The sequence below is a fragment of the Saccopteryx bilineata genome, chromosome 6, assembly GCF_036850765.1.
Source record: "Saccopteryx bilineata isolate mSacBil1 chromosome 6, mSacBil1_pri_phased_curated, whole genome shotgun sequence".
NCBI lineage: Eukaryota > Metazoa > Chordata > Mammalia > Chiroptera > Emballonuridae > Saccopteryx > Saccopteryx bilineata.
Window position 1 is genome coordinate 157,619,242 of NC_089495.1, and position 107,221 is coordinate 157,726,462.

At 37.2% G+C, this 107,221-nt stretch overlaps 1 protein-coding gene across 1 annotated transcript; it reads right to left on the reverse strand.

The window, feature by feature from the left end:
• Window positions 1-454: 454 nt before the first annotated feature.
• LOC136307783 (ATP-binding cassette sub-family A member 6-like) lies at window positions 455-90,107 on the reverse strand. The gene is made up of 39 exons (XM_066234620.1): window positions 89,957-90,107; window positions 88,824-88,924; window positions 86,928-87,132; window positions 85,775-85,936; window positions 83,805-83,908; window positions 83,189-83,415; window positions 75,237-75,378; window positions 73,174-73,359; window positions 69,086-69,233; window positions 67,528-67,693; window positions 64,365-64,423; window positions 63,215-63,325; window positions 62,174-62,349; window positions 61,842-61,961; window positions 61,428-61,566; window positions 60,792-60,882; window positions 59,727-59,866; window positions 55,072-55,188; window positions 53,879-54,047; window positions 53,316-53,482; window positions 38,090-38,223; window positions 36,709-36,846; window positions 33,939-34,046; window positions 32,957-33,130; window positions 32,622-32,735; window positions 15,339-15,458; window positions 13,741-13,818; window positions 12,389-12,480; window positions 11,590-11,710; window positions 10,884-11,001; window positions 9,698-9,789; window positions 9,276-9,454; window positions 8,445-8,520; window positions 8,247-8,341; window positions 6,867-6,986; window positions 6,516-6,656; window positions 3,926-4,005; window positions 1,673-1,728; window positions 455-1,540 (listed from the first exon to the last, which is right to left on the reverse strand). The coding sequence occupies exons 2-39, from the start codon at window positions 88,917-88,919 to the stop codon at window positions 1,439-1,441; spliced, it is 4,863 nt and encodes a 1,620-aa protein (XP_066090717.1). The 5' UTR covers window positions 88,920-88,924; window positions 89,957-90,107; the 3' UTR covers window positions 455-1,438.
• Between the last annotated feature and the right edge of the window lie 17,114 nt (window positions 90,108-107,221).

Genomic DNA, 107,221 nt, shown 5'->3' on the forward strand with positions numbered 1-107,221 from the left:
TGTTATTCATTTGAGAAAGACAGGAGAATTTATTGCTTGAGTGTTAGAAATAATTTAAGTAAATTCAACTCTCACTAGAATATGAATTTACTTTTATAGGACACTAAAGGCTACCAAGTAAACAATAAACTATGGATCATTTATCATGGATTTAGAAAAATAATGCTCCAGATATATGTAAAATATACAGATAAAATAATTATATTAAAAGTTTCTAAAATGGATAACAAAAATTAAAGAAAAATACAAATAAAACAAAATAAAATGCAAACATATGAAGCTTTAATCTCACCATAAATTAAAAGGTAAATTAAAACAATTTCAATGGTATATCAGCAAATATGCATATATCCTTAATTTGGAAATTATTTGTACTATAATGATTCCAATTATATAAAAAATGTACTAAAAAAGAAGAAAATAGTTGAGTTTTTTTATCATAGAGAAATTGTAGTGATTCTCTTATTCAACATTGTTCAGTTTCTATATTATTCCCCATTATACAAATTTTCTTCAGTGGGCATAACAATCTTTTTTAAGAATTATATAATGAATCACCAAAAAAAAAACAAAAAAACCAGCAGGAATACTGCTTGGTCTTCAAAAAATGTTCTGGTGATAGCAAAATGAATTTGCTATTGTTTAAGGGAAAAAATAATATGTATAACGGACACAAAATTTTTAAATTGAGTAATACAAAAGATATTCATGTGTGTGTGTGTGTGTGTGTGTGTGCATAGAAATACACACATGCATACATGTCTATAGGATAAAAATTAGTTTTAAATAGCAGTAAAGACACAGAAAACTACTGATAAGATAAAGAGGGAAATCAGACTCCTTACAATTATAAGAATTTAATATAACATTCAAAATTTTTTAAATCTAAACAAATGCTGCTGTGATTCCCATCATTTTCAAAAGGTATATGTGAACTGCCTTTCCAATGCAGATGTTTGTTCATTTGTGATCTAGGGGACTTCACATCCTGTGAATTTAAAAAGAGTTTTGAAAAGGTTGCAGAAAAAGGTTCTCGGGTGGTACTTGGGTATTAAAGCAAACTCAAAAAACCAACCTATCACAACCTGACATGCAGCAATCATGGTGCCTCTGGCTGTTCATTGCACCCTCACATATTCCAGCAAGAAGATTTTCTTGTGAATGTCATATTTCAAAAAAAGTTTGTGGTTTTATTTCCTCAACACTCAGTGCCTGGTTCTTCAGATACCTCATTAATACTTTGTATTGTTTTATCACAAATTTTCTATTGTGCCTAAATTTGAGGCAAAGAATAAAATTTTAAAATGTATTTATTAACTAAATATACAAAATATACCTAATATTGATGTTAACAATTTTTTTAATTATACATACTGCAAATTATTACATATGACATAAGCTTATACAACATCAGCAATGAAGGGTTAGGCTTCAGGTTTTATGGGTCATCTGAATGAGAGAGGAGTTTCCATCTCATGGTTGTGTCAACCTCTTCATCAAAATTTCCCATCTCCTGCTCCTTTGAAAGCTCTATGAATACCTAAATAAGAAACAAACAAGAAGGAAAAAGAATTGTCAAGTCATTGGTTATCTTCCAAACAAACAGAAGCGACGCCTATTACCTTCATGTGCAATTTACAAAGATGATATAAAATCATCAAAGTTGACTCACCTTTTCCAGTGTGCACTGAGAGAGGCTATATTCTTCCAGGTTAAAATTATGTTTCACTGAAAAAAAAAAGATTGGAAGTAGATGCTTATAATTTATTACAAGGAATTTTTTTAAAGTCACACAAAATAAAAATTCAAATCATTCATATAAATGAAATATAGAGCTGAATAAATGGTTGACGAATAAATGGAATTATGAAAAGTCAGAAAGAATATAAATACACATTGAATAAATCTTGATATTACAATTTTCTCATATTATATTTTGATGTGCTTTATTACTTAGTTTATACATCTTGGGGAGGTATATTAAGTTCTTTGAGGAACTGCATAATTGACTGATAGATTCTTGCACATGAGGAGGATTTCCATCCCATTCCATTCCCTTTAACAGGACCCAATACTTCTATGAAATTGTGTTTAGCCAGTTCATATGCTGTACCAGCTCTATGCTGGTCTTCCCCACCAGAAAATCAGCATGAGAGTGACCACCAGATTACATATTCATGTGTTCACAGGTCACCATTTATACATAGAGAACCTTCTTCTATGTGTGGGAGCCATCCGGAGGTGCCAGAGGTAGAGCTGTAAATTAAACAGGTGAAAACAAAAACCCCTGCCTTTGTGTCATTTGCATTCTAGTAGCAGGAATATGGGCATTAAATAAGTAAGCAATATATAATAAATATATTAATTCATACATATAATAGAGTAAATGATGATAGCTACTATGGAGAAACTGTAGATCAAGTAAAGGAAATGGGAAGTGATGGGCACTCTTCTTATAGGATGGTTAGGAAAGGCCACCGTAACGAGGTAATGACTGAGCAGACTCCTGTAAGGAGTGAGGAAGCAGCCTGGAGATTTGAGAAGCAGAATTCCAGAAAGAAGGATTAGCACAGGGGTCTCAAACTCAACTCAGCATGTGGGCCGCAGAGCAAGATCACAGCCGTTCGGCGGGCTGCACTAGGTCTACAAAAGGCAACTGTTACGCAACACTTTTCTCACTGCAGTTGAAAACAAAAAAAAATCAGTACAACAAGCACAATCGTACATGCAGTTTACTCAGTGTCACAAAACGACCAGAAACTGTAGTTCGCATCACAACTGCTGTTAACTAAGCTAATATCTAGCTAGGATGCTAGAGAAATGAAAAATACAAGTAGGCCCCTAGGCCTAATTTTATCCAAAATATTTTGAACTTCGTGGATTAGTCTGCGGGCCGCACAAAATTGTTCAGCGGGCTGCATGCAGCCCGCGGGCCTAGAGTTTGAGACCCCTGGATTAGCAGGTGCGGAGTCCTGAAGCAGGACTATGTATATCTGATAGCATATAGGAAGCACTAGGAAGCCAGGGTATCTAGAACAAGAGGAGCAAACCAGAGACTTACATTGGGTTCGGCAGTGTTGATGGGCCAGGCACTGTTCTAGGCTCTTTTCAAATGAGCTTGTTTAATCGTGTTAACTATCCTGTCCAGTGGGCACTGACGCTGTCCCTTACTTTAGAGAGGAGCCATCCAGAATGCGGGGACTATGCATCTTTGTCCAACATTTTCTAACTAGTAAGCAGCAGTGCTGGGATGGGACCCAGAGAGCCTTCTTTGCTACTGTGCTGTGCTCAGAAATTCCATTGTGATGGTTCATTTTTGGGAATGGGCCAGTGAAAAGTTGGAAAATGGAGACAAAGAGAGAAAACGGACTATTTCAAGTGGCAAGAGGAGTTATGCACAATGCCGGGATGGCTTTCGATGGAGACACAGGCTCTTCCTTCATCTTTGACAGGAAGGTGGAATACAGAGCCCCGGCACAGGGAAATTTTCTGGCCTTTATTTTATTGCTGAAATAGAAAGCAAGGGCATCAACTGAGGGAGAAGAGCAGAAAGGAGACAGATATGTAAGAGTAGGAATGAAGTAATAATTTAGGACACTTGGTGTGAATGAATCGTGTACATGTAAGCAATGCAGACCAGACTGACAGGCTTTCTTAGGTTAAGGTCATGAATTCACATTAAAACCAACCAAGCATGACTGTATTTTCTGAATCTTCCAACTGAACTGGAAATTAACCTTTTTCCAGAAACGTGGATGAACCAAAGTTGGGGTCAAATCCCACCATTATATACCAGTAGAATTCTTACAATGATACTCTTCAGAATCTATCTTTTAAACTATATTACACAATTTTCTCCTTCAAATTATTACTCAAGTACGATTTAATTCTTCAAAAGTTTTATTTTAAAAGAAGTCCTTCTTACCTGCCTCCAATTTGCGAAAGGCCTGAGATAGAGGTTGAACATCCAGCACAGGCAGTTTATAGGCCAAGAAGGAGGAAGTCCTGGGAAGAAGAAAATGTCATATTTGACCTTAAGTTTCAAGGAGAAAAAATAACAGTCATAATAAATATTGATACTATCAGCAATTTCCTTTTTAAAATTAAAAAATACAAATTAATGTAGCTCACATAAAAAATAAATTAAAAAATTTATCAATGGATTTTTTAATGGCTTTGGTAGTTCAAGATAGTTCTAGAAATGACCCAGCATAAAATCAAAACTATAATGAAAGAACAAATAACACCTGTTAGATTGGCTATTATTAACAAGACAGGTAATAACAAGTGTTGGAGAGGCTGTGGAGAAAAAGGAACCCTCATTCCCTGCTGGTGGGAATGCAAATTAGTACAACCATTAAGAAAAAAGCTATGGCCCTGGCCGGTTGGCTCAGTGGTAGAGCATTGGCCTGGCGTGCAGAAGTCCCAGGTTTGATTCCCGGCCAGGGCACACAGGAGAAGCGCCCATCTGCTTCTCCACCCCTCCCCCTCTCCTTCTCTCTGTCTCTCTCTTCCCCTCCCGCAGCGAGGCTCCATTGGAGCAAAGATGGCCCGGGCGCTGGGGATGGCTCCTTGGCCTCTGTCCTAGGCACTGGAGTGGCTCTGGTCGCAACAGAGGGACACTCCGGAGGGGCAGAGCATCGCCCCCTGGTGGGCAGAGCGTCACCCCCTGGTGGGCGTGCCGGGTGGATCCCGGTTGGGCGCATGCGGGAGTCTGACTGTTTCTCCCCGTTTCCAGCTTCAGAAAAATACAAAAAAAAGAAAAAAGAAAAAAGCTATAATCACCATATGATCCAGCAATCCCTCTATTGGGTATCTACCCCCAAAACTTAAAAACATTGGTACACAAAGACACATGCACCCCCATGTTCATCACAGCATTATTCACAGTGGCCAAGACATGGAAACAACCAAAGTGTCCCTAGATAAAGGATTGGATAAAGAAGATGTGGGACATATATACAACAGAATACTACTTAGCCATAAGAAATGATGACATAGTGACATTTACAACAATGTGTATGGACTCTGAGAACATTATACTGAGTGAAATAAGTTAATCAGAAAAAGCTAAGAACTATATGATTTCACACATAGGTGGGATATAAAACTGAGATTCATGGACATAGATAAAAGTGAAGTGGTTACCAGGAGGAGGGGGAGGTAAAGGAGAGGTAGAAGGACAGGAATAAAAAGGGATAAATATATGGCATGGAAAATGATTTGACTTTGGGTGATGAGTATACAACATAATCAACAGTTCAAATGCTATAGAAACATTTACCTGAAACCTATGAACTTATATTGATCAATGTCACCCTATTAAATTTAATTTTCTAAATAAAATTGAAAAAAAAGAAAAGAAATGATCCAGCATAATTATGCTCAGTTTATACAAACTTTTTTCTTGTTGAACATAGATATTCTAAAGTAATCCCTTTCTTTAGTGAAAATTAGGCTGGAATTAATCTCAACTTAATATTTCATCCTTGTCATTCGAAAGCTAGGAAAAGAGAAAGATGAGGTTGGAAAAGAGAAAGGCTTTAACTAAAAACCTCCCTAACCTTTGAGGACAGCAGAGCCAGAACTAACTTTTGGTATCTTGTTTCCACATGTACTTATGGCTATGTGACCTCATGCCCCATTCTCAGTCCTTCCCAAACAGATGTTTGATATTCCCAGGGAGCCCCAAAGCTACCCAGACTTCCAGGACTGGCCCTCTTCATCCCTGACTCTGCTCTTCCAGTCTTACCATAATCATGATCTTCTTACCTATATCAAAACTTCTTCTCAGAGTTATGACACCAAAGTATAAGAAAAGGACTGTTATGTGCCCTGGCATATACTTCAGATAAAGCCTTCAAATTTATATTGCACTAAAATAGAAAGAGCAGTTATGCTCTGCTAATTTAGTGTATATCTCTCCAAGGAATTTCCAATTTAATTCCTGCTCCACATTCTTGCCCCTCCCCCCAGCAATAACACACATGCGCACAGACAAACATCTTTCTATTCTCCATTTTCAGGCATAAAAACTTCATTCAAGGAAAACTGTTTGATCGTCTCAGTTGCTATTAGTTCCCTATGAAGGGGATTCACTCTAAATAGTTACATCTTTTAAATTATAAATATTTACATCTTTTAAATGTTTACAAGGAAGCCCGAAGAGGTTGCTATGGGACTGACTGGTTCTTTGTGAGTTTGAGTCATCACAAATTCCTTCCTCCTGATTTTTCCAAGTCCCCTCAATTTTTCCAAGTCCCCTCATACCATACCTAGGAATCAGCCATGGAGGGCAGAGGAGACCCATGTATTATGTTCCCAGGCTTCCCCAGGGGACACAGCTTCCTGGGTAGCTCCCACATCTCATAATTTGTAAGACTCAACAAGTTTGTGTCTGAGGTCCCTAACTTTGATTACAAAGTCACATCACCCTAAAGTTCTCACAGAGCAGAAAAGGAACCACCAGGTGGCTAAAGCCAACAAGTTTCTCCATAATCAAAAGCTCCTTTCACCTTTCCTGCTGTGAGGCCTGTGGGAAAAGCTTCAGAATCTCAGCGTGAACCAAAGACACTTGAGAAGTTTCCTTCACTTTGAGTTCTAGAATGTAGTCCTTGCCAAATTTGCTTTTCAGATGTTGGATGGAGCCAATGTATCTGTGGACAAGAAGGAAAACATGTTGGAACAAATATTTCCCCTAAAATTTTTTACATCATTTTAAATTTCAAATGTAAGGGAAACAGTACACTGAAGGTGCTGAAAGGAAGAACTCCCGGTGCGCAGGGTGACTGTCCATATGGACAGTCATATGGAACCATATGGAACCTCATTTGGGGGTCAAGTGAAGGCTATGGAAAGACACCCACCTCAGCCTTCCAGACACCATGATGGCAATGCGGTCACAAATGGCCTCGGCCTCGGCCAGGTAATGGGTAATCAGGATGGTCCCCTTCTCTGTGTTCTTAATGGCTGTCTGGATCATATGCCTGAAATAACCCCCCAAAATTGACGCCATTGAAAAATGAGCATGGTGGGGGAGGAAGACGAAAGGGAAATTTTATAGGAAAGACACAGTTTATGAATCATATTTAGATACTAGTTTTAAAAAAACAGAAATGTGCCTACAAACTAGATACTTTTATGACATAAAGAAAAGTTTATAAATATTTTTAGGGATGATAATGGTAATTTGGTTAAGTTTTAAAAATATATCTTTTGTATAAACTAACTAAACTATTTAAAAAATAAAGGACATGCCACTTAGTATTTGTTCAAAATAATTGGGGAGTGGGAAAAGGAAGTGAATAGAGGTATAGATCAAGAAATACTGACTTCCTATGGAAAACTGTAGACAGCGGGTGATTGGTATAATGGATTCATAAATGATTCTCTTTATACTTATATAAAATTTTCATATAAAGTTTTTAAAAGTTAGACAGTCAAATACAAAACTGGATTGAAAAATGTTATTAGTCCAAATGGAAAGTCTTAATAAGAAACTAAAAAGAATTTTAAAACTAAGAAAAGTTATATAAACAAATTTAACAGATTAGGTAAAAGGGGGAAAAAAGGAAATGGGAAAATTATGTCAATAAATTAATAGGTTCTAAGGGATCAGTTATAAACATCTCCATAATTAATAGACAAAATTAAAATACGCACCAGATTGCAATACCTAAAACTGCAACAAAATTCTTAGTGTTTTTTGTTTTGGTTTTTTAAAAAATGTGAATAACACAACATTAGAGAATGTATTCATTAAATATTTGTTCTCCTGACCCTGGTCAGTTGGCTTAGTATATAGAGCATTGCCTGGCATATGCATGTCCTGGGTTTGATTTTTGGTCAGGGCACACAAAAGAAGTGATCATTTGCTTCTCTCTCTTTCCCACTCCTCTTTCTCTCCCTCTTCCCCTCCCGTAGCTAGTGGCTCAATTGGTTCGACCATCAGTCCAGGTGCTGAGGATAGCTTGGTTAGTCCAAGTATGTCAGTTTCAGGTGCTAAAAATAGCTCAGTTGATTCAACCATTGGCTCCAGACAAGTGTTGCTGGATGGATCTCAGTCTGGGCACGTGAGCAATCTGTCTCACTGTCTACTGTTCTTTCACTTAATTTTTTTAAGTTTTCTCCTAATATAAATTATATCCATTAAACTGGAAACCAGTAGTTTGATATTCTAGGATCAGTTTAATAATGTAACTTTTACCAATGTTGATACTTCTGGTACTGCTGGTAATCATGCTCACCACATTTGCTGCTGTCCTGCAGGATCCATGCCTGTAGATGGTTCATCCAGAAGCAGGATAGGTGAATTTCCCAGCATGCTCAGCATAAAACACAACTGAAATGCAGAAAAGCACTCTTATTTGCTGCCAGCACCACGTCTGCCCTCAGAACATCATCATCATCATCACACACACACACACACACACACACACACATACCTTCCTCATGGTTCCTGCTGTTAATTTTTGCACTGGAACATTCAACTGTTTATGCAATTTAAAAACATTTACCAATCTGATGGGAAAAAGGAAGAGAAAGAATGTCAGACCAAGAGAAGATTTGGGGGAAATGTCATCACAAGGAAGAGGAATGACCTTGGAGCTGGGTGCTACTATTCTCAAAACTCAAAACTCTAATGACCAAAGTATAGTAACAGTTTCTTTCGGAGCATGAAAGATTTTTCATCTCATACAAAAATTTTAAGAGTAACTAGAATACTGTATTAGGAACTGAAGTAAATGATTATTCATTCACTTGTCAAAAACAGCATTTGTCCTCCATCCCTGCTCTACCACTAATACCCTCTGAGAAGATGGAGTGGTCATTTCTACTCTCCAATCTTTCTTTCTTTTTTTTTTAGGTGAGAGAAGGGGAGATAGTGAGGCAGACTGCTACATGCACCTCAAACAGGATCCAGGATCCATTTGGCAACCCTTGTCTTGGGCAGATGCTCGAGTACTGAGCCATCTTTAGCACCTGAAGTTGATGTGCTCCAGCTGAGCTATCCTCAGTACTTGGGGATACACTCAAACCAATTGAGCCACTGCTGCTGAAGGGGAAGAGGGAGAGAAGATGGAGGAGGGAGATTTAGATGGTCATTTCTCCTGTGGGCTCGATTGGGAATCAAACCCAAGACATCCATAGCTGCATGATGCTCTATCCACTGAGGCACTGGCCAAGAACTACTCTCCATTCTTTAGCAGTGAATTCGTCATCAAGTACAGCCTCCCTGCCTCTTGACACAAAGGAACCACATGACCTCTCTGTACCTTGAGATGGTGACTGTGGCCTCCGCTTTCCTCAGCCCTTTCACAGCAGCAAACACCTCCAGGTGCTCCTTGACGGTCAGGTTGGGCCACAGAGCATTCTCCTGAGGGCAGTACCCCAGGAACCTGACCATACTAGCTCCTTGATGATCCAAAACTGAACAACCTCCTTTCAGTTCCACCTAAAAAAGTAAACTTGTTTTAGAAATACATGTTGCCTTTTCTCCAATCACATAGCAACTCAAGAAACTGGCTGATAAATGTCTACATTTTTCTGAACATCAAAGAAATATTATAGAAATCACTTTATATATTTATTAATAAAAAATTTTAAATGACTAAGAGCACAGCTGTACAAAGATATAATCTATATTTATTCCTAAATTTCTATTCTGGGAATAGAAACTTTCTTCATTTTTCACTACCTCTCCAGCTGTTGGCTCTGTGACCCCAGATATCATTTGAATAGACGAACTTTTACCAGCGCCATTGGGTCCTAGCAATCCCAATATTTCACCTGAAAGAGAAACACAAATTACCAATATTGGAAATGAAAGATTAACATATAACTGTTTCTTTAATAACTTCCCTAAATAACCCCTTGGTACCATTTTGAAATGTATAATGTGTGCAATCCACCAAAACATATTCTTTCACTCTTATATCAAATATTAGTGAAAAGCTTATAAATTTGATTACAATACATCTTTTTTTGTTGTTTACTTTTCTTAGTGAAAGATGTGCCACCCAGATTGCTTTGTATAGGAGATGGCTGATGAGCTGAGTACATGGCTATGTGACTCCTAAACTTGGGAAGTTCAGGACATTTTCTCCATTCCACCACCTGTGTTCAAGCCATCTTTCATCTGAACTGATATGAAAGTCTCTTAATTTGTCCACAGCCCAGACTTATGAACAAACAAGAGCCAGTGTGTATCTTTCTTTCAAAACAGAAATTAAACTGTGACAAAATGCTGGCTAAAACCCCTCCTGCCTCCAGCACTCCAATGACTTGGTGTAAAAATCTGAATTCTGTGCGATATTTTACAAAGCTGTGCCTAATCTGGCCCTGCCCACCTCTCTGATTTTATTCCTTCCTTCAAATGCATGCACTGGCCTCTGTGTGCGTGCCTCCACCACTCTGAAGGCATCCCCTGTCCGGGTCTCTGTCCTCTCCATTTCCTCTGTCTGGGGTGCCCATATCTGTTCATGCTCACAGACATAGCTGGGGCCCTCTCACCACTCAGACTGTGGCTTAAAGGCTGCTGCTTAAGGAAGGTCCTCCCTAACCCGAAGTGAAGACAGCCCCAGGTCACACATGCCATTTTACATAATTGAATGTTACACATAGAATTTGCCTATGTGGTCTTTGACACTTTTCTTGACAAGTTATTTTTGTTAATGGACTCCTTGTAGGATGTAAAATGCATGAGGACAGGAAGCTGCTTCTCTCATAATTGTATTTTCAGAGCCTACAACAGCACCTGGAACACTCAAAAATGTATGTTGAATGAGTGAATGTTTTAGCAGGCACCATGGTGTTCATAACACAGATGTCCCGTGGGCATTTCTAAAAATAATGGTGAATAAAAAAATGTGGTTCTTTCAAACCTTTTTTAACACAGAGGGAAATGTTTCTGACTGCAACTTTCTTCTTCCTCTTTGAAAAACAAGTTTTCTTCTGGCATGCATATTCTTTGTGTAGACAGCTAGCAATTATGACGGGTTCCTGGAATAGAAGACAATGTGATTTTCCTCTAAACTTCGGAGGCTTTAGGGTCCTACGTTCACCCTACTGGAACCCTTTGTGCCCTATGTCGGGAACCAAATCCTATTTTGTGTTGAGGGTAATCCTACTGCTTGTTTCAAATGTAACATGCATTTATTCATGTTTCTTGCTTCTAAGTGGGCTGAGATAATCAGCAGAATTTCATGGAAGCTGGTTCATTGCCTTCTCAGCCCAGAAGTCTCTGATCTCATGGGAATATCAAAGAAAAGAATAACCCTTAAAATCTTAATCTCTGTTTAGGATTTTATAACAAATTTCACTTGTATAAACTCCTCAATTCATGACAATTTTGATTTAAGAATCATAACTCTAATTAATTAAAGTCCATTTTTCTCAAAAGACTAGAGCCATGATTCCTTGAGCGCTTCTCAGAGTTTGCAGGACACTCCAAACAAGAGCCTGCATGTGTAAGAATTATGCAAGTGCTTTCAATGCCCAACTCTCACAGGGAAACCAGTGTAACACCCTCTGTTCTTGACAATTCTTGCATGATTCCACAAACATGCACTTTGTCCCTTGCTTCTCTACCTCCTCTGAGCCTGAAGTGGTCATGGCTGTTGCTGCTCTCATTCTTTCTGCTTGGACATCTTCATCTTCATCAACAGGCTCCTCTGGATTCACCTGCACCTTTCTTCCTGGGGGGGAAATTCTGTGAGGAAAATGAAATGTATCCCATGTGATTTTTCTAGTCATCAAAGATGGATCCAAAATTGGCCTCCTGGTGATTTTCCCACTGCCCCTTTCTCTGAATAAACTAATGATGATGAATTCTGCTTCTACTTTTACCCCAAATCTCTGTTGGTAGCTCAAATCCCTTTCTCAGCATGGCTCCTGTTCTTTCCATTAGCATCAGCATCATTGACCCTTTCCAAATCTGCTGATAAGTTCTGCTGCTCCTGTAAAAATCAGCTCACCTACATTTTCTGTTTACTCAGCCAGCTCACCAACCCAACATTTGCCTTTGTGTCTCTTACTGGTCAACCTTGCTGGCATCGTCCCCGCTTTGAAACACTTAGAACTATGCTGCTCAACCAATTCCATCCTATCTCTCCTGTTCAAGGATATGTGATCACCCTGGATGGCAGAATGGCCTGCTGGAGTGTGCCTCTCATTTCTGAGGGACAGAAAGCTTCCTTCAGTGGGTTGGTGGCAGAACTCTGTCTGGTAGCCCTGTCTCCTGGCCGGAAGCCAGCGGTCCACTGGCTGGCATAAAAATCAGCATGCTGCTTACCTCGTAAAGATAAATCTGCAATAACAGGCTGAGAGTTCAGCCTCTATCGAGGAACATTCAAATAACATATGAAGGATGAAATAAGCTTTACCCAACCTGAAAATGGGATCCTTTTGCAGTATTTTCTGCCCACATTTTATTTCCACGCATCTTAGAACAAAAATGAAGAACAAAGCCTGAAAGTAAGGCTAGGAGCAAAAAAAAAAAAAAAGTTCTATTTAGGCATTTCATTAACAAATTTATTTAAACAATTGAATTAAATTGGTGACCTTTTGTCCTCAGACAAAATAGATGTGAATCATCTTACAAATCGGGGAAGAAATCCAGCTTAGTGGAGCCTGACTCCTTTCTTCGCCCAACCCCATCCGGTCTGCCAGCAAATTCTATCTGTTTTATCTGCGAAGTCACACAGGTGAGAACCCAACTATTTCTCACCTGTGTTTGTGCTACCCCCACCCACGCAATGGTTATTATCATTACTCATTATTTTTTAAAAAAAGAAATATAATAATATTGCAATGCCTTTCTACCTGGTCTCCCTCTTACCCCCTTGCTCCAAACATCTGTTCTCAAAACAGCCACTAGAGCCACTCTTTTAAAATATGTTCTATTATGCCACTTTGCTTAAAACCCACCAGTGACTCCTCGGTTACTCAAAGTAAAGTCAAAGTCCTGATAGTGACCGAGAGCACTGGGTGACCTCTCTGTCCCACCTGCACATTACCCTATTACTTCCGTGACTTTCTCTCGTACCACTCTCCTCTTTGGTCACTCTGCCACAACCGACTGGCCTCTGGCCTGACCCTGACACAAGCCAGAGTGACTCTTGCCCCCTCTTACTGGAACCCTCTTTCCCAGAGTATCTCTTAACACTTGCTTCCGTGCCTCTCTTCAATCTTGACTTCTCAGCCAGACCTTTCCTGACCGCCCGGCGGACATGGAATATATTATCCATTTAGTTTATCATCTGTCTCCTTTCACCAAAGAGTAAACTCCCTGAGGGCAGGAACTTCTATTTATATTGCTCCTGAGCCTACAAAAGTACTGACACATTGTATTCAAAGAGAGTAGCTTTCTTCAGTCTAAATATATTATATTAAACATAATCATTTTCCCTTTCCTTTTTGTTATTCAACTTTTGCTTTTTTATCTCTAATTCAAAGGATTTCAGTTACTTTTCATCTGTATTTTTGACAAGCTCTCTCAAATTTGCAGGAGACAGTAGACAGGCTAAATAAACATGAAAATTAATTTTATGTTGAATTCTGGATTTATACCAACCATTCATATAAAAAGTAACTGAGATTTAGAATCATGTTGGAAAGCAATTGCTTATTCAGACTGTATTCAAAACCTTTAAAGTTGGCACACTTCAGGCAAGATTAAGTAATTGTTACAGTGAACAATAACTATAAAAAAATCAGTGGGGAATTAAAAAACTTTCTTACTATTAGACATAATAGCAAGTCCTCTCCACTCAGGTCATAATATGAGTCTTCAGAGAGTCTTTCATGCTCGAAGGCTCTCTGTAAAGGCAAAAAGAAAAAGGCTATAAAAGAATTCATCAGCTTACAATTTCCACTTAAATAATATGGGATTTCAAATATTGAATATTTTTCTTAAGCTTGAGTCCCTATACATATTGGTGACACACAATTTCCTGAAGAGATGTGAGGGGGCCTTCTACTCAACTCTGAATGTGTCCCAGTGAGCAGGTGAGCTATGTCTGTCTTCACCAATTTCTTTTTCTTCCATACTTTGGCTTAATGTTTGCTGAAAGTCCACTGAAAGCTTAATAGAGAGACCTGCCTCCATCACGATAAATTCTAAGAATCAATGATATTTTGCCTAAAGAGCCATCACAAGCCTTTTCAGGATCCCTTTCTACCCCAATGGTGACTGTTTCCATCACAGTTAGTCCTGTCGTGTTATTCTCTCTTCATCAATCAATGCATTCATAAAGTAACTCATTACTCCTAAATAATGTGTGACAGATTTAGGTTAGTATATTTCACTTCACAGGTCTCCTTCTATTTTAGGGAGAAAAATGCTTTAAGCAAAAGAATATGTTTTCAACTGAGAATTCCAGGCACTGCTCAGCCAAAGGGATTTTTACTAGTGGAAGGCTTCTCCAGGTCCCCAAGAGCACAAACTGAGGGAAGCCCTCTCTCTTCTATTTAAAGGCACATCATTCAGGATGATGCTGGGACCCCAAAATATGTTCTGACTGAGCTCTTCTGTGCATCTCATTATACATTTCTTTGCATTTGAATCAGTTTATTTAATTCTTCCTGGTCTTTTCTGCTTCGATGTCTTTGTTTTCTTCTATAGAACAAGCTTACCTCCTGCCCCACTCTCCCTCTAATTAATGCTTACAAATTCTTCAGGACTATGTTTAAACACTGCTTACCCTGAGAAGAATCCTTTGACTCTCCTGACCACATCAGCTGTGCTTGAAACTCTGCCCTTCTCTTTGTAACCTTTAAGTCCCTCGCATTGACTACCTTTGTCACCACTAAGTTCCATGAAAGGTAAGACTGGGCTATCTTGTCCATCAGATGTTCCCAATTACTAGCACAGTCCCTAACACAGAATAGCGGTTAATTTATATTTTGAATGAATGAATGGCATTGTACATGAGTATATTCCTCACAATGGATAATGAATACCCATAACACTAGGCAACACTTTTCAATCTGGCATTAGTTTTGAATAAGCTTATGTCTTGCAAAGCACCTATGGCAAAATTTTTTTAACAGCTTTATTGAGGTTAAATTTTCACTCCATAAAATTCACCCATTTTAAGTGTGCAATTCTAGGGTTTTCAGTAAATTTACAGAGTTGTGAGAGTAACACAACAATTTAACTTAAGAACATTTCCATCACCCCAAACAGATAGATGCCTCATACGCACTTGCTGTCACTTCCCATTCCCACCCCAGGTCCAGAAAACCAGCAGCGTGCTTTCTATCTTTATAGGTTTGAGTAAAGCATTTTGATAGGTAGCATATTCAAAATTAGTGACACAGTTGATAATATTTCTTACCTGTGCCATAAAAAATAGAAATCCTTCCAAGGTGAATGAGGGAACAAATATCATGCCGAGGACGAGGCCAACTGAATAGAAGCCACTTAACATAATGATGTTCCACACGCCGAATGAGGCCTAGAAAGCAAGTTGAAATATACTGAATGTCAGAAATACTCAGTCCATCAATACCTGTGAAAATATTTAAGATGTAGGTGTTTTTATCCCATATATCAGAATTTTTCTATATCCAGATTACCACTTTCAGAAGGAAAAAAGAAAGGATGAGCTTTTGTTAATGAGAATATATATGAACTTATAAAAAATCTATATTGCCTCTCATCCACCGAGACTAGTTTTCTATTGTCACACTGGCTTCATTAATTCCCTTTTACAAATAAATAAATTTTCTGAGATTGTATGTTTTGGTTGTAATGGACTTATTTTTATTTATTTTTTAGATTATTGGTAAATGTTGGAGTGGAGATAAAAATCTTTACTCTGTTTTAGGGATCAGTTTATCAGTCAATAAGTATGTTTTGAGCATTTTATTGAGCTTTGCTGGGTGTTATTAATGTATCAATTATAATAAAACTAGTAAGAATCATAACTATTCAATTCACTGAATATTACACAAATGCCAGGCATTAAGAATTTTGTAATATATAGAAAAGAACCTGTGGAGAGAAACGGCGGCATGAGAGATACTCCTCATCTCTCCCCTTGAAATTTCAACAAATTCTACAACTCTACGCAGACAAAAAAAAACCCAGATGAACCTGAAATATACACACACCAGATAGACAAAGATATGATCGCTCAAGAAGGCGGGCCAAAGATAGAATCTACTCAGGGAAGAGGACTGAGTGTTTCTCTTTCCTCACGGTCCTGAGGAAGGGAATCTCGGAGCCCTAGCCCGGAGAAGAAGAGAGTATGTGGGAAAGGAGCTGAGACAGGGGTGACTACCAAGGATGGGGAGCAGGGCCACTTCCTGGGGCGGGCTGTCTACCGCACCCATTCGTGATTGCAGGTGCTGCACGCCCACAAAGCCCATGGCTTGCTCCAAAGAACTGCATGCAAATAGCTTGTGGAGATCAGCCGGCAGGACTTGGGGCGCGCTTGATCTATCTACCCACAGGCCCGCGGAGTTTAGCCTGCGTGGAGTGGGACCAGGCTTGTTCTGCAATCCGTGCACCACTTGCTTCAGAAGCGTGGGTACCGCTTGCCCAGCAGAGTTTAGCGTGTGTGGTATAAGGATGCCCCTGATCTGCAATATCTGCCTTAACTACTCCCACAGTTCTAAGCTCAGACGCTGGCTTGCTGCGCATGGCCCCTGCCCGGCCGAGGGCTGCGCTTTGAGGGCTTAGAGTGGTGTCCGGAGGAGGGACCGGACTGTGTCACCCCAGCCTCCCGTCCTGCACTGCTCCCCTTGCTGTGTCAACAATGGTGGTGGCAGATACCCCTCAGCTGGGTCACCAGGCTACTCTCTCCTGTGAGAGGCTGGAGTGCCTGGGTCACTTTTGATCCCCTGCTCTGTTGGGACATGGAGGGGGTCCCCAAAGGACCCCCAGTGGGCCATTGCTAGAGCCATAAAATTGCAAAGCCCTACAACAAGCTCCTCCTACCAACGCCATGGCCCTGCCTGCATCATTAGACAGCGAGGCCTCAGTTGAGTTTCGCCCAAGCATCTCTCAGTGGCAAATCTTATAGTAAAGCACTTCCTACTAGAAAAAGCAGTAAGTTTCCTCTCAAAACTGGAAAAAAAATACTTTTTTTTCTTTTTTTCCTTTATCCCACTTTTTCTCTTTTCACCATGTGAAATTCATTATCCTTAGTTATGTTTTTTTATTCTTGATTTTTGCAAGGGTTTCATTTCTGACACTTTCTCCTCTTAGTTCTTCTCTCCTCGCTTTTCTCCCCTTTCTAACTCCTTTTTCTTTCCTTTTTTTCGCTCTTTTTTTCCCCCTCTCACCTGAACATCATTTATCATCAAATTATTATATTTTGGACTCATACTCCTTTCTCTGGTGTTTTCCTTCCTTTTTACTTCATTTTTTGGGGTTTTTTTTTTTCATTTTTTTCTCAGTTTCTGCTTTTTTATCTGTAGTTTTTGTTCTACTTATCATTATTTATAGAATTTTTATTTTTTTCACTGTATTTTTTCATTTATTTTTATTTTTCAGTTATCTCTTGTTAGTGTTATTAACAATACCACTCTCAAATGCCACCAAGGAAAAATAAATAAAATATGGATATACAAGATAGAGACGTAACTCAGACAGATGATGAACAATCTCCAGAAAAAAATCTCAATTTCATCAAAATCTTGGAGCTTAATGACAGAGTTCAAAATTGAACTTCTAAAAATACTCAATAAGGTACAAGAACACTGAAAGGCAATTTAGTGAGCTCAAAAAGCAACTTAATTAACAAAAAGAGTACTTCACTAAGGAAATTGAAAATATAAAAAAGAAAACCAAACAGAGATGAAAACCTCAATACATGAACTGAAAAATGATGTAACAAGCTTAGCTACTAGAACAGGTCATATAGAGGAGAGAATCAGTGACACTGAAGAAAGGCAACTAGAGAAACTATAGAGAGAAGAAGAGACTCACAAATTTTTTTTTAAAAAAATGAGAAAGCCCTACAAGAATTGTCTGACTCTATCAGAAAGAGCAATATAAGAATAATGGGAATATTAGAAGAAGAAGAGAGAGAGAGACAAGGGAATGGAGAACATATAAAAACAAATAGCCGATGAGAACTTCCCAAACCTGTGGAAAGAGTTAGAGCTTCAAATCCAAGAATCAAACAGAATATTGAGCTACCTCAACACAGACCTACTTCAAGGCACATCATAATGAAATTATCACAAATAAGTGACAAAGAAAGAATCCTCAAGCAGTTAGGGAGAAGAAGAATATAACATATAAAGGAAGGCCCATTAGGCTATCATCAGATTTCTCAGCAGAAACTCTACAAGCCAGGAGAGAGTGGACCACAACATTTAAAGTACTAAAAGAGAGGAACAACCAGCCAAGAATACTATATCCAGCAAAACTATCCTTCAAATATGAAGGGGAAATGAAAACATTTACAGACATACAGAAGCTGAGGGAATTTATCATCAGAAAAACACCACTACAAGAATAATAAAGGGGGTTATCTGCCCAGATACAAAGAACAAAACAAACAAAACTACAACTAAAAATTTTAACAGGGAGATGACATCAGAGTAATGGCGGGGTAGGAAGCGATACCGATAAATCTCCCCCAAAACTCAACAAGATCTTCAACCAGAAACAGAAAAACCTATTCTTGGAGCCTCCAGATGCTTCGCAATACACCCGAAGGTATGGTCGAGTGAAATATTGGCTAAATATATAACCAAACCCCGAAGGAAAAAGGGAGTAAGAAATGCTCCGCCTTCCTCACTAACCTAAACAGGGCGGCTTTCTCTGGTAACTGTGAATATAGAAACTGAGGCAGGCAAAGGGGGTGAATAGATCCAGGCCGCGACACAAACGGCCGAACCAGGCTGTGGCACGGAGATCCAAGCAAAGGAAAAATTGATCCTGTGGCAACCCGGGCAATACAAGCTAACACTCGCGCCAAACCCAAACAAAGAAAGAATAGCAGGGCAGCCATTTTACCTGATCTCCTGGTCGGCGCACGCGCAGATAGTGGGCGAGAGATTTCTTCCTAAACCCCAGGAGTGGGTGCACGTGTTACCCCACAGAGAGGCAGAGTCAGAGGCCTTTCTGTGGGCCAAAAGCAGAATCTCTGGGCAGCCCCAGCGCCCTGGGAAAGCTGCGCATGGGAGGGAGTGAGAACTAATTCCAATGGTGGAAATTTTCCGTGCTGGTGGGGGTTGCACTCAGAGGGAAACGCGGCCAGCCTCATATCCTGGTCTGCACGCGCAGATAGTGAGCGAGAGATTCCTCCGAGTGCCTCGGCAGTGCGCGCCCATGTTATCCCACAGAGGGGCAGAGTCAGGGGCCTTTGTGTGGGCCAAAGCGGAATCTCGGGCCGCCCCAGCACCTTGCAAAAGCCGCGCAAGGGGACGGAGCGAGAGCCAATTCCAACGCTGCAAGTTTTCCATGCGGTTGGGGGTTTCACTCAGAGCATGAGACTGCTGGCCGGATATCCTGGTCTGCGCGCGCAGATAGTGAGCAAGAGTTTCCTCCAAGCCCCGGAAGTGGGCGCCCGCCTCTGTTACCGGACAGAGTGGCAGAGCCAGAGGTCTTTGAGTGGGCGGAAACCCCGCCTGATTATGCTAGCAGCTCTGACTGACTGAGCCTTACCCAGAGCCCTGTGCTGAGTGGAAATAGAGTGGGGAGTTGCCAGCTCTTTGAGCCTCTTACTATCCAGGCAGAGGCAGCAGCAACCCCATAGCTGGATTATCAGGCTACTAATTGAGGAAGGAAAGACTAGGAGAAAGGCTCCAGGAACACGGACTCTCTCACTGTCGGAGCCTATAAATGCTAATGAGCCTCAACTGCCAATGAGACTAAAGCACAATACATGACATTGCCATAGAGACTTATCAACTGCAAACCTCTACCTGAGGGTGCCAAAGGGGCAGAACCCAGGGTACAGAGTCACCGACCAGGAAGAGGGAGAGAAAAGAAAAAGCAAGAAGATAACCTCTCAAAATCAAGAATAATCTGCAGACTTTATAACCTATCCCATTTTATTATATTTGTTCATTTGTTTCTCTTATCTTCATTCTTGATATGTTTTTTCCTCCTCCAATTTGGCTGAATAGCTCTCTGCTGGTCTTACTCTCTCCTCTCCTTGAACTACACTACCCATAAGTGTTACATCTACCATTATCTTTTCTCTCCTCTTCCTTTCTCTCTATGAGGGTTGCACTCCAAAACCCTTAACTCTCTCTCTCTCTCTCTCGCTCTCTCCTCTTTTTTCTTTTTTCCTCTTTTAGTGGTTCCCTCTTTTTTTCTCTCTCTCTCTTTCTTTTCTCCCTCTATATTAGTTTCTTCCTTTCTCCTTTACATCTCCTCTCATTCAAACCTCAATAACAAATAAATTATCTTATCTGGGACTCAAACTTATGTTTGTGGCATTTTAGGGGAGTTTTACTTCACCTTTTTAACTCACTAGCAGTGCTCCCATCCCTGGCTCTCCATTTTATCTAGTTCTTGTTCCACTAAATACAATAGTAATTTTTTAATTTGTCCCCCCATTTTTCTGTTTTCCTCTTATTCCTCTCATCATAACTCTTAGGCAACCAACACCTAAAAGCAAATCATTTTATTCTTGACCCAAATGTTTTCCTTATTTGCTTTTTGTGGGTCCATACCCCCTTCTTTTTTTTTCTTTTTTTTTTTTTTGCCCCTTTATTACTTTTCCCCAATTCAGGCCCTCCATTACAGGTATTGTTTGTTATAATTCACAGTTCGCCACAAGATTTTCTCAAGAAAGAGGGGAGAGGAGAGGAAAGAAGGAGAGGGGGAATACTTTACTTTTTTAAAAATTTTTACTTTATTTTATTTTTATTTCATTATTAATTTTTATTTATTTCATTATTAATTGATTTTTTATTTTTTTAACTTTTTATTCTTTATTAAATCTCATTAATACTATCAACAAAACCACCCTCAGATGCCATTAAGGAAGAGAAAATCGAATATCATGGATACAAAAGAAAGAGAGGTAACACAGCTAGATGAGGAAAAATCTATGGAGAAAAAATTTAATATATTGGAAACCTTGGAGCTGAATGACAGAGAATTCAAGATAGAAATCCTAAAAATCCTCTGAGATATAGAAGAATACACAGAAAGGCAATTTAGGGAGCTCAGAAAACAACTGAATGAACACAAAGAATGTATGTCCAAGGAAATTGAAGCCCGTCAATAGATGACTGGATAAAGAAGATGTGGCACATATACACTATGGAATACTACTCAGCCATAAGAAATGATGACATCGGAACATTTACAGCAAAATGGTGGGATCTTGATAACATGATACGAAGCGAAATAAGTAAATCAGAAAAAAACAGAAACTGCATTAATTCCATACGTAGGTGGGACATAAATGTAAAACTAAGAGACATTGTTAAGAGTTTGGTGGTTACAGGGGGGAGGGGGAAATGGGAGAGGGAAAGGGGGAGGGGGAGGGGCACAAAGAAAACAAGATAGAAGGTTACAGAGGACAGTCTGACTTTGGGTGATGGGTATGCAACATAATTGAACAACAAGATAACCTGGACTTGTTATCTTTCAATATATGTATCCTGATTTATTGATGTCACCCCATTAAAAAAATAAAATTATTAAAATTAAAAAAAATAAAAAAATAAAAATTTAACAAAACCACAATAAAAACAAGGATAATCTGTGACAAAAATAACATGAAAGAGGAGAGGATAAAGATCAGCAGTAGCAAAGGAGAATTGAGTCCAGAAGCACGCATGAGATAATGGGCTCTAATAAATATGATAATTTTTGTTTTAATATCCAATGGTAACCACTCCTGAAAATGCCACTACTGAAAAACATAGCTTAAAAAAAGAAGAAACAGAAGATAAAAGTATGGAATAACACCAAACAAAAACAAATGACAGAAAAACAAAAAATAAGAACCCAACAAGACACAGAGCTATCAGAAAACAGTATATACAATGGCAATAGGCAATCCTCAAGTGTCAATAATTACCCTAAATGTAAATGGATTGAACTCACCAATAAAGAGGCACAGAGTAGCAAATTGGATCAAGAAGCAAAAACCAACTGTATGCTGCTTTCAAGAGACTAATCTAAGCACAAGGATAAAAATAGATTCAAAATGAAAGATTGGAAAATGATTCTCCAAGCAAATAATATCCAAAGAAAAGCAAATGCTGACTACAAGCAAATGCTAATCAGAGACAGAGATGGGCATTCCATAATGATAAAGGGGACATTTTATCAAGAAGACATAACACTTCTTAATATATATGCACCAAACCGAAATATATAAGACATCTACTAACTGATCTAAAAGTACAAACCAAAAAAATATAATCATACTTGGAGACCTCAATACATCATTGATGGCTTTAGATCATTCATCCAAACAGAAAATCAATAAAGAAATATAGGCCTTAAATGAAACACTAGAACAAATAGACATAATAGACATCTATAGGACATTTTATCTCCAAACATGAGAGTATACATTTTTCTCCAGTGTACATGAAATATTTTCAAGACGAGACCATATGCTGGGCCACAAAACTAACATCAACAAATTCAGAAAGACTGAATTTATACCAAGCATATTCTCTGACCATAAGGCTTTGAAACTAGAATTCAACTGCAAAAATAAGTTTTAAAAAACCCACAAAAAAAGTGGAAATTAAACAACATATTTCTAAAAAATGACTGGGTCAAAGAAGAAGTAAAAGTAGAGATTAAAAGATATATACAGACAAACAAAAATGACAGCAAGACATATCAAAAATCTATAAATACAGAGTGACGTCACGGAAATGGTGCCGTGAGCAGCGCGTCCGACAGCTCTCCCCTAAATCACAACAAATTTATCAACTAGAAACAGAAACACAATAAAACCAAACTTAAACTGTGACAACAAAGGAAAAAAAGGGGGGAGAGGATGGAGATTAACAGTAGCAAAGGATGATGAAGTGCAGAAATACTTATAAGATAGGGTACTACAATGAATATGGTAGGTACCCTTTTCATTACTTAATGGTAACCACCCTTAAAAAAAACACCACAAAAACACTTGACTTAAAAAAGGTAGCAACAGAGGAAAGAAGTATGGAACACAAACAAACAAAAACAAATGATAGAAAAACAAAAGAGAAGAATCAAACTAGATACAAAACTAACAGAAAGCAATTTATAAAATGGCAGTAGGGAACCCACAAGTGTCAATAATTACACTAAATGTAAATGGATTAAACTTACCAATAAAAAGACACAGAGTAGCAGAATGGATTAAAAAAGAAAATCCAACTATATGCTGCCTACAAGAAACACATCTAAGCAACAAGGATAAAAACAAATTCAAAGTGAAAGGCTGGAAAACAATACTCCAAGCAAACAACACCCCAAAAAAAGCAGGCGTAGCAATACTCATATCTAATAATGCTGACTACAAGACAGAAAAAGTACTCAGAGACAAAAATGGTCATTTCATAATGATTAAGGGGAAGTTGAATCAAGAAGACATAACAATCCTTAATATATATGCACCAAACCAAGGAGCACCAAAATATATAAGACAGCTACTTATTGACCTTAAAACAAAAACTAACAAAAATACAATCATACTTGGAGACCTCAATACACCGCTGACGGCTCTAGATCGGTCATCCAAACAGAGAATCAATAAAGATATAGTGGCCTTAAACGAAATACTAGAACACCTGGATATGATAGACATCTACAGGACACTTCATCCCAAAGCGACAGAGTATACATTTTTCTCTAGTGTACATGGAACATTCTCAAGAATTGACCATATGTTGGGCCACAAAGACAATATCAGCAAATTTAGAAAAATTGAAATTGTACCAAGCATATTTTCTCATCATAAAGCCTTGAAACTAGAATTCAACTGCAAACAAGAGGGGGAAAAACCCACAAAAATGTGGAAACTAAACAACATACTTCTAAAAAATGAATGGGTCAAAGAAGAAATAAGCGCAGAAATCAAAAGATATATACAGACAAATGAAAATGAAAATACGACATATCAGAATCTCTGGGATGCAGCAAAAGCAGTAATAAGAGGAAAGTTCATATCACTTCAGGCCTATATGAACAAACAAGAGAGAGCCGAAGTAAACCACTTAACTTCACACCTTAAGGAACTAGAAAAAGAAGAACAAAGACAACCCAAAACCAGTCGAAGAAAGAAGATAATAAAAATCAGAGCAGAAATAAATGAAATAGAGAACAGAAAAACTATAGAAAAAATCAATAAAACAAGGAGCTGGTTCTTTGAAAAGATCAACAAAATTGACAAACCCTTGGCAAGACTCACCAAGGAAAAAAGACACAGGACTCAAATAAATAAAATCCAAAATGAAAGAGGAGAGATCACCACAGACATCATAGATATATAAAGAATTATTGTAGAATACTATGAAAAATTATATGCCACCAAATACAACAATCTAGAAGAAATGGATAAATTCCTAGAACAATACAACCTTCCTAGACTGAGTCATGAAGAAGCAGAAAGCCTAAACAGACCAATCAGCAGGGAGGAAATAGAAAAAACTATTAAAAATCTCCCCAAAAATAAAAGTCCAGGCCCAGACGGTTATACTAGTGAATTCTATCAAACATTCAAAGAAGACTTGGTTCCTATTCTACTCAAAGTCTTCCAAAAAATTGAAGAAGAAGCAATACTTCCAAACACATTTAATGAGGCCAACATAACCCTCATACCAAAACCTGGCAAGGATGGCACAAAGAAAGAAAACTACAGACCAATATCTCTAATGAATACAGATGCTAAAATACTAAACAAAATACTGGCAAACCGAATACAACAACATATTAAAAAAATAATACATCATGATCAAGTGGGATTCATCCCAGAATCTCAAGGATGGTTCAACATACGCAAAACGGTTAACGTAATACACCATATCAACAAAACAAAGAACAAAAACCACATGATCTTATCAATAGATGCAGAAAAGGCTTTTGATAAAATACAACACAATTTTATGTTTAAGACTCTCAACAAAATGGGTATAGAAGGAAAATATCTCAACATGATAAAGGCCATATATGATAAACCATCAGCCAACATCCTATTAAACGGCATAAAACTGAGGACTTTCTACCTTAAATCAGGAACAAGACAGGGTTGTCCACTCTCTCCACTCTTATTCAACGTGGTGCTAGAAGTTCTGGCCAGAGCAATCAGACAAGACAAAGAAATAAAAGGCATCCATATCGGAAAAGAAGAAGTAAAGCTATCACTTTTTGCTGATGATATGATCCTATACATCGAAAACCCGAAGGACTCCACAAAAAGATTATTAGAAACAATAAACCAATTCAGTAAGGTCGCAGGATACAAAATTAACATACAAAAGTCCATAGCCTTTCTATATGCCAACAATGAAATATTAGAAAACGAACTCAAAAAAATAATCCCCTTCACGATTGCAACAAAAAAAATAAAATACCTAGGAATAAACATAACAAAGAACGTAAAGGACCTATATAATGAAAATTACAAAGCATTGTTAAGGGAAATCGAAAAAGATACAATGAGATGGAAAAATATTCCTTGTTCTTGGATAGGAAGAATAAATATAATCAAAATGGCCATATTACCCAAAGCAATATACAAATTTAATGCAATTCCCATCAAAATCCCTATGAGATTTTTTAAAGAAATGGAACAAAAAATCATCAGATTTATATGGAACTATAAAAAACCCCGAATAGCCAAAACAATCCTAAGGAAAAAGAATGAAGCTGGGGGCATTACAATACCTGACTTTAAACTATATTATAGGGCCACGATAATCAAAACAGCATGGTATTGGCAGAAAAATAGACACTCAGACCAATGGAACAGAATAGAAAGCCCAGAAATAAAACCACATATATATGGTCAAATAATCTTTGATAAAGGGGCCAACAACACACAATGGAGAAAAGAAAGCCTCTTCAACAAATGGTGTTGGGAAAACTGGAAAGCCACATGCAAAAGAATGAAACTCGACTACAGCCTGTCCCCGTGTACTAAAATTAATTCAAAATGGATCAAAGACCTAAATATAAGACCTGAAACAATAAAGTACATAGAAGAAGACATAGGTACTAAAATCATGGACCTGGGTTTTAAAGAACATTTTATGAACTTGACTCCAATGGCAAGAGAAGTGAAGGCAAAGATAAATGAATGGGACTACATCAGAATTAAAAGTTTTTGCTCAGCAAGAGAAACTGATATCAAAATAAACAGAAAGCCAACTATATGGGAACTGATATTTTCAAACGACAGCTCAGATAAGGGCCTAATATCCAAAATTTACAAAGAACTCATAAAACTCAACAACAAACAAACAAACAATCCAATTAAAAATGGGAAGAGGACATGAACAGACACTTCTCCCAGGAAGAGATACAAATGGCCAACAGATATATGAAAAGATGCTCAGCTTCATTAGTTATTAGAGAAATGCAAATCAAAACTACAATGAGATACCACCTCACTCCTGTTAGATTAGCTATTATCAACAAGACGGGTAATAGCAAATGTTGGAGAGGCTGTGGAGAAAAAGGAACCCTCATTCACTGTTGGTGGGACTGTAAAGTAGTACAACCATTATGGAGGAAAGTATGGTGGTTCCTCAAAAAACTACAAATAGAACTACCTTATGACCCAGCAATCCCTCTACTGGGTATATACCCCAAAACCTCAGAAACATTGATACGTGAAGACACATGTAGCCCCATGTTCATTGCAGCACTGTTCACAGTGGCCAAGACATGGAAACAACCAAAAAGCCCTTCAATAGAAGACTGGATAAAGAAGATGTGGCACATATACACTATGGAATACTACTCAGCCATAAGAAATGATGACATCGGATCATTTACAGCAAAATGGTGGGATCTTGATAACATTATAAGGAGTGAAATAAGTAAATCAGAAAAAAACAAGAACTACATGATTCCATACATTGGTGGAACATAAAAATGAGACTAAGACATGGACAAGAATGTGGTGGTTACCAAGGGTGGGGGGGGGGGGAGGAAGGACATGGGAGGGAGGGAGGGAGAGAGTTAGGGGGAGGGGGAGGGGCACAGAGAACTAGATAGAGGGTGACGGAGGACAATCTGACTTTGGGCGAGGGGTTTGCAAAATAATTTGATGACAAAATAACCTAGACATGTTTTCTTCGAATATAGGTACCCTGATTTATTAATGTCATCCCATTACCATTAATAAAAATTTATTAAAAAAAAATCTCTAAATACAGTGAAAGCAGGAATAAGAAGGAAATTCATATCATTATAGGCTTATATCAAAAAAGCAAAACAAAAAAACAAGAGAGAGCCCAAGTAAACAACATAATACCACATCTTAAGGTACTAGAAAAGGAAGAACAAATGCAACCCAAAACCAGCAGAAGAAAGGATATAATAAATATTAAAGTGGAAATAAATGAAATAGAGAACAAAAAAAGTATAGAAAAAATTAATACAACAAGGAGCTGGTTCTTTGAAAAGATTAACAAAATTGACAAACCCCTTGGCAAGACTTACTATAGAATAAAGAGAAAGGACTCATATAAACAAAACCAAAATGAAAGAGGAGAAATTACCACAGATATCATAGATATACAAAGGATTATTGTAGAATACTATGAAAAACTGTATGCCACCAAATTCAACAATCTAGACGAAATGGATAAACTCCTAGAACAATACAATCTTCCTAGACTGAATTATGAAGAAGTAGAAAGCCTAAATAGACCCTTAAGCAGGGAGGAAATAGAAACAACTATCAAAAACCTCCCAAAAATAAAAGTCCAGGGCCAGGTGGCTATACTAGTGAATTCTACCAAATATTCAAAGAAGATTTGGTTTCTATCTGTCTCAAAGTCTTCCAAAAAATTGAAGAAGTAATACTTCCAAACACATTTTATGAGGACAACATAACCTCATACCAAAACCTGGCAAGGACAACACAAAAAAAGAAAACTACAGACCAATATCTCTAATGAATACAGATGCAAAAATTTTAAACAAAATACTAGCAAATTGACTACAACAACATATTAAAAAAATAATCGATCATGATCAAGTGGGATTCCTCCCAGAAACTCAAGGATGGTTCAACATATGTAAAACGATTAACATAACACACCATGTCAACAAAACAAAGAACAAAAACCATATGATCCTATCAATAAATGCAAAAAAGACATTTGATAAAAAACAACATCCTTTTATGTTTAAAACACTCAACAAAATGGATATAGAAGAAAAATACCTCAACATAATAAAGGCCATTTATGATGAACCATCAGCTAACATCATATTAAATGGTAAAAAATGGAAAATTTTTCCTCTAAAATCTGGAACAAGACAAGGTTGCCCACTCTCTCCACTGCTATTCAACATAGTGCTGGAATTTCTAGCCAGAGCAATCAGACAAAAGAAATAAATAAAAGGTATTCGTATTGAGAAAGAAGAAGTAAAGGCTTCACTTTTTGCAGATGATATAATCTCATATATAGAAAACTCCAAAGACTATTAGAAACACAGAAAGGCTATTAGAAACAATAAACCAATACAGTAAGGTCACAATTTATAAAATTAACATACAGAAGTCTATTGCTTTCTTATATGCCAACAATAAAACTTCGGAAAAATAAATCAAAAATATAATCCCTTTTACAGTTGCAACTAAAAATATAAAATACCTAAGAATAAACATAACAAAGAATGTAAAGGACCTGTATACTGAAAACTACAAAGTATTATTAAAGGAAATTGAAAAAAGACACAATGAAATAGAAAAATATTCATTGTTTGTGGGTAGAAAGAATAAATATAGTTAAAATGGTCATATTACCCAAAGCAATATACAAATTTAATGCAATTCCCATCAAAATTTCAATTTCATTTTTTAACAAAATGGAACAAAAATCATCAGGTTTATATGGAACTATAAAAAAAAAAACACCCAAATAGCCAGAGCAATCTTAATGAAAAAGAATGAAGCTGGGTGCATTACAATACCTGACTTCAAATTATATTACAGAGCCATGATAATAAAAACAGCATGGTATTGACAGAAAAACAGACACTTAGACCAATGGAACAGAATAGAAAGTCCAGAAATAAAACCACATATATATGGTCAAATAATTTTTGATAAAGGGACCAACAACACACAATGGAGAAAAGAAAGCCTCTTCAATAAATGGTGCTGGAAAAATTAGAAAGCCACATGCAAAAGAATGAAACTTGACCATAGTTTGTCTCCTTGCACAAAAATTAATTCAAAATGGATAAAAGACCTAAATATAAGATCTGAAACAATAAATTACATAGAAGAAAACATAGGTACTAAACCCATGGGCCTTGGAAATAGAAAACACTTTATGAATTTGACCCCAAAGACAAGAGAAATAAAGGCAAAAATAAATGAATGGGACTACATCAAACTAAGAAGCTTCTGCACAGCAAAAGAAACTGACAACAAAACAAACAGCCAACTAAATGGGAGATGATATTTTCAAACAACAGCTCAGATAAGAGGCTAATATCCAAAATATATAAAGAATTCACAAAACTCAGCAACAAACAAGCAAACAATCCATTAAAAAAATGAAAAGAGGACATGAAGAGACACCTCTCCCAAGAAAAAATACAAATGATCAATAGATATATAAAAAAATACTCATCATCACTAGTTATTAGAGAAATGCAAATCAAACTACAATGAGATATCACCTCATACCTGTTAGATTAACTATTATCAATGAGACAGGTAATAACATGTGCTGGAGAGGCTGTGGAGAAAAAGAAACTCTCATTCACTGTTGGTGGGAATGTAAAGTAGTACAACAATTATGGAAGAAAGTATGGTGATTCCTCAAAAAATTAAGAATAAAACTACCATATGACTCAGCAATTCCTCTACTGGGTATATACCCCCAAAACTCGAAAACATGGGTCCGTAAAGACGCACTCATTCCCATGTTCATTGCTCACGGTGGCCAAGACATGGAAACAACCAAAATGCCCTTCATTAGAGGATTGGATAAAGAAGATGTGGTTCATATATACTATGAAATACTACTCAGCCATAAGAAATGATGACTTAGGATCATTTACGACAACATGAATGGACCTTGATAACATTATACTTAGTGAAATAAGTAAAACAGAAAAAGCTAAGAACTATATGATTCCATACATATGTGGAACACAAAATTGAGATTCATGGACATAGTTAAAAGTACAGTGGTTACCAGGGGGGAGGGGAAAGTGGAGAGGTTATGGGGTGTGGGAGGGGCATAAAGAAAAACAAAATATAAGGTGGCAGAGGATGATTTGACTTTGGGTGATGAGTATACAGCATAATAAAGTGTCCAAATAATGTGGAGATATTTTCTCTAAATCTATGTACTCTAGTTGACCAATGTCACCCTGTTAAATTTAATTGTCTAAATAAAAAAATTTTTAAAAGAATTTCTCACACATTTTTTACTTTAATCCTCACAAGAACTCTACAATTCTTATTGTTCCTGCTTTCACATATGGGAAATCTAGGGTCCAGGGACATTAACTAACATCCTCAAGATGACACAGTGAGTGAGAAAGCTAGAATTCAAAACTCTGGGTGGGTGTGATTGCTGAGTCTTCTGAGTGTTTATGTCAAAAACTATACTGTTTAGAGGAATTGTCATATAAAAGGAAATATTATATTGCTACTAAGTGAATTTGAACTTTTGGGAGAATATGTAATCTACATATAAAAAATATTTATAATTGGGGGAAAACCTCAAATCACTTGAATAATCAAGTATTCGTTGAGGGTACTAATTTATAATTTTAGATGGCAAATCCAAAAAAACTTCTCTCATTTTACAAAAATCAAAATCTCTCTACAAATGTATTGTGCAGATGTCCACATTTACACATTCCTCTACTCTTAGTTTCCACAACAGCACACTTTTTTTTCTCCTATCGCCTTCTTTTTGAAAACTATGAGTCCTTGTGTCCACTTAGCTGGCTCCACTTATTCTACTTGGCCTCTAACTTTCCACTTTTCAAAAAGAAAATTTGCATTGATTTAAGAGGGGGAGGGTAGGGGAGGGAGAAGGAGACACAGAGAGAGAAGCATCAACTCATTGTTCCAACAAATTGTTTCAGCCAAGTTTCTACTTTTGTGACTTGTTCTTGTCTTCCTTTTTCATCCACTGGAACAAAAGAAGATACCAAAATACTTCAGAAGAAATACTCTATGGCCCAGTGTGCTAATATGTATGACTATACCTCCAGAACTGGGCCAAGATAATGGCTTATGAAATGCTCCCTTATTAGACAAGGGCCCAAAATACCCATGAAATGCCATACCCTTGGGGTTATAGGATTCCACTTGACTCTTGAAATAAATTAACTGTTGACTGTGGCTTCATTCAATGAGGGGAAAACATTGCTTATACTGTCTGTGCTTCCAGGTATACCCAAGATCAAGAGAGGATAACTACACTGATCATCAACATATGATACATTTTATATACAATCCTGTGTGTGCTGCCTACCCAACTCCTGGGTTTACATTGATCACTAACAGTAAGTCTGTTGACTAAACAAAATGTTCCCATGCAAAGTATGAATGGAAAGACTTTTGGTGCACCAGATCCTCATGGCTGTCTCAAAGCCAGTCTCCCAAGAAAGGTATCTAATACATCTTTCCATAACTTCTAAACTTGTATTGGGATGTCCTGATGGTGGTAGAAAGGATAGTAATAGACATTGCCTGCCGAATACCGAGAAATACAATCTAGAGAAGCCAAATCAGAATACTGTCCACTGAGAAGGGGTAAGTCAACAACTACCTGCTGAACAGTCTAAGGGTAATTTCTTATAGAAGTCAGTGGATGATGTCAGAAGTATTTTCTTAGCAGATGGCCTCTGGTTGGGTTTCTTTTGTGGTTTCAGGACTTCAACTCCAAGAGTTAGAAGCTGTGTTTGCAAGACAGACATTCAAACACCAGGTGAAGCTATCAGCTAAATGGCACCTGAAGTGCTGGAATTAGGCACTCTGGGTGTCCAGAATTTTGGTGAACATCTCCATCCAAGGTTTTAGTAATCTTGGACTTACAGTAACCTTTTATCCATAGTTAATAATAAGTGTTCTACTATGGGTTAAAAAACATCTTTGATTTCTAAAATTATTAGCATCTGAAGTTAAAAGACAACTTCATAGAGAGTACAGAAATGAATTGGACTGTCAAATGTTATTTAGTCAGTTTTTGTCCTAGTGTTTCCAAGAAATCCTGTATTCCAAGAATTCAAAAACTCAGTAGTAACATCTTGAGCTTCAGGTTTTCTGTAAGGTACTCCATAAACTCTAGTCAAAAGGTTGTGCATGAATTCCTCAGGAGCATTATTGAATCAGCAACACATTCCATTCTTTCTCTTGTCTACAGTATAATTTTAAGGTATTAATTTTCCCATTTCTCAGGACAAAAGTGACTATATTTACTGTTACATTGAAAGTCTAAAAAATAACTCTATCCATTTATATACCTGTATATATACTTACAATGAAGAAGTAAAATGACCAGAGGCCACTATTTTTTCTCCTCTTGCAAAAAAAAAGCGATATGACATAGGTAAAAAAGATAAGAGAAGCTGCATAACCAAATATATTTGCCACCTAAAGATAATACACAGAAAATCAAAGTCAAAACATAAAATATTAATTGAGGAAAACTTGAAATTATAAATAGATTAAAATATTTTATTGAACATGCACTTGACATGTTATTTTTTTTGGTTTTAATTTAAGACAAAATGAAAATGCCTTGGTTACATAAAATATCAAATGTATATCATGAATTACCTTATAAGACAATCTCTGTGCAATGTGTTACTTACCAGAGCAAACACAATTCGACTTGTGACATAAAGGTTTTCTGTATTTATTATGTAGAAAAGCAAATACGATAAAAGGAGAATAAAAGTGAAGAGGGGAACATCCACCAGGGCCTGCCCACACCAATAGGCAGAAGGGTAGAGACCTGAACTCCACAGCTGGAACTTAGATCTCTTCTGGTGAAAAAAACACAGAATATACATAGATCCAATTAAAATCCAAACCAAAACAACCACGTTGGAAGATGTGCTGAATACAATCTAATCAAATATTTTTAAATCTTCTAACAATTTTAATTATGCATATACTGTTTAATGGAATTTAGCCAATGCCATTAAACTGAACCATTTTGAAAATAAGTATTATTTCACTTATAGGTTTCATTCACAACATGACTTTAACTTAGGTATAATAAGTAGAAAGGCAGATTTCATAACGATCTAGATACGAATCTCCTTCGAAAGAAATCTCCTTCAAAATTTTGTGACGTGGAGGGCAATACATTCTCCATTATCCAGCTACGCCTTGGGAGTTCCTGGCTCAGAATGGTGAAGGATGACTCATTCAAATCTTATTTAACTGTTTGACCTGGATAATGGATATAACCAAATACAACAAAAAAACTGTATTCCCTACAGTAGAAAGGGATTTCAAGTCTTAAATTTGGTCTTTAATTTTAATATCAATGAAATCTTTATAATTAAGAAATAATATGAGCTAAAGTTTTATAATATTCCTCTTTGAAGGTTTAGATTAAATTGAATCCCTGTAAAATTGTACTTTTCCTTTAATTTTGAAATAAATACTATTTCATATCTTTAGAAGGAAACTTCTTACTTGATAGGAATAATGCTTAACTACATTATCTAAATTACACGTATGCATAACTGTTTTTCTCACAGAATAATGCTTTGAACACATAGCGTTAAAAACACAGTTTTTGAGGGCCTTGATGTTTCTTTTCTTTTTCTCCTCTTTTCTTACTTTGTAATCCCTGACGCTGCTCATGGCGATGTAAGGAGACATGCTGCTCACAATTGAAAACAAGAAGAAGGAGCCTTCCGGCAGCCCAGTCAAGAAAAACATATAATTCTGCAAATACAAAAGGTACTTTAAGCTACTGCATATTTTTTAAAATTAAACAAATATTAATAACCACAAAGAATGTGCTGTTCAAAGTATTGAAAAATCAAATTAAAAGTGTACATCTAGTTCATCAACATCTATGCAGGGCAGTGGGGGGAAGGGTGACCTCTGATCATTTAGCATTAGGTTTTAACTCCGAGAAAAAAAGGAAAGAGAATAAAAAATAGCTCAGGACTCACTTCTGGTTGTACCTGAAAAAGAATTGAAAGCAAGATCTCAAAGAGATATCTGCTCACACATTCTGTAGCAGCACTAGTCACAATACGCAAGAGGAAGAAGCAGTTCAGATGTTCATGGACTGATAACTGGATGAACAAAATGTCATCTCCCCATATAATGCAATATTACTCAGCCTTGAAAAAGAAGAAAACCCTGGCATATTCATCATGGATGAACTTTGAGGAACATATCCTAGAATAAAGCCAGTTACAAAAACACAAATACTATATAATTGTCAAATACTATACAATTTGTATATGAGGTATCAAAAGTAATCAAATTTCATAAAATCATAAAGTAAAATGGTGATTGCCAGGGTTCAGAGGAAGGGAGTACTGAAGAGTTTTTAATGAATGGATATAGAGATGAAAAAGTTCAGGAGACCTGTTTCACAACAATGTGAGTATAGATAGCACTACTGAACAGTACTTAAAACGGAACAAATGGTAAATTTCATTTTATGTGTGTGTTTTTTTTTCACCACAATACAAAAAATTGATTCAGGAATTATGGTCCTAGAGAAAGATTATTTACTTTCTCAGTCAACCTAGCCACTGATATGTGAAAACTGCAGCAGCTGGCTGGGTGTGTTCTAAGGCACAGACCTAATAAAGAAAACTCAGTGCCACAGAGTCTGTGGTCAAGCAGATACACTTTCAATTACTACCCTCAAGCTAATGACTGCCTGATGCAGGGCTTATTCTCAGGTAGGGTACAGGACTGCCTCTTGTGCACTCGTCAGTCTCAAAACAATTCCAGAGTTCTCAGACTTTAGTTAAGGCTTTTGAGGCTATATCTATAAATTTTTCAGCAGGTGAGAAAATGTATTACTGTCTTCATAAGTACTACTGAAAGAAGAAAGATTTGTGCAAGTGGGGATGCTAAGAGCATAACCATAGGGTCTTGGTTCATTTTAGTCTTGAACAAACAGGTAATGACATAAGGAAACTAAAGTACCAAGAGTGGGTAACACCTATCTCTTGGTACTACCATTTGGTTCCACTTTCTGGAGACTTCTCTTCAGACACCACCACTCTTGAACCTTTCCTACCTACTTTCATGGACAGTAGTGGGTTTAGTTCACAGAGGTTTAGTCCACCACTGACTGCTCAAATATACTCTGTCCATCTAATCCTGTGTGTACCCCTAGAACTACTAATGCAGTGAATCCAAAACTGAACTCGGCTCTGCTGTTACAAGATAGGCTTCCTTTTTTGAAGACTCCATTGTCTAACCCTGTCTGTTGCTCTTCCAACATCCTGGTTGGAAACAGTTGGAGTTAGCCTTGAGAAATCCCTCTTGGTTATCAATCAGGCTCTAACCAGAAAACCATAATCACCTTCAGTACTTAAAATAGAGCAAAACTAATCGTGCATGGGTGGGAAGAGCACCAAAGCCAGGGTGATGACGTGAGAGGCCACTGTCATGCCTGTGTGTACCAGACACCCCCACAATGTAGAGAACAACTGTCGGTATATGAAGGAATTCATGAGAAAACAAATAGTCCAAGAACTGGCAAGTTCTCCTTCAAACTGATTAATTGACTACCCATTTAGTCAATGAAGGGTCCACTAACAAATTATATTAGATTTATAAGATTCTAAAACAGGGTTACAAGTGTTCCTGATTGCTAATTCAGTGTACACACATACACACACACACACACACACACACACACAGTCTTGATCTCTTTCCAATACACTCCTGCAATCAAGTATCTTTTTTTTATGGCCCTCTTTTTTATTAATTTTAATGCAGTGACATTGATAAATCAGGGTACACATGTTCAGAGAAAACATGTCCAGATTATTTTGACATTTGATTATGTTGCATACCCCTCACCCAAAGTCAAATTGTCTTCTATCACCTTCCATCTGATTTTCTTTGTGCCCCTCCCCTTCCCCCACCCCCTCCTTCTCCTCCCTCCCCCCCCATAACCCCACACTCTTGTCCATGTTTCTGAGTCTCATTTTTATGTCCCCATCTATGTATGGATTCATATAGTTTTTAGTTTTTTCTGATTTACTTATTTCAACTCAGTATAATGTTATCAAGGTCCATCCATGCTGTTTTAAATGATCTGATGTCATCATTTCTTATGGCTGAGTACTATTTCATAATATATATATACTAAAAAGCTTTGGTGCAATCAAGTATCTTTTCAGAAGATTCCCTGGGAGACTATGACATAATATGGAAAAAGTATTTCCCATGAGGATTCTCTGATCATAATGGGGGGGATCATATTCTGCTAGATATAATCTGTTTAAGATGTAAGGACAAAAATTTTTAGGGTTAACAATCAATTACGAATTAAATGCTAGAGAGGGATCACATAGGTGGTTTGTCAAATTCCTAATTGTTCAGAATGAGTAAATCCAATACTTACGAAAGGAGATGAGCCTCTCACAGTACGAATACATTGTGTTTGGTTCAACATTCGAAGCAGCCCATTGCTGATAATATTCATAAGAATAGGGAAACAGTGCAGTCTCCTGGTGTTGCATACTGCTGAAAATCTATAAGCCTTCAAATAAAGACAAATGGAACAACGTGGATTCTAAATAATTAAATAATAAAGAAAAAAAGTCTTCTATATAAAATCCTAACACTGCCATATTATAGCCATGTGACCATCTTCAAGTTAATTGACTTTTCTGAGCAGTAGCATTCACGTCTGTGAAAGTGTATCTACAATAAATGGGTTGCTATACAGTTTAAATGGGGACATGTATATCAAGCCCTTGCATAGTCAGTAATATAAATTTTTATCAGTATTACTAATTTTAGATCATTTTTCCTCAATGGAAATTGTAGTCAATGGAATTTAAAAGTGACCCTGCTGAGGAAATACTGTCAGTTTACAGTGAGCAAGAAAAGGAACCCTGCATTTCTGGATGGAGAGAAGCATGGGGTTAACGAAATATTATGGCTACACTGCCAAGGGAGCATTTTCCTACTTCCTGGGACAATTTTTATATTCTTCCAGTTTATGAAAATGTACATACATCCATTGAGAGGCTTGATAATGTTTAAACATTACCACAAGTTCATGTAATAAATATACTGGACAAGTAACAAGTAAAACAACTGCCAAGCAATATAGTTTCCCACACTGAGATTACATTTTTTATGATGTACTAAGTATAGGTAGAACTGAATTCAATGACACATACATCTTCAGGGCCTTTGTTTTTCCCCATGGGGCAAGAAATAAAGAGGTAGCTTTATTTAATGTGACTCCTATTTTTTATTGCAATGTAAAGAGGACTCTGAGTTTACTTATGATTAGGATGTATTTTCAATAACTTTATTTCTGGAGGGATCTCTATTGCTTATATTCTTTACCCAAATTAAAACATGTTAAGAGTAGGCTGATAAGAACTTCCTCAGAGATTTCAGTGGCTATGGTAGTATTTAATGTATTTTCTCAATATATAAAAACACTGGATAGTTAGCAATGGAATAGGAACCCTTAAATTCATAATTATCTTGGTCAGTAACTATAAGTTTTAAGATTTTATTGAGTTTGACTAATGCAATTATATTCAGCTACTTTTAAATGTAAAATTATTATCTAATTCAAAAGTGAACATATAAAATGTTTTATAAAAACTTATTTAAACTTCACAGATTACTTAATAATGGCCCCAAATGCTGTTAAGTTGCTGTATACTAGCTATGTTGACTTGCCACGGTTTTGAAGACAGTTAAAATGTACCACTTTATTAATTTTTTCTATAAAAGCAAGAAGCAAGAGGCAAAAATACCTTTTGTTTACCAGAAACGATGATAGCTCCATTGTATGATGGATCATCAGAGCTATTTCTATTTTTAAAGTCATCTATTTCCAAAAGTATATTTTGATGCTTCAGTGACTGTACAAGATCTTCAATATTCGACTCTATAAGTATATCAATAACAGAAAGTCATATAAAACAAAAACATATACATCAATTTTTAAAAAATAAAGCACATACACAATTTATAATATATTATATGAAGGCATGTCTCTCTGGGCATCACAATAATAATAGTGGCCCATGAAAGAGAGCCCATTCTACCATCTTCTATTTATTAAATCATACTCTGGGATGAGTTGTTTTATAATCCTATTCAATGCAAGTTAACATGTGACCACTAAGACAGTATAGTTCTATTTTATGACTCTCAATTTAGAAAAATACATTTGAACTCAACAATTGTAGAAATACAATAATTATATGAAGAGTACTTCAGATTGGCTAGCTTAAATTGTCCAATAATAGCACTCCCTTTGCTCCCTTAGTCTCCAAATAACAGAAAAGTAAATATATGAAGGTGTATATATGAATGTATTTGAACACATGGATGTATTTAACATTTGTTTTACATATTTGCATATATATCACATAAATGTAAATTTCTTAGGAAGTGGGAAATGAAAAGAGTGCCAATATCAGACCAAAGTTTTTGATATGCTCCTAACAAAAAACCAGAAAAATGGAAAACCCACAGCCTAGTGCTCACAGGAGCCAACAGGTATAAAGAAAACCAATGTCCAGGACATCTAAATTCTGTGTGAACAAATTCAAAGGGTAAACAAGGCTCAGAAGCCACAGTCAGGCTTATTAACTGGTTAACCACACCTGGGACAAGGTGACAATGGACCCCTCCTTCTGTTCCACACAGTGCAGATAGCAATTCTCTCTTCAGAATACTTGGTTTTCTAAGAAAAATTATCTGGAGAAAACAGCAGGGCAAGACCTACAGTAACTCCAGACAATTAAAAGGCAGAGTCTAATGGAAAAAAGACTTTCATTTGGAGCTCATTTAGTCTTTGAAGTGGGAGTTGTGAACAAATGGGGTTCTGGCATCAGAAAAATAGGACCAATCCCCAGCTGACTTAGGATTCCCACCAGGCAGGTAAGAGACATACACATAGAAAATATTCCCTTGCATTCTGGGCAGTCACGCAGCCTGCTCTATCTCCATGGCCACTTAAGGTAGGATAGATACCTAAATGGTGACCCACATTCACCTAGACAAACAGGGATTCTCCAACTTAAAGATGAACATCTTGCCTGACCTGGTGGTGGTGCAGTGGATAGAGCATTGGACTGGGATGTGGAGGACCCAGGTTCGAGACCCCAAGGTCGCCAGTTTGAGTGCGGGCTCATTGGATTTGAGCAAGACTCACCAGCTTGAGCCCAAGGTCGCTGGCTCTAGCAAGGGGTCACTCAGCCTGCTGTAGCCCCCTGGTCAGGGCACATATGAGAAAGCAATCAATGAACAACTAAGGTGCTGCAACAAAGAATTGATGACTCTCATCTCTCTACCTTCCTGTCTGTCTGTCCCTAACTCTTTCTCTGTCAAAAAAAAAAAAAAGATTAGCATTTAATCAACAATGGTGAGAATTTAGTAGAAAAAAGAAACAAGATGGCATAGAAGCTCCAAATTTAAATGACAAAATACCTAACAACTGAGTACAGAGAAGAAAACATACATAACATAACACAGTACATGGTTCTCAGAGCAACTGGGAGGAAAATGCATACATGACACAACAATAGGCTGAAAGGTAAGGAAACAATTCTAAAGCTTGGAGTTCAAATATGCAATTAGCAAGCCTTTCAGTTTTAAGGTAGTACAATAAATAAAATAAAATTTACTTTGTAAAACCCAAATGGAAAACAACAAGAATGAGAAACAAAAATGAAAAGACCACTTTTCTTTAAAGAGGAGACATCTATAATCCTGAGTCACAAACGTATATGGAAATTGGAGCAGGCAGGGGACCTCTTCAGGAGAGGACTCCCATTCTGAACAGATTTCGTTAACATTGTTGGTAAAAACATAAAAAAAATCTTCTTCTTCAGAGTTAAATAATTAGTAGGGATAAGCAATTAGACAAACTCACTTAGGAAAACAGGAGCACAGGTACTTTAAGGAATTGTCTTAAGGAATCTTCCTAGATCCTACTGGATCTCAACATGTGAATCACTGTATAATATTTAAGTGGAGGTTAGGCTGCTGTAACAAAGAGATCTCAAAGTTGACTAGGTCGATGATAATGTTAGTGTAATGGTGGCGTGAGAGATACTCCTGATCCCTCCCCTTGAAATTTCAACAAATTGAACAACCATACTACAGAAAAGGAACCCCAGGTGGACTCACAGGCATGCCTGAAAGATCCATGCACTGAATTGACTAAAGGTGGGATGGGGTGATAAGGGGGGGGGCAGAAGATAAAATGCAATTGAGGTGGGCTTTAGAGAGGAGAGGAGACAAACCCAGAGTGACTGGGTTGTTGTTTTTTTCTCTGCTGGACTATAGGAAAGAGAGAATCCCAGGCCCTCTGGATTTTGTCTGATAGATACGAAGAGGGAAACTCAGAGTGACTGGGACTTCTTCTGCCAAGAAGAGTGAGATAGAGAGAAGCATGGGGGAGATAAACCAAAGCAGCCAGAGTGTAGGGTCACAGACAGTGTTCCCATGGTCTGCCTGCAGCCTGCACTCAGAAGAGACAAAGAAAGCTTTAGTGTGGCCCCCAGTCTCGCAGATCCTGCCTCCCTCACCTTGAGGTACCAAGAGTGGCAGAGACAAAGCCCACAGCTAGCTCTCCAGAGCCACTCTCTCCACTGAAGAACAGAGGTGCTCCACATCCAGTCCCCAGGTTTGTTGAGACGTGGGAAGGAGCACCCAGAAGCCTGAGAATGCCATTGTTAGAGTCAAAAAGCAGGAAAGCCAAAGTGGTAAAGCCAAAGCCATAAAGCCCTCACAACACACCACATCCACCAACGTGACTGTGGCCCCACCTACATCATTGCAACAGCAACATCTCAGCCCAGGAACATCACAGAGCTGAAAGTTGTAATACAGCAACCCCTACTGAAAGAGACCTCTCAAGGCTAAAATTTATTTTTCCTTTTCACCCCCTTTTTTCCTTTATTTCTTTTTACTTTATCATTTTTTTAATTTTTAAATTTTATGCCCTGGCCGGTTGGCTCAGCGGTAGAGCGTCGGCCTAGCGTGCGGAGGACGCGGGTTTGATTCCCGGCCAGGGCACATGGGAGAAGCGCCCATTTGCTTCTCCACCCCTCCACCGCGCCTTCCTCTCTGTCTCTCTCTTCCCCTCCTGCAGCCAAGGCTCCATTGGAGCAAAGATGGCCCGGGCGCTGGGGATGGCTCTGTGGCCTCTGCCCCAGGCGCTAGAGTGGCTCTGGTCGCAACATGGCGATGCCCAGGATGGGCAGAGCATCGCCCCCTGGTGGGCAGAGCGTCACCCCTGGTGGGCATGCCGGGTGGATCCCGGTCGGGCGCATGCGGGAGTCTGTCTGACTGTCTCTCCCTGTTTCCAGCTTCAGAAAAATGCAAAAAAAAAAAAAAAGAAAAAAAAAATTTTATTATTACTTTTTGTGGGTGTTTTGTTTTTGATTTTTTTTTTGCTTTTGATCTTTTTTATGTGGTTTTTCTTTTTTGTCATAGTTTTAACCCTTTGAGTAGTACAAACATTCATGTACATCCTTGTGCCACCTGACAATCCACAGTATGATCATACACATGTAAAGCAACATTAAGAAAAGGCAAATGTATGTATGTTCTTCTTGTTTCCATAAACCGGTTATCAAACAAACATGATGTTAAGTTAATAAAACTAACTAAAACTAATTTAATTTTTGGAAAAAAAAACCTCACTCCTGGGGGTCAGTGAGCATGAAAAGAAACCTCACTACTCAAAGGGTTAAAATTATTATATTTTTCATTGTATTTTTAAATTTTTTTCTAGTTGTCTTTTTGTTAGGGTTCTTAAAAATATCACTCTCAAATGTCATCAGAAAGAAAAAATTGAATACCATGGTTACACAAAAGAGACATAGTTCAGAAAGAAAATTTAAAATCTTAATCACATGAAAACCTTGGAGTTAAATGATAGAGAATTTATAATTGAAGTTCTGAAAATACTCAGTGAGATGTGAGAAGACACCGATAAGCAACTTAATGAGCTCAGAAAACAAATTAATGAACAAAATGAATACCTCACCAAAGAGATTGAAACTTTATAAACAGAGATGAAGGCCCTGGCCAGTTGGCTCAGTGGTAGAGCGTTGGCCTGGCATGCAAGAGTCCTGGGTTTGATTCCCAGCCAGGGCACACAGGAGAAGTGCCCATCTGCTTCTCCACCCCCCCCCTCTTTCCTCTCTGTCTTTCTCTTCCCCTCCTGCAGCCAAGGCTCCATTGGAGCAAAATTGGCCCGGGCGCTGAGGATGGCTCTTTGGCCTCTGCCTCAGGTGCTAGAATGGCTCTGGTTGCAGCAGAGCGATGCCCCGGATGGGCAGAGCATTACCCCCTGGTGGGTGTGCCGGGTAGATCCTGGTCGGGTGCATGCGGGAGTCTGTCTGACTGCCTCCCCATTTCCAACTTCAGAAAAATACAAAAAATAATAATAATAAAAACAGAGATGAAAAACTCAGTATATGAACTGAAGACTGAGGTGATAAGTTTAGTTAATAGAACAAGTCAGATAAAGAATCAGTGACATTGAAGATAGGCAACTAGAGATGCTATAGAGAGAAGAGGAGAAAGACGTGAATTTTAAAAAACAGAGAGAGCTCTACAACAATTATCTAACTCCATCAGGAAGAGAATTATAAAAATAATGGGTATATCAGAAGAACAGGAAGAAGGAAATGGAGAGCATATTCAAACAAATAATTGATGAGAATTTCCCAAGCCCATGGAAAGAGTTAGAGCATCAAATCCAAGAAGCAAATAGAATGCCAAGTTACCACAACCCAAACAGACTTACTCCAAGGCACATCATAATATAATTTTCAAAAATTAATGACAGATTCCAAACTGGCAGCGGTGTAGGCAGATGCACAGACTGCCACCTTCCACAACCAAACTGGATTACAAATTAATTTAAGAACAATCATCATGAAAAACCAACTTTGGACTAAAAGAACAGCACTCAAAAACTAAGGAGCACAGAAGAAACCACACCAATCCTGGTAGGGAGTGTGGGGGTGTAGAGGGTGCTCCCCTGCTCCCAGGAGTAGGGGAAGCTGAGGCTGAGGGTCCAAAAGGGCTCTCATTGCAAGCAGAAAAACCCTGAGAGGGAGGGGTCCTCAGTCTCAGGACTGGAGACCCAGCCTAGAAACCCAGGGACTAGAGGAGGCAGCTGGACAGCATTGAGTGGAAAGAGGAGCAATAGTTCCATCTGCAGAAAGCAGCTGGTGAAAGAAAGTAAAGCCTTAAAGGGCCAGCAGAGAAAATATCAATCACAGCCACTTGCCTGGGGCTATGGGGGTGTGGAGGACTGAGAGAACTGGTCTTGCATGAGGAGAGTGGGGAGAGTGAGACATGGGGACACAAACAGTGATGGGGAGAAGAAAACCTGAGCTGATCTGAGCTGAGCTAACTCATTCTCCAGTGCTGAGGCAGCCATAGCTGGGGGAGGAATGGCTCCCTCCACCCAGCACAAGTCTAGGGCAGAACTAGTTGACCCACCTCCAAAAAGCTCTCCAACTCCAATCAGGATGAATGGTTGTTCAGAAATCAGGAAGTCAAGAGGAGGGGCAGTGACTCAGGTTTCCAGGGATACCTGAGCTACACATCCCCCCTCATACTGAGAATGCACCCCACACCCTAGAGACACTGGGCAGACCAGTCCACACTTTCAGATTCTCAGAAGTCATACTCACTATATTCCTAAATACAGTTTCAATTAGGGCCAAAAGAAAAAAAAAGATATGCCCACTTCCCCTCTCCTAAACATAGAAGCTCCCTGCTGAGATTAGCAATCATAAAAGCTCCCTGCTGTGATCAGCAAACAAACAGCAAGGAAATTAAGACTTTTAAGCAGCTCTACTAGTTAAGGAGAATTAAAATCCAAGCAACGAGTAGAGGCTGAGAACTAAAGGACTGGAGGAGAAGCCACATTCCATAATCCAACCTCAGACTGACAACTCTAACAAGCTTGCAAACCACACACAGAAAAAATGGAAAGATAGAGAAATGTAAACTATATGACTCAACAAGAAAAATCTCCAAAAAAAGAATTGAATGAGATGGAACTAATCAAATTACCGGGTGCAGAGTTTAAAATAATGATTGTTAGGATGTTTAAGGATCTCAAAGCTACAATGGATGGATTTAATAAGCACCTAAATAAAGAAATTGCAAGCATCAAAAGGACACAGAAATCATAAAAAAGAATCAGACAGAAATGACAAATACAATATCAGAAATAAAGACAACACTAGAAGGAATTAAAAGGAGGCTGAATGAAGCAGAGGATCGAATTAATGATTTAAAGAACAAGAAAAGAGAGAGCACTAGAGCAGAACAACAAAAAGAAAAGAGGATCAAAAAGTCTGAGGAAACTCTAAGAGAGCTCTGTGACAACATAAAGAGAAACAACATCTGCATAATATTAAGGAGTTCTTGAGGGAAAAGAGAAAGAACAAGGGATAGAGAACCTGACTATAGAAATCATAGCTGAAAACTTCCCTATATTGATGCAGGAAAAAGTCACACAAATTCGAGAAGCCCATTAAAGAGGAACCCAAAGAGACCTACACCAAGACACATCATAATCAAAATACCAAAGCTAAGAGATAAATCAAAAATACTAAAAGCTGCAAGAGAAAAACAGTCAATCACCTACAAAGGAGATTCCATAGGATGGCATCCAACGTTTCAATAGAAACACTTGAGGTCAGAAGGGAATGGCAAGAAATATTAAAAGTAATGCAGAACAAGAACCTACAACCAAGACTTCTTTATCCAGCAAGACTATCATTTAAAACTGAAAGAGAAATAAGTAGCTTCCCAGACAAAAAAAACAAAAATTCAAGGAATCCATTACAACCAAACCAAAGCTGCAAAAAATGTTAAGGAGCCTGTTGTAAACAGAACAAAAGGGGGAAAAAAATCTAGTAAAAGAGAAATGTCAATTTAAAAAATAAAATGGCAATAAACAACTACATATCAATAATAAACTTAAATGGAAATGGATTAAATGCTTCAATCAAAAGACAGGGTAGTTGCATGGATAAGAATACAGGACCCATACATATGCTGTCTACAGGAGACCTAATTCAAAACAAAAGATGTACATAGATTGAAAGTAAAGTGATGGCAAAAATATTTCATGCAAATGAAAATGAAAAAAAAGTTGGGGTAGCAATACTTATATCTGACAAAATAGACTTTAAAACAAAGGCTAAAGTAAGGGATAAAGAAGGTCAATACATAATGATAAAGGGAGCAATCCAACAGGAAGATATAACCATTATATATATCTATGCACCTAATATAGGAGTATATAAATATATAAAGCAGATTTCGATGGACATAAAGGGTAAGATCAACAGCAATACTATACTAGTAGGGGATTCCAGTACTCCACTGACATCACTGGATAGATCCACAAGAAAGAAAATTAACAAAGAAACAGCAAACTTAAAGGACACACTACATCAACTGAATTTAATAGATATCTTCAAAACCTTTCACGCTAAAACAGCAAAATATACATTCTTTTCAAGTGCTCATGGTACATTCTCTAGGATAGAACACATGTTAGGGTACAAAACAAGTCTCAGTAAATTTAGGAAGATTGAAATCATATCAAGCAACTTCTCTGATCACAATGGCATGAAACTAGAAATCAACAAAAATAGAAAAACTAAAAAACACTCAAACACTTGAAAACTAAATAGCACATTATTAAATAATGAATGGGTTAACAATGAGACAAAGAAAGAAATAAAAAGTTTCCTTGGTACAAATGAAAATGAACATACAACAATTCAAAATTTATGGGACACAGCAAAAGCAGTCCTGAGAGGCAAGTTCATAGCATTACAGGCATACCATTAGAAGCTAGAAAAAGCTCAAATAAACAAATTAATCTTGTACCTAAAAGAACTAGAAAAAGAACAGCAAGGAACACTCAGAGGAAGTAGAAGGAAGAAAATAATAAAGATCAGAACAGAAATAAATGACATAGTGGCTAAAAATATATATACAGAAGATAAATGAAACCAAGGGCTGGTTCTTTGAAAAGGTAAACAAAAATGATGAACTTTTAAAATAACTCACCAAAAAAACAATAAATAAAATTAGAAATGAGAATGCAGAAGTAACAACTGACACAGCAGAAATAAAAAGGATTGTAAGAAAATACTATGAGGAACTGTATGCCAAATAATTAAATAACCTAGTGGACAAATTCCTTGAAACACATAATCTTTCAAAAATCAATCTGGAAGAATCAGAAAACTTAAACAGACCGATAACAACAAATGAGATTGAAACAGTTATCAAAAAACTCCCAAAAAACAAAAGCCCTGGGCCAGATGGCATCACAGATGAATTCTACCAAATACTCAAAGAAGAACTAACTCCTATCATTCTCAAGTCATTTTTAAAAATTCAAGAAGAGGGAAAACTTCCAAGCTTCTTTTATGAGGAGAGCATAATTCCGATTCCAAAACCAGGCAAAGACAGTACAAAGAAAGAAAACTATAGGCCAATATCCCTGATGAATTTAGATGCAAAATCCTCAACAAAATATTAGCAAACCAGATTCAGCAATACATGAAAAAAATTATACACCATGATCAAGTGGAATTTATTCTGGGGAGGCAAGGCTGGTACAATATTCGCAAATCAATCAATGTGATTCATCATATAAACAAAAGGAAGGAGAAATATCACATGATAATATCAATAGATGCAAGAAAAAAAAGCATTGATAAAATCTAGCACCTATTTATGATCAAAACTCTCAGCAAAGTGGGAATACAGGGAACATACCTCAACAGGATAAAGGCCATCTATGACAAACCCACAGCCAACATCATAGTCAATGGGCAATATTACCCAAAGCAATATACAAATTTAATGCAATTCCCATCAAAATCCCTATGAGATTTTTTAAAGAAATGGAACAAAAAATCATCAGATTTATATGGAACTATAAAAAACCCCGAATAGCCAAAACAATCCTAAGGAAAAAGAATGAAGCTGGGGGCATTACAATACCTGACTTTAAACTATATTATAGGGCCACGATAATCAAAACAGCATGGTATTGGCAGAAAAATAGACACTCAGACCAATGGAACAGAATAGAAAGCCCAGAAATAAAACCACATATATATGGTCAAATAATCTTTGATAAAGGGGCCAACAACACACAATGGAGAAAAGAAAGCCTCTTCAACAAATGGTGTTGGGAAAACTGGAAAGCCACATGCAAAAGAATGAAACTCGACTACAGCCTGTCCCCGTGTACTAAAATTAATTCAAAATGGATCAAAGACCTCAATATAAGACCTGAAACAATAAAGTACATAGAAGAAGACATAGGTACTAAAATCATGGACCTGGGTTTTAAAGAACATTTTATGAACTTGACTCCAATGGCAAGAGAAGTGAAGGCAAAGATAAATGAATGGGACTACATCAGAATTAAAAGTTTTTGCTCAGCAAGAGAAACTGATATCAAAATAAACAGACAGCCAACTATATGGGAACTGATATTTTCAAACGACAGCTCAGATAAGGGCCTAATATCCAAAATTTACAAAGAACTCATAAAACTCAACAACAAACAAACAAACAATCCAATAAAAAAATGGGAAGAGGACATGAACAGACACTTCTCCCAGGAAGAGATACAAATGGCCAACAGATATATGAAAAGATGCTCAGCTTCATTAGTTATTAGAGAAATGCAAATCAAAACTACAATGAGATACCACCTCACTCCTGTTACATTAGCTATTATCAACAAGACGGGTAATAGCAAATGTTGGAGAGGCTGTGGAGAAAAAGGAACCCTCATTCACTGTTGGTGGGACTGTAAAGTAGTACAACCATTATGGAGGAAAGTATGGTGGTTCCTCAAAAAACTGCAAATAGAACTACCTTATGACCCAGCAATCCCTCTACTGGGTATATACCCCAAAACCTCAGAAACATTGATACGTGAAGACACATGTAGCCCCATGTTCATTGCAGCACTGTTCACAGTGGCCAAGACATGGAAACAACCAAAAAGCCCTTCAATAGAAGACTGGATAAAGAAGATGTGGCACATATACACTATGGAATACTACTCAGCCATAAGAAATGATGACATCAGATCATTTACAGCAAAATGGTGGGATCTTGATAACATTATAAGGAGTGAAATAAGTAAATCAGAAAAAAACAAGAACTACATGATTCCATACATTGGTGGAACATAAAAATGAGACTAAGAGACATGGACAAGAGTGTGGTGGTTACCAAGGGTGGGGGGGGAGGGAGGACATGGGAGGGAGGGAGGAGAGAGTTAGGGGGAGGGGGAGGGGCACAGAGAACTAGATAGAGGGTGACGGAGGACAATCTGACTTTGGGCGAGGGGTTTGCAACATAATTTGATGACAAAATAACCTAGACATGTTTTCTTTGAATATATGTACCCTGATTTATTAATGTCATCCCATTACCATTAATAAAAATTTATTAAAAAAAAAAAAAAGAAAAGCAGGTGTAGCCATATTCATATTTGACCATGCCAACTTCAAGATAACAAAGATAACCAGAGACAAAGATGGGCATTTCATAATGATAAAGAGGACATTATATCAGGAAGACATAACACTTCTTAATATATATGCACCAAACCAGGCAGCACCAAAATATATAAGACATCTACTAACTGATCTAAAAATAGAGGCAGACAAAAATACAATCATACTTGGAGGTTTTAATATACCATTGATGGCTTTAGATAGATCATCCACAGAAAATTTTTAAAAAAAGATATCAGCCTTAAACAACACTCTGAACCAAAAGGACATAATAGATATTTATAGGACATTTCGTGCCAAAACATAAGATTACACATTCTTTTGCAGTGTGCATGGAACATTCTCAAGGATAGACCATGTGTTGGCCATGAAACTAACAACAACAAATACAGGAAGATTTCAATTATACCAAACATATTTTCTGATCATAAGTCTTTGAAATAAGAATTCAACTGTAAAAAGGAAGTCAAGAAACCCACAAAAATGTGAAAATTAAACAATGTACTTCTAAAACATGACTGGGTCAAAAATAAATAGAAGTGAAGATCAAAAGGCAAAACAGACAAATGAAAATAACACAACATATCAAAATATCTGGGATGCAGTGAAAACAGTAATAAAAGGGAAGTTTATATCATTACAGGTTTATATCAAGGAACAGGAGAGATTCTAAGTAAACAATCTAAAATCATACCTTAAGGAACTAGAAAGAGAACAAAGACAACCGAAAGTCAGCAGAAGAAAGAAAATAGTAAAAATTAGAGCAGAACTAAATAAAATAGAAAACAAAAATGCTATAGAAAAAATTAATATAATGAAGAACTGGTTCTTTGAAAAGATCAATAAAACCAACAAACCACAGGCTAGACTCACTAAGGAAAAAAAGGAAAGACTCATAGTAACAAAATCCAAAGTGAAAGAGGAGAAATTACCACAGACATCATAGATATACAAAAGATCATAGTAGAACATTATAAAGATTATATGCCACCAGATTCAACAACCTAGAGGAAATGGATAAATGCCTAGAATTATACAAACTTCCTAGACTGAGCCACAAAGAAGTGGAAAACCTAAATAAACTGATAAGCAGGGAGGAAATAGAAACAACTATCAAAGCCTCCCCAAAAACAAAACTCTAGGACCAGATGGTTACATTAGTGAATTTTACCAAACATTCAAAGATTTGGGTCCTATCCTTCTCAAAGTCTTCCAAAAACTAGAAGAAGAAGCAATACTCCCCAACACATTTTGTGATAACATAACCCTCATACCAAAATCTGGCAAGGATAATTCAAAAAAATAAAACCACAGAACAATATCTCTAATAAATACAGATACAAAAATTCTAAACAAAATACTAGCAAATTGAATACAACAACACATTAAAAAAAAGAATACATCACGATCAAGTGGGATTCATTCCAGGAGCACAAGGATGGTTCGGCATACAGAAATTGATCAATTTAATACACCATATCAATAAAACAAAGAACAAAAACCATATGATCCTATCAATAGATGCAGAAAAGGCATTCAATAAGATGCAACATCCTTTATGTTTAAAGTACTCAATAAAATTGGAATAGAAGGAAAGTACCTCAACATAATAAATACCATATATGACAAACCATCAGCTAATACCAAACTAAATGGTGGAAAAAATGAAAGCTTTTTCTCTAAAACAGGAATGTGACAAGGCTGCTCATTCTCTCCACTCTTATTCAACATAGTTCTGGAAGTTTAAGCCAGAGCGATCAAACAAGAGAAAGAAATAAAAGACATCCATATCAGGAAAGCAGAAGTAAAAGTATCACTTTTTGCATATGACATGATCCTGTATATAGAAAATCCCAAAGACTCCACCAAAAATACTATTAGAAACAATAAACCAATACAGTAAAGTCACAGAATACAAAATCAATATACAAAAGTCTACCACTTTTCTATATGTCAACAATAAAACTTTAGAAAATGACTCCAAAAAAAAATTCCTTTTACAATTACAACAAAAAAAATAAAGTACCAGGGAATAAACTTAACAAAGGATAGGAAGTACCTATACACAGAAAAATACAAAACATTGAAAGAAATTGAAAAAGACACAATGTAATGGAAAAATATTCCATGTTCATAGATTGGAAGAATCAACATAGTTAAAATGGCCATATTACCCAAAACAATATACAAGTTTAATCCAATCACCAAAAGAATCCCAATGTCATTTTTTAAAGAAATGGAACAAAAAATTACCAGGTTTGTATGGAACCATAAAAAACCCCAAATAGCCAAAGAAATCCTGAGGAAAAAGAATGAAGCCAGAGGTATCACATTACCTGACTTCAAATTATACTACAGAGCTATGATAACCAAAACAGCTTGGTATTGGCAGAAAAACAGACATTCAGAATAGTGGAACAGAATCAAGACCTTAGAAATAAAACCACATATATATGGACAAATCATCTTCAACAAAGGAGCCAAAAACAAACAATGAGAAAAGAAAGCCTCCTTAATAAATGGTGCTGGGAAAATTTGAAAACCACATACAAAAGAATGAAACTTCAACCCCTGCACAAAAATTAATTCAAAATGGATAAAAGACCTAAATATAAGACCTGAAACTATAAATTACACAGAAGAAAACATACCATATTTCCCCATGTATAAGACACTCCCAAGTATAAGATGCACCTTGATTTTGAAGGCCAAAGTTTGAAAAGAAAAGTGTATTACATGAAGTTACTGAACTCAAGTTTTATTCATCATAAAATTCACACAACTCCTCATCACTGTCAAAACTCCCACCCATTAGCTTGTCTTCATCTGTGTCTGATGATAAATTACTGTCTTCCACAATTAGCACAAAAACAAGTGTGAAAAAACGGGAAAGGCATTTTAAAAAATCTACAACCACTATATAAGACACACCCAGATTTTAGACCCCAAATTTTTTCAAAAAGAGGTGCATCTTATACATGGGGAAATACTAAGCTTATGGACTTTGCCCATAGAGAACAATTTATGAATTTCACCCCTAAGGCAAGAGAAGTAAAGGCAAAAATAAATGAATGGGACTACATCAAACTAAAAAGCTTCCACACAGCAAAAGAAACTGACAACAAAACAAATAGGCAGCCAACTGAATGAGAGATGATATTTGCAAACAACAGCTCCGATAAAGGGCTAATATCCAAAATACATAAAGAACTCACAAAGCTCAGCAACAAACAGCAAACTATCCAATTAAATAATGAGGAAAGGACCTGAACAGACACTTTTCCCAAGAGGACATACAAATGGCCAACAGGTCTATGAAAAAATGCTCATCTTCACTAGCTATTAGAGAAATGCAAATCAAAACTACAAAGAGATACCACCTCACACCTGTTAGATTAGCTATTATCAACAAGACAGGTAATAACAAGTGTTCGAGAGTCTGTGGGTAAAAAGGAACCCTCATCCACTGCTGGTGGGAATGTAAAGTAGTATAACCATTATAGAAGTAAGTATGGTGGTTCCTCAAAAAATTAAAAATAGAACTACCATATGACCCAGCAATCTGTCAAATGGGTATCTACCTCAAAAACTTGAAACCATGGGTATGTAAAGACACATGCACCCCCATGTTCATCACAGCATTATTCACAGTGGCCAAGACATGGAAACAACCAAAGTGTCCCTCGATAGATGAGTGGATAAAAAAGAAGTAGTACATATATACAGTGGAATACTACTCAGCCATGAGAAATGATGACCTAGTATAATTTATGACAACATGGTTGGATCTTGATAACATTATACTAAGTGAAATAAGTAAATCAGAAAAAGCTAAGAACTGTATGATTTCACACATAGGTGAGATATAAAACTGAGACTCATGGACATAGATAAGAGTGAAGTAGTTACCAGGGAGAGGGGACCATAGAGAAGGGGGAAAGGGACTTGAGTGAATGAAGAAGGGGGGGGTACAGGAGGGATATAAAAAAGAACAAATATAAGGTTATAGAAAATGATTTGACTTTGGGTGATGGGTATACAACATAATCAACAGTTCAAATGCTATAGAAATGTTTACCTGAAACTTATGCACTCTTATTGATCAATGTCACTGAGTTAAAGTTAATAAAATAAAATAAAAAGTTGACTGGGACAATCAGTGCAGAAGTTTCTCTCTCACATAATACCTTAGGGTCATCAGGCAGATAAGCAACTCTGCCCTAGCTGGTTAAGCAGTGACCCAGCATCATTCTGTCTTGTCTCCCATTCCCATCACCTCTAAACTAGAGCTAGTATGCACAATTCCTCAGAAATTATTTTCTATTTCTAAAGTCTAAACACACATTTTCTTCATTTACGATTTGCTCCCCCCTCTACCTAAAAATAACTTATTTATGGATGAAAAGTTTGGTTTTCTGTTCACCTGTGTTATTGATGATCAACAGGCTGGTAAGAGGGTCTTGGGGAAGTTGTCCAGGAGAGAGGAAATACAATTCAGGTTTAAGTTCCCAGTCACTCCTTTGCACTAATACAGCATCAAATATCAGTTCCACAGTCAAAGGGAGCAGTGCAATACCAAATATGAACAGTCTACCCATAAAGAAAAATTACCACATGAATCTACAGTAGTTTTATCTATTGAGTCAGACATTTCACAAATATTTGTAGAATATCAACTATATTCTATGCCAGCCATAATGATAAGTACTAAAATTCTGAAACTCATGCCTCAGAATGCCTCACAGTACAAAAGGACATTGCTATATAAACACCAGGCAATGAAACTATAAAAACTAAACAGACCTATATATAAGGCTAATCAAGTGATAACGTACAGGTATTCTCATTGACAGTAAAATCAAATGCTGCATTTACCCATCTTCTGGCAGGAATGCTGAGTATTATGTTCTAGTTTTAAATTTTACTCTGGTTTAACCCATTCTTGAAACTCACTATTCAACCAAACCACAGTTCTCTGATACTCACAGGGTCAAAAGCTCTTTCTTTCTGTGTTTTAACCTTAAGAAGTGGAGCCTTGCTATTGCGCAGACCTGCATTCTCCAGAGTTGCAAGTCACTCACAGTCCTCTGAATTTCAGGGACAGAAGAGCAAGCCAGGTCCGTTTCATCTAGGCTTTCGGAGTCTCTTCTCATTTCTGCTTGTGCAAAATAAACACACACACACACACACACACACACACATTGGGTCATCAAAGTTTTCTCTTTTTAGAAAAAAATTGTTTTAGGATGTTTATGGTTACAAAACAAACAATATAAGCAGCAATTTATGATCACATCCATTCAGCAAACTCAGTGATAAAACATTCTGAATTCATACCAAAGGAACAATGCAGTAAAAGGTGATCTCATTATGCCCAGGCTTTAAAAAGGCATGGAAAGTCCTATATATAACAGTATTCTGAGGGACTTAAGAAATCTTCTCCATAGAATTAGCCAGTCATTGATCCCTAAGTGTCTACTATTACATTATCAATAATTCAGAAGTCTAGGTGAAAGACTAGGTATGACCTTTAAAACCACAAGACCTGTACCTGATTTCCAAATATATGCTTTACAAGTTATGTATTTTGGGGCAAATCACTTAACTGCTCTTGAATCTGATTTTCTCATGTGTAAAATAGTGCCAATGGCAGTTGTTGGAATAATTATTGTAGAAAAGCAATCCAATACAGCCAGACATTGATCAAAGTGCCTGGCATAAATCCTCTATAAATGATAGCTCTTACTATTATCACTATTAAAATGCATAAGAGATGATCCTAAGCTTTATCCTTCATTCAGACTTTAGTGGAATTTTATATATGAAAAAGCTAAGAGCAATTTTTATACAAAATATCTGCTCAGACTTCAGAACCCTGGTGGAAAGACTTTCACATCCTCAATGTATCCAAGAAGCCCTGGGCATCTCAGGATAGAAGAAAACTGCCCAAAGAGGAATGAAGTAGTGCCTTAAGAGAAATGTGGTAAATTCTAAGAAGGATCTGTGTTCAGTCCTAGTAATGATGTTAGGAAACAATGACAGCCCTTCCCAAACAGCAGAGTCAAATTTGGAGTGACTCTCATTCTTTAGTGTGAATCAGGTATAAGATAGTATAAATACTAAGTTGATATATGACTATTTGGAAATTGATTTTATATGAATTATACAAATGCATTTACCTTGTTCAATAGTTGGTATCCCTTCCACTTTCATGAAGACTTCATTCAGAGTTGGCACAGAAATATCATAACTCACCACACCCTGGCCAGAATCCTTATCAAGATCACTGAAAAGGTCTAAGGCAACAAACAGGAATAGATACATTTGAGATACCACATTGATAACTAAACCTAGTGAATTAACATATTTAAAAGATGATGCAGAAGAATGTTCAAAAAATTTATGTTTTTGCAATATCAAAGTATGCAAAAGCAAATTTTCATGGAATGCCCACCCCTTCTGAAATGAATATGTCAAACCCCTTCTTCTACTCTCAAACTGTCTGTACTCTGCTCTGTCTTCTAGTCTTGGTCCACGAATGTCCTGCCAATGACTTTGAGAAAGTCTAAGCCAGGGGTAGTCAACCTTTTTATACCTACCACCCACTTTTGTATCTCTGTTACTAGTAAAATTTTCTAACTGCCTACTGGTTCCACAGTAATGGTGATTTATAAACTAGGGAAGTAACTTTACTTTATAAAATTTATAAAGCAGAGTTACTGCAAGTTAAAGCATATAATAATAATTACTTATCAAGTACTTTATGTCGGATTTTCGCTAAGTTTGGCAGAATAAATCTTTATAAAACAACTTACTATAGTTAAATCTATCTTTTTATTTATACTTTGGTTGCTTTGCTACCACCCACCATGAAAGTTGGAACACCCACTAGTGGGTGGTAGGGACCAGGTTGACTACCACTGGTCTAAGCAATCAGAGAGAGCATCATCTTCCCACTTCTATACCACAAATCAATGTGTACTTCCATCTATGGCTTTTCCCTCTGTGTACACTGTAGATGGAAGATTTGTAGCTGCTCCCTTCAAAGGATACCTCTTGACTTGTGTTCTGAATTCCATCCTCCTTACACATCTCAAAGACTTCCCAAAATAATTTCTCTCCTCTCTCTCTCTCTCTCTCTCTCTCTCTCTCTCTCTCTCTCTCCCCCCCTCTCTTTCCTCCTTCTCTCTCCCAAATCATCAATTTCTCCTACATGTACTGGGTCATCCAAACAAACAGCATATAAGGTTGGCCATTAACAAAGACAAGCAACAGAAAAAAAAACCCCAAAAAACAACAAATCTCCTCCTACACACACACACACACACACACACACACACACACACCTCTAAGATATATATACTTTGCTGTCTTTAATTTGTCACATCCTATTCAACTTAACCCCACAAATCCAAATATTATTCCCTATCCTTCCACAGAAGCTGCTCTTTTTTTATTTAGATATTTTTACATTTATTCATTTTAGAAAGGTGAGGAGAGAGAGAGAGAGTGAAAGTGGGGAGAAGCAAGAAGCATCAATTCCCATATGTGTCTTGACCAGGCAAGCCCAGGGTTTCGAACTGGCGACCTCAGCATTCCAGATTGACTCTTTATCCACTGTGCCACCACAGGTCTAGAAGCTGTTCTTTTCAAGGTTATCAATAATTTCATGTTTTTTAATTCAATGGACAAGGTTTTTTGTTTGTTTTTGTTCTTTTAACTTGGTCTCTCTCTCTCTCTCTCTCTCTCTCTTTATACTCAGACATTCAAAGCTGCTGACTACTTCCTCCTTCTAGAAACATTTTCTCCCTTGAATTAGTAAGAACATTTTCTCCTGGTTTTCACTAAGGCTTGATTTCCACCACCATCTGACTCTCCTCTACATTCTCCTGAGGACTCAGTCCTACATCACTTTCTACTTCCACACACTTTAATCCCATCTTTTTACATTAAATCCATCTATATGTTAATGATTCCCAGATTCAATTCTCACTTTGTTCTCTGATTTCCAAAATCTTAAACTGACTGTATATAATACTTGACATCTCCACTTGGAAGTCTAAAAGCATCACAAAGTAAACATTCCCGAAATAGAACATTAATTCCTCCTTCTCCATCTTATCCCTTTGTTTCCCCCATCATTTTGTAAGAAACATCACCACTTTCCACCCAGTGATTCCAGCTAAAATTCTAGAAGTCCCTCCTGACTATTCACTTTTCTTCATGTTCCACAGACCAGCCAACAGCCAGATACTCTGACTATATCTCCAAATATGTTTCAAACCCACCCACTTCCACCCATCTTTCAACTGGTACCGTGGTCACCCAATGACCGCCATCTTTCATCTTTGCCTCTGAAATGCTCACATGTCTCCCAATGTCCATTCTTGTTCTGTTATATCAGGGTGATTTTTTTGTAACCAGAAGATGAAATGTAAGTCACATCACTTCAATTCCCTATTTAATGACTTTCCGTAATTTCTCAATGCATTTAAAATAAAATTCAAAGACCATACCACAGCCTCTAAAGCAGGGGTCCCCAAACTATGGCCCACGGACCACATGTGGCCCCCTGAGGCTATTTATCCGCCCCCGCCGCACTTCCAGAGGGGGCACCTCTTTCATTGGTGGTCAGTGAGTGCAAAGCGCGGCGTCGGTCATGTTCAGTACTACTTCCAGTGATGCTGGACACATGCATCACATCATTTGTTACGGCTAGCAGTGACAGATATGGAACCAGACATTGACCATCTCATTAGCCAAAAGCAGGCCCATAGTTCCCATTGAAATACTGGTCAGTTTATTTAAATTTATTTGTTCTTTATTTTAAATATTGTATTTGTTCCCATTTTGGTTTTTTACTTTAAAATATGTGCAGTGTGCATAGGGATTTGTTCATAGTTTTTTTTTTTATAGTTCAGCCCTCCAATGATCTGAGGGATAGTGAACTGGCCCCCTATGTAAAAAGTTTGGGGACCCCTGCTCTAAAGCTTTACATGAGTGAGTCTCCATCTATCCTTACTCTTACCCATCTCCACCTGCTTCTCTCCTCCCTCACTCACTAAACTCCAGACACCTCCTTTTCCCTTCTGCTTGGAACACTTTTGAGCATATTTCTTCTTGTGGTATTCTACAACTTTATGTAAAACCCCAATTTGACATTAGTCATCTCTCTAATCCATGTCACCTCATTTATTATGTTATTATATAATTGTGCATAGTTTGGTTTATTGTATGTATCCTCCTGTCCTACCCAACAGAATATAAGTTCTAGGAGGATAGACACTTCTAAGTCTTATTTAATTCTGTGTTCTTAGCACCTCGAGCAGTGTATTTTATACAATAGGTCCCCCATAAACATTTATTGTGTATCTAGTCCATGAAGGATAGTTGAATGAGGATGCAAGCTTCTTTGAGAAGCCTCTACATTGGGTGGGGTGAAGGGCCAGCAACATTACCGAGAGGAACGAGATGAACACTGAGGTTGTAGAAGCACTGTGTTTACCTTCATGGCCTACAGACGGCATGCAGGGGACTGTTCTATTAGGACATTGTGTATCACTCTACTTGGAGGGGCTTGGGGTCTACATTAGGAGGCTGCCGTGGGCTGACATAGGAACACCAGGGACTTTGAATATAACAAAAATATTTTTGTGATGGTATCAGCGTATAACTGACTCTTTCCCTTCCCTTACTAAAAAGAAAGTTGGGCTAATTGCACCTCATTGGGCCCAAGGAGAAAATAACAGTCAACTCTAGGCCATGGATCTGAGGATACCATCTTCCATGCCCATGTCCATAAGGACATACAGAGCTGCCATATTTGAGGGCAGCACTAAATCTGCATTCCTGAGTATTTGCCTAATCATCATCTGAACCATGCAAATGAGTCTATTTAAATCAGGCCTGTAAAAACAAAAAGGAAGCTGTTTAAGTCAGAAAACACTGAGATACATTTCCCCATCACACCCACCTCACAGTTGTGAGGACTAAATGCATTGATATATACTGCTCACAAAAATTAGGGATTTTTATCACTTCATATTCATTTTGAAATATCCCCTAATTTTGTAAGCAGCATATATGAAACCATTAGAACAGTGCCTGACTCACAGTAGGCATGATACAAAGAGGTAGTGATTATTAGAATTACTTATAAAATAAAGCCTTAGTTGGTACAACCATGCGGCAGACTGAGAATCCAAGGTGAGTGCTTTTGTAGAATAAATAAGTTATGTTTTTCTCTGTTAAATATATATGTACCCAGTTAAACTAAAATACAAAATGGAACCAGTAGCAGATACCTTGGTGCCCAACCCCCATCTCTTCTGCTCTTACCTATACACAGCAAATATGCTTATTAAGAACACCTGCTTGAAGGCATTTTTTTTCCTGGGCTCTGTAGTATGCTAAGCTCCTGTTGAGCACAAGCTAGATGGGTCAGAAAATTAATGCTTCTGGACACATCTCTTAACCAAGAGTGACAAATAAATATCCCAGATTTCTCACACCTGTGGTGACATAATTCTGAACCCTTCACTAATTCATTTATTTCTCCCAGGAGTATTACACGGCAATTGCTTATTGTGATAACCTATTTGATAATGCAAACATCCCTGGATTCCTTCCCTTCCCTCTCTCCTGTCCCCTTTCCCTACTGGTGCTTCTAGGCATCAATTTCCAAACAAACTGCCTTGAAATCCTCATCTCAAGGTTTGCTTCTTAAAAAGCACAATATAAAACAAAATCCCAGTCCATTAAACAATGACAGTTGAAATAATAATGGAAACACTTGTTCCCAAATTTCATTCCGTTGTAATCATATTTAAGTTACCTGGAAATTTATTTGTCCTTTCCACAGGTAAAGTATACACAAGCTTTTCTTTGCTTTCCGTTTTCAATTTAGCATCAGGGATGTGATGATTAATGAAGGATGTTATTGTTTTTGGATCACATATTTCATTTCTGTACAAACTAATGTGTAAAAGAAAAGACAATTCATTTGTGTTTTCTCCAGTGTTAACACAAAAGAAGAGCTTTCTATTGAATATCTAGCCCTTGGGTACTACTTTACTTGCCTTCAGGGAACAAACAAAATGAATAAGTAATAATAATAAAGCCATCAGTTTGAAAAATCTTCTGATCTATACAGAGAAGGTGTATAAACTCAGAATATCTACAAATATACAAACAAATACACAATGGAATTGAAATTATATATATCAGGTAGGAAGATATATAGAGGGAGGTGAGAACATTAGACAGAAGAGACTTCTTAGGGAAAATAATTACTATACTAGACCATGTAGATATCAGAAATTAGTGGTCTATGGCTAACATGCATGTTTCATTTTTCCAGAGAGTTTTTGTTTTCATTCTTTTTTCCTGGATGCACTTTCTTGTTAGATAAAGCTCTACTCTCTGACACAAGATTTACTCCAACTTTTGCTCACAGTTTCTAAAATCATTTGGTTCTGTACCCTATGAAAGAAGGACAGTATGTCACAACATGGTGTGGATCAGCCGAAGAAAATGGGAAGGTAGACTTTGGGCTGCACAGAGCAGCCACCTGGAAAATGGTCCATGCAGTAGCCCTGCTGGGATCTGTCAGCCTGGTGCTCATAATTCTGAAATTGTGCTTATTCACAAAGGAATGCAGTAAAAACATTTGGGAAACACTGATCAATACAGCTTGGCAGATCTAAATGTCAGACCAATTCTCTCTCACAATTGTCTACCTTTCTGATATTCCACTACTGAAAAAAACATATATTTTATAATATATATTATAAATATATTAAAATATATAATATATATAATAAATATATAATTATATAAAATATATAATATTATAAAAAATATAATATATATATATCCAATTTATCCCCAAATTCTTTACCTTAAGTGATATCCAAGGCCACATTTTCTCTTCAGAAAGACAGAAGAGCCTGCGCACTTCAATCTCCCACTGGACATGATCACTTTTCTATCTGAGTAAAATAAAAGCAAGAGAAAAAGGATGACAAGAGTCCTTTCTTCCCGCTCTAGAAAATACAGATGAGGAACCAAAGCTCAGGTTTCCAAAGAAGAAGTGTCCTATGGGCGTTGCTATAGTTAAGGTTCATTTTAAATTTTGAAATACACATTACAATTGATACATTTAAAATGAGCTTGTGAGTTCTGCTTTATTTCAGTGTCCTCTAAAAACGAAAACAAAGAGAGATAAAGAAAAAACAGAAGTTACATGGGTGCATTTTCTACTCTGAATGGGAAGCAAATGAATGAGTAGATATTTTCAACCAAATATATATTAAAGGATATTTAAATTAATCAAAAGCTAATCTGAAAAATGAATCACAGTTTTTTATAGTCACTAGATGACTATAGAGCCAGCGAGGAATTCTACAGTGGGATGCAATTCTTGTCACTCCCCAGACAGCTATGTGAGAAGAGCACACCGAGGCAAGGAGAGCAGGGCTTTTGCACTGGGAATCAATATTTCCCAAATTCTTTGTTGTAATACTGAGATAATTACCAGCCAGGATGTCAATCTCATCCAAGAAATTGGTACTCAGGAGGATCACACGGTCTGCTTTGCGCTCCTTGAGGAAGCCCCACACTCGATGCCTTGAAAAGGGATCCAGTCCAGCAGTTGGCTCATCCAATAGCAAAATCTACAAAGGATGAGGATGATGATACAGAAAATATGTCTCTCTCTTCCATGTGTACTGTGTCCTGATGATAGCATTGCTAACGATAAAAACCCTCAAAATTATAACAATCCAACCATTTATGCCCAATATATTTATGTCATAGTGAAACACAGCAGGTTGTCCCTTAATACATTTCTGTGTATCAAAAGAAGCCATGCTACTTTTCATGGTAAAAGAAGAGCTTGACTTTTTTTGATAATCCCTCTGCATTCCTCCACAGGCACAATGGCACTTACTTGAGGATCCCCTAAAATGGCAATCCCAAAGGTCAGCTTTCTTTTCTGTCCTTCACTTAAATGTTTAGCAAGGTTATCCTGAATGTTTTGTATGTCTAACTCCAATAAAATTCTTTGTACCTATAGAAGAAAATATACAAAGCTTAAACTCCGAGATGATTCATATTATGTAATTTTAGCTGTTAATTACAGCAGTAAATGTTTTATATAGGACTTCAAAGCATAAATTCTAATTGTAAGCAGGACAGGTACATCACTGAGGGGAATTTTGTGGTCACAATGTAATGTGACAAATAATTGACAGTTTAATTAATCCATTTACGTAAATCTACCTCTTGATCCACTTTCTGTGGCTGAATTCCTTTAATTTTAGCAAACAGCCTGAGGTTTTCCTTCACAGTAAGTATGTCAAACTGAACATTGAATTGAGGACAAACACCAGTGATCTTTCTAATTTCCTCCAAGTCTTGCATTTCAGAGAGATTTTTATTGTAGATGGTAACTGACCCTAAGAATAGAAGTGTGAAATTATTTTAACATTTGAAAGATAATCCATTTTATTTATGCTTGGAGATCTTATTCATGAAAATACTTGCATATATGCACAAATATCTAAAATATGACTTCCATAATTTATTAACAACTACTAATTATTTTTTTATTTTTAATTTTTAATTAATTTTTCAAGAGGGAAAAGAGAGAGGAGAGAAGAGCAGGAAACATCCACTCCCGTATGTGCCTTGAGCAGGCAAGCCCAGGGTTTTGAAACAGCAACCTCAGCATTCTAGGTGGATGCTTTATCCACTGTGCCACCAGAGGACAGGCACAACTACTAATTATTTCTGACAGACGTTCATGCTCAGAGTAATGTGTATCAATGGAATAAAGATAACAATTTTTATTAAATTTGGGAAATACATTCAAAATCATATAGTTCTGATAAATAACTTTAGATAGACATTACCATATTTCCCCATATATAAGATGCACCTTAATTTTGGGGCCCAAAACTTGGAAAAAAAGAAAAGTATTGCATAAAGTTATTGAACTCGTTTAATTCATCATAAAATTCATACAACTCATCACTGTCACAACTCTCATCCATTAGCTTGTCCTCATCTGTGTCTGATGACAAATCACTGTCTTCATATATTGCCTCGTCCTCAGTTCCATCTATTTCATTTGAAATGCCACAACCACTGTATAAGATGCACCCAGTTTTTAGACCCCAAGTTTTTTGAAAAAGGTGTGTCTTATACCTAGGTAAATATGGTATTTTCTCTTAAGCAGTCAAATATAAACCCTGAAATGAGGCTACATATGATCTCATTCTGTTATTAGACATCTTGCCTTGAGAAATTCTTTTTGCTCACCTTCTGTTGGAACAGACAACCCACTGAGGATGTTTAGCAATGATGATTTGCCAGCTCCACTATGACCCAGAATTGCTGTGATTTGACTTTCATATATGTCAAAGAATAAGCCTGTTTTTAAAATAAAATATTAACATCTAAGAGGGTGTTAGAGCTGTTTCCAAAGACAGAATAAGAGATGCATACATTTACATATTTATATATGCACGTGCATGTACACTTGGTGTAAGGGGAGTGTTAGCATTTGGAAGGAGAGTTAATTTTATCTTCTTTTCACTCCAAACAAGAAGAAATCCTTATAGAAGTTGAAGATGTTTAGACATAAAAAGATCACAGTTTTTGATAAGTGTAAAAGTAGTTTATAATGTGCTCTGGAAATTAAAATAATAGACTTTAAAATACTTCAATATATCCTTGGCTAAATTTAAAGAAAGAAACCATAAATCTACATGGTGTTTGATCAGAAAAACCTGGAGTGACAATAAACTTGCTGATATAAGTACATTAAATTCTCAAAGTAAAATCCAATCTCAAGGAATAAGTAGGGCTAAGTTAAGAGTTGCAATTGCTAGAAATTAAGCAATATAAACACAAAGGACAGAGAACCTTCCACCTTTGGGAGGATCTATGGTTTATTTGAATATTTGTTATAGAAAACAACATTTGTTAGAATATTTAGTATCAGATATGTTGGCTCATTCAAAACTATAAATTATGTTTGTCATAAGATATTAACTTGTGAAATTTAATTAATAGACCATAATGTTACTCATCTTGTTTTAGTTAACATCACTAGTACATGTAAATGATGAGATTTTCTGGCTAATATTAAAAAATTGTCAATTTTAAGTCTAAGCGTCTTTTCCTCATAGTGCAAATAAAATAAAATAAAATATTCCTTATAGCATATTCATCTTAAAAAACAAAGTTAAATTGCATTTTTTTATTGTATGATCCCATTTTTATAGATTGACAGATCCACAAAACATCTAGGAGGCTTTAATCATGGCTAATTTCCACATGGTGAAGTTAGACTGTACACTTTTTTTCATTCCATTTTGCTTATCTATATTTTATAATTTTTCACATTGAATTTTCCCCAATTTTTGAAGTAACAAAGTCAACCAAATGATTAAATATTTTTCTTTACCTTTCAGTGCTTCCACTTTTCCAGACTTTTCTTTATATTCTTTTTTAACATTTCTGATTCTGAAATGATGAAAAGAATGCTTTCTTAGACAATACACACACACACACACACACACCCTCACACAAACACCTCTAGATCAGTGACTGTCAAACTTGAATGCACCTTGGAATTACAAAGGGAACTGCTGCAGAACAAGGCAGGAATCAGGCTTGGATCGATTAGAGATGTCACGGTTACATAAGACCATGTACCATGCATCCTCAAGTTCAAAGGGAAACAGAGGTTAGTCACCTTATTTCTGAGTATGAATGAGAATAACGGTAAGAACACCTATTCAATCAATATGCTGGTGGTGGTTGCGGTTATACCAAAAAGTCTGAAAATTTAAAATAAAAAGGCTTTATAAGTGCTAAATCTGACAGAGCATTTTATTTCCACTTCTCTTTGTATAGTGTGACAACTACCATAGCGGGGCCTTAATGTCTTATTTTAATAATTAATTCCATTTAGGATCAGCTAGTAGCTCTGGGATTTCAGAGATAAAGGTGGCCATTTAGGTTTAGGGCAGACAGTCTGCCTATGTTCTGGGAATGTTGCATAAATGGTCAAGTTACAGGAATGAACAGATGTGCATACAAATGCCCTCAGAGAAGGAGAATTGGGAGATAGAGAATTATGGGTAAGAGGGAGCCAGCTGTGAATAAAAAAAAAATGAATAGTTTGCCCCTGCCAGTTGGCTCAGTGGTAGAGCGTCAGCCTGGTGTGCAGGAGTCCCGGGTTCGATTCCCGGCCAGGGCACACAGGAGAAGCGCCCATCTGCTTCTCCATCCCTCCCCCTCTCCTTCCTCTCTGTCTCTCTCTTCCCCTCCCGCAGCCAAGGCTCCACTGGAGCAAAGTTGGCCAGGGCGCTGAGGATGGCTCTGTGGCCTCTGCCTCAGGTGCTAGAATGGCTCTGATTGCGGCAGAGTGACGCCCCAGATGGGCAGAGCATCGCCCCCTGGTGGGCATGCCGGGTGGATCCCGGTCGGGCGCATGTGGGAGTCTGTCTGACTGCCTCCCCATTTCCAACTTTGGAAAAATACAAAAAAAAAAAAAAGAATAGTTTTACAGAACCAAGGTTTTGATTCTGGTTAGAACTCTGCAAGCTTTTCTCCATACTTTCAGATGCTGATAGCTAAGGGCTGCTAGGGAAAAAGGAAGAGTTCATTAATATATAAAGCAGAGACTGCCTGGGAAAGGAGGAATTAATGCTTTAGTACCTACTATATGCATAGAAAATCAAATTCACATGTTGCAATTTGACATTTGCCTAGTGGATGGGAAAGACCAGCTATGTTTCTATGAAAGGGTTGCTATATGAAGAAACAGATAGGCCTTATGGATTGAAAGAAGTATCTAATGTTGAGAGGTAAAAGGGCAATTTTAGGCTGCCTTGCAGCCCTAGGACCTGTTTCAATAGTAACTGAGTAGGTAGACCTTGTCAATAAAAAGATGTAATTTTGGACACCTAAGCCTGCTTTGCTACTTTGGTGTGGGTCTGGAGTGAGGTATCGTACTATGGAGCCAAAAGCTTAAATGAATAAGCCTTGGGTCAGATGACTTTCCTGGTTTGTCAGTGGCCTCAGACCTCCACTTTGGTGAAGAATCAAGACTAAAAGACAAGGATGTCCAGAGTCAACATTGCACAGACTGGTCAGGGTTGGAGGGGAAACAGGACAGGGTGAGGACATGTCACTTTTCTGTCCTTCACAGCAGTAGAAGAACAGAGAGTATTTTCAATCTGTGCAACTAACTTACCCTAAGACTCTCTTAGCGGATTGAATCTGAAAATTGTTATAATTTGAATAGTTGTGTGTGTGTGTGTGTGTGTGTGTGTGTGTGTGTGTGTGTTCTCAGCTGGTAAAGAGGGGCTGATGACATTGAAAGAGTTTGGAGGAATTATTCCTCACTTGGCCTTTCTCTTTTGGACAGACGTTTTCCACGGATCTGGGAGGAGTTGCCCCTCAGAAATCTTAACAGAAAATTGGGTCAGAAATAGAAGGAAGAAGCTGAGGTAGGTGGGTTTCCCACTGCTCTTCTTTTTAGAGAGAAAATTTTCACTTCCTAGCTATAGTTCCATTTTATTCATCTTTTTTTGCCTTCTAATATCTTTCTAGCAGCCAGAGGCTAAGAACACAAATGTTGGAGTTGTTCTAGATTCCAATCCTAGTGTCCCTTTTATGAGTGTTGATACTGGGCAAGACTTATCTTTTCAATAGTTCACTTTGCTCATTTGTTAGGTGGGCAACATAAAAGTGCCTCCCTCATGAGCTTTCTGTGAGAATTAAATGTGTATCTCGCACATGCTAAGGACTATATGAACATCTGTTAAATAAATAAAAGGTTAATATTTAAAACTCTCTAATTCTCTAAGATGAGTGCATGTTAGAAAAATCGACAGAGCTCTTTAAAATCCACAGATACTTGGGTTCAAGCCCACACCTCGGAGTTAGAATCACTGGAGGTGGGATCTGCGAGCACAGATGGCTTAAGCACTCCTCATATGAAACTGTAACAATTCATCCTGCATAGTAGACATTACTCCTGTTTCACAGAGGACATTGAGACTCAAAGAAACTTATTTGTTTTTCCACCATTACATATTAAGTGAAAGGAACATGTGGTATCAAGATATAAACATTTGATTCCAAATTTATTACCCTTTCCATTATGCCAGATGAAACTATGGAAGAAGAAATTCAGAGAAAGAAAAGAGCAAGTATAAAAGAGAGGTGAGGAACAAGAGACAGAAACAAGGAGGGTGAAATCTATATGGCACCTGAATTAAACATACATGAAACAGTTACATTTGTTCAAGGTGAAGATATGGTCATTTTCTAGATTTAAGAAAAATGAAGTAGTATTTGTTATTAAGGCCCTTCAGATATAAACCAGAAGTGACAAAAAGACAAGTATACAAAGACAGAAGGTGATAGACTGACAGTGTATGGAGCTAAGCAAAGAGAATTTCTTTTCAAGCAGCAGTTAGGAGACAGTAGGAGAGTCCAAAGTAATGATCACAAAAATAAATTTTCTCTTCCATATGTGGCTTCAGGCTCACCCTGTTGCTATTGGTCATTAATTCATTAGCCTTGCACCCATATATTAGTATAAGTGTGATTACCTGATGGCCTCCTTTCCTTGAAATTCTGGAGCTATGGGTTCAAAATAATCATGAGAAGGATGCTCAGGATCTACTTCTTTCTCAATGATCGCATCAGCCCTTCGGTGTTGGAAAGAAGATGATGAGTTCAGAAAAAATAATGGGGAATAACGGCGTTCATTTCCAACTAATTGATCAGGAGGCAAAAAAAAATATTGGATCAGTAACATTAAAACAATGAGCAAAGAATCCTTGTTCAGAACAGTGCAGAATGTCTTAGTCTTTTAAGCATCATAGAGAAATTCTTTTTTAACCTCCTATTACTAAGTGTATTATCAAGAAAACTTGATAATTAAGAAATGAAAATCCATAGGAAATAACATATAATCACAAAAGTTAAACAATAGAATTTTCAACAAAGCATAAATAAAAGGCTTGAATAAAATGTGGTCTAAAAGGTATTCAGAACAATGGATAAAACCAAATATTTGAGGGGAGTCTTAATATGGCATAAAATTACTAGTAAATATATTTGTGAACTTAATAAATTATTTAACTACAGCAATATGAATGAACATAATACTGAAATCTATATGGCACCTAAATTAAACATACATGAAACAATTATATTTGTTCAGGATGAATACTATATGGTCATTTTTTAGATTTAAGAAAAATGAAGTAGTATTTGTTATTAAAAGGCCCTTCAGATATAAACCAGAAGTGAGAAGAAAAAAAAACAAGTATACAAAGAAACAATCATTACTGCTATCAAAGTAGAAGGAACATAAAAATATTAAGATAAATAAATAAGAAGACTATACAAGGAAAAAAGCATTCTGATTCTAGTATGTGTGAAGGAATTCTGGGTTTATGTAAAATTCTTGGTTGTTTGCAATATTAAGAAATCTAACTGGGCAATATACTCCCATAAATATGAACAATATAGAAAATTTTTCAGAATAATGCTTAAAATGTTCCCTCTAATTTTCATTTTGTGAATTCCTTAAAGAACAAATATCTCCCCTTCTGCAAATGGTCTTCCCACAAACAGGGGGATGGGGGAAGAGAGACACTGATTATTTCACATGCGAGGCCCTTTCTTGATGTATGTAGCTTACAATCTACCTAACATTCTTGTAAAAAGAACAAATATTTACTAAAAAGTACTTTCACTGTATTATCATCTTATACTGTACAAGCCAAAACTATCTTAAGAGCTAAGTTATTTCAGTTTGTTCTGATATAAATCCTAAATATCATTCTTTGAAAACACATTCAGGAATCCTTAAAAAAAGTAACATTATTTAATATTATGTAATTATAATATTCATTAAAATTATCATGATTGTATATTTATAATGTATATTATATTAAAGTCAGAAGAATGATTGTTTTTATGTAAATGTTTTTTCAGACCATTAAAACTATGAAGTAGAAATAAAGAACTCATTCAGCCCATCATGGGAAATACTTGTATTCATCATTTCTTAAAAAATATTTATATAAAGCCTTAAGAAAAATCTTTAATATGATCAATATCTATAGAGATCAGGGAAAAAAATTCACTATTACTTACAGGGTAGAATTTTATCAAAGTATAATGCCAATACCAAGTACAAAAAAGCATCAAAAGCCAACATAGCAAAAGTTGCTATCATTATATATGAGTCTCCTGATGGGTCAGGAAAAGTTACACCATTCATATTATATTCCAGGTGGATAATCTAAGATTCAAACAAAAATAATAATGAACAAGTAAATAAAAGCAATGTAGTGTAACAGCAAGAATCATTATTTATTAAGTAGCTTTTTCAATAAGCCTTTTAATAGTTATGAGAAAACTATACCTACTTTACAGAAAACAAAGGAATGTCAGAAGAAAATACTGATTTTTTAAAAATGCAATGTTCTAAGAATAGGAATTTAAATTATAATTCACTTGCTTGTTTTCATTGCAATATTACAAAATATCTGTCCTGTGCAACAAAGAAATAAAATTTTAGAAAATACAAGGAATTCTTTAGAGCATCTTATCAGAATATCTACGCAAGAACTTAACTCTTTTTCTAGTCATTACTGCAAATAAAGATTTGTATTTATATTTTTTATGAAATAATAACTACTATGTTCTAGGCACCATTCCAAGTGTTTTTTCTTTTATCCAATTTAATCTTCATCATTACCTTACGAGGTCAGCACTATTATGTTTACCTTCATGTTAAATATGATAAAACAAAGACACCGAGTGGCTTAACCAAATGAAGTCAAAAATCACATAGCGAGGAGTAGCAAAGCTAAAATCAGAATACAGGAAGTTCAGCTTCCAAGCCCAGTTCCTTACCTAAACACTATACAACTTTTCAATTTATGTTAAAATGTTAACATTTAATGAAAAAGTTGGGTTTATCCTAAAAATGCAAGGTTGGATTGACATCTGAAACACAATCAATGTAATTCAACATAAAACAGATTGACGGAGAAAATGTCAATATACAGTGGTAGACGCAGAAAAAGTGGTAGATAAAATTCAGTATCTGCTTACAATGAAATCGCACAAACTGAGAGATCTTCCTTCCCCATGCTGGTGAATTACATGTATGAAGACTAACACCAAAAATCATGCTTAATTGTGAAATGTTAAAAACTTTTTCTTTGCATGCATTTCTATTCAATATTGTATTAGATATCCTGATCTGTACATTAGGCAAGAAAACTAAGTAAATAGCCTAAGGACTGCAAAAAGATAAAAACAAACCATCATTATTTGTAGACAAAATGTTTCTATATAAGCAAGAACCCAGATAAAACCATAAAAAATATTCAATTTAATAAAAGAATATAACAACAACACTAGACACAATGCCAATGTACTAAAATCAGTTGCATCTCTCTACATAAACAACACACATTTAGAAATAATTTAAACATGGATGTTTTTTATAATGGCATCAAAACTATCAAAAACTTTGGAATAAATAAAAAAATTGCAAGACTCTATACTGAATCTTAAAACAATTACTTAGGGAAAATAAATATGAAGATACATCATGTTCATGATAAAAAAAAGTATTAATTTTCTCCAAATTGAAAAATTCAGCTGGCCTTGGCCTGTTGGCTCAGCAGTAGAACATCAGCCCGATGTGTGGAAGTCTGAGATTTGATTTCCAGTCAGGGCACAAAGGAGAAGTGACCAAATGCTTCTCCTCCCCTCTCTCTCCCCCTTCTCTTTCTCTCTCTTTCCTTCCTGCAGCCATGGCTTGAATGGTTCAAGCAAGTTGGCTCTGGGTGCTGAGGATGGTTCCAAGGCTTCACCTCAGGCACTAAAATAATTCAGTTGCTGAGCAATGGAGTGGCCCCAGGTGGGCAGAACATCAGCCCCAGATGGAGCTTGCTGGGTGGATCCTGGTTGGGGCACATGGAAAAGTCTATCTTCTGCCTACCGCCTCTCACTTAGTAAAAAATAGAAGAAAGAAAGAAAAATTCAGCTGCAGCAAAATGTCAACACCTTTGCACACACATACTGTGTGTGTGGTGTGTGTAGAACTTGATAAGTTAATGATGTAACAATGATAAATCACACTGCAAAAACCCAGCATAGAAAGATTCTTTTGAGCCTGACCAGGTAGTGGCACAATGGATAGAATGTTGGCTCGCAATGCTGAAGACCCAGATTTGAATCCTGGAGGTCACCAGCTTGAGTGACAACTCATTCAGCTTGAGCATGGGCTCACTAGCTTGAGCATGGGATTATAGATATGACGTCATGGTTGCTGGCTTGAGCCCAAAGGTTGCTGGCTTGAGCAAAAGGTTACTGGCTCATCTGCAGCATCCCAGTCAAGGTACATATGAGAAAGCAATCAATGAACAACTAAGGTGCCACAACGAAGAATTGATGCTTCTCATCTCTCTCCCTTCCTGTTTGTCTGTCCCTATCTGTCTCTGTCTGTCTGTCTGTCTCTCTCTCTCTCTCACTAAAAAAAAAAGACTCTTGAAAAAGAAAAAAAAAGTGGTTGAATTGTTACTACCAGATATCAAGACATATTCTAAAGCAAAGTCATTAAGACAATATGACAATAGTGCACACATGGACATATGTGGGACAATACATGATTGATTGAATTATAACAAAGGAACACTGCAATTCACTTTGGGAAAGAATGGTCCTTTCAATAAATGAGACTAAAGCAATTGGATATTTGCATAGAAAACTAAATATTGCCTCTACCTGGAGACACACAAAAGTTATTTTGAAAAAGATTTTATATCTAAATAGAAAAGCAGAATCAATCAAGCTTCCAGTATAAAAAGGTAATAGAAGAATATCTTTATAATCTCTAGGTAGGCAATGATTTCTTGAACAGAGAAAAGTTCTATATAGAGGAAAAACTTGACAAACTAGACTTTATCAAAATTAAGAACTTCTTTCCATCAAACAAAAACACCACTAAAGATATTAAAAATGTTGGCAACAAATAATTGCAAAATGTCACATATTCAGCAGGTATAAGAAATTCTTACAGAGCATAAGGAAAAGATAGAAAACAGTTTAAAAATTGTGAAAAGGCTTGAACTAGCAGTTTATAAAAAACAAAATCCAAAAAATACCTAAATAATCAGGGAAATGCAAATTAATTCCATGATGATATATAATAACATATCCACCAGAATAACCAAAATTTTAAAGATTGACAATACCAAATGTTGGTGAAGATTTGGAGCAACTGAAATTTTGACACACTGTTGGTGCAAAGGTAAACTGATGCTACCACTTTGAAAGATCATTTGACAGTAGCTACTAAGATTAAAATATACAAACTTTAGGTCTCACTATTCAATTCCTAGATATATATCAAACAGAACTGAATGCCCACATTTACTAGGGAATATATATAAGAAATTTTTGCAGTTATTGCTAATAGTCAAAAACTGGAAAATATTCTTGTTCATCAATACAAAAAGCAACAGTATATTCACACAATAGAATACTCCATAACACTATTCTATTATAGCTACAGAAAAACTATAGATGATGCCTAAAAACAGTATTGAGTGAAAATACCCATATTTTCAAAAGTACACTTTGCACAATATCACTTTAAGCAGAAAATAGGCAAAACTAAAAAATTACATTTAGAAACGGGTACTTGTTATAATAAAAAGCAAGAAAATAATTATCATAACAATTCTAGGAGGAAGGAGTGGTTAGAGGAGTGTCTATGGTTGTCAGTGCCCTATTTATTGATCTAGTTCATGAATCCTTTTATTCACTTTAAAATTAATTATTGGTTAAACTCCATATTTGTATCTTGAAAGTTTTTCATATTTGAGGTTTCAAAAAAGAGGTTTACCAACTAATTTAAATAAACTCGCAGGATACTTTATGTGAAGTGAAAAGAAAGAAATATTGTATACAGAAATAAAACAAAGACAATGCTTCAAAATGGAAATACAGCTACAATGTGAAAATTTGGAAGATTTTCTTATTCAAGTTGCTTGTGAGATGACCATTATTTTTCTTACAATGTAACAATGTTTTTAAATTTGGCTTTAGAGTGGAATTGTTTAAAACAAAAGCTCTTAACCTGAAAATGTTGATTATGAAGAGTCATGAAGTATCAAGTTCTTTTGAAAAGTACAATAATAAACCAATAACTATTCTCTCACCTGGGCCACTCCAGCAGCGAAGGCAAAAGGGCTAAAAATGCTCAAAATCCACTCCAACGATGAAGGAAGTTGTCTATAAAATGCAGAGAGTCCCACACTCCCCCCAAAGAGAGTGAGGAGAAACACAACCAAATTGGTGAGGGCAGTTTTCTTTAATAACATGCTTATCAGGAATGCTAATGCTATCTGAAAGAGAGAAGACATGTAGCTGTTCTAATAAATTTAATTCACTGAGAATCATTGGTAGCACAATTCAATAAGGATCATAATATTTTTATGAGTAAGTCAGTGATGAAAATATTAAGGTAAAATTATGCTCAGTCCTTCTCTCAACCCCTTTATAAATAGGATCCGCATTTGCCCTATTCAAATGTTGGGCTTTTGTTGCTGAGGAAAGAGTGGAGACAGATGGAAGAATTGCTGAAGGAAGGGTGAAAATGCAGACATGGAAGATTGAAAGAAATTGTATTAAACTCCTAAAGAACATCTACATACCTTCTGCAAAAAGCACCCTGAAAGGTGGGAGAAAATACAGTGTGTCCTCAGGTTACAACAGTCTCAACATGGGACATTTTGAGTTTACGACGCTCACTCCCGTAAAATCTTTTAAAAATTGAGAGTGTTTCAGCTTACACCATTAGCGTCGTACTTACAAACTATGTGGGCCAACTAATTTGGTTGCGTGACAGAAGACTACGCGGTAACGTAAAATATGAGTGAGGGAGTTTGTGTCCCCCAGTACGTTTACCTATGCCATTTTGGACTGTTAAAAGCACAAGTGTTTCGTTTGTGTTGCTTTGTTTGGTGACTTTTTGGCCCTTATCATGGGTCCTAAATGAAAGTCAGAGCTACAGGCATCTCATGGAGAGGAGCTGTCCTGAGAACCTCATTCAACTGGAGAAGCAGCTGATTGAAGAGGAATAGATAGAAACCCCAGAACCCAAAAAATTTACTACCAAGGGTTTGACAGAAGGTTTCTCTATGGTAGAGAATGGACTGGCAAAATTTCAGTCTGAGGACCCCAGAGATGACAGATTCAGTAAGGTCTACAGAGCTGTTATGGATGCCTTGCAATGCTATAGGCAGGTTTTAGAAGAGAAGTCATCAACCTTCCAGACTATCCTGGAACAATTCTTTAAGAAGGTAGAGAGGACTGCAACAGATCCTGTACCCTCTACACCAGCTGCTTTTTGAGATGAAACACCTGTAGTACAGGTAGACTCATCCTCAGCTTCTCCTGCATGTCCTTTAGGCAATCCTGATTCACCTGACCCAGTATCTCCAGTACCTTCTGCAGGTTCTCCTGCCTCTCCAGCTTCCTCTTCCTGACAGGTCACTCTCTCCCACCTTGCAATGCCCCTTCCAGTGTGCAAGCCAACCACAGGAACAAAGGTAAGGGATTTTTTTTACACTCATTTTTTGACATTCTTTTTGTTACTATAGTACAGAGTACAGTACATTATTTTTTTTCTTTTTCTGTGTTTTCTTAGTTGTGTTTTTATGTTCTAAATTATGATTTTACAACTGAGTTAAGATAGGTAAGTGACTTAGGCTTGAGTGTGTCTTGACTTACACCAAAATTCAGGTCACATCACTGTCAAAGGAGTGGAACTGTTTAGTAACCCAAAGACTCTCTATAGAGCCTCTTGTTCAGAGAATCAGAGAAGGGAGAGGGGATAGGTGTGACAAGTCAGGACAAGGTGGGATATTTATTAGAGGAAGAAGAGTTGTGCAAAGCTACCACATGATGGGGAAGTTTGGGGGGGGGATATGGTTTGACTCAAGTGCCTCTTTATTATCAACAGAAATGTTAGATAATTTAGAGTCAAATAATTTTTTTTCTTTTTGAGGTATCATTTCATTAATTCAGCTCTTTATGTAAAAGAGAAGTCTAATTTTATTTAGGTTACAAGTTTTTTTCACACTCATATAGACTTTCTCACACAGACATGCACACACAAAATGGGCATGAAAGAAACAATTGTAGAGCCTGCTGAGACAATTTTTGCTACATAGAGCTAAGGTGGAAAACAGAGAAAGTGGTGATCATTGCATGAACTTACCATTGACAAGCCATATAAGAAAAAGAGTGTAAATATGACCATGAAGCCCGTCATGACTATAATTTGGGTCGATGTTATGATAATTGCAATGATTATGGAAATAATAAAGATAAAGCCAGCATAGGTTAAACCCCAGGACAACCTAAATAAAGACAAAAAGTTATTGCAATTATTTTATTTTTAATACAAAATACTGAAAACACAAAATATCTAAAGAATAATGTAATGATTGTCTCTATGCCTTTCACCTAGATTAATAACTAAATATTACTAATATTATATTGGCATGGCTGTGGCTACTAGCTAGGTGTCAGCTCTGTATTCACATACTGTATAAACACTATGAACATTGTATAAATAGTATCATCTTGTGTGGATTCCTGTACAACTTGTCTTTATCAATCAACATATATAATAGTATACCCTGATGTGTAATATTTTATTGTATAAATATATTTCAAAGTTCCGCTGTCCATAAATATTTTGGTTGTTTCCTTTCTCCCCCCCCCTTCATTCTTTTCTTTCTTTCTTTCTTTCTTTCTTTCTTTCTTTCTCTTTCTTTCTTTCTTTCTTTCTTTATTCTCTTGCTTTTTCTTCTTTTTTCTTTTTTTTACTAATGTAATGTTTCTAAGAGTATTCTTATACTTGTCTTTTTTGGGGGGAGAGGCTGCACAAACATTTCTCTTGGATAAAATTGCTGAATTAAAGGGGGTAAGAATTGGGGGATTAGAAGATGGCAGTGGAGTAGGCGGACACACAGACACCCAGCTCTCACCACCAAACTGGAATACAAATCAATTTAGGAAAAATAAGCATGAAAAACCAACTCAGGACTACAAGAACAGCTCTCAAAAACCAAGGAGCAAAGAAGAAGCCACAACAAACCTGGTAGAGAGTGCCTGAATCTCCCCTGCTTACAGGAATGGAAGGGAGGGTGAGGCTGAGAGCCCAGAGGGGATCTCACACCAGGGAAAAGAGCAGAAAATACTGCTCACAGCCACTTGCCTGGCGACCAGGGAGTGAGGTGTGTTGAACAGACGAGCTTATCTCCCAAGTGGAAAGGAGAGACAGAGGGACAGACTGTGAGGGGCTAAGGAATGCAGGAAATGACATAAAAAAGCTGACTCATCTGCGCTGGAGGCAGCCATAGCTGGGGGAGAGACTGAACCTTCCCCAAAACAGTACAGAATTGCTTCCAGATCAGAGTTCTCCAGACATCTCTCCAGCTCCAATCAGTGCAATAAGTCATAGCTGAAAACAAAAAGTGGGGAGGAGGGGCAGTAACTCAGGTCTCCATGGAGATCTGAGATACACCTCCCCTTACTGAAGCTGAGAACTTCAAAAGAGAACTAATCTCCCTACCCCCAGAGAGATTAGTTGGTGGAAGAGGCCTTCAGAGTCTCAGGTTACACCCATCGCATTCCTGGATACACTTTCAAGGAGCCCCCTGCTGAGATCAGTAAACAAGACTATCACCTGTTAAGAAAACAAACAAATCAAGACTTCAAAGCTGCCCAAATCCAAAAGTGGATTACAAATAATAGCTGATACCAACCCAAGAAGACCTAGAAATAACACAACTGAAAACTGGCAGCAGACAACACCAAGCCTAGACTCAACCAACTCTACAAATAAACCACCCAACATGGCCCTGGCCAGTTGGCTCAGTGGATGAGCGTCAGCCAGGCTTGTGAAAGTCCTGGGTTTGATTCCCAGCCAGGGCACACAGGAGAAGCGCCCATCTGCTTCTCTACCCCTCCCACTCTTCTTCCTCTCTGTATTTCTCTTCCCCTCCCGCAGCCAAGGCTCCATTGGAGCAAAGATGGCCCGGGCCCTGGGGATGGCTCTGTGGCTTCTGCCTCAGGCACTAGAGTAGCTCTGGTCGCAACGAAGCGAGGCGCCAGATGGGCAGAGCATCGCCCCCTGGTGGGTGTGCTGGGTGGATCCCAGTTGGGCGCATGCGGGAGTCTGTCTGACTGCCTCCTCGTTTTCAGCTTCAGAAAAATACAAAAAAACAAAAACAAAGAAAAACACCCAAACACAATGAGAAGACAAAAAAGTGCAATCCAAATGAAACCACAAGAGACACCTTCAGGAAATGAACTGAGTGATATGGAAATAATCAAACTTCCAGATGCAGAGTTCAAAATAAGGATTGTAAGGGTGCTTAGGAATCTTAGAACAACAATGGCTGGTCATTATGAACACCTAAATAAAGAAATAGCAAGTATAAAAAAGAATCAGTCGAAGATGACAAATACAATATCAAAATAGAGACCACAATGGAAGGAATTAAAAACAGGATAGATAGAGCTGAGAATTGAATCAGCAAGTTAGAGGACAACTGGAATGAAGGCATGAAAGCAGAGAAGAAAAAAGAAAAGAGACTCAAAAAGTCTGAGGAAACTCTTAGAGAGCTCTGTGACAACATGAAGAGAAATAACATCTGAATCATAGGGGTTCCTGAAGAAGAAGAAAAAGAACAAGTGATAGAGACTTTGTTCAAACATATCATAGTTGAGCACTTCCCTAAATTAATGCAGGAGAAACTCTCTCAAGTTCAAGAAGCGCAGAGGACTCCATTAAAGAGAAACCCAAAGAAACCTACATCAAGACACATCATAATTAAAATACCAAAGCTAAGCGATAAAGAAAAAATATTAAAAGCTGCAAGAGAAAAAAAAAAACTATTACCTACAAATGAGCCCCCATAGGATGACACCCGACTTCTCAATAGAAACACTTGAGGCCAGAAGGGAATGGCAAGAAATATTCAAAGTAATGCAGAACAAGAACCTACAACCAAGACTACTTTATCCAGCAAGGCTATCGTTTAAAATCAAAGGAGACCTGGCTGGTTGGCTCAGTGGTAGAGCGTCGGCCTGGCGTGCGGGGGACCTGGGTTCGATTCCCGGTCAGAGCACATAGGAGAAGCGCCCATTTGCTTCTCCACTTCCACCCCTTCCTTCCTCACTGTCTCTCTCTTCCCCTCCCGCAGCCAAGGCTCCATTGGAGCAAAGATGGCCCGGGTGCTGGGGATGGCTCCTTGGCCTCTGCCCCAGGCGTTAGAGTGGCTCTGGTCATGGCAGAGCGATGCCCCGGAGGGGCAGAGCATCGCCTCCTGGTGGGCAGAGCGTCGCCCCCGGTGGGCGTGCCGGGTGGATCCCGGTCGGGTGCATGCGGGAGTCTGTCTGACTGTCTCTCCCCGTTTCCAGCTTCAGAAAAATACCAAAAATATATATATAAATAAATAAAATCAAAGGAGAAATAAAGTTTCCCAGACAAAAAATAACTCAAGGAATTCATCACAACCAAACAAATGCTGCTGAAAATGTTAAGGGGCCTGTTGTAAACAGATCAAAGTGGGAAAACAATATAGCAAAAAAGGAATACAGCTTTAAAGAAGAAAATGGCAATAAACAACTACATATCCATAATAACCTTAAATGTAAATGGATTAAATGATGCGATCAAAAGACATAGGGTAGTTGTGTGGATAAGAAAACAGGACCCATACATATGTTGTCTACAAGAGACACACCTTAGAACAAAAGATACACATAAATTGAAGGTAAAAGGATGGAAAAAAACATTTCATGCAATTGGAAATGAAAAACAAGCTGGGGTAGCAATACTTATATCAGACAAATTGGACTTTAAAACAAAGGATATAGTAAGAGATAAAGAAGGCCACTACATAATGATAAAGGGAGTAATCCAACAGGAAGATATAACTATTATAAATAACTATGCACCTAATATAGGAGTACCTAAATATATAAAGCAGATTTTGATGGACTTAAAGGGCGAGATCAACAGCAATACTACAATAGTAGGGGATGTGAATGCCCCACTAACATCACTAGCTAGATCCTCAAGAAAGAAAATTAACAAAGAAACAGCAGACTTAAAGGACATACTAGATCAACTCGATTTAATAGATATCTTCAGAACCTTTCACCCTAAAGCAACAGAATATACATCCTTTTCAAGTGCTCGTGGTACATTCTCTAGGATAGACCACATGTTAGGGCACAAAAGTGCTCTCAACAAATTTAAGATGATTGAAATCATATCAAGCACTTTCTCTGATCACAACGGCATGAAACTAGAAATCAACCACAACAGAAAAGCTCAAAAATTCTCAAACACATGGAAACTAAATAGCAGGTTGTTAAATAATGAGTGGATTAAAAATGAGATCAAAGAAGAAATTAAAAAATTCCTAGAAACAAATGACAATGAGCATACAACAACTCAAAATTTATGGGACACAGCAAAAGCAGTACTGAGAGGGAAGTTCATAGCACTACAGGCACACTTTAAGAAGCTCGAAAAAGCTCAAATAAACAACTTAGCACTACATCTAAAAGAACTAGAAAAATAACAGCAAGTAAAGCCCAAATGTAGTAGAAGGAAGGAAATATAAAGATCAGAGAAGAAATAAATGACATAGAGCCTTAGAAACAATACAGAGGATCAATGAAACCAGGAGCTGGTTCTTTGAAAAGGTAAACAAGATTGATGAACCTTTAACTAGACTCACCAAGAAAAAAGAGGGAGAGGACTCAAATCAATAAAATTAGAAATGAGAGTGGAGAAATAACAACTGACACAACAGAAATATAAAATATTGTAAGAAAATACTATGAAGAACTGTATGTCAAAAAACTGGACAACCTAGATGAAATGGACAAATTCCTTGAAACATACAATCTTCCAAAAATCAATCTGGAAGAATCAGAAAACCTAAACAGACCGATTACACCAAATTAGATAGAAACAATTATCAAAAAACTCCCAACAAAGAAAAGTCCTGGGCCTGATGGCTTCACAAGTGAATTCTACCAAATATTCAAAGAAGAACTAACTCCTATCCTTCTCAAGCTATTTCAAAAAATTCAAGAGAAAGGAAGACTTCCAAGCTCCTTTTATGAGGCAAGCATAATTCTAATTCCAAAACCAGGCAAAGACAACACAAAGAAAGAAAATTATTGGCCAATATCTCTGATGAATATAGATGCTAAAATCCTCAACAAAATACTAGCAATCTGGATCCAACAATATATGGAAAAAATCAAACACCATGATCAAGTGGGGTTTATTCTGGGGAGGCAAGGCTGGTACAATATTCGTAACTCAATCAATGTGATTCATCACATAAACAAAAAGAAGGAGAAAAACCATATGATAATTTCAATAGATGCAGAAAAAGCATTTGATAAAATCCAACACCCATTCATGATCAAAACTCTCAGCAAAGTGGGAATACAGGGAACATACCTCAACATGATAAAAGCCATTTATGACAAACCCACAGCCAACATCATACTTAATGGGAAAAAATTAAAAGCAATCCCCTTAAGATCAGGAACAAGGCAGGGGTGCCCCCTTTCACCACTCTTATTTAACATAGTCCTGGAAGTCCTAGCCACAGCAATCAGACAAGAAGAAGAAATAAAAGGCATTCAAGTTGGAAAAGAAGTAAAACTATCATTATTTGCAGATGATATGATATTATAATAGAAAACCCTAAAGTCTCAGTCAAAAAACTACTGGACCTGATAAATGAATTCAGTAAAATGCCAGGATATAAAATCAATACTCAGAAATCAGAGGCATTTTTATATGCCAACAATGAACAGTCAGAAAAAGAAATTAAGGAAACAATCCCCTTCACAATTACAACCAAAAAAATAAAGTACCTAGGAGTAAATTTAACCAAGGAGACTAAAGACTTGCACTCGGAAAATTACAAAGCATTGATAAAAGAAATCAAGGAAGATAGAAACAAGTGGAAGCATATACCATGCTAAGTTTTAGGTTACATGTATACTAAAAAGCATTTATCCTAAGAATGAATCCACATATAAATATCCAATACCTTTCCAATTTTAATCTAGAGTTGACTTGGTCATACCTACAGTGTGTTCGTAAAGTCATGGTGCACTTTTGACCAGTTATAGGAAAGCAACAAAAGATGATAGAAATGTGAAATCTGCACCAAATAAAAGGAAATCTCTCCCAGTTTCATACCTATTCATTGCAGTTCAATGTGGGCTCACGCACAGATATTTTAGGGCTCCTTAGGTAGCTATCCCGTATAGCCTCTACAGACTCGTCACTGACTGATGGCCTACCAGAACGGAGTTTCTCCACCAAACTGCCGGTTTCCTTCAACTGCTTATCCCACCAAGTAATATTATTCCTATGTGGTAGTGCTTCGTTATAAACGTGTTAATATTCACGTTGCACTTGGTCACGGATTCGAGTTTAGCGAGCCACAGAACACACTGAACTTTACCCTCCACATCTTGACTGGCATGGCCATGGGCTGCTCTGCTGTATACATAGTGTTTCGTCGTCATCTGCACAGGCGCACATGCTGCCACATCATCCTACAGAAACTGGAAGGGTTTTCCTTTTATATATTTGGTGCAGATTTCACATTTCTATCGTCTTTTGTTGCTTTCCTGTGACCGGTCAAAAGTGCACCATGACTTTACGGACACACTGTATTTCAGATGCCTTCAGAGATACTGTCCACAGGACATGCACTGGTCTGAAAGATGGTCTTTTTTATACAGAATCCCTCTCTTCCCTCCTAACTGACTCTTATCCATTCCTTTATACTTCCCTAAATTCCACTACAAAATCACTCTTTCTTTTTATTGAAAGTATAGTTTCCTTTTTTTCTATTTCACATTTCATATATATCTGAATCAAAACTCTCTCTGTAATACAATACAATAATTCATGGAAAATTTAAAATTTCTTAGACACCTGGTCGGCAAACTGTGGCTTGTGAGCCACATACGGCAATTTGGCCCCTTGAGTGTGGCTCTTCCACAAAATACCACGTGCGGGCGCTACCTCGATAAGGAATATATCTACCTATATGGTTTAAGTTTAAAAAATATGGCTCTCAAAGGAAATTTGAATCATTGTACTGTTGATATTTTGTTCTGTGATGAGTTTACCGACCACTGTCTTAGACCATACTTTTATTTCAGGGAACATGTGGCTTGCAAAAGATTGCTCAGTAAACATTTCTTCACCAATTCCAGATAGTTCCACATTCCTAAATAGCATTTTCTTGATATAAGGATTTTGGGAGGGCCATCATAGAGTAAAATTAATTATTATCTTTTATTCTTTTCCTAGAACACCCAGTGTGGACCTTCTAACGGATTGTATTGGAGAATTCTCTGCTTTCACCTCTCTACAGCTTAAGCTTGCATGATTTTCATTTTCACCTACCAATCTTATCTATTTATTATTTTGCTAGGTGTTTGCTTCTACTCCTCAATTATTTATTATTTTTAATACAAACATATAAATACATACACACGTGTATGTTTCAAGATTTCATAATCACTTTAAACCATGGAATAGGGCAAGATATTAATGTATCAATATATGAAGAAAATGCTCTTATATGCCAGCCAACATGCTGCTGTCTGTGCTGGATACATTACATAGGCTATCTCTTTCAACCTCAACATATGACATTTAGTTGTTCAAAAAAATATATCCCTGGTGACTAAACCTCTGAACATAAGCTAGGCATTATAGGGTTATACTTTCTTCAACACAAGCTACTCTCAAGAAATGAGATGATAACTATGGGCAGACTTGGCCAGAGAGTTGCAGTAGGGTCCCTGGGCTGCAGTCCCAGCTCTGGCATCATCCATTTGACACTGGACAATTATTTTATTGTCTTTCATGTTAACGAATGTACTATAACAGCATTAGCTCGACATACTCCAGCACTGAAAAACTGCTCAGCAAATTATAATAACTATTTTACATGGCAAAATTTAACAAAGACTAAATAAAAAGTCAGAACAACAAAAAGTTGCCAAGTTTAGATTATGATATTCTGAAAGAGTAACACTGTTTTCACTGCTTCCTCATTTCTCATCTTCCTTCGTCCTGTTTGAGTCACTCACCAGAATGCTGCATCTTGTAGACCCATCATTTTCATCAAATCCTTACTCTTTTTGCTCTCTTCAGTCACATTGAATGATGCAAAATATACAAATGAGGAGAAGTAAAGCAAGCAGTAGAAAATAAGCATCTCATTTTGAAGGACATCTTTAGAAATAAAAGGTAACGTCTTCATATTTATAGCAGTAACTGACATCAACTCCTCCATCACCGAGTGATTTGTCATGATCTAAAATAGTATTTAAACAAACAAAATTCTTATTTAAAGTAGGGAAACTGGTGAGATAAATATGTTATGGGGATTTACCAATATCAATATCCTGGTTTTAATGTTGCCCTTTGGTAATAAAAGTTATTCTGATTAGCAGAAACTGAGACACAGGCGCCCAGACCTCCCTGGGCATTGTTTTGCAACTTCCTCTCACTCCATAACTACTGGAAAATTTAAAGTTAAAGAAAAAAAAAAAGCAACGTGTTCTTTTGCCTAAACCTCATTTCAGCATTTGTGTACCTGCTTCATTATATAACCATGTGAAACCTGAGTATATATATCACCTTCCACCAAAATCTTGATGGCCTATGGAATTAGTTTACATTACTAATTAGAATGTTTCTTACTTCTATAATAGCAGCATTAATTGCAGTTTGTAAAGTCACAAATCCTGTAAACCAGTATCTGCCCAGTGAACACGCTGACTGACTTCCTGTATCCCAGCAGTGAGCTGTAAAGCACAAAAGAGAGCAGAATTAACATTACAGAATGAAGGCACCCAGAGAATAGGAAACAAGAATCCAAGACAAAACAATCCAGAGGAGGCTCCATCAGTCAGAACCTTTAACCACATAGCAAAAAAGCAAATAAAAGTTCTGAATCAGACAACCTTATTCACAGAGACCATGGCACGCATGGGGAGGCTTAGAAAATAAAAATAAATAAATAAATAGGAAAGCTCCCACCATACTGAAAATGCCAAACATATTCCAGTACTAGAACTTCTTTAGTGCTCAAATGCTCAATCCTTCTCTCCATCCTGCTCTCTTCTCAGGAGTCAGCTCAACGTAGAGGTCTTTCCTGGCCACCATAAATAAAACATCTACAATAGCTCTTCCAGTCCATGGCTTCTATCCCTGCTTTATTTTACTTTGTCACTTTATCACTGCCTGGCAGAGTGCATTGTTTTTCTCCATTCCCTGACTGCAATGATGCATGCCAGCAGGCTCTGTGTTTCCTTCACTTCTGTCTCCAAGGACAGGGAAAATGTGGAACACATAGTAGACCCTCAGTGAAGGGATGGAAAAAACCAATTCTATTAGTCACTTCACCCCTGCTTCCCTAAGAGGTCCTCAAATCTCTTTACCTTCTTCTAAGCTGCCTCCCCTCTGGTCTATGCCCCGTCAGCTCACTAGAGCCTATTATTGCATTCTCCCTGACTCCCCTACAACTCATTCTCAAGGCTATATCCAGACTGTCATCTTAGGCTTAGATATCAAATCATGCCTCTGCCCTGAGTCAAGTCCCTGGACGGCTCTCCCATTGCCCTAGGGTTAAAGGATGCCACAAGATCTAGCCCTTGAGTAAGTCTAGCTTCCTTCTCCCATCACATTCCATTTTGTGTTCTCTATTCGGTTTCACTGCTCTCCTTCCATATATATTAGCCGATGTCCTCTTCACCTCAGGACCTTCACACCTGCCCTTCTTCTGCCTGAAACACAATGCCTCTAGCATCTCACATGTGCTATTCCTCTGACTCATCTAGAAAGGACTTCTCTAATTCCAAAAATAGTAAAACCCTGATCTAAATCCCTTCAAGGACCTTCTCTTGCACTTACCATTAATATATCTGCTCAATATATTGTATATCTGTACTGCTAGACTGGAATTTCACCTGGGACATGTCACTCTTTTTGTTTCTTAATTGACCTTATTGGTCCGCAAAACCATATGGGTTTCAAGTGCACAATTTACCAAAACACCATCTGCACCTCACTCTGTGTGCCCTCTGCCCCTAGCGCTTCTCTTTCTGTCCCAATTTTCTCCACATCTGCCCACCTCTGCCTAGCCCCCAGCTCCCTTTCCCTCTGGCCATCACCACACTATTGACTCTGTCTATGTTCTAAGTATATATATGTTTTCCACTAATCCTTTCACCTGCTTTCATCCACTCCTTCCAACCCTCTTCCCTCTGACAGCTGTCGGTCTGTTACATGTGTCCATGCCTCTGTTTCTATTTTGTCTGTCAGTTTATTTTGTTTGTTAGATTCCGTGTATAGGTGAGATCATAGGATATTTGTCTTTGGCTTATTTATCTGCATCCTTCACAGAATATACCTGTGAGCTCACCACACACATGCATATATATAAAATATATATATATAAAATATATATATATAAAATGACTCTGATATTCTGATATTTTGGGGCATTATTCTCTAGTGGAATAATATGATTGACTTTGGAAAAATTTTAACAACTAAATGTGCTTTTGAATTTTCCCACATGCCATTGAAAGCATCTCTGTTGACCATCCAAATCTGCTCCTTATATTAAAAACATAAAAAATGACATAGTATTTTATATGAAAAATCACCTGAGTGATGTTCTTCCTTCAGAAGTGGAATGAGATGTCCCTGATTATATTTTAACTTATAAGAGAAAGTATCACTAAAGACAATTCCCATTGCATTTATGAAATAGTCTAGAAGCATTTTATCCATAGCTTTTTGATCTGGTACCCCAATGACTTTTTTTCCTGTGAATTACAAAGTAAAAACAGACATAGAAGATTGTTAGACCTGTAGAGTGTGATAGCCAACTGTGAATTCATATATTTTTAATTAGAATTAAAATAAAATCTTTTCCATTTAAATAAAACTCATCCTAAAAGGCAAGGGAGAAAATTTTATTTTAATGTTTTAGGTTCTAGAATCAGGAGACATGTATAAGAATTATGTGTTTTTTTATTTTTAACAATGACAAATCTTAGGGAAAGTTTTAGGTACATAAAAAAATAGTGCCAGATAAGTATACATAAGGTAATTGATATGCTTGAGAAATCACAGTTATTGAAGCAAAGACACTTCAGACAATCTTTGCCTTATGCAGGAACCAAGAGCATAAAGTGACTCTATATCGAACAGACTGAATTTTCACCCATTCAGGATTAAAAAGCAGATAGATTGTACCCAGCCCACCATGAGTGAATTACAAGCTTTGGTTATTTCACTTCTATGTAGTGACTTCATTTAGAATGAAGGCCTTGGCTGCTTCTCAGCCTTTTGGCTAGGATCAGGTATAAAATGAAGGACTTTAAAGATGTTTGAACGCTTTATCCATCCTTAATTTTCATAGTTTTGAAATTATTTTTAATAAGCATGACCTAATTTATTTAGATTTTCTTTCCCTGAGTTATAAATCTTAATCATTGTATTCCTGTGTTGAAAACACCCACATTCACAAATAGCATATTCTTCCTAGACACTATTATGCAAATTTAGATTTACAAATCTATTGTTTTAGTTAAATTCCAATAGAAATGTAGGTCTCCCTAAATTGGACCTCCATCAAGCTAAAAAATGATTTAATAAGCTAATTGAGAAAAAAAAACAACTAACCAAATTTGTGTGCTATCTTAACACTCAAATAATTAGCATAATGGTCACTGTAACTTCAGATTAAATATATACACATCTTATCAAAAATATAAAACAATATTAGTAATTATTTTTTATTAGTACACTTACCTTTCAAAAAGGGAGCAAATGCCGTTTTATTCATTATCTGCTCAGTGATTTTGGAGATCGGTGTATACACAACGACTATAGAAGATCTATTAAATTTATCTACCCTTCCCAGGTTCTGAGGAGGCATTTCAGGAAACTTGCTATTTGTTGTTAAATATGAAAATATACCCATATACAGTCCTAGAACTATTGGGAACCCCCATTCCTATAACATAGAGGGGGGAAAAAAACAAATTTAGATTATACTCCCTTTAAGTAGCTCAATCAACACCAAAACACTAAAGACAGATTCCAATTTTGTCATAGTGTTGGTTTCTCTTTGTTTTCCTTCAAAATAAAAGAAACCAAATGAAAGACACATACTGAGATAGTTGCCATATATATCATATTATAATATGAGATCACCACTTTTTCAGTAAATCATGAATTAATAGTGTAGAAGCCATCCTGTAAACTAAAAGGATGACAATCTCTGTATGCATGGGCATCTGATCCTAAAGTCTATGAGACAGTGATAATCACAGATAGAGTTCATGGTGGCAAAAAGCAATATTCTTGTCAGTTGTAATATTCTTGGGTTAGAAATCAAAGAAAATGAAAAATAACTGAGTGACAGAGACTGTCTAGTATCTCACCAATATCAGTAATCTCTTCCTGATTGGCATAATGCTAGCCAATATTCCCAGCCTCTGGAAATTAAGTGGGACCTACCTAGTGATTGAGTTATGGCCAATTGAATATGGACAGAAGTGATATAGGACATTTCCAGGCCTGGCTCATGGAACACAACCTTCTGTATTCTCTATGTCCTGATCTTTGGATTGGATGCAGAAGAACCAGTGAAGGTCTTCAAGGCCCAGGTAGAGAGTAGAATCCCTAGATGAAGAGTTCTGGGTTCCTGAATGACTGTATGGAGAAGATTCCTTCACCTACCCAACCCACATCACTTTTACTGCCAACCTTATTTAGGCTGTAAAAAGAGTGAAAAATAAACTTTTGCTCAGTGAAGCCACTGAGATTCAGGGCTCTTACTTGTAAGATGGCCCATCTACTTAATTCAAACTGACAATGGTGTTACTGGTCACAATTCTTGGAAATAATCTCTGTGTAGATTATTTAAAGCCTTGAAAATAAGTCCCTAAAATTAAAATTCTTTGATTTCTGCTAGCACCACATTTATTATTTCTTTTTTTTTTTTCTTTCTTTCTTTTTTTTTATTTTGGTATTTTTCTGAAGTTGGAAACGGGGAGGCAGTCAGACAGACTCCCGCATGTGCCTGACCAGGATCCACCCGGCATGCCCACCAGGAGGCGATGCTCTGCCCATCTGGGGCATCGCTCTGCCACAATCAGAGCCATTCTAGTGCCTGAGGCAGAGGCCACAGAGCCATCCTCAGTGCCCGGGCCATCTTTGCTCCAATGGAGCCTTGGCTGCGGGAGAGGAAGAGAGAAACAGAGAGGAAGGAGAGGGGGAGGAGTGGAGAAGCAGATGGGCGCTTCTCCTATGTGCCCTGGCTGGGAATCAAACCTGGGACTCCTGCACGCCAGGCAGATGCTCTACCACTGAGCCAACCAGCCAAGGCACACATTTATTATTTCTTGACTCTAAATGCATTACATGCAAATTACAGCAGTTTGAACAGTGATCATAATTTACCACATACATTTCCACTTAATCTCATTTACAAAAAAATGAGTAAATACTTTTAATATTCACACTTTTACATTATTTTTCAGGATTGCTATGAGTCTCTCAATTTAACAAGTACAACTAGAAACAACCTCAAAATCATTAAATCCAGTCTGTTACTGTTACTTAAAATGTCAAGTAAGAGAATCATTAGGTAATGAAATACAATAATGCTGCCTGCAGAAAAAGAAAAATTTCCAACCATACCAATAAGCTCTCTCTTTTCATCCTCCATTTCTTAAGAAAATTTTTGCACAGAAGTGCTTGAGTTTGTTGACATACACTTTTCTGTTTGCTGTGCATTTAGCCTGTTCATTAGACAAAAAGAAAGGAAATATGGTGAAACATAAACTAGAAAAAAGGTGTAATAAGAAAAACCTTTAACATATTTGGGGGGGGGGAATATTCCTATCTTAAAAAACTGAAAATAAAATGGATGTAAAGTATTTTAATAACTCATGATTATAAAATTTTCCATCAAATAACTATAAACTATCTGATGGGGAGGTAAAATGACTATTACCACAATTTTATAATAACAAAGTATTACACTGAAAAGGTATCCTTAGATTTGAGAACCTATAAGATACTTCCCATTTTGGACCTTTTGTAACAGAAATTTAAGTATATCAATAGAGTATCTGAATTGTATCTTATCTAAATAATAATTTCTTATTCTTTGCACTTAAATAGAAATCCCAGAATTTCAAATTAACATCAAACTTTTGATTACTTAAATCCATTTGAATAATTAATTATATCCATTAGATATAAATATTTTCTTGTGGTATTTCCTTTCCAGATTGACCTGAACAACTTTTATCAAGAGTTAGGCCATGAGATAATAGTCCAGACTCAATCTACTTGAAACTTGATTTTGATACATAGGAAGAAGAAAGCAATTTATCTCAATTTTCTGAATTCAGAGGTCCCTGAATACCTGAGGAAACAAACTACAGTCAGTTTAAAAAAAAAAAAAAGAAGAAGAAGAAGGGGAAAAAAATCACATAGGAAAGTAAGTTTGCCCAAATGTTTGTTAGTAAACCAAGAGATCACTTTTTTCCAGTTTTTGAAACTTCAAAATTAAATTCTTTTAGTTTTGCATATCAAAACATTCAAACAATTCTCCCTCAATAAGCATAGAAACAAATTTTACTATTTTCCTATATTCTACTCTTGTATCTATACAATAAATTTGCTTGGGGAAAATGGGCAAATTTTGTCATTAGGCCTTCAGCATAAAAACACATAAATAATTAGAAACAGCTGAAAAATAGATTGATCTTATCAGTGTCCACCCACGTATTTGTTATAGAACAACAAAACAGAGCTTTACTTACTGTCAGAAAAATCAGAGACAGTACTCTGGAGACACATGCAAAGCACTATTCTCCTTCTGTCTTAGGCAACAATTAAAATTTCTTTATTGTCACTTCTTCATTTTTTTTCTTAAATGACTTCCTACTCCCAAGAGTTCCTAGCACAGGCTGACTTCTGAAAAAGGGGTGTAGTCAGAACAAGCTGCGCATAATGAACTTGTTTTGTTCTCTTTTCTTCCCTAAGCCAATTATTCTGCAGGGAAATAACTGTTCTGTGGTTGGTTGGGAATAAAACAAACCCTGTGTTTGTACACTTGGCCTTTCAACTTCAGGGATAAGAAAGACAGTGGTAAACATGCAAGTAGCCCTTCAGATATGATGCATAAGGATAACAGAAAAAAATAGTGAGTAAATAACAATAACTAAGCAAAGTAGTTACATTTGTATGAGAAATCATTAGCTAGTTTTTCCACTACTAATGCCTAAACACAACTGCCAATGACATATTTGACTAATTTAGATGAAACAGGTAGAATGTGTTCGAGCTGAACTGTTTTTGCCTAATAAAGCTAAGCAATCCATAACCTGCCACGGAGAAACGCCTAAGTTGGAGAAATGGAGAATAATAAGCAAATTCTTTTCTCCTACTCTGTTCATAGTAGATGCAGGATTTCATAAGGCAACTGAACGAAATAAAAGTAAGTGGATTGCTAAGAACTAAAAATCATATAAAAGTAAAAAGTTTGGGGTCAGTTTTTATGTATAACAACTAGGCAAAAAACCTGAAATTTAATCGCCTGTTACTGCATAGTTTATCTCTCCTTGTAAAGAGTTGCAAACTTTTCTTGACCTGCCAAAGTAAATGGCAAAACAGGAAACCAAAGTCCATGAATTGGGAAATATCAAATATTTGACATGGCTCCCGATCCACAGATGTTAATACTCATAAAACTGAGAGATATTCTAGAGAAAAGGGGGATAAATTTTTTTATTTAAAGCCATAATATGATGTATATACAGTTCTCTCATTTTGTTATTAGTTCAATTTTTAGAACCAGTCAACAATGAAATATTCCATGTCCTTTACATTTAAATGTGGCAAAGGCAAAGGTACAAAAGAAAGATGTTCTAAAGGTGTTGTCATTGAGGGGAGAGTAGGAGGGCATAAACACAGTTAAAATTTTGTATCAGTAATAGGTCAAGGGTCCAAACAAAAATTCTATGTTTGTTTTAAAACTCCTGATATATATTTCAGGTTTTTATTAAATTTGTTGTTGTTATTATTGCTTTAGACCTTATAAACTCTATTTTAAAAGTCATTTTCCTACTCTACCTTTCTTATAATTGCATTGAAATTCACAACTATAATGTCAATAATTATTAAAATATCTTACTAGTTTCACTTTTTATCATTGATTCTTTGGGTTCCTCTTCCTGGACTTATTTGTTCTGATTTATTTTTATTTTGGAGAGCACTTTCCATTTTAAACCTGAAGATTACCCTAATGAAAAGTAAGGATATACTATTTGTCAATCTCTGGATTAAAAATATATATATTCTGCCCTGGCTGGATAGCTTGGTTAGTGTTAGAGCATTGTCTAGAAGCACAGATGTTGCCAGTTTGATCCCAAATCAGGACACATACAGGAACAAATTGATGTTCTCTCACTGAAATCAAAAAAATTAAATAAATATGTATCCTCCATAGCAAATGAAAAACCCAAGTATGTGTAGCACATGTCAGGCATAGGACACAGGAGCAGGATCTGAATTTACTATCCTTTCATAGCAACATGTTGAAGAACAACATCATAGCAGTTAGTGTACGTACTCTGGAGCCAAACTTTGGTTTGAATTCTGGTTGGTACTAGCTATTTAACTTAGCCTTTTTAGTTTTTCATTCACGAAAATGGAGATAATGAATGTATATATCAATGGTTATTTGGGGGATTATATTCATTAATATAAGGAAAGTTCATAGAACAATGCCTGGGAAATTGTAAAAGCTCAAAAAACATTGCTTGTTGTTGATACTCCACCTCCTCCTCCTCTTTCTATTATTACTATTATTACTATCCTGGAGCTCCACAGAAAAGACACAAATAAACTTATAAAGATATGTCAAGAATACAAGGCACAAAAATATGTATAAATTCCTCCTAGCAGCTAAACTCATAATCAAAAGTCCACTATGAAAGAGACTCAACAGACCAAAATAATAAGACTATTATTGACATCAAGGTCTAAATAATAATAAATATTATGATAAAGACTATAGAACATATAATTAAAGTATATAAGAATATGTTAGTGAAAACAGGAGACAACCTGACCAGGCGGTGGTACAGTGGATAGAGAGTTGGACTGGAATGCAGAGGACCCAGGTTCAACCCCCAGGTCACCGGCTTGAGTGTGGGCTCATTTGGCTTGAGCATGGAGTTCCTGGCTTGAGCTTGGGATCATAGACATGACTCCATGGTCACTGGCTTGAGCCCAAAGGTTGATGGCTTAGAGCCCAACATTGCTGACTTGAGCAAGGAGTCACTCACTCTGCCCCCCCTCACCCCGTCAAGGCACATATGAAAAAGCAATCAATGAACAACTGAGGAGACTAAGGAGCTGCAACAAAAAATTGATGCTTCTCATCTCTCTCCCTTCCTGTCGGTCTGCCCCTATCTGTCCCTCTCTCTCTCTGTCACAGCAAAAATAAATAAATAAATAAATAAATCATACATACATACATACATACATACAGGAGATAATGAAAAGAAAGGCTAAAAGGAAAGTAACACATTAGAATTCATAGAAATTTACAGAAGGTTGATGTTTATCTCTCTCTCTCTCTCAACTCAATCAATAAAAAATTAAGTTTAAAAATTTAATGGATAAGTTTTATAGCAGATTACACATAGCTGAAGAGGAAATTAATAAACAAGAAATATATGTAAATAAATCATAAAATAATTTAGCATATAGAGAGAACGAGATGGAAAAATATTTGAGAGGTGAAGGACAGAATAAGGGTGTCCAAAACATGTGTAATAGGCATTTTTTAATAAGGAAAATAAAGAGAATAAAGAAGAAGAATGTTGAAAGATAGTATGTGTAAGAATTTTCCAAAACTGAACACATGAGCCCTCAGGTTAGAAAAACAAACAAAAATCCCACAATTAATTTATAGGAAGCTTTCAAAACATTAAGAGAGAGAGAGAGAGAGAGAGAGAGAAAGGAGACCAAAAAATATTTTTTAAAAACTATAGTAAAGACAGATTACTGACTAAAAATCAACAGCCAAAAGACATCATAAAACAATGCAATAATCTCCTCAAAGAGCTGAAAGAAAATGAACTATTAACCTCAAATTCTATACCCAGCTAAATATACATGAAATAAAGTTATCTTTAGAGAGAATTTATCTCTTACACAGCTTGGCTAAATGAATAATAAATAATGTACTTCACATTAAAAATAAAATAACTATTTAAAGGTAAATAAGAGTTGCCAAAACTAAATAACTGATAATTTCATAAGAAAGGAAGTAGAACTTACCATCAACTTACACATTTTTCAGTCTATGCTGATGAAATATTAGAGATTTCTACGATTTCGTAGAGCTTTAATTGCTAGTTATAAACAGAGACAGAGTGAGTATGGGAGTGGAGAATGTTAAGGGTTTTCATATGTGTACTGTGTAATTCTTTTCCTCTGAGTTTGTTGTTTGGATCCAATGTTATCTGAATTACTGAATTTTTTTTAAAAATTTATTTGTTACTTGACATGCTCCAATTTTATTTAAAAGGCAGCCCTTTAAGCTATAATCTTCAAGATAATGCAGGCTTGTGGGGAAGACATTTGACATGTTCTTAAATAAAGAAGAAGGAATGATCATGGTATTAGGTGCACAGGTGTGGATGAGGGTCTTGTACAAGAATGTTGTTCATTTTTCCTAATAAGAAGAAAGAGTGTATGGGTACAATGAAACCTGGTTGGTTGCTGAGGGAGGGAAAGCTTATGAAAACATTCTCATCTAATTGTTTCCATTTCCACAAGGTCTTCTGCTGGGAATGAGGAGAAAGAAATGTGAGAGTTTGAAAAACAAGATGTGATCAAGTTTTTAAATTAGTTATCCGATGCAGTGAAATAATGAATAGATTAGGGGGACATAGTAGAGTTGACAGACAGACCTAAGGCTCCACTTGAAGGAAGCCATCCCTCATTTAAAATGAGACTCGTCATTTTGTTCATGTGTATATTCTGACCAATGTTCATCTCCCTACCCCAGGTTTAACTAAGATAGGGGTTTTGCCAGGCAAAAGGGTGAAAGGGTCAATCATTGATGGTGTAGGTAATGGGGTGACTACTGACTGAGGGAAGCTCCTCCTCTGAAAGGCTGAGGACTTCTAAGTGGAGATGATAGATGACTTTTCTTTCCTGCCAACTTCATTTGGTCCACTGACCAAATTATACTTTCAAGCACATAACAGAGAGCTGACTTGTACCCAGAGAGGTATTGAAATGTTGGCATGACAATCAAAGATTCCATCAACCCTTTATTGAGATTAATAAAATATGTGGTCGTGGTTCAGTTTCTAAATAAAGAAACTTTCCAAGTAAACTAGAATTTAGGAGTTTGGCACTTGTGGTTTGGCAAAACCACAAGTTTTGCAGAATTTTAGCTGCAGCAGCAATTTTAGCCATCTATTTCTTCTCCTTTTGCATGTTTTTCTCTTACAACTTCCCTATTTAGCTAATGTGCTTTAAGAAGAACATGCATAAGGCACCCACATGTGACCAGAAGAATAGGGTCAACTATCAGGATTATACCAGCATTATCCTGGAACAAAGTCTCAGCACCAAGAGTTTGTAGACATCTCCTAAGAGCTATGGCAGTTGCCAGCATCTCAGTACCTACTCAGACTCCTGGGACAGAGCACAAATGATCCCTGCCTTGAATTAGGATTGTTTCCATTCCGCTCTTTGTTATCCCTCGTCTGAAGTCACATGATGTAAGTGCACCTGCTAGGAGCTCACTCCTATGAGCCTGCACAAAGGAGATAAAGCTGTCCCCAGAAAAGAGAAAATTATGAGCTCAGTAAACACTTTCAAATGTGACAAACACAGAATTTTAAATAGTGTCTTTAAGACCTTCTTTGTGCCTGACCCAGTGGTGGGGCAGTAGATAAAACATCAGACTGGGAAGCAGAGGACCCAGGTTCAAAACCCCAAGGTCGCCAGCTTGAGTGCAGGCTCATCTGGTTTGAGCTCACCAGCTTAAACCCAAGGTCACTGGCTTGAGCAAGGGGTCAGTCTACAGTAGCTCCTCGGTCAAGGCACATATGAGAAAGCAGTCACTGAACAACTAAGGTGCCTAAACAAAGAATTGATTGTTTCCAGAATTGTGTTTCTCTAGAGAACCTTGCTGATTATTCTGCTTAGGTTTGATCTTTTTGTAGTCTAATTCTCCTCATGTGGCCAATGATAGTTTTCATTAATGGCCCACAGCATAGCGGTCTAGATTGCCCCACATGGTGGTTGTTGTAAACCCTCTTGGCAACTGGTAAGGTCAATTCTTCACCCAGTGCCCATGATATAGTGATACCTTGACACACAAGCACTTTAAATCATAAGCAATTTGAGAGATGAGCAGTCACTCATGGGATTTTTTGCTCTAAGTCACAAGAGGATATTTGAATCACGAGTGTTGGACAAATGAGTTTGTAAAATTTGTGTTTATTGAGTTTGCTCACTTTTATTGTTAAAAATGGCTCTGGACAGCCTCCTGTGTGCTTGCCCTCAGAGCAGGGCAGTTGATTGCAAATTGCGGATTGCATTCTTGCTTGGGAAGGGCCATTGTTATGCTAATGTAGGCTGTAGGAAAGGTTTTGGTGCCAGAAAGGTTTTAAAAAGGAGAGGAGGAGGAAAAGAAGAAGCCATGATGGCAGAGTGAGAGCAGAGAGGAGGCAGAGTGCTGAAGGAGGAGCCAAGAAGGCAGGGTGCTGAAGGAGAAGCCAGTTTGTGCAGAGAAGGGAGAAGGTGTGCAGATGGGGAACCAGAGGTGACTGAGACTGGTGGGGGCTTTCATTCTAGGAAAAACTGGAGAAGATTCTCCTGCTTGTGGAACTGGAAGATGTGTAAGTGGCTTTGGGAGCCCTGTGTGTATTTGCTCGTTGGCCAGTATGAGTTTTGAATAAAGGAATGGCCCATTATTTTTTGGCTCCACTGTTTCTTTACCATTTGCCTGAATCCAATGGGAACCTGCATGTATATGGCCATGACGGCAGCAACTACTGGCCATACATTTGGCCTAGTTTTTGGCAGGATTAGGATCAGATCGGTATGGAGCCGCTGCCACCCTTGAAGGGTGGAATAGAGGACTGGTTGTTGTTATGGTTCCCCATGGCTGTCCTTTTTGGCAATGGTCCCCAACTTTTTTCGGGCCACGGACCGGTTTAATGTCAGAAAATATTTTCATGGACCGGCCTTTAGGGTGGGATGGATAAATGTATCACGTGACTGAGACAAGCATCAATAGTGAATCTTAGACGGATGAACAGAGGGAATCAGGTCATTTTCAAAAAATAAAATATCATTCAGACTTAAATATAAATAAAATGGAAATAATGTAAGTTATTTATTCTTTCTCTGCGGACCAGTACCAAATGGCCCACGGACCGGTACTGGTCCATGGCCCGGGGGTTGGGGACCACTGCTTTTGGGGACCATGGGCTGGCTGATTTTTACAGCCCTGCAAGAGGAAACCGAGAACTCTGTGCAAGAGGCTGCCCAAGGCCTGCAAACGAAGGAGCAGAAGGAGTTGGAATGGCCACGGGAGAAAGAGATACAGATCCTGGAATTGAAGCAAGCACTGGAGGAGGCCAACCAGGTTCACGAGTTGCACCTGGAAGTGGAGCAATCTCTGGAGAAGGAATTATGGGTTTGTGAGTTGCAGTTTGCCCTGGATGTTGTGGAGAGCTGGCAGCCATAGGAGCCTAAGCTGGAGCGGTGACGGCAGAGTGGCTCTGAGTTGGCGGGAGCAGGCGTTTCCAGCTCCTCTTCAGAGGATGAGGAGACTGGGGCTGAAGTTGCCATCCGAAGACTCCAGAAGGTAAAAGCTCAGCAAAGAGTACTTACAAAGCCCCTGGTAGGTTTGCTATGATTATGGGACATAGGGGTGGACGGCAGCATGCTCTCTGGAGTAGAAATGTGGCTGCCATTGCCACGTACACCCTCTTGGGGCAGTGTCTTAAGAGCTTCCAGGATGGCAGGGATGAGGGGGGAGGCGAGAGGCCCCATGTGTGTGGACTGACTCTTGGACTGTGACCAGAGTGGGCACCAGCTCCCTTGTTGGATGAACATGCAGCTTTTGGACAATATGAGAGACCCTGATGGAGGGGGGAGCAGGTCTGGTTGAAATTGTATGATTTAGGCTGTTGCTGTAATTTGTATGATGTGCCTGCCTAATTATTCCTTGCACAGGAATGTCTGTGATGTGAAATACAAAGTGAGCAGAAGGGGTGGAATGTTGGGCAAATGTGTTTGTAAAATCTGGGTTTTTTAATTTGCTCAATTTTATTGTTAAAAATGGTGCTGGGCAGCTGTGAAATTGCTAACTACTTTCCTGCTTAGGAAGGGCCATTGTTATGCTAATGTCTCCTCCCTCTCCACCAGCATCTTTGCTTAACCTTTAACGTAAATAACATTTCATAAAACAGTTTACTTCTTTATGTTCTCTCTTAATTATGTATGTATATATGTTTTTGTTATTTATAAAGTACATTTTCTTATTTAAAAGCATATAAAACAAAAAATTCGTCTGACTTTCGGGGGCTGGAGCAGATTAATTGCATGCATTCCCATTAATTTAAATGGGGAAATTCGATTTGACAAATGAGCAAATTGAGTCATGAGCTCAGCCAGTAAACAAATTAAACTTGTGTGTCAAGGTACCACTGCACTATGTGATCATCACAGTAATGGTGTCAACCAGACCATTAGGGGCTGGTAAGACGCTTTTCCCCCGATACAGAAGTATTTCTGCTAGGCTTATGGCACAGACATAGATGGACCAGACAATCTCTCCCTTAAGAAGAGAAACATGCCTAAATGCTTACAGTTCAAGCACCCATTTTCTATGACCACTACCAATCTGCCCACACATTATCATCTTGTTCTTCTCAGTACACTTTCGTTACAATCTCGCATTACAGATTGAAATATACAGATTTAGACTGAATGCATTGCAGGTAAACTCTTCCCTAATGACTTGTGAGAAAGCAGAATAACTAGATGGATAAACTCCAAAACCAGAAGTTTTCCTGAAAATGGACTGAAATGCCATTGATGGAATTTTAGACACTAATGGTTTTTAATTCCAAAGGGAGTATCATTAACCTTATCTTTTTTACCTTTTTCTTCCATTAGCACATATGTACACAACTTACTGGTATCTGTAGCTTTGTCCATTAAACACAAAAAACGACACAAACTTTTTTCTCGTGTTCCTAACACAGAGTGCATATGGTAGGCTGTTAAATATTTGTTAAAGTAAAATTTATAGTACATATGCTTTATCAAAATGTTTCTTTATAAGAAATAAGAGAACCTGACCTGTGGTGGCACAGTGGGTAAACTGTTGACCTGAAATGCTGCAGTCACTGGTTCAAAACCCTGGCTTCCCCAGTCAAGGCACATATGGGAGTTGATGCTTATCTTGTCTCACCCATCAGAAACATAAAAATAATCCTTCCATTAAATCTTCCTTCTGGCAAATTAATATATTTTAAAAAGTAGTAAAAACACTTCCCATTTTCACTTCCCCGATCTATATTTACTCTTGCATATGCTAGAAACTAGAGTCTACAAATTGCAGAGTCAGTTGGGAACCTCTATATGTAAAAATATGAAAGGATACCCTAATGGACATTATCCATACCATACAATTAAATTTGGAAAAATAACAAATATTCTCTAAATGCACTGGTAGTGTCAGACAAAAAGTGAGGGATTTCTTCAAGCTTGAGACCTCATCTAGGCACTGAACTATTATTGGTCCATTACCAGAACCAGTAAACACAAAATCTAAGCAACATGGGAACAAATGCCCATCCCAGTGCAGGGATAACAAAGCTAAGATTTATGGCCTTCTTAAGGTCCTTTCCTGCAAATACTTTTAGGGAAACACAATGAAACACATTTTATAGGTGTTCCTTGCAAATTCCCTTTTAAGGCATGATACTTTAAAAATGGCTTATACAATCCAAGTTGATTCTATACTGCATTTCTTACAAAAGTTCCTGAAAATTCTTCTGAGATAAAAACATCCTCAATTTAGGATCTTGGTAGTTCCATACTTAAAGGTCAACCAGATAGAAGCTACCAATAAAAAAATGATCAAACATACAAGGCAGCAAGTCACAGTAAGTATGAATCAGGAGTAGGAAATAAAAAATTAAAACATCTTATGATTTTTATTTTTATTTAGTAGAATTGTCAAATATTGTAACAAATGTTATTTTCAATTAAATGTTTAAGGAAATCCAATGTAGAATGAAAAACACAAGCTTGTGAGGAACTGGACATACCTGAAATAGAACCAGATAGAATTTAGGGAAACAAAACTGAAGTTTCAAAGAGTAGAGATAATGTAGACATAGCTTAATAAAATATGAGTGAATTGGTAGAAACATCTGAAGCATTACCCAGAATGCAAGAAAGGCAAGGACATGAAAAACTTTAACAAAATGTTAAGACTGTGGAAAATAGACTGAGATGCAGGGAACAGACTGAGAATTAACAGCAGAGTACAGGGGACAAAAACATAAATATTTTATTCTTACGTTAGAAAGAGAGGCAATACTTTAAAGTATATTGGCTAAGAATTTTTGATACGGGACCCCAAAAATTAGAAATTTGGCTCCAATAATAGTAGCTTTTAGTTGTAATGAATAGGATTTGGGGTCAGGGTTAGGAAATAGTTAACCTGCTTGCTATTCTCTCTTAATGGCTCCTTCGGCCTTTACTTTGAAATGCAGGCAAAAGTTTGCCTTTGCAGGACTGTCAAGGAAAGCTGACACTGGAGAGGGACCTGGAGAAGAGTTTAAGTCACAACAGTTGTTTGTAAAAGCCTAGCCACAGGATTTACTGTGAAAAGTTAAGGCCTATAATTCATAATTTAGTTCACTAATCTTAAATCTTTACTTTGTATCCCCCCTAAAACAGGAAGACTTTTTGTAAACAATTCTCAAAGGCAGATGGTCACAGAGGTGCCCGGTTCCAGCTGTTCCTGGGAGACACCTGATCCCGCTGTCTTGAAGATTTACCAAGGACAGCACAGGATCATGCTAACTGGGCCTGTGTTACACCAGAACTTGTAGAGGAGACATTCCTGCAAAAGAACCCCCATCTCCAGCATATTGTTACATGACTAACTGCACCGACTTCTTTTTGCTCCTTAGACTATTACTAACAGCCCCCTGAACCCTATAAAAACCGCCAGCACCAGGAAAGTGTTACGGCAGTTCTTTTGGACAGGACTCTCCTGCCTTCTCAAGTTGCTGTAATTTGAATTAAAGATGCTCTTATACCTACTTGGTTGTTGTCTCTCATGAAATTGGCAAAACGAAAAAGAAAGAATAAAAAAAGGGGGTTGACAGACAACATGAATCCTGGCTTGTTTCAAAAACATTTCCCTGAGTAAAAAAAAAATTAATCCATAAACCCAAGCAGCACAGTTCATATGAAAAAAGTTAATCTATCAATAATAAAAATATGAGCAAGAAGATAACTAAATTTTCAAAATAATGAGAAAATAATTATCAACCAAGAAATGCGTACATAGCAATGTTACCTTTTAAGAATGAAATTGAAAAAAAGATAATAAAAAGGCAAAAGTTTATAGTTAACCTTTATAAAAGAATATATAAATAATGCATTATAGGAAACACCTTAAAAAATGTCACAAAGACGTAAGACTAATTTCCAAGTGTAAATGGTAAACAAAGAAATTTATTTTCTTAAGTCAATAAATCTTTAAGTTCTCTAAATAATAATAGTAATGTTTATTTGTGAGATTACAAAAGGGAAGCCTCAAGGCATTAGGGAACAGCATGTAGGGAGGGTGAGCAATTATTGATAATGAAGTCTTAAAAATAGGATGTTGACAGTAATTAGGATATTAATGAACTTTAGGATTTCTTAAGTTTAGCACAGAAAAAAAATCAAAGGTGTTATGAGTGAATTGTGCCCTGCACCTCAAATTATTCTTCTTTTTTTTTTTTTTTTTTTTTTTGTATTTTTCTGAAGCTGGAAATGGGGAGAGACAGTCAGTCAGACTCCCGCATGCGACCGACCGGGATCCACCCAGCACGTCCACCTGGGGCGACGCTCTGCCCACCAGGGGCGATGCTCTGCCCCTCCAGAGAGTCGCTCTGCCACCACCAGAGCCGCCACTCTAGCGCCTGGGGAAGAGTCCAAGGAGCCATCCCCAGCGCCCGGGCCATCTTTGCTCCAATGGAGCCTTGGCTGCGGGAGGGGAAGAGAGAGACAGAGAGGAAAGAAGGGGGGTGGAAAAGCAAATGGGCGCTTCTCCTATGTGCCCTGGCCGGGAATCGAACCCGGGTCCCCCGCACGCCAGGCCGACGCTCTACCGCTGAGCCAACCGGCCAGGACCTGCACCTCAAATTCTTATGTTGAAGTCCTAAACTCAGTAGTTCAAAATTTAACTGTATTTGGACATAGGGTGTTTAAAGAGGCAATTAAGATGAAGGCCATTGGAGTGGACCCTAACCCGATATGACTGTGGTCTTTATAAGCAGAGGAAATTTAGACACAAAAATACACAAAAGACCACATGAAGACACTGGGAGATGCTGGCCATCTTTGAGACAAGGACAAAGGTCTCAGAAGAAACAACTCTACAAACACCTGGATCTCAGATTTCCACCTCCAGAACCATGAGAAAATAAGTTTCTGTAGTTTAAGCCACCTGATTTGTACTTTATTACCCTAACCCTAGCAAACTAATACAAAGGTAAAATCGAAATAAAATATGGTTTATAATTTCCAAACCAGAAATGGGTAAGTATGGAATAAAAGAAAACAAATTCAATCAAACAAAATTGTAAGGGCAAGAAAGAGGGGAAATCACAGAAGGCACATCACAAATATAAAGCACAGCGTAAAGTGATGCAAACAAGTCCAAATATATTAACATTCACTATAAACTCATTTAATTGAAGGAAGATTATGAGATTGAATTTATAAACAACAAATAAAATCTGGTTTACAAAAGACATTAAAGAATAAGGACATTGAAAGGTTGAAAGTAAACATATGGCAAAAAGATATAAAAAAAATTTTTTTAATACTAAAAAAAATCTGGCCCTGGCCAGTTGGCTCAGTGGTAGAGCATCGGCCTGGCGTGCAGGAGTCCCGGGTTCGATTCCCAGCCAGGGCACACAGGAGAAGCGCCCATCTGCTTCTCCACCCCTCCCCCCTCTCCTTCCTCTCTCTCTCTTCCCCTTCCACAGCTGAGGCTCCATTGGAGCAAAGTTGGCCAGGGCACTGAGGATGGCTCCATGGCCTCTGCCTCAGGCGCTAGAATGGCTCTGGTTGCAATAGAGCAACGCCTCAGATGGGCAGAGCATCACCCCCTGGTGGGCATGCCAGGTGGATCTTGGTTGGGCACATGCGGGAGTCTGTCTGACTGCCTCCCCATTTCCAACTTCAGAAAAATTAAAAAAAAAAAATCTGGTGTATCTCTACATTAACACCTGATACTTTTGACTTTATGACCAAAACCATTACTAGAATAAATAGGGCCATAACATGATTTCAGACTTGCATGTACCCAATAAAATAATCTCAAAACATATATAGCAACATTTGATTAAAGAATGAAACTGACAAATCTACCTTTATATTGGAATGCATGAGGAAAAAACATCAAATAGATCAAGAACATGTCTGCTCAGTGTTTCTGATTACACAATCACTTTTAAAGCACTCTGCAAAATGAAAGAAAGAATGTTACTGAATGTCTGCAAAAATAATGAGGCTCATCAGTAAAGACTGGTCAAGTTCAGGAATAAAAAGTATATTGCTTCTTTACTTGATTTTATTAAGTTTTCTATCAGTCACTCCCAACTAGAGATTTGATGAAGTAGCAAAACAGCTTAGACTCAATTCTCATATATTTACCAGAGTATTAAGTGTTCTTTTGTACTTCCAATTCTGTATCTCTGATGAAAAACTTCAGCCTAGAGGAAAAAGTATCATTAAACACAACTCCCACATCAAAGTGGCATTTTGGAAGTACTGTATCCATGGTTTCCTCATCAGGAGTCCCAATAATTGTCCTTTCTACATGTGTAAAAATATAATCATATAAACTTATTACAAAACCAAGTTGCAATTGTTTGGGTTTAACATAAAATTATTGCTGTTAGACTATCCCTAAATAGGTACCTATCAGTTAAAGCTACCTATTGTCTTCAATTCAATGTAAACATGTCAAAAGATGTGAATGATACACCATATTTCCCCATGTATAAGACGCACCATTTTTTTTTTTAACTGGGGTCTAAAAGCTGGGTGCATCTTATACAATAGATGTATTTTTTTTACTTGCATTTCCCGCTTTTTCGTGCTTGTTTTTGCGCTCATTGTTGAAACCAGTGATTCGTCATCAGACACAGATGAGGACAAGCTAATGGACCGGAGTTTTGACAGTGATTAGTTGTATGAATTTTATGATGAATAAAACTTGAGTTCAATAACTTTATGTAACACATTGTTTTTCACATTTCGGGCCCTAAAATTAAGGTACATCTTATATATGGGGAAATACGGTATTTTTAACAACCAAATTGCATTTTTAGCATGACTTTAATTTAGTAAAGAATTAGAGAATTCATGTGCCTATATACAAACATTAACATCTTTATGTGTGATCACCATGAATGTGTGTGTACATATTCTAAAAACATATGCAGTTAAATGGGAGGTATGGTGAGGGAGGAAGTAATGGCAAGGATGAATGTAGCCAAGGCTCTAATGTTCTTGCTTCGTACAAAGTTGTGTTGCTTATTTTTTAGGGTACCTATTACCTTGGCTATTAAAATAATTAAAAATTAAAGAGCAAAACAAAATTTTAATCCACAGAAATAAAGAATTGATAACAAAATTCAGAAATAGATGGACCTAAAGGGTAATATGCTAATTAAGTCAGAGAAAGACAAAGGTCATATGATGCCACTTATATGTGGAATCTAAAAGACAAAATATACAAACAACTCAAAGAACAAATTGATGGTTGCCAGATGGGACAGAGTTTGGGATTTATTGATTTTTCCATATCAATAAATATGGAAAAATATATGTTGTGAACCATACCAATAAGCTCTTTTCATTTTTTAAGAAAATTCTTAAACAGAAGGGCCTGAGTTTGTTGAAACACACTTATCTTTTTAATTATTCTTTCCAATTCATTGAAAGAGAGGGTAAATACTGTTCAGCAATAACTAGGAGAGAAAATGACCAAAAAAAAAGGTCAGTTACCAAAAAGCTTCTCAACACTTTGAAAACATAGTTTAGGATGTACTAATTTAATGCCTTATTTGACATTGTTGTAACACAGTCAATTGGGGTTTTTTTAAGAGTATATTGTATTAATGAATGTAAAATGTCCTATCAACTGGTATTTATTTCTAGGTTCTTATGGCTATGGGAGCCATGAGAGTAATGGTCTGGGAGGTCATTCCCCTTGTCTCAAAGAGGCTTCTTTTCAGCCAAATCTTAATATTACAATAATCTGAAGTAAACCAGTAAAGGTGTTAGTAATGCTCAGAATTAAAAAACAAAACAAAGAAACTTTGCTCTTATAGTTAAAAAAGATGGTGTAACAGGAATAAAATCATCTCTAGCTTTTATTAAATCAAAGATGTGCCCACAAGCAGTGTGTACATTGAATAACGTTCTTTCACGTGTTTATTTATTTATTTTTTTGTATTTTTCTGAAGTTGGAAATGGGGAGGCAGTCAGACAGACTCCCGCAGGCGTCCGACCCGGGATCCACCCGGCATGCCCACCAGGTGGTGATACTCTGCCCATCTGGGGCATTGCTCTGTTGCAACCAGGGCCATTCTAGCACCTGAGGCAGAGGCCATGGAGCCATCCTCAGCACTCCAGCCAACTTTGCTCCAATGGAGCCTTGGCTGCGGGAGGGAAAGAGAGACACAGAGGAATGAGAAGGGGAGGGGTGGAGAAGCAGATGGGTGCTTCTCCTGTGTGCCCTGGCCAGGAATCGAACCCAGGACTCCTGCAGACCAGGTCAACGCTCTACCACTGAGCCTGAGCCAACCGGCCAGGGCCTCATGTGTTTATTTAATATCCAGTTAACCAGTGAGTAAAGGAAAGTTAAATAACATTATACTCATTCTTAGAATCTCAAAGAGCTAATTTTTCCTCTTTACATTCACGGTCCCCTTTCATGAAGTATTTAAGAAACCTACAGATGAAAACCAAGAACAGGTTAGCTAATATGACTACAGTAATTGATTTGTAGAATCTGGAAGTGTAAATGACAAAAAAATTTATAATGTTTAAACACATTTGTGAGTCTATCTTCCATTTTGCTACCATACTAAACTAAACAATACATCAAGTTCAAAAAATTAAATCCCTCATCAGGTCTACAATATAAAACATATAATAATTTAGGCCCTGGCCGGTTGGCTCAGCGGTAGAGCGTCGGCCTGGCGTGCGGGGGGACCCGGGTTCGATTCCCGGCCAGGGCACATAGGAGAAGCGCCCATTTGCTTCTCCACCCCCCCTTCTTTCCTCTCTGTCTCTCTCTTCCCCTCCCGCAGCCAAAGCTCCATTGGAGCAAAGATGGCCCGGGTGCTGGGGATGGCTCCTTGGCGCTAGAGCGGCTCTGGTCGCGGTAGAGTGACGCCCAGGAGGGGCAGAGCATCGCCCCCTGGTGGGCAGAGCGTCGCCCCTGGTGCTGGGTGGATCCCGGTCGGGCGCATGCGGGAGTCTGACTGTCTCTCCCCGTTTCCAGCTTCAGGAAAAAAAAAAAAAGAAAAAAAATATATATAATAATTCAGAAATATCAGAACAATAATATTTTAACAATGTCAATTAAGATGCTTGGCATTGGCTATATACTTTATGCCTTAATTACCTCAAGCAAAGTGAAAGATAAAAATTTCACTTACTGTCAGGAAAATAAGTGTGAGGAACTTAGAAGTACCTTTAATTCACTGCTTTCTTTTTGTCCACAACAGCCAATAATTCTTCAAGGACTCTCCTACAAATATTTGCCTCTTTTAAAACATTTTATTCAGTTTGGCTTCTGAAAACAGGCCATGTACTCTGTAAAAAGCTGGCCACACATTCTTTGCTTGATAAATTTCTTTTCCATGTCTTCTCCAGTTACTCCGCAGAGAGTGTGAAGTTATGGATGTTTCGCTAAGTGCAACACATGACATCTGTTGATTGCTCTCTCTGGCATATTTAAAAAGTGATCAGATTCAAAAGGGGAAAAAACTCCCACAGTATTGGATAAGTCTATATTAGCTTTTAATGACTAGAAATTCCAGACAGCCCAAAATAGAGATTAAAAAGAAAGAAAATTTAACAGAGAGAAGGAAAATAAGAATCAATCATCTCAGAAATCATAATAAGAGCTTCATCTAAGCCTTAACTGCATGTCAGTTAAATGGTACTTGTACTGATTCCTCTGTGCTGGAAAGTCTGCCAAGGGTTTAAAATAAATAAATCACTTCATTGAAGACTCAGAAAAAAAAACATGAAGCTGGTACAATATTTACAACTCTTACAGATTTGAAAAGTGAGGTTAAAAGATGTATTAGCAGGTACTCAAATAAAAACAGATCCAACGAATGAGTTCAGAAGAATGTCTGGATTCCAAGTCCCTTCCCTCTTAGCCACCATGAAAATTATGCTAATCAAAACAATATCTAATACCCATTTTAATATTTTATAATTTAGACTAGATGGACAGGACTTTAATGGTTACCTTTTCAGCTACAAATAAATTGGGCATTCTTAGAATTGTAAATAAATCCCATTTATCAACCTTGAAAACCTTATTACATGATTCTTACTGTAATGCTAACAGATTTCTTGGGATGAATGCACAAGTTAACAACTATTTATGAAAATGCAAGACTGAGAAATGGTGAAGCACTCTGAGTTTTCACTAACACTACGGAAATAAGCATTTCCTTTGACTTCAGCCGCATTCCCTCCTTTGCCGTTAG

Coding starts and splice junctions, on each gene's coding strand:
- LOC136307783 (XM_066234620.1), bottom strand. CDS start 88,919: ATGCACAGCAAACAGAAAAGTGTATGTCAACAAACTCAAGCACTTCTG. Junction 53,483..53,878: donor AAGAAAGAGCTTTTGACCCT/GTGAGTATCAGA, acceptor CTTTATGGGTAG/ACTGTTCATATTTGGTATTG. Junction 15,459..32,621: donor GGTCATTTTACTTCTTCATT/GTAAGTATATAT, acceptor CTTGCTTTCTAG/GCCTCATTCGGCGTGTGGAA.